The 113297-nt window shown below is 47.0% G+C and overlaps 5 protein-coding genes across 12 annotated transcripts; 1 reads left to right on the forward strand and 4 right to left on the reverse strand.

Moving 5' to 3' along the window:
* Positions 1-778: 778 nt before the first annotated feature.
* On the reverse strand, positions 779-10092 carry TAS1R3 (taste 1 receptor member 3). The gene is made up of 6 exons (XM_050931459.1): positions 9914-10092; positions 6887-7187; positions 4834-5613; positions 3104-3307; positions 2686-2806; positions 779-1689 (listed from the first exon to the last, which is right to left on the reverse strand). The coding sequence occupies exons 1-6, from the start codon at positions 10090-10092 to the stop codon at positions 779-781; spliced, it is 2496 nt and encodes an 831-aa protein (XP_050787416.1).
* Positions 10093-17693: 7601 nt separating this feature from the next.
* CPTP (ceramide-1-phosphate transfer protein) lies at positions 17694-22262 on the reverse strand. Of its 3 annotated transcripts, none has more exons than XM_050931497.1 (2): positions 22133-22262; positions 17694-20463 (listed from the first exon to the last, which is right to left on the reverse strand). In XM_050931497.1, exons 1-2 carry the CDS (start codon positions 22252-22254, stop codon positions 19941-19943), a joined length of 645 nt encoding a protein of 214 aa, XP_050787454.1. In that variant the 5' UTR covers positions 22255-22262; the 3' UTR covers positions 17694-19940. The 3 variants fall into 3 exon arrangements, 2 of the variants coding, with proteins under 2 accessions (XP_050787454.1, XP_050787453.1); XM_050931496.1 differs by lacking the exon at positions 22133-22262 and adding an exon at positions 21710-22001; XR_007770767.1 differs by lacking the exon at positions 22133-22262 and adding an exon at positions 21047-21803 and having other exon boundaries at positions 20372-20463.
* Positions 22263-22542: 280 nt separating this feature from the next.
* On the forward strand, positions 22543-40800 carry INTS11 (integrator complex subunit 11). 2 transcript variants are annotated; one of them, XM_050931471.1, is made up of 18 exons: positions 22543-22609; positions 23996-24188; positions 25257-25354; positions 26619-26692; positions 26972-27200; positions 28098-28196; positions 28299-28333; positions 29717-29855; positions 31724-31788; positions 32525-32714; positions 33661-33744; positions 35103-35192; positions 35890-36052; positions 37107-37214; positions 37913-37974; positions 38812-38954; positions 39430-39559; positions 40616-40800. In XM_050931471.1, the coding sequence occupies exons 2-18, from the start codon at positions 24161-24163 to the stop codon at positions 40679-40681; spliced, it is 1803 nt and encodes a 600-aa protein (XP_050787428.1). In that variant the 5' UTR covers positions 22543-22609; positions 23996-24160; the 3' UTR covers positions 40682-40800. The 2 variants fall into 2 exon arrangements, with proteins under 2 accessions (XP_050787428.1, XP_050787429.1); XM_050931472.1 differs by lacking the exon at positions 22543-22609 and adding an exon at positions 22618-22675.
* A 1046-nt stretch (positions 40801-41846) lies between these two features.
* LOC127038694 (lysophosphatidic acid receptor 6-like) lies at positions 41847-48880 on the reverse strand. 3 transcript variants are annotated; one of them, XM_050931485.1, is made up of 3 exons: positions 48795-48880; positions 46045-46146; positions 41847-43192 (listed from the first exon to the last, which is right to left on the reverse strand). In XM_050931485.1, exon 3 carries the CDS (start codon positions 43020-43022, stop codon positions 41955-41957), a length of 1068 nt encoding a protein of 355 aa, XP_050787442.1. In that variant the 5' UTR covers positions 43023-43192; positions 46045-46146; positions 48795-48880; the 3' UTR covers positions 41847-41954. The 3 variants fall into 3 exon arrangements, with proteins under 3 accessions (XP_050787442.1, XP_050787441.1, XP_050787444.1); XM_050931484.1 differs by lacking the exon at positions 48795-48880 and adding an exon at positions 47059-48768; XM_050931487.1 differs by lacking the exon at positions 46045-46146 and having other exon boundaries at positions 48795-48858.
* Positions 48869-112310, reverse strand: PUSL1 (pseudouridine synthase like 1). 3 transcript variants are annotated; one of them, XM_050931492.1, is made up of 8 exons: positions 111784-112310; positions 107956-108013; positions 93921-94108; positions 79743-79892; positions 76927-77100; positions 58149-58203; positions 50756-50918; positions 48869-49030 (listed from the first exon to the last, which is right to left on the reverse strand). In XM_050931492.1, the coding sequence occupies exons 1-8, from the start codon at positions 111801-111803 to the stop codon at positions 48999-49001; spliced, it is 840 nt and encodes a 279-aa protein (XP_050787449.1). In that variant the 5' UTR covers positions 111804-112310; the 3' UTR covers positions 48869-48998. The 3 variants fall into 3 exon arrangements, with proteins under 3 accessions (XP_050787449.1, XP_050787448.1, XP_050787450.1); XM_050931491.1 differs by having other exon boundaries at positions 111745-112310; XM_050931493.1 differs by lacking the exon at positions 111784-112310 and adding an exon at positions 110484-110677.
* Positions 112311-113297: the final 987 nt, after the last annotated feature.

Here is a 113297-nt window from a genome sequence, read left to right on the forward strand (position 1 = left end):
AAATAGCATGGGAGAAGCAGGTTGGCTTTTATTTCTGCCTGACTAGAAGCAGGAAAACCTGGAAATCTTTTGAGGGAGCTGGGTCTGGTGAGGTTCCCACAGCTCAGCTGTGTAGATCCGACAGGAACAGATGCTGCAGAGAAGCATCCGAACTCGTCCAGACTAGAGGAGGAAAATCGATCTTAGATACGCAACTTCAGCTACGTGAATAACGTAGCTGAAGTCGAATATCTAAGATTGAATTACTCACCCGTCCAGGCGGCGCGGGATCAATGTCCGCGGCTCTCCGTGTCGATTCCGGAACTCCGTTGGGGTTGATGGAGTTCAGGAATCGATATAAGCACGCTCGGGGATCGATATATCGCGTCTAGACGCGATTTATTGATCCCCGAGCAATCGATTTTAACCCGCTGATACGGCGGGGTAGTCTGGACGTAAAATCTGTAATGTTGCTGACTTTTGGGGGAGACAGATTGAACAGTGACTCCCTCTGCTTACTGGCCCAAGAGGATATGGGACCTACTACTATTGTCGCCTGGGGCATAATCCTTTAGTTCAAGCATCAGAACCCTGGATTGGATACATTTTTTTATTATTATTGTTTTGAGCTGGAAAGGTTCTACCCTTCAGTCTACCAGGTAGGGCTGTGTGTATATTTTATACACCAATTGTCTTGTGACTGCAGCTCATGGATTCATTACAAACCAAACCATCCTCGCAGATATTTAAAGCCTTTCACAGCAGCCTAGAACAGGTCTGGTTAGTGGGAGTCTTTTTCTCATGAGGCCCCTCCTTGGTGTAACTGGAAGTAAGCCACCGTGTTACACTCGGGCTTAAACAAGAGGATGTAGCATTTCGGGATGTAGAAGGAGGTCAGGACCCCCAGTGCGCACAGCAGCCCACTGCAGATCTGTGCAGCAGGCTGCTGCATGGCCTGCATCGTGCTGTAGATGGCGATGAAAATGATCCAAGCAGCGAAGTAGACTAGCATGCTAAACGTTATCCCCCGGGCCATGTTGTACTTCTTGGCAGGGGTCTGCACCATGAAAGTGCAGAGGAAGCAGATGAATGCCAGGTTGCCAGTGTAGCCATGGATCATAATGAAGGCGAACCAGGACTGAATCTCACAACGGATCAGAACCTGGGAGTGCAGCAGTTTGTAATCCCTCACCGGGAAGGCTGGAACCGAGTAGATGCACCAAAAACAGAGCACGCTCTCAACCAGGCAGGTGACAGCGACAACGAGCCAGGCCCTCTTCTGGGTCACCCAGAGCAGGAAGCCTTTGGGACAGCTTGTGAACTCCGTCAGCAAGACGATCTCCAGCGATTTGACTAAGAAGGTGGAGAAGCAAGCGCAGAGGCACAGGGTGTAGAGGGGCTGCTGGAGCATACAGCTGGCAGTGCTGGGCTTCCCTATGTGGAGGCACAAGCTGAGGCACATCAGCAAGAGGCAGAGCAGGGCAAAGATGCTCCTGGCACCCCCGGACGCCTGCACCAGGGGCGTGTTGAAGTTCTTAAGGAAGAGCACTGTTGACAGGCAGGTCAGCACCATGGCGAAGAGCATCAGGACCAGCAAGCAGATGATGAGCGGCTCGTCCCAGAAGAGGTACCTCTCGCTGCGGTCGTAACACTTGGCGCTTCGAATAGGTGACCACTGATGTTCTGGACAGTTAGTGCAAAACAAGTCTTCTGAAAACCAGCAATGAGGAGGGGACGTGAGGCTGGGCCCGGCTTTGCAGGCCGTTGCTCTGGGCTGCAATGACCCTGCCACAGGCAGCTCTTGATGATGGGTCACCGGCACAGGTGAACAGAGCAGCCAATGCGGTTTCTACAATCCGCGGTTTCAAAGTGCCATCCCCAGAATACGCAAGCATCTTCAGGGTGCCCAGAGCCTGTGATTAGCCAGTCTCCTCCCCTGTCTGCCCCAAATGAGCCCTGTATTTTCTGCTCTGCTCCCTCCCCCAGGCAGGAGCCCCTGCTTCCAAAAGACCCTTCAGTTGTGTCACAATGATCATTTTCACCTTCTCACAAACCTAAAAAAAATCCCGTCCTGTCACATGGGCTCACTCCCACTGCTTTGGCCCTGCATTGGCTGTCACCTGAGCTCGTCAGAAGGATGCTGCACAAAGCACTGGAGAATATATCACAGGGAACAATCCTGCACTGGCCAGTAGCAGGGGCAGACCAATAGGCAAGTGAAAGATGCTCCCTCACTTCCCCATGTCACTCGAGCTGTGTACAGGGGCTGCAAAGGTGTCACAAGGCACTGGGGGGAAATTCCCTCACCATGAGGCTGGCATAACCAACCCTGGCCTATTCACAACTGTAGGGGGTACACTAGGAGCAGGCCAAGGGCAGGAACACATGTCTGCAGCACATGCCACTGTAGAAACCTGGAGCTGTGACTCGGCCCTTTGGAGGCTGCTGTAAATTGGAGCAACCCTGGGGCTGCTCTAACTTATGGTGGGAGCAGCACTGGCCCAGGATCAGGCCAGGCAAAGATGGTTTCAAGTCACCTTTGTCCCTCCTCCCCATGGTCTGCATCTTGTGCACCAGGCCTCTCAGAGGAACAGCACAGAATTGGACACCAATTTTCCTTAGAGGCTCTAGGAAGTTGTGTGGCCCTAAAGTCAGTGGCCAGCTGGAATAGGGGTTATTCAGACAGTTGCTTTTCCCAAGCCTCACCTTTGGTGCCCTCGTAGGTGTTTTCTTCACAGTCGATACAGTCATAACAGCAGAGGTGGAATCCCTTCACTCTCTTAATCTGCCCGGGTTCACACCGCTGAAAACACGTGGATACAGGCTTCTGGAAGATGAACAAAGCCACAGACATGCAGCAGCAGCTATTTGACGATACTGTCACACACAGGCTGAGTATGGGCACCACTGCCCCTTATTGAATAGGACCAGAGCTCTGTCTGAGTCCCTGTACTGCTAAGGAGGACTCTTCTTTAGCTCACACAGCTGGGGTCTATTTGTGAGCAGGAAGAACTGCTGTAGCCATAAAGTCTTGAATGGCCACAGCAAGCAAGCTGGGTGAATAGGTAGATGCAACTTTGTTACCATGTTGTGATTTAGCAGCACCTCTACCCTCAATCTTTACCTTGCTATCCATGGTGTGAAACCGAATCTGGGACGTGTTGATGCGTAAGGACTCCTGGTAGTCTCCGACAGGTATATACTGGAGGTTGCCCTTCTGCCAGCTCCAGAACATGATGTCGAAGCCCTGGGTCATGCTATGGAACTGGTCCATCTGGAATGATTGGTTATCAAGGGTGAACTGAAGCTCTTTCATGATGTCCAGCAGCTGCAGAGAAAAGGGGAGAATGCGCGATCGGCAGTGGGTGGTGGGAGGCGGAGAGACTTTTTTCCAAACGCTCTCCAATATCGGGTACTTCTGGACTGCAATCGCTGGGTGTGATTGCGGCCTGACCTGACGTAGCTTTAATCTTGCTAGCTCAGTAAAGCTGCGGCCGCTAGAGCTTCAGCCCAGGCTACCCCCACAAGTAATTGCCCAGGGTTTGGGGTGGGTTTGTACCACCCAGGCTGAAGCTTGCTGCTGTGGGGCTCAAATTCAGTCAGTTAAAGCTAACTTGGATATGTCTGCTCAAGCTGCAACCACACCCCACGACTGCCGCGTACAGGGTATGTCTACATTGCAGGGTGAGCCCAGGGTTCAAACTCAGGCTCAAGGCTAACCTGCACCCGCCCCACCCGCTTCCGTCTACACACACATCACGCTAACCCAGGACTCAGATCCAAGGTCCCAGGGCTCCACGAGGATGGAGCTAGGCCCCAGGGTTCAAGCCCTATTGCTTTGCAGTATAAACACAGCCCCATTTGACTCATGCCCTGGAAGGCTGCCAACAGTATCCCACAATCCCATGGGCCGACTTTCTTTGTCCTCTGGACGGTCAAGTTCGGTGAACAGTCATTTTCCCATGCTGCCCCACGAACAAAGGGCTAGAACGGGCCACGTTTTGGGAGGGCACTAGGAAGTCTAGGATATGGCAGGTTGGCCTCAGGCCTGCATAATGCAGTGTAGATGCTGGAGCCCAGGTTCAATGAGTCCTACCTGGGGTTAGGAATGAGTGTAGACACTCAAGCCCTAGGTTAACAAACCCAGGGTCTGCTGGCTCAAGTTCTACTAATCCTGGGTTTGCATTGCAGGGGAGACAGACTCACTCTGAGTGTGGCAGTGGGCTGGGTATGAATGTCTCATTTTCTGATTGAAATCACTTGTCACCCGTGCAGGATAAGATAGCAGCCATCAGCTCTCAGGCTTCTGGGCATCAGCTGGTAACTGCCAGGCTCAGGAAGGAATCTCCCCTTTTTTTAAAGCATTGGCCTAGCATTATCCATGGTGTGGAATGGGCGTTATTGCAGTATGGGGTTGTGTTAATAAATACGTGGTTCGTAGTACACAGAGCTGTTCATTTGTAAATCTCAAGTATCGCTATCCCGGTTTTACAGCTGTGGAAATGAGGGCACACAGAGGGCAAGTAACTTGCCTGGAAGTCACCCAGAAGGTCCATGGCAGAGTCAGGAATAGAATCCACATTTCCTGACTCCCAGACCATTGGACCACATTCTGGCTATCGCCAGAGGCAGGAAACTGGACCTGATGAGCCACTGGCATGATGATCTGTTATGGCGGATCTTATGCCTGAGTAAAGGAGTTGGTCAGTGTGGCTCAGGTGATGGGCTCATGTTGGGAGACAGCAAGGGGGATTAATCTTAGCATTTGGAAAAGGACCGATGGGAGACAGCTGGGCAGCGGGACAGATGGGTCGGAGTGGAAAAGCTGTTGGTGAGACTCCGGCCCTCACTCACCTGCCAGGACTTGACAGTCGCTTTCGGGCACCCTTCCTCCATGCACCCCAGCGCCTGGTGCAGCATATGGGCCACGCTGTACACCGCAACGTACACCGCGTAGGTCTGCTGGTTCCCTAGCAAGTGAGAGATGTCATGCAGGGAGACATTGTCGCATTGCCTGCACTGCGGGCCGAACACAGCGGAGTCGGTGTTGCGGCTGTACTCCCAGGAAGCCTGGCAGAAACTCTCCTGCTGGATGGATGCGAAGAGATCAGCAACATAGTCTTGAAAGCCAGGTACAATGCCTCCCTTGATGGTAAAGCCGATGACAGTCCCAATGGTCTGGATGTTAGGGATGGAGGTGACTATGTCAGACATCACCCAGGCTTCAGTGGCAATCCAGACCTTCTGGCTGAAGCCATGACTGATCCACTGTTCCAGCAGGGCCTTCACAGACTTGTCCACCGAGAAGAGGACAATCACATTCACCTGGGTCTCATTGATGTACTTGATTATTGTCTCCAGTTTCTTGTGATCTTGTGGGACTGATGGGTCAGCAGGAATCAATGCTTCATAGGCTATGCAGATGTCCTGGGCTGTGGCCAAGCTGGAGAAGGTGGCTAGGCCTTCACGGCCATATTCATTTTCGCTCCCGATGGCCGCTATCCAGTTCCATCCAAACTTGTCGAGTAGCTGCACCAGGGCTTTCGACTGGCTCTTATCACTGGGAACGGTCCGGAAAAAGGATGGGTAATACTCCTCTTGGCTGAGTTTCTCACTGCTGGCTCCATAGCTGACCTGGAAATGGGAAAGAGACCAGTGTGTCCGGATACGTCTGCACTGGACTGGAGATATGCAGTGTGGTTGTAGCCATGTCTGTCCCAAGATATTAGAGAGAGAAGGTGAGGGAGGTAATATCTTTTATTGGACCAACTTCTGTTGGTGAGAGAGAAACTTCCAAGCCACAGAGAGCTCAGCTTGTCTCTTTCACCAACAGAAGTTGGTCCAATCAAAGATATTACCTCAGCCACCTTGTCTGGACTGGAGACATAATTTCCATCTTGGGCAGACAGACCCGTGCTAGCTCTGATTGATCTAGCATGCTAAAAACAGCAGTGTAGACATGGTGGTGCAGGCTGTGGGCTGGGCTGTCCACCCTGAATACATACCTAGGATGTCGGCTGGGATTGTACTCGGGGAGGCCAGCCATCCTGCCGCCTGCACTGCTGTTTATAGTTCTCTAGCTTGTACAGAGCATACGTCCACCCACGCTGGAAATTACATCTCCAGCTCCAGTGTAGATGTACCCTGTGAGAGCAAAGCTGGTCCAGGAGAGCACGTAGAGCCAGAACCACCAACGCCAACTCCAGCCTGTCTCCCAGGCCCATTACAGCTGATAGCGCTGGGTGCCTAAAAGACAGGTTTGGGGTAAAGGCATAAGAAGGAAGGAAGTTGAGTTACTGCGGGGACTGCAGGTATAAGGATGAAAATCAGTGATTTTCCCCGGTATATAAACAGCCACTGCTGGTCATTTCCTCGCTCTGCATTTTCACCCGTCTGCCTGTTTTAAAGGGGATCTGTTATCAAGGAACTGAGCTGCCCTCTGTAGGCAAAGGGCCTGGGGCGAGCCCCCTTGATTCCACTGATAGGAATCTAGGGTGCTCAGCACCTCCCAGGCTGAGGCCCAAACGCTACCCAGAGAGCAGCGTTTAGCCCTATTAGATCAACAGCAGCAACTTGTGCAGCGAGGCAGCTTCAGTCTCCAGAGCTCTCTGCTGGCACCAGCCAGGGAGCTCACGGGTGATCAGGAAACACACAACCCCTCTGTCTGTCTTTGAGAGCCCTCCGTCAGCACAGCGTCTGAGCCCCATAGTCGTCAGTGCATTTATCCCCACACCCGTGAGAGGTAGGCCCCATTTTACAGATATGGGCCGGAGAGACTAAGTAACTCACCGATGTCTGTGGTCTCCCAAGGCCCAGGCTAACGCTCTAACCACTAAACAATTCTTCCTGTCACCCTCATTGGTCCAAACCGCTATAATGCAAAAGCCATGATTCTCCAAAGACTTACCTGCGGGATTAGAAAGAAGCTGAAGAGCCTGGCTGTAATCAGAGCAAGGTCTGACACGTAAGGCCCAATCACCGCTGTTACTCGGGTCTGGTAGTCGGTGTAGCTGCACAGGACTCTGATCCCAGTGCTGCCTTCCCTGGTCAGGAATAACAAGCTGGGCTGTATGACCACCACTGGCTCTAAGCAGGTGTCGTAGATTTCATAGCCCAGTTTTATTCCCGGCAGGAGGGAAGTGGAGTTGTTGATTTTATCGATGGCAAACTTCATCCCTAGAGCCCAGATCAGGCCAGAAGCATATAACCTGCAGGTAGGGGAAACAGCAAAGCAGAGACCTAGAACTACATGAAGCCAGACTGATCGGTGCTGTTGCATTAGGGATGAATTTATTCTATGCTCTTTGAGCTGTCGGCAGCCGTGCGTTAGCACGGATGTGCAGAATGGTATAGCTGAGCCTGCCTCTAGCAAATCCGGGTTCTACTTAACTATCAGCAGAGATTGACTGTAACCAGGACCATTGTAAGATCTCCAAGCACTAATGAATTCAGCTTTGCAGTCCCATTGGGTGGTAGGTAAATTATATTATCTGCATTTCACAGGTGAGGAAACTGAAGTACAGAGCGAGTAATTGATTCATCCTGTGTCACACAGGAAGTCTGTGGCAGAGATGGGATTCGAACCCAGTGCCCTTGACTTCCTACAAGTTAACCACCAGACCATTGTGTGTGGAGTGTGTTGTTGACTTCAGTTCTGTCCTTTGCAGCAGTCAGACAGTGGATGGGACACAAGGGTCTGTTTTCCACTGCAAATGGAAGTGTGTACACACATTGCCATTGTGGTCTGGGGTGGTCGGCAGCCTATATCGTCCCTGTAAATGTGACTCTTTGGTGACTCTGACAAAGAAATATCAGTCACAAGTCTACAAGTAAGAGCTAGTGTGCAAGAGAAATGAATTCTCTAGCTTGTGCAGAGACCTGCCTACAGCATTCAGCTACAGAGTAATGACTATGGTATGACTGTACGCTGTGAAATGGGGCTGATTGCTCTCTGGAGTTGGTGTATGGCGTTCCCTACCATGTTTGATCCATGTAAGGTTGGCTTCCTCTGAGGCTGGCTTTTTCTGGGAGTTGACTCAAAGTAATAAGTAATCCAGAATGGCCAGATTTCACTCCAAAGCCTGAAGCAATGAACTGCGCCCAGGTTGGCTTGTATCTCTGCATGTGGGCTTGTTGAATCTTCTCCAAATTCAAGTGTCACCAGAGTTTGTGGTCCCTTATTCAAATTTCACCCATTTCACAAAAGTCTGGATTGTTTCTGTGTTCTGTATCAGAGGGGTAGCCGTGTTAGTCTGGATCTGTAAAAGCAGCAAAGAATCCTGTAGGAGAGCACTTCAACCTCCCTGGCCACACTATAGCAGACTTTAAGGTGGCATCCTGCAGCAAAAAAAACTTCAGGACCAGACTTCAAAGAGAAACTGCTGAGCTTCAGTTCATCTGCAAATTTGACACCATCAGCTCAGGATTGAACAAAGACTGTGAATGGCTTGCCAACTACAGAACCAGTTTCTCCTCTCTTGGTTTTCACACCTCAAACTGCTAGAACAGGGCCTCCTCCTCCCTGATTGAACTGACCTCGATATCTCTAGCTTGCTTGCTAGCATATATATACCTGCCCCTGGAAATTTCCACTACATGCATCTGACGAAGTGGGTATTCACCCACGAAAGCTCATGCTCCAAAACGTCTGTTAGTCTATAAGGTGCCACAGGATACTTTGCTGCTTTCTGTGTTCTGAGGCTTTAACACAGCAGGTACTGGCCGAAGAAGAATTTCCTCACTTTCCAGCTATACCTTTCTTCATGTAGGCTCTAACTCAGCAAAGCATGTAAGCACATTCTTAACTCCCGTTGATTTGAATGCCTGCTTGGTGGGTCTTTCCCACATGCTCAGGGTCTGAGTGCCATATTTGGGGTCGGGAAGGAATTTTCCCCCAAGTCAGATTGGCAGAAACCCTGGTGGTTTTTCGCCCTCCTCTGCAGCGTGGGGCCCGGGTCACTTGCAGGTTTAAAGTAGCATAAATGGTGAATTCTTTGTAACTTGACATCTTCAGACCCTGATTTGAGGACATAACTCACTCAGCTAGAGGTTAGGGTTCTATTACAGGAGTGGGTGAGTGAGGTTTTTATCACCTGCAATGTGCAGAGGTAGACGAAATGATCACGATGGTCCCTTCTGGCCTTAAAGTCTAGGTGCTTAAATGCTTTGCTGAGCAGGGATGGGAACGTGTCAGTGCACAGGGCCTGATCATGCAAGGTGCTGACCATCCTCAGCTCTGGCTGAGTGTGGTGAGAGTGGAGGGTGCTCATTGCCCATCTGGGATCTTATTATCCTTGTTTGTAAGCATCTGCCCCCAGTAGGCACGGTGAGCTTCCCAGCGGGTTACAGGTACAATAAGAACCCGTCATGATCTGTCAGAGACCAGTGCACACTTACAGCTCTGTCTAAACCCACAACATATTGACAAAGGGGGACCAGACAGCTAATGTGAAAAATCAGGATGGGGGTGGGGGGTAATAGGAGCCTAGATAAGAAAAAGACCCAAAAATCAGGACTGTCCCTATAAAATCGGGACATCTGCTCACCTTGTATTGAAACCATCATCACAGACATGGTAGAATCCTTTCAGTGTTAACAGCCAAACAGGCCAGCACCATTAAAATCTCTGAGCAAAATGTGTGTGGAGGGAGGCAGTGGCATCTGATGCTGGAGTGAATAACATCAGCAGGAGAGTGCTGAAGATTTCCCATTCCAGCACCTGCCATCGCCATGGCAATGCTCTCAGCATCCCATCACGCCCAGTACCATAGCACTCTTTCTTCCTAACTCGCCTTGAACATCATCCTATGTGACTAAGACATCGGATTATTTGCTACATAAAAGTCCATCTCCTCCCCCATCCCCTGCCTGCCTGGGGGTGACCAAAGTCACTCTATGCCAATTAGGATGATATCCTTGACAGATCCCTTCTTACCTTTCACACACGATGACGCTGGGCTCCAGTCGCTTGCTCAGGTCCATAGAACTCATTCCAAACGGGAATAAGCCTCCCAGGATATAATCACCCGGCTTTTTAAACTGAGCTGACATGCATGTGCGTCCATGGGCCACCGAGCAGCCCAAGCTCAGGTACAGCAGCAGGATTCTAGCCATGGCTTTGCTGTTTCAGAGCTAGCGCTTCCCAGGAAATTTAAAAAGGCCACAGGGAACTGGAGGGGAATGAGAGAATCTTGCAGTGGCAGGTCCCAAACAAGTCTTGTCAAATAGAATTAAAAGAGGTGAGAATGACGCGGATGAATTTGTTTAGCAAAATTCATTAAATAACTCACTCTGTGTTTGGTCCCTCAGTAGTCAAATATACAGCAATGACCTATGTGTGGGCTCCTCTGCAACCCGGGGGTTTGATCATGGCTCCCTTCACTCAGGGAGTGGCATGTATTCAGGCATGGAGTCTCATTGACTTCAGTAGGAAGAGTCTGTGTTTGCTTGAGACAGGTGTGCAGGATCATGTCCCAGGCCCTGGAGACGATCCAATTTGACTAAAGTTGCTTTACATGACCTCTTTCACGGAGTGAAATTTGCAAAAACTGTCTCCTGTTTGCAAATTTCCCTGACACCTGGATTTGTGTGTCACCATTTATCAACAACAGCTCTTGATTACTGCAGATCTCCTTACCCAGAGTGCCTCTGTGCGGATGTCATGTTTTATACCCTGGCCTGCTTGAAGCTTGGTGGTGAGAGTGCTCTGCACTTTGCAGGATATGGCCTTTTAGTAGAATAAATGTTTGCTTTCCCCAAACAGAGCCTGCTGCACTTTGTTTTCTGTTTGGGTAACATAGCCAGATACCACAGTGATGGTCTTACACTAGAAGGCCAAGATTTTTCAAAGTGACAATTAATGCTGAGTGCTCAGCTTGAGAGAGGACTTGATGATTTGGATCACTTGATGATTACCTGTTCTGTTCATTTCCTCTGAAGCACCTGGCATTGGCCACTGTCATAAGACAGGATGCTGGGCTAGATGGACCTTTGGTCTGACCCCGTATGGCCGTTCTTATATGAGAGATCTCAGAGGGTCTTACATTTCAGAAAGTGATGAATGCACACCCACTGAGAATTAGACTCCTTTCAGGGTGGATTGATGTAAATCACTTATTTTAATCATGATTTAAATTGGCAGCAGCAAACCTTGGTTCAAATAATCGATTTTAGTCTTGTTTTGTGTTTGTTGTTTTTAGTTATTTTCCTAAAGAGAGGTTGATTCTTGTTGGTTGATAACCATTAAAACATGTCAATTAGAGTGTTGAAATCCATAGGAGTTGGCACCTAAATACCTTTGAGGATCTGTACCTCAAGCATTTTTGAACTTGGATTCTGTGTAGCTTTCCCATTGTTACAGAGTTAGTGACAGAGCTAGGAACAGTGTCCCATTCTTAGGAGTCCTAGTCCAATAATGTAACCTCAGGACCATCCTTATTCCACACATGGGTTAATACTGCTCCACTGTAGTTACTGGGTATCAACACTTTCTTTATTATGCCCATCTAACCCTAGAGGTTTATAACTCAGCTAAAAATTCTGCTGGAAACAAAAAAAAGATTCTGGTCCAATCAGCAGCCGGTTCTGTCCTTTCTTCCCCTCCTCCCACATAAATAGCTCATTCAGTCTGGCAGAAAAAGTAACAAATTGATTGCAGATGAGACAGTAAATATCCTGTATCTGCTTGCAATAATAAGCCTGAGTGGGGAGCATAAATCATAGCAATCACCGACTGCTCTGCTTTCAGAGGGATCCAATCTATTATTTCCTGCCAGGGCTTGATAAGTCAGCTTGTGCTAGAGCTAAACAAATTGCAGCTGTGTGGTCCTATGGCACCAGGATACACAATGTACTGTACTCATCACTGCACTGTGCACGATGGATCTGTTTTGTGTTTACCGGGCAAACACAATTAGCCACACATGGTTCGCTGAACAGCTCATTTATGGGATTCCCCCACTCCAAGTTTATTTACAGTAGATGGTGTCACTTCTGATTCTGTCAATGCTTGAGTGGGGAGATTACAAGAACTGGACACTTTCCAAATACCTGTAAATTTGGGGAAATGGCTCTTATTTATTGGAGGATGGAATAGGGCTTGCAGCTAGTGGTGGTACTAGGAGTCAGGACTTCTGGCGTTGCCACTGACTTAACATATGCTCTGGGAAAAGTCACTTTCTCCCTCTCTGAACTTCAGTTTACTTATTTATAAAACCATTCTAGTCCAACAGAGAGGGCTGTTTCCAAAACCGCTCTCATGCAATTTGCAGTGCTTGGTGGATTACCCGAAGGAGAGCACTTTGCAGTTCCAAAGAGGGCTGAGCGGGGAAGCCCTTATCAATGTACTTTGTATTGACTGCGATAGATTGGACTATGTTTAGGCCCATCCAATTGGTATAGCCAGGGACTAAAAAAAAACCAACATTGCTAATTTCTGGTGAGTGGCAAATTGTCTCCCTGGTGTGTGGGTGAGTTTAGCCATCAATTCCTGCAGGGCATAATCTTTTGAAAAGGCCTTCCTAGCAGCCAACAGGCTAGTGAAGGAGGAGAGTAGGAGAGACCACACATGCAAGAGTCAGCAGGCTCTTAGCAGTGTGAGAATCCAGCCAAGGGAGGTGGTGGGGAGGGAGGGGGACGGGAGAGGAAGGACAGAGTTCCTCCTTCCTTGAAGAAGCCCAAAGGAGGTTGAGGCTTCAGAATTATCAGACTGCAACCAGCCAGAGGAGCCCTGAAGTGGTGCCCAGGAATTGCATGCTGGTTATGCACCCAGCAGCTGGGGAGTGGGGGTAGGGGGGGGTATCTGAATTTGCAGGTGGCTCTTCCCCCTCCATCATTCTTACAGGGAGCTCTGCCAAGGTGAATTTTTCAAGCCCAGGACATGGCTCCATCCACTCCAGTAACCTGATCTTGTTCAAATCCATTCTGAATGAATAATTGCGCGAGCATCCCCTGCAGCTGGGAGCGAGCTCAGGGTCCACATCCATGTTGAATCTGGAGCAGAGGGTTTTGTGCACACTGGGCTATTTTTCTGCACTGCATTTTTATTTCTGCTCCTTTAAACACCTTGGCCATCAGGCTGCAAGAATGTCTTGTTTTTCATTTGCTGTCATGGCTCCATTTCGGTGTGAACAGGGGATTCCTGAGGGGTTCATGCTGTATGGGCACTGTCTGTTTCAAAGCACCTGATGTTTCTATCTGAAGATGCTCCTGCACTGGGGGGAGGGGAGGAGCAATTGAATAAGAGCAGTTACTGCTGGCAAGGACTATTAGATCATCAAGGGCAAGGCAGATTCCTGAGCTAGGACCCATCAGCTGCCTGATGCTTGATCTTAGCCTCAAAGCATGGACAGCAAGGGCCATTGTTTTGCTTGCAAAAGAAAGAAAAAGCAGTTGGTACGTAGGTATATCTGATGGTGTATGTACAGAATCACTTTGGCATTTAAAGTTTGTGCAGAGAGATGATGTGGTATCTGAAGATCTCATGTAGACTGCCCCTGCCCCCTTCCCTGCACATGCTGTTTCAGTAGCTGCATGATGTACTAGTGTTACCAAGGGCTTGTTCTGATGCAGGGCAGGTATTGTGCCTATGGGCCCTAGGTGAAAAGGGACATGTGGAGAACCTGATCCTACATGAATAAGAGTGTTGCTGGATGGACCGCATGTTACTCCTGCACGAGTGAAGTGTACAGGGGAGCGTACCAGGGTGAGAATCAGGCTTAAGCTCACATCTCCTTGCATGTGCCTTGGACTTTTCAAACTTAGATCATAGAATTGGAAGGCGGTATCTAGTCCGACCCCCTGCTCAAAGCAGGACCAATCCTCAGACACATTTTTACCCTAGTTCCCTAAGTGGCCTCCTCCAGGATTGAACTCACAATCCTGGGTTTAGCAGGCCAATGCTCAAACCACTGAGCTATCCCTTTTGAGTGCATAAGGAGTGGTAGAAACCTACCCCAGCTCTACCCTCAGGAAGGGGCTAATCACAGCTGGGGTGAGAGTGTGCGTATCAAAGCTGCTTTAAGGTTGGTTTTTTTTTTTCCCAGTTGGTATTTTTACCTGAAGCCCTTGGATAATAAATTAAATTGCCCTGCTATTGTGATAAATACTGTCTCCTCCTCAAGTCAGTCTGGGAGGAAAAGCTAACCTTTGCAGGAAACATCATTTGTTTGTAGTTAAAAAATACAAAATGGTTCAGTCCTGGCACTTCCCTCTGCTAGCTGGCAAGGAACATGGAACCAGAAACTTGTTTTTTCTTCTAAATGGTCACTAATAACTATGTAAAGACTCTGCAGTTAAATAGTAAATGCTGACAGTCTGGTTCCATGATGAATGCCATGGACCAGCACCATGCGGCTATCACAGGTTGCAGGCCCAGAGGTGGTGCTGTGAGATTGATGCGTAATAAACAGGCTCCCAATGTATAATGACCTTAACTCCAAATAAACCCTGTACTCTACCTGCCAAATAATTGTTATAGTTGATGTTCCTTACCAAGTAGTTAGAGGAATTATACATCAGTTTCACTGCGGGAGAGAAGGGGGGAATAAAAAAGGGAGTAGCCAATAAGTCCCTTTTCCCTCGTTTTTACACCGAAGTTGTATTGTTCTTTGAAGTAATAATTTCGATTCCCAGTGAATGATAAACTCTTGCTATAAATCTTAGGTGTTTGGGGATGCAATAACGCCTCCTCAAGCACTTAATTTCTTTCTGCTAGCTCACATTTCACTGCAGAATGAATGGTGTCTCTGGCTTATTCATCTGCTTGAGATAACAGAAGCAGGCGGCTTTCTAACAGAGGTGGTTTTTCCTGCTAAGAGAACTTTCTTTCCAACACCATGGGGACAGTGCTGATTTTGGTGTAGGATGTATCCCTGCAAAGTCACTGGGGATGAAGGGCCCATAGCAAGCTGCAGAATCAGTCTCCTTAGATAACTGAACGGTCTCTTTGGATACCCTAAGCTCTTTGTGCACCTTGGGGCGAAGGGGAGAAAAGGGATGGCGATAAAGAACGTTGCCATAGGTGTTGCAATCTAGATGATGTAAAGCTCTGTTTCAGAGGTTCTGGAGAAATGACTTGCCCATGTTCAGACAGTAAGTCAGTGGCAGAACTAGGAATAAAACCCTAGGTCTCCTGGCTTCCTGTCCCCTGCTCAAACCCCTAAGCCATTCTAGTCTACTGACGGCCAAACCTCAAAAGGTTCATTGTAGACAGACATCCAGAAGTTCAGAGGCTCAGCTCACCTTCTTGGGTCCACAGAAATGTGACTCCTCTTTTCAAACAGCCCGAAGCACAGGGACAGTTTTGGCTGGGTATTTACTCTCAAAGCAGTTTTAGAGAAGATCACTGACTTGATAAAAAATACACCCAGTCACCCTCTTCAGTCTACATTATGTTTGGTCCCAGGAAACCATCTAAAGCAGTGAGTCTTCCCCTTGTCCATCCCACAACCCGGTGCGACACCATAAGAATGTTGAGGGTCCCTGTCATCACTTCTAGACATAAAGAGGAGGAACAAGCAATATGATGAGAACACACCAAAAACATGAGCAGACATTCTTAGGCACTCTGAATAAATCAGCTAGCATTCCCCTTGCCAGTACAGCCTGGCTTCGAGGTGGGGGTGGTGAAATACTGGCAGGGGAATACACAATAGTTATTGCTAGAATGTGGAGTAAAACATTAAATGCTGCCATTAAACTCGGTGATCTTCTCTGGTGACACAGTGTGTGTTTCTCTCCCATTACAGATGCACTTTCCCAGCCTCAGCTCTTCATTCTCTTTGGGACCTATTATTCCTCCATAAACTTTCAAGTTCGTCTCCAGGTACTAAATTTATTCTCCAAACTCCTGATTCTTATTTGAGCCTTTTCATCCAAAGGCACAGTGACTCATTTGCTAGCTAAAGCTCCACATGTTGCATCTCCTGCTGGTTTTCAAATTGTACTGGGAAAGAAACGCTCTAACTACTTAAAGGTGACCTGCAATGAAAGGATGGCGTGGAACTTATTTTTAAACGAGCTATGGAATTATGTGCTCAGCGGCCCAGATAGGAAAGTTAGGAGCAGCAGTCAGACAGCAGGGATCCTAAACTTTTTAACTTTAGGTCATCCAATGGCACAGATTTGAGTCTCCTTCAGAATCATCATTGGAACTTGTCCAGAGCAGAGAGCTAGTCTATACTCCAGGACAGGTAAGTTGTGCTGCTATTTTTTAATAGTCATTCGGCAAAATTGTGATTTCTCGCATATGGGGTTGCCTTGTTAATCTTAGTGCAACTCTTCAGGGATCTCTATTCCAGTCATTTAGGCACTGAGGCTTATCCTGAGGACAGAAGATCTAAACTGGAGAATTTCTGGTTTTAGCACTTAAACTCACTGGTGCACTTCTTACTGGCTCTGCAAGCATAGATATTCTATCATGCACCTAGTCTCAAAGCACCAGTGGAAAAAAGCACTGGTTTCTGCTCCTAGAGATTTAGAATACGTATTTCAATAAGTCCATACTTGTGCATTTAAATTTAGTGTTTAGCTTGCTGTCCTATGAGAGTAGACACAGTTGTGAGTTTCCTGAGTTCAGTGGGCTGTGTTGTACTGTTTAGCTGACATGACTGCAAATCTTCTGGCAAGATTTCTATGTATCATTCCCTAATCCTCAGTAAAGGGTCAGAATGCAAGTGTAGGAATATATCTAAGGACATAAACAGATGAAACAGGCCAACAGAAGATGATCTGAAATCCTTGTGTGACTGCAAAGTCAAGTCATTGCTCCAGAAATATGTTTTCTTCTTTTAATGTTATGGGCTTACTTAGATTATAAATTCTTCAGGGCAGGGACCATCTTTTTGTTCCGTCTCTATAGAGTCAAGCACAATAGAATTCCTAGTTATGACCAGCCCCCCACGTGGTCTGGAAATACAATTAATGAGCAGAGAGGAAAGTGATTCACTTTTAAAGTATGTCGTTTCAGAAGACTAAACTAAGTACACATTCACTCTAAGATAAAAGGAAATTTAGAGCCAAACGCTGCAAGATTAACACATGTACAGAGGCAAAGAGATTGTACCTGTTCAATTCGTCACTCGAACGAGTTCCCTCTGGTGCACAGATAGGTTCATTGCGACCCTTCCTCAAAACCTACATCCAGTCCCTGCAGCTGTAGGCCCACACGTCCAATACTTTCTGCTTAAAACTGAACCTCTAACCCCAAATGTAACTTGGGCCCCAATCCTGCAAGCTGTTCTGCACAGCTGGGCCTTATACCACACAGAGGCCTTCTGCGCAAAGCAGCTTGCAAATCCCCCCCTTCCCCTGAGCCTTTTGTAGGACCCTGGCCTTAATGAGCAGTAAGAGACAGAGGCAAGGATTTTAGGAACCTGGCCAGAGCAGGGAGAGACAAGGAACCTCAGAATTTGAAGAAGCATCACTAAACAATGCATATGCATAAGAATTTGCTAAAGATGCCACAGAGTGCTGCTAGAAAGGTGTCGACTGAGTTTATTAAGTGTGTGTACCGCCCTGTGGAATCTAGTCATTATATATAACCCCCATTTGCGGCCAGGGGCAAGGGGGAAGAGGACAAACAGATTAGCAGAAACAAAGCAAACTCAGGTTTTCCATTGGTAAGTGACTTGTTATAGAAAAACCACTTGTTGGAAATTGCAGAATCAAGTATTACAGCTTTGCTCATATAAGAATAGGATAAAACAGTTTTCACGTGATGTTTCTCCCTTTTATATTAAACCCTTGGAACAAAGGCATTATGCAAATGTTACTTACGATACATACAGCTTTTTTACATCATATGTAGTGCAAGGTACTTCAATTTCATACAATATTTTAATCGTACACAAAATATGCAACACCACATTTTAGATGAAATATCAACATCTGACCAGAAAGCAAACTCATTTAGCTAAAACAAAACAAAAAATAGCAAGTATTTATTACATCGGAACACTGAGCTACCTGAATTGTCTTCGTACGTGGGGGATCTACCCCATGGCATTGAGTGTAAACAGCATTTTGAAAGTTACAGTAAGTTTAAAAGAGGCTTTTCTAAATTAATATCTTAACATGGAAGGAAAATGGCACATTTCACAGAGCTATACTAGAGGCATAAATATCTTTTAATCACTGTGGGCAAACGTCCATCCTTGGATCAGATGAGGGGGGGAACCCTCCTTTCCTGATCCTCAAGCTAAGAAATACTCTATGAACAGATTCTGATCTGCAGGATCTACAGAGATGCATGCTGCAGATGTGTTTAGAATCTGTTGTTTAAATTTATTGGGTCTCATTTCTGATCACTAGCCAAATGGCTAATTAAGCAACCATCCTGAATGTACGAGACCCAAGATCCTATGCCTTCAAAGACCTGAGAAAGGCAGGCGTTTCTGTACACCACCACTCTTTGAAGGCAAGTTGTTAGCATAATTTAAGGGAGAATAGTGTGGCTAGCTAGGTCAAACCCTTGAGGTAATACTCAGTTCCAGCATTGTGGCCTTACTGGCCATTTAAATGTCTTTGATTATCTAGATCACTTTATTAGTGTTAATAAAATGTACAGGGGCACAGTGTGAGAGGCATGAACATTGTCTTGAAATAGTTTCACAGCCATGGTATTAGTGTTCTTTCTGAAATATCCATGCAGTGTTGTGAAAGATAAATTTTGAAAATATCTGCTAAAGTACAATTCATTATTTTATAACCAGCTTGCATACCTCTTCCTATGTATACACCTATTATATAGACAACATATATAGGAATTCTTGCTAAAACAATTTTACACTTACCACATGCATGAAGATTTACTCTCCTTTTAAAGCTTACGACTGATTTGGACTGGAAGGCATTAAGCTTCAGCAAACACTGATTTGTCCTACACATAAAATCATAATTACCCAACCCAGCCAGCAGGACTTCATTTCTCTAGGCTTTTAGCATTCCCTTTATTTCCTAGAGTCTACTCCAGGGATAATTTCTGTAACTGTAGTCTCAACATCCATAAAGCTCTGAATTAGTCTGCGATTCAGTACTGTGCAGTCTGCACTAAAGATTATTCCCCACCCCAAAAGGCATGGTGCCAAGCAATAAAACGGGGAGGGGGGGAGGGAGAGAGGGAGAAAATAAGGAAGGGCCTTCCCATTTCAACAGCCTCACACAAAAATGGGGGGACGGGGTGTGTGGAGGGAATGTATCCTTATACCACACCTCCACACCATTTAGGTTTTGTGAGGATGAGTGGGAGAAGAAAGGGCAGGAAGTATTATCCATTGCAAGTGATGACCAGCTGCCGTGAAGGTGGTCTGCAATCAATTGCTCACTCTGTTGAGAGAAAGCATCATAATTTCCAAGGGCCCTGCTTTGCAGTGCATCAAAATACCAAGGCCCTGTAACATACATTGCCTTACTAACCCAAACAGAGAACAAGTGGCTGAATGGCAATGAGTGGCATCTGTACACAGGCCTTACAATATCACAGCAAGAGGTTCCAACCCTGAGCTGTATTTTAGCATCATCACGAGTAGGACAAAGGGAGAGTCCTCATTACTTTTGTTTAAAGGCATTGGAGCTACAAAGATTAAGTTATTACTCGTGGCTGGGTGCTTTGTTTGGCTTTTACAAAGAATAAAGACCTGATAAAGTTTTGAAAAAGAAATTCAGTACAGAGAAAAGTGATAAATCCTTTAAGTTTAAACAAGCTAATATGGGCTTTGGAATGTTTACTCCAAATTTCTTCTAATAAAAGGGGAGCCAAGAATTAAATCAGCTCTCTTTTAAAAGGCCAAGAGTACCAATCAGGTTATTTATGGGCTCTACTAGAGACATGGGGGAGAGGGAGAGAATCCAGTCTCTAGTGCAAATAACCACTTATTGACATGAGTGCCGCCCCCACCCCCACAATACAGTGAACTCCTCCAGCAATCACAATATTGAGATATTCTAATCAAACATCCCCTACACTAGGGGAGGTCAAGCAGTTTATGTTGGGCATAGAGCTCCTCTGTGATTTTATAGACTTCACAGATATAGGGCAAAGCTTCCCCCAGCATAGCCACAGCCTCTTCAGCTGTGCCCACATTCATGGTTTCAAGGAATGTATTTCGAGTGGGTAAGGCACAAAAAGCCACCCCAGCAGCCTTGCGAATAATCCAGGGATGATAGTTAGCCAAGGAAGCATTGTATGTCTCTGAACAGATCACGGAGGTTTTGGAGTTGTCCTCGCCAGTCCTCAGTCCTTCCAAGAACATCTGCAGCCAGTGAAGGGCTCGGTGGAGGCGCAAGAAGGTTCTGCAGCCTGAGTCAGGGTGCTCGGATCGCTTTTGGAGATCAACCAGGCCATTAGCCAGCTCATACTCCACCATGGATTGAACAGTCAAGTACTTTTCTCGCTGGTCACTATTACGGTAATTCTCTATGATCTCTATTTTGGTCACTGCATCTTTAGAAATGAAGGAGAAAATTGTGCCCAGGCAGTTCAGAAACCTACATTCAAAACAAAAATCAGTTGTGTTCTGTGACAGAGTAAGGGAGCTTGAGAAATGATGCTGAAATGGTGACCTTACTGAAGTGGTTAAGCAACAGATTCCTCTGGCACCTTATAGACTAACAGACATATTGGAGCATAAACTTTTGTGGATGAATACCCACTTCATCAGATGCGTCTGATGAAGTGGGTATTCACCCACAAAAGCTCATGCTCCAATACGTCTGTAAGTCTATAAGGTGCCACAGGACTCTGTGGCTTTTTACAGATCCAGACTTACACGGCTATCCCTCTGATACTTAAGTAGTTAAGATTTAGATCAATCTTAATTTTATATCAGAAATTATTGGACAGACCACAACTGGTGAACATAGATTGAACTTAAAACTAAGATGGAATATATGTAAGAATAAGGTGGTACGCATTTTTATTTGTATTACAGGTAATGTAGTAAATAACGGGAACAGGCTTACAAGCAAGATAATAGTGGAGTCAAGTGTCAGGTAATATAAAGTAAAAGTAGTTAACTATCTAGAATGTAATATAACAACAGCCACTTTGTGCCTAGTACTAGTCACCTACCTTTTTCAGGGATGATCACGAGGCAGTGTTTCAGTGTTAGGCTTGGAAGGATTAGATTTTTATCAGTAGACATTAATAAACATTGATTTCACACAAACTGATGAAAAAATATTTTCATCAACAGTCAAAGTTTACGTATAGGCAAAGTAAAAAATGCTGCTTGAGAACTGAGTTTGATGTAAGACGATTTACTTAAATTGCCAATATCATAGGTCAAAACTAACAGCTATTGTCACTGAACTGTCTAACCCCCCCCCACTCCCATAATTTTGTGCAACTGCAACAATTTAAATTGATAAAATTTATTAGTCTGAAACATATTTATTATAATTCAAAAATCAAAATTGAATTCTGTCATGCCTCAGTATGCTTCACCTATAGCTTAGAGCAGAGGCTGAGGCAGGTGGTTTGCATTAAACTCATGTAAAGTGTGTAGTAGGGTGACATTAGAGACACAAGGTACGTTAATAGCTTTGATCAGACCAACATCTGTTGGTGAGCGAGACAAGCTTCTGAGCCTCACTGAACTCTTCCAGTTGGAAGGAGCGTGAGGGCAGAGTTATCCTCACAATGTTCCAAAGAAGGGGACGATGCTCCCTAGGGCAGTTACCTGACACGGGTTTTACGGTGCACTATAACATTTTCTTAACTATATCACCCCACCTTTGTCCTATGCCTGCAATGGTGTTAATTTCCCCCTTCTTTTTCAGTGGTCTCCTGCAGCCTGTTAGAGCCTTATGCTTAACGATCTGCTGTAGCTGGTCCCTAGCTGTGACACTGGGTGCCTCCTCCACTCCTGAAGCGCTCGAAAGCTTTGCTCTGCCTCCACCCGCACAACAGGCCCGCTGACTAGGAGGATAGACAGGCCAGGGAGGCTGCTCACATGTCTCCTCCAGTACTTCCGGGAAGGGCGTGGCCTTCTGCCACGTGACCATAGACGGTTGCTATGGGCGGGGCAGCGAATTCAGAGAGGGCGGACACCGGCCAAGCCGGTATCTCCCCCGCTGTCCTTAGAAACCGGGGTGGGAACCCGCTGACGCCCGGCCCGGGCGAGGCCAGTCACAGCCCAGGAGCCCCCCCGCTTACCGGACCAGGCCTTTCCAGCCCGCCAGGTACGGGTCCACGCGGACTTCCCGCTGCTCGCTGACGCAGGCTGCGAACGCCACCAGCACTTCCCTCAGGGAGAACGTCTCCGCCCCCGCCGCCATGTTGAGACTCCCCGGCTCCCCTCAGCCAGTTACTTCCGCTTTCCTGACTGCTGCCCCGGTTTCTCCGTCCTTAGCCAATCGGCGCCCGAGGCTCCTGCTCCAGCCACTCATCGTCTTTCTCTGCGGGTACCACGTTTTCCCTGGCCAATCGCAAGGAGCGATATGGGTGGTGGGTGGGGAGGGTGATAGCCGCTGCCCATTGGCTGGCGCTCGCTGGGGACGTGGTGAGAGGCTATGCCCGGGTCATGTGATAGAGGAGTGACCGCCCCCCCAAACCAGCGGACGGGGCTTAGTTATTGCTGCCGCGCATGCGCAGATGCCCCTGGGGAGCGGGCTTGCCAGAAGCGGTAGCAACGTGAGTCTGTTTGGGAGCCGCGGGCGGGGAGTGAGCGGGCCCCGTGCTGGGCGGGGCCGTTCCAGTGTTGAGTAGGGGGCGCCGGGGGGGGGGGGTGGAAGAGAGTTGTGGGGGCCGGAGGCGCCGTGCGGGGGGGGGAAGAGAGCTGGGGAGGGGCCGGGGGCGCCGTGCGGGGGGGGGGGAAGAGAGTTGGGGGGGGCCGGAGGCGCCGTGCGGGGGGGCGGGGAGAGTTGGGGAGGGGCCGGAGGCGCCGTGCGGGGAGGGGGGGAAGAGAGTTGGGGAGGGGCCGGAGGCGCCGTGCGGGGGGGGGGGGGGGAAGAGAGTTGGGGAGGGCCGGGGGCGTCGTGCTGCGGGTTAACTGGGACATTTTGTTTTGATCCCTTTTTCAGATCCCAGCCTTTTGAAACTTAAAATGGTTTTTATATAAATAAAATTTTGTTCCTAAAAGTTCTTTTGAAACAAAAACAATCAAAACTTTATATTCTGGAGAAAAAGGGATGTTTTTATGTTGTTTCTGGATATTTTGACTTTATTAAAACACTTTGTTTTTTTAAAATGTCAAAAATGACAACTTTTTGTAAATATTTTGATTTTGACTTAAATAACACTTTTTTGTTTTGATGAAAATTTTCCCATCGGCGGGGTGATAATGCAACCTTACAACTTCCCGTAATGATTTATAAAATATGGACTGCTCTGGAATCTGAGAAGCAGAGCTAAAGAATGTGCTAATTGCATTCAGATAATTTAAGGTGTTTTGTTATTTCCAAGCTTAGAAGTTAATTGAACTAAATTCATTCTCATCTTTGATCTAATAGCAATTTGCATTGGGAAAGGGATGCAGAGGATGACAGTCCTAATTTTTTAAAACCAACTCTCACTGCAAAATCAAGGCTGTAATAGGGAGTTTGTCTGGGTACGTCTACACTACCTGTCAGATCGGCGGGTAGCGATCGATCTATCAGGGATCAAGTTATCGCATGTAGTGTAGATGCGATAAATCGATCCCCGATTGCTCTCCCCTCGACTGCTGAACTCCAGCTCGGTGAGAGGCGGAAGCAATGTCGACGGTGGAGTGGCGGCCGTTGATCCTGCGCTGCGAGGACGCCTCTGTACGGCAGGATCAGCAGCAGTAAGGCTTCCCACATACAGCCATGCCAATGTGCATCCCCTCTCACCTGGGTAGAATCCCGAGTCCATGGCCCAGTCAGGCCTGGACTGAGTGACTATAAAGTACTATAATAATGTTAGGGTCAAGGAAGCCAGTTTGTTTTTGCAGAACCTAAGCTGTGACAATATTGAGAACAGGCATGCATTTTTAGATGACACTAATAATGTGCTGAGTTATCTGACCTTTTCCTTGTCTGTATTCTTGTCTCCCTCTAGGAAGCCATGGGGCCCCAGCTGAACTCTTCTCTGTGATATTAGTAAATAAACAGATCAGTGGTTTGAAGAAAGGCTGGATCTTCTCTTGTTTTCAGTACCCAGTTATGGTATCTCTGAAATAGCCTGCTATACGGCTAAGGTTCAGAAAGTTCTTCTCGGCTTAAAATGCCTGAAATAAAAGTCACTCCTTTGGGTAAGTTCAAACCACAAGATGGAACTGAAATAGGTAGAAAAGGTTTGGATGCTGTGACATAGCCCTGAAAGAACTAAAATTAGTTAGAAATAACTACAATACACATAGCAAAAGGTTCATGCCTCTTTCCATGTTTTAGCATAGAATAGCTTGTTATGGTCTTGCACTTACACGTTATTATATTACATTTATGTAACTAGCATGCAGCATTCAGATTTGACTCCTCTCTATACGTGATCTTATTCTTGCTTTGCAAACGTGAAGACGGAAAGAGATGTTGCTAACCTTGCTTTCGGATGTTGAAAGGATTAATTAATTAATTAATATTTATAAGCTGCCACATAGATAAGTGCATAATATTATTATTTCCTCTTGTCCTTTTGAATTCGGCAAATGCTGCTTTCTGCCCACCCCAAAAATGTTTTTACTGAAGCTGGATTATGCTGTGAGCCTCTTGTTTCTTGCGTGTTTTTGTTTCAGTGTATGTATTAGCACAACGTGTGCAGAATGTTAGCTTATTTAACACTGCTATAGGACTAGTGGGGGACATTGTTCTGTGGAGTACACAAATTCAAAAATAGCTGCTGTTACTTTGTATAGCTATGTTTCTGTGTGTAGTCTGCATACAGAGGATGTTCCTGAAAGATGATAGCAGTTTTAGTGAAAAACTGTTTGATGGTATCTCCTTAAATATATCAGCAGAAATGCTTTTTGCTAAGGTATGTCTTTTGGTCTGAAACTGACAAGCCAGGTGCTAAATGGAGAGCTGCATTTTTACCAAAAGATGAGACACTGTGACATAGAGGAGTGACTATAGGAGAGGGTTTAGATTTCTAATCCAGCGCTGCCAATGATTTCCTGTGTGCCATTGGGCAAGTCATTTCCCTTGTCTGAGCCCGAGTTTCTTCCTTTCTAAAATGAGGATGATACTTGCCTACTTAATAGGGGTATTGAAGTTTATCTAGCCAGTTTTTTCCCAGAGCTTCAAATGTTTATATCCTTATAAAGTTTTAAGAGGTTATTATATAGATGTGTGATGCAGCTACCTTTGTTTCTCTCTTGCTCCAGGGGCTGGCCAGGATGTGGGCCGGAGCTGCATCCTTGTGTCTATTGCAGGGAAAAATGTCATGCTAGACTGTGGGATGCACATGGGCTATAACGATGATGTAAGTATGGCAGAAAGACCGAATGCTGTGTGCAGATTCTTTAAGATTTATCTGCCCGGCCTTTTCCAGTATTGCTTCTGGTTCTATGGGTGCCTTAGCTACATAAGCTACTTGGCCAGCTGTACCAAGCTTCATTTAGAAATTGTTTGAAGAATCCAGAACGATGTTTTGGTGCACTCTTAGGTGAGGGCTCACTTTCCTCTCAAACCTTAGGTATTAACCGCTGCTGGAGTTATAGTACCACGTTTGATGGACCAATATCCCCTCTAGCAAATTCTGAGTTCCTGTGTAGGGACTCCCCTCTTCCCCATATATGTGTGCGTTCTGTAGTTCCACCTACCAGCCCCAAGGTGTTATGTGGGCTGCACTCAGCAGGGCAATGAATGCTGCATTTCAGCGTCATTGCACTTTATCAGGGGTTCTCAAACTTTTGTGCTGGTGACTTCTTTTACATACCAAGCCTCTGAGTGCAACTCCCCCCACATTAAAAACACTTCTTGATATATTTAACACCATTATAAATGCTGGAGGCAAAGCGGGGTTTGCGGTGGAGGCTGACAACTTGCGACTCCCCCGTGTAATAACCTCGCAGCCCCCTGAGGGATCCCGACCCTCCATTTGAGAACCCCTGCTTTATGTGGCAGGAGGCTTCCTGTGTGCTTAAAATGTAAAACCCATCATTAGTTTGGTACTGAGATGAGCTTTGTTACCAGCCAGTTGATCGATGATGGGACCCAAACCAACACCTGCAGCATGTACGCTTTGCTGGATAGAGTGTGATGCAATGTGGTGGATTTCCCCCTGACTCTGTTGTTTTGGCTCACAATACCTGAACGTTGATGGCTTCTAATAGAGAGAGGAGTAAGCTTAATTCTTGTGTGCAGATAACAAAACTCATAAAACACAGTACAGAGCAAACTACCAGCTTTAGCAGAACTCTGTGAAGAGTTAAAATGGATCTTTCTTCTTTGACGATAACTTAATTACTTATTTGCAATGTCAAAATAAACTCTCCCATTGGCAGTTTTCTGCTCCTTCTTCTTGGCACTCTCTGCATTCATCTCTTTTATGGGGTTTAGCCTGTAGCGATCCACCTTATTAGTGACACCAGCATTCCCTGTTGTCCTGCTGGAGTTCTGCCCTGTAATAAGATCACAGTGCATTCCTAATGCTACATGGGCGGCTGACATTTGTTTAATGTAATGTTTTGAATTCAGTAACGAGCTTTGTTTAATATTTGATAACCTGATTTTGTGTCTTTTAGAGACGCTTTCCTGATTTTTCATACATTACCCAGAATGGAAGATTGACTGACTTTCTAGACTGTGTAATTATCAGGTAAGAAAACTTCCTGCTGTCTTACAATTCAGATACAGAAGAGGAAAGCACTGGAAAATAATTCTTCCACTTTCCCCTCCTACATTAATAAACTAGTCACCCTTAATGGCTTGCAGTTCTTTACTGCAAAGATTAGATTGCACTTCTGCTTCATGCAAGGATCTCTGTGTTTTACATGAACTAATATGCATTCACAAGATCTGTGTGTTAGGTGACAGCTATAAACATCTAGCTAAGTGCCTGTGGGTCGTATCTTTCATTCTGGATGTTCCTTCACAGCCACTTTCATTTGGACCACTGTGGAGCTTTACCATATTTCAGCGAAATGGTTGGCTATGATGGACCCATATACATGACGCACCCCACCAAGGCCATCTGCCCCATCCTGCTGGAGGATTACAGGAAAATTACTGTGGATAAGAAAGGGGAGACCAACTTCTTCACTTCCCAAATGATTAAAGATTGTATGAAAAAAGTGGTAGCTGTCCACCTTCACCAGACAGTTCAGGTAAAATGACTCGCCCCAGGGCAGGGAACTCAGAATAAATCAGTCAGACTGTTGAAGAGGAGGGAACAGGGTCCATTGCTGCACTTCTGTCGTGCCTGAGCTACAAAAAAGGTTAAGTGGTGTGCCCAAAATTAGACTGTGAGTCAGTGGCAGAACAGGGAAAGGAGCCCAGGAATCTTAATCCCTCTCCTCCTACTCCTGCCCCAGCTAAGAAGCACTTTCACTTTAAACTTGTAAGAAAATATTGTGCTTCTTGTCAGTTTCCCTTTGCAGCCAGCTATGTGCTCTAAGGAGCTTGATACAGAAGGAAAAGGACTAATCCTAGTCAATTTCCTCTGCAGCCCTTCCATGTATAAAGGAGGTAGAGGGTTCTTGTTCGTCACCTAGCAAAGACCAAAAATAGGTGGGGGAATAAACAAAGTGCATATAAAAAGAAAAACAAGCAAGAGACCAGGGTGGAGGGGCAGAAATGAGAACGCAGGGAGGTAGAGACACAATACAAAATAGGAAGAAGGTGAGACAGAGATTACCCAGAGTCCTTTTAGCCGCTGCTATGGAAGCATCTCAGGAGCTAGTGCATTTGTCTTGCAGTCTGTTTTCTGAGGCACTTTGGGGGTAATCAAATCCCTTCTTTGTTCAGGGTAGTACTGCACTGGAAGTTGGTTCTGCCTTGTGGTTTCCTCTAGCGGGAGTGTGACTTTTGGTATAGAGGATGCTGCCTCTCAAACACATGAGGTGGGAAGAGGACAATTGTATTTGGGAAGGGATCAGAAAATTAGCAGTGAAGAAACAGTAATAAAATCAGCTGCCAGCAGTGCTCATAATTCCCAATTCATGAATTCTCTTTAACCACTGAGAGCGATGTCTAAAATTGGCTATCTGGTTTTGTCTATGTAGGTAGATGATGAGCTGGAAATCAAGGCATACTATGCCGGCCATGTGCTGGGAGCAGCCATGTTCCAGATTAAAGTTGGTTCTGAGTCTGTGGTATATACTGTAAGTATACAGATAAATATTTATAGACCTATACATCTCCTTTGTATGGTATGTGTCCAGTTATCTTTCAGGTAGTAAATGGGTTTTCTTTTCTTCCATTAGGGTGATTATAACATGACACCAGACAGACACTTAGGGTAAGTAGGAAGCAGAGAGACTGTGAATTTTAATGTGTGCGATCCATACATGGGAGATCTTAACCTGCAACTCCTGTTAATGTACAGGAGTTTATTAGTGTTGATTCTTTGTTCTTGGATAAGAGACTCAGTCACTTAGTGCCTTCTCTGTTGGGAAAAGCTATACATTTGCAGTGAGGTATGTTGTGTTTTATTACCTGAAATAATAAATGTTGTATCGGTGCTAAAGGAGAAGGATTTTAATGTGTATGAAAGATTTTAAATTTTTGTGACCTTTATTAAAATATAGCCTCTTAAATTAGTCTTCAGCAAGTAAATGACAACTTGTGTCTCAAAAATCTGTAGTGTTAGTCTCCATATTGTGGACTGGATTCATTTAGCAAGAGACAGTTACAGTATGGTCCAATGAAGTTTGGATTCTTGGCTCTGCTACTGACTTCCTTTGTGACCTTGAACAAGTCACTGCACAGTGATCTGGAGAAATGGTCTGAAGTAAACAGGATGAAATTGAATAAGGACAAATGCGAAGTGCTCCATTTAGGAAGGAACCATCAGTTACACACATACAAAATGGGAAATGACTGGCTAGGAAGGAGTTCTGCAAAAAGGGATTTGGGGGTCATAGTGGACCACAAGCCAAATGAGTCAACAATGTAACACTGCTGCAAAAAAGGCAAACATCATTCTGGGATGTATTAGCAGGAGTGTTGTAAGCAAGACACGAGAAGTAATTCTTCCGCTCTACTCCACGCTGAGTAGGCCTCAACTGGAGTATTGTGTCCAGTTCTGGGTGCCACCTTTCAGGAAACGTGGACAAATTGGAGAGAGTCCAGAGAAGGGCAACAAAAATGTTTAAAGGTCTAGAAAGCATGACCTATGAGGGAAGATTGAGAAAATTGGGTTTGTTTAGTCTGGAAAGGAGAAAACTGAGAGGGCGCATAACAGTTTTCAAGTATGTAAAAGGTTGTTACAAGGAGGAGGAAGAAAAATGTTTTTTCTTAACCTCAGAGGATAGGACAAGAAGCAATGGATTTAAATTGCAGCAAGGGAGGTTTAGATTGAACATTAGGAAAAACTTCCTAACTGTCAGGGTAGTTAAGCACTGGAATAAATTGCTTAGTGAAGTTGTGGAATCTCCATCGTTGGAGATTTTTAAGAGCAGGTTAGACAAATACCTGTCAGGGATGGTCTAGATAATACTTAGTCCTGCCATGAGTGCAGGACTGAACTAGATGACCCCTCAAGGTCCCTTCCAGTCCTATGATTCTGTGATTTCTAGGCCTCAGTTTCCCCATCTATAAAAGATGAATAAGGAACCTCATTATCCCTATATAAAAATGCTATATATTATCTATTAGATGGTCTCTCTCTGTTTTGTTTTAGAGCTGCCTGGATTGATAAGTGTCGTCCGGATTTATTAATCAGCGAATCCACCTATGCCACAACTATCAGAGACTCCAAACGCTGCAGAGAGAGGGACTTCCTGAAGAAGGTCCATGAAAGTGTAGAGAGAGGAGGGAAGGTATGATATGGGGCATTTTCCAGTCTGTAGAAAGCAGGGGCATCTGGTGGGTCAGTAGGGCTGTATTATTGCTAATATTTGAGCTGACATCTTACACAGCCTGATGACCGCTCGGTTGCTCCACCAAGCAAAGTTGGTGGTTGGTTTTATTGCTAAACTGTGCTAGAAGGGGCATGGTATTAAGTGTGTGCTTCTGTTTTTCTGGTGGAAAGGAAATGCCAGGGTTACAATCTTAACTCTCTGCACTTCATAGTTACAGAAAAAGTAGTGCCTGAGACACAGGCATATGCATTTTGTGCTCTAAACTAGTCTTAGTCTCAGTTTCTAAATTTAGGTGACTTATCTGTCAAATCTTTACTCTTAACCATTAAGAAGAAATAATTTCTAGTGCTCTCATCTCAGTATTCCGTGCCCCACAATTAGACCCTTAGCAGATTTTTGCTGTAAAACCCCAAATATATGGAAAGTATTAACGTACAAAGAGGTACCTACATCCCCTTCTGAAACATTTTAAAAATGCTTGAATGTACTGCATGTAGCTTCCCCCTTTTATTTGTTCAGCTTTTTCTGATAGTTCAATTTGAAATAAACAATTGGTCTTATCTACATGACCACCAAAGCACGTGGCACATAGCGGGTGCTTATAATGTCAAGAACATCTTAATGGAACTTTTAACTGTCGCTGGCTTTCGTGATTTTATGGGTCTTCCTTAGGCACTTGTTTGTTTTTGCTCATTCAGAATTTTGGCCATTGCCTCGCTCTGTTAATAAGACAACTTTCTGTAGCCAGTGAGACAATTTTCCCAGTAAAACGTGCCTTAAAGCAGTCCTACTTAAAGGTGGATGTGAGAGCTGTATTAAAACAAATAATTTAGAGCCAGATCCCCACGGTTAAGTCACAGGATTCTCAAATAATGGAACTATGCTGATGTGCATGAGGATGTGGCCCTTAGTGCCTGAGGTTTGGATTAAATTAATTACTGATAACATGAGAGGTGCAGTCTGTGTGGCAATCGCATGTTTACAGTTTTAATGGTGTTGTCTTGGTTAAAAGGTACATTAGTTCATCCCTAGTGACTTTGGTCAGATACTTCATTGATTGTTCTGTTCCCAGTGAGGGAGAAATCTGGAACTGCTTATGGAAGGGAAGAGTGAGTCCTCTGAGAACAGAGGTGACATACAGATGGATCTCCCACCTAGACTCTCCTCTTAGAACTAGCTGATGATTTCTATGAAGATGTCACTGAATCTGGAAAACCGATCAGTGTAATGTACAGTCCTGCCAGTTGGCAGCAAGTGTCAGTGAACAGTTTGACAGAAGAAAATATTAGAGACGTGAAACGATGTGTGTGAAAACTCTCCAAGGGGGCAGCTATGTGTACGTTCTGTGTTTGACTCTCATGCTGCTTCTCCCCTGGAGGGCTAAAAAAGTAACTGGTAGGACATAACTGCTCCAGTGCGGCCTAGGCAGTCGAGATGAAAAGTGCTTGGCACAATATAATTTTCCATAGACAATGCCAGAAATTTGGCTTTGTTTTTATTTACAGTATTTTATTGGAAACTTCCTTGCAGTGCTAAACAGAATAATGTGATTCCCAAAGTCTCCATAAAGCATGTTCCCTGATATATAGCAAGAATCCAGGGAGCCTAGGCTGTTGTTTCAGTAAATGTGCAATGTCTCCTCTCCTTAAGAATAAATGATGAATAGGGAAATATCGGCCCTCCGTGCAGAGAGTTGGAAAGGAGGACACATGGAGTTCATCTGCAAAATGGCGCATCCATTGTGAGCACATGTGCATCCATTGGGGCACGTAGTCTTTGCATGGTGGTTGGCAGTAGTACAGTCTAACTCTGCATATTAATTGCAGGTTCTTATCCCGGTTTTTGCTCTGGGACGTGCCCAGGAACTCTGCATCTTACTGGAAACTTTCTGGTAAGAACAGCCTCAGTTTTTCCATTTAAAACACGTATTTAGTCCCCTCCCCCCTGCCCTTAGTGCTAATTTTTTCCAGGATTCTGTGCTGTCTGTTTGTCATGGACAGTCTTATATTCATCTCTCTGTCTCTAGCCTGTATCTGCCCATGCTGGCTAGTGTAGGATTGCTCCCTGTAGTATATTTTCTAGTGCTTTTGTTCCTCCACGACTTGGACAGTACTCTAAAATATCTTGCTCTTTTGAGTCATGCCTCACCCTGCCTCCAGACACTCAATCTAAATGTTCCATTTATTTCATACCATCCCTCTGGGCTTGCAAAACTCTCCATGCTCAGGATAAGTCACTTCTTTTGGATGGCTGAATAAAATATTGAGTCTTTTTCATGAACATTGTCGTGGTAAGGATCAGAAAGGAGAGGCTGTGTCTGGGTTGGAACATGTACATGATCATCTAAAGCTGCCTTACTCTTAATTCTACCCTGGAGCATCATGTTTAACATTCATAATTGATTAGATAAGTCTGGACCAGCTGACAATGAGAACTGGATTATCTAACCATTAATGGGACATAGCAGTGATATTGACTTCTTATTTCCCCAGGTGGGTGTAGGCATAGAAAGCTTAAGTCCCTAGGCTGATTCTGGAGCACACAAAGGGGAGCGCCTGAGAGGGTTTTTGCCAGGATCCCACTTAAGCAACCACAACTGGCTGACTGACTCTTCTCTCTCCCCAAAGGGAAAGAATGAACTTGAAGGCCCCAATTTATTTCTCCATGGGACTGACTGAGAAGGCCAATCACTACTACAAGCTCTTCATCACATGGACTAATCAGAAGATCCGGAAAACTTTTGTCCAGAGAAACATGTTCGAATTCAAACACATCAAGGCGTTTGACAGGGCCTTTGCCGATAACCCTGGGCCAATGGTAGGTGGAGGTTAAGAATGTGATAGGATTGATGAGCATGGATAGGAGCTGTTTTAGTGCTGTGTTTTGCCTGGGTTAAGGACAATTATTTTGCACAATTTACATAATATCTGAGCTCCTTGCAATTGTCCATGTACTTTTCACAACACCTCTCTGAGATAATGAATTACTGTTATCCTCATTTTACAGATGGGAAACTGAGGCCCAAAGAGATTTAAGTAATTTGCCTAACGTCACATAGGAAGCCTGTGGCAGACCTGGGACTCTAAGCCCAAATCCCTGTTGAATATACATTTTTGCACTAATAAATCCAATCATATGCAGCAATAATGAAGCTTTTGTCTTACACATAATAAAGGAATAAACATATTACAAGAACTACCTTCCAGTGCATTAAATTTAAAAGTATTAGAAAATTAATCTAAAAATGGCGAATGTTAAATGCATTCCTCTGCATTGATCCAATCTATAGTTCTTAGAACCAATTCCTTTAAATTAAACTCATGAAAATGACCCTTTTTAAAAAATAAAAATAATTTTTTTTTCTATTGATTTCAACAGATAAATATTATAGATACCTCCCAGTAGATCACTCAGAAACCATCATGGTACTGCAGGCTAATAAAAACTCTTGAAGGGTTTATAAAGAAATGTGAATTTTGAAGTATTCTGTTTTATGGAAAATTATGGAGATCTTATATGAAAATAAGGCACAGGTTGAAAAAATTACTTCTGCCTCCCCTTTCTTCCCCTGTCCCCCAACCCCACAGCTGTAAGGAGTGTAAACTGTATTGTATATTAATTGGTACTATATAGATTCATGGATGGAACTTTCCTGGTTCTGTTCTTATGTGCTCTCTCCATAATCTGGGATACCTGTTTTCTGATTATCAGGGAAAATGAATCTCTGTGCATCAGCTCCTAACACTCTTCTTTTGAAACCTAGGTTGTATTTGCAACCCCAGGTATGCTTCATGCTGGACAGTCCCTCCAGATCTTCAGGAAATGGGCAGGGAATGAAAAGAACATGGTAAGAAATTCTGTGAGCTTGAATGATGCCTCATATTAATGTGTGGGGCTGCAGTCCAGTCATTTTAGACATAAACTCTGCCTATATTGGCAGGAGAGTCTTTGGCATGTCTCTTTCCTTTATCAGCTGTAATGTAAATGAGTCATTAGTTAGCAAAAACCGCTGACTGACTGACTTTAATTTAAAGCATGATTAAAAAATGCTTTTTATGACTGGCACATTGCATTTGGTCCAATGCTGGGCTCTGAGATTAGTGGAAGTTTAGCCATTGGCTTCAGTGGGGCCAGGATTTCTCTCTGTTGGACAAGGATTCACCCTTTGTGTCTTTGGGGGACAGATGCAGCTTGATGACAAAATCAAGGTTTAATTATTGTGGATGAACATGACGCATTCAGTTCTGATGGCAGGTCTACATTCCAGACTTCAGTTGACCTGTGTTAGATACCACATTGTGCTTCAATTAGGGGGAAAAAGTTGAGTATTAACGCCTTACGTGCTGCCTGTGATCCATGAGTGGGGATGCACTGGTCCATTTATTTCAGTGGGGCCACTTTACCAAGTATCCATGCGGGTCAACTTTTACGAAGGGAACGCTGGGCTATGAAAATCGTTGCTGGTAAATAGCTGTGGGACTCTGAGCGTTTCTCACTGAGTCACGCTCTGAAAGCCCAGCCCACTCTGGTGGCCTTGACATCAATATCCCATTGAGAGATTTTGTGCACAAAGGCTGGCCATGACCTTTGAAACCCATACAGTGACATTCCTCAGGTTTGAGACTGTGGAACCATTTTTAAATGTTTTTTTACTGAATATTTTGAAGGTCTTTTTAAAGAAGCCTTAATTCTGAAGGAATCCCATGAAACTGAATGATAGCCAGGCCTTTGGAGTCAGGGGGTGAGGGATTCCCTGAGGAATTGACACAGGTACAGTTCTTCTAGCTCGAGTGTTTGTGACTATTAAAATGTTACATTGTAGGCAGTAGACTCAAAGGAAACATGGTGCAACATTTTATGTTATGGAAATGTACTTTCAGCTGTGCTTATCTGTCTGTTTACCCATGACTAGCAATAACCATTATTTAGTAGCATGTGGATTTTAACAGAAGCCGCCCTTTTAATTTAATCTTAATGCTTGTGCCAGACTCAGGTCTTTATCATGCAAGATGCTGAGGGGCACAATTGAACAGAATAGATTCAGTAGCTTCTAAACAAAGAGCTGTGGTATACATGTTGGGAACCGTGGAAACTTGCCATCAGGATTATATACGTGGATGTGCAGCTAGTTCTGTCCCAAGAGAACAATTTACTCTAGTTCCGTTCAGTGTGCAAATGCTACGTATTTGTCTGGATTCCTTCCAGGTCATTATGCCAGGTTACTGTGTGCAAGGAACTGTGGGCCATAAGATCCTGAGTGGGCAGCGGAAGCTAGAAATGGAAGGAAGACAAATAGTAAGTTAATTTTGAAAGGCACTGATGGCTTTCAGGGGGACTTGCACATTGCTCCGCCCTTTGTCGGTGAAAATCTCTCCCTGTGTTGATGTACCATTTTAGCCAAAGTGACTGAATTAGTTCCTTTGGTTGTGCTGACAGCGATTGCATTTTACTGCCATCCTTCCATGTGTGGTCCCACAACTACAGTTAGTGGGAGTTTGACTACATGGGCTGTGGCTGAACAATTGCCCCATAGGTCTCTTACCTCGCTGAAATCATTGTAGATGGGCCCAGAGACTTTAATGAGTGTTTACTTCTATATGGAAAAGTACATAAATTACCTGTACCCAGTGAGGTAACTGTCACATAGATTCCTGCTGAAAGGGACATTGCAGCTGGTAATTAAAATCCTTACAAGGTGATTTTCCTGGGGCAAAGCTGAGACAGGTAGTGTATCCAGAATTACAAAGTCTGATCCTGCAAGGTAATAACTGCTTTCCTTGTACGATGCTGACTTCTGTCAACTGCCCCTGAAGTTAAGGATCTGGTTGTCTCAATTGTCCCACTTTCTGATGTAGGTATCTTGCTCACTCTCTAGTTGGGCGTGGATGCTTAAACTCTGGTTTAGTTACTGTGTGGCTTGTAAGTTGTGAACAAGCAGAGCAAGTAGTGGTGGGGGATGATCTGTGTTTGCTTTTCCCCTTGCTCCCTGCAGCTGGAGGTGAAGATGCAGGTAGAATACATGTCCTTTAGTGCCCATGCTGATGCCAAGGGAATAATGCAGCTGATTCGCCAGGCTGAGCCACGCAATGTTCTTCTGGTTCACGGGGAAGCAAAGAAGATGGAGTTCCTGAAGCAGAAAATTGAACAGGAATTTTGTATGTAAGGTGTTGGGGTCTGGAGGGTGGTGGGGAGGATTAGTAGTGGAAGGGGGAAAGATTAATTATTTTTATAGTTCATGTACTTTGGCCAGGACATGAAATCTAGTTAAACAACGTGTTTTGATTGGCTCAAGTACTGAAAATCCCTGTGCTGGAAGGAAATGGGTAGGATGACTCTCCAGATGGCATGGTTTGCAGTGAGCGCCTGCTGCAGGTTTAATGATCTTTGGAGACCAATCAGATGCAGTGCAGTCGAAGAAATGGAGAGTTATTGCATGTGTGCATGTATAACAGGGATTTATTTCTGTAAGCTGTGCCTCTTGGGCTCCTAAAATCAGCAGAGACTGGTGGGGAAAAGTTCTTTCATGTTTATAATTCTATGCTACAGACTTAAGTTACAGTGAACAAGAGTAGAGGAAAATTAAAACCCTTTTTTGAAAGCAGCTGACTTTAAGGCTAGGTGGAGAATGATCAGCAAAGAGACCATTGTGTATCATGCTCTAGATGCTTATTCATTGGGTGCATTTTCCCAGTAGTTTCAGGTGACTTTTGCATTAACGTGTTCTTACCATGGATGTAAGTTCTGCCGCAGCCTGTGATCCTTTCAGCTATCATATTCTCCCAGCCTCAGGTTGGGTGGGAGTTCTCCAAAGGAAGAGACACATGCAGCTGCAGGAAGTGTTGCTGGTGATTCAATAAGTAGTGATGTTCTCTTTGTGGGAATCTGCGCTGTCTTCCGTGGCTGGGGGGAAGCTGTGGCTCCTTGTGACTAACAGTCCCATGGAATTTACCACGATTAGGGGTGTTAACTCTGGTCTCCTGGCAAGATTCCCTTTAGAACAACTATACTGGCTGTTTGAATTACCCCTTCAAGTTTCAATTGACTATAATGTTCTTAGTTCCTGTCCCAAATTGTTGTAAAGAGTTGCTGTTAAACACCTGCCATGTTCCACTCTAGCCATGAGTGCAATGATAGTTCCTGTATAAAAAGTCCTTTGGGACTAGAAGCTCTATATGGATGTTTCTCCAGTATTGTTTGCTTTTAATACAGATGTGAACTGTTACATGCCGGCAAATGGAGAAACCACTACATTGTTCACCAGCCCCAATATACCAGTGGACATTTCCCTTGGATTGTTGAAGAGAGAGAGTGCCATAGGTAATATAACCAGTTAACAATGACTCTCCCCTTTCAGACGCTGCAATTCTAGTACATCTTCTGTTTTTACTGCTGCATGTAAGATTGTGCATGGATGTGTGAGACGGGGAGGTTGTGGGCACATTTGTGATCTCCCATATAATGACTTGGATTTCACCTGCCAGTTTATCCCCATTCAGAGTGTATTCACTGTTTTTTAAAAGCCCCATGCAGGAAAGTCCAAGAGATACAGAATGGGGCTGCTGTGCTGTTCATCACTAATGCACCCTGCAGAGAATTAATGGATAAAAATGCATACTTCAGTGGGCCAGTTCTGCCCCCATTGGAATTACAAGATAACCTGATTTTAACACCCCCTCCCAAAAACAAAGCAAAACAACCTTCTGTCTAAAGCAAGGAAGTGACATGTGCTGCAAGATCGAGAAGAGAATGTCAGTGTTGCTGAGTGTGATTTGCCCCATCCCTGTGGCGTTGCTAACGGGTTTAAGTACACTGTTTGTAAAGGGTCTCTGCCCAGGTTATAACACCATAGACTAGACCTACTGCATTTCAGTTGAGGGGCTAGCAGTTCAGACCCTCTTCTCACCATAGCCGTGCAGTCTGTTAGATCCCAAAGTGTGTGACTCTGTTGGTATGAAAGGTGTTAGATAAGCACCATTAATGACTTTGCCCTTCTCTTCTGTTTGGTCCCACTCTAGGGCTTGTACCAGATTCCAAGAAGCCGAAGCTTATGCATGGCACATTAATCATGAAGGATAACGTAAGTGAAAAGATGACTCTCTAGTACAGGAATTCTCAAATGGGGTTGGGACCCTTCATGGGGTCACGAGGTAATTACATGGGGGGGGGGGAGGATCTGTGAGCTGCCAGCCTCCACCCCAAACTCTGCTTCATCTCCAGCATTTATATTGGTGTTAAAAACACTTTTTTGTAAATTTAATTTATAAGGGGGGTTACACTCAGAGACTTGCACGTCACCAGTACAAGTCTTGTGCCCTCTGTGTTAGTGTCAGCTAACAGTAAAGGTGTTGTGCACAGTCCTAGCTTCTTGGAAGCAGTGACCACTCTAACGTGTTGTGGGGCTGTGAGGGAAATCTAGGTGTATGAGAATTCCCAGCCTCTAAGGTGCGAACGTTGGTAGAGATCAGACCAACCCAGAGGCGTGGTACTGGAACAGGACACTGGAGACATAGTTAACCGAGCCACTGCTTTTTGTCATGCCCTTGACTCCTGCTGCCGCACTGGATGTGTTTACCTTCTGGGCCAGGTCAAGAGATCTTATGCATAGCCTTGTGGTTATAGTTTAACTCACTCTTGTCATACAGGTGGGTAGTGCCAACTTTTATCCATAGAGCAGCTGTGCTTGAAGGCAGGTTTGGGGACTGTATAACAGATTGTTTATATAAATAAATCTGTGTACACATACATCTAACACCTAACTAATTGCTAGGCCATTTAAAAAGGCAGGATCCATGCCCCAAGGAAATCTATGTGTTTGTCCTTTAGCTCTGTCGAGAGCTACCAATAATGAAAAAAGGACTCTGGAGCAGTGTGAACAGCAGCCTGCGATTAATGGATTTCTCCCTTCCCTTGGCAGAGCTTCCGCTTGGTCTCTCCGGAGCAGGCACTGAAGGAACTGGGTCTTGGGGAGCATCAGCTGCGTTTTACGTGCCGTGTCCACATTCAGGATCCTCGCAAGGAGCACGAGATGGTGCTTCGAGTCTATAATCACCTTAAGGGGTAAGCGTGCCACAGGCTGTTTACACAGCTGGGCCACCCTGAGAGCAGCTGTTAATGTTAATAGGTGACAAGGAAACTATTTGTAGCAATTCTAGTGACTAAAATGGGGTAGATAATTCCACTTGCCCAGCCTCTGAGGATTGGTTTACACAGACAAATAGGAACCAGAATTTTACTTCAGGATCTGGCCTGTCCTTTTCAGACAGGCCAGAAATCAAGCCCTGTGGGACTGTGACTTTCCAATGATTAATGTGAAAAGACATAAGCAGACTTTGAATAAGTCCTGTTCTGCCCTCCTTGGCTGGTGGGTATTGGCTTACACTCTGGCCTAGGAGTAGTAATATCATTTTTGAGGAGTCCGTGAGGTGCAGGCATACTCTGTACTGATGCACTGTTTGTAGGAGCTAGGTCTGTGTAGTCAGACGCTCACTTCAGTACAGAGCAGGACTGCATAATGTACCTTCCATCTTCCTAGAGTCCTGAAAGATTATTCTGTTCAGCATCTACCTGATGGATCGATCATGGTGGAGTCCATTCTGATCCAAGCCACAGCACAGTCAGAGGACCAAGGAACCAAAGTTTTGCTAGTGTCCTGGACATACCAGGTAAGAATAAATGTCACCTTGAAGACACGCAAAGTGACTCTGGTTAGCTCTATTCTAATGTGGGTCTGTGGTGGGGGTTGCAGTTGTAAGAATCCGTTTCCAGAGGAAGTGGGTTATTGCAGTGAGGGTATGGAAAAGAGCTACTCCAGCTTTGAGTTTGTTTGAAGAGTCTGGTCTGAGCAGCACATGGGAGGTGTAACCATGCCCAAGCTGCCACCTATGCTGCAACAGCTATTTTTAGTGCACTAGCTCATGCTAGCTTAGCATGATCATCTGTCTGGGCTGGGACTCTCACCTCGCAGCTGCAGTGTAGATGCATCCTTAGAGCATGTGGAAACAATGTTTTAGTACAGGGCCCCTCTACAGTGCCTGTTAGCGCTATAGATTTACACCCCAGCTTGCCATGCACTAACTCTCTGGAGTCACCTCCTTAAGCTTTTCCCCCTAATAAAACTACCTTTCCAGTAGCACCAGGCTCCTGAGTCTGCTCCTGCTGTGGGCACTGGAGACAAAATCAACCACCCTAAAATCAATGGCCAGGATACTAGAAATAGCCAAAAATAAGGAAGGCCCTCAGCAAGATGATGCAATGGGTGGAGTACTGGTAGCAGAGGGGGGTTGAGCCTGTTTATATGTATGCTAGTCACAGCTCAACCTTGCTGACTAGCAAAAACCTCGCCCCAGTGGAGTCACTTGTGTTTAAAGCTCATGGATAGAGTTCTCTAGTGCCTAGATTTTGTAGGTTTCAAAAGGATTTTCTTTAGAAGGGAAACATTTTCCTGAGAGCAAAGCAAAAATCAATAGTCTGTTCTTTGCTCTTAAGAAAAGAGAGAGCTGTTGTCTGAGTTGCCTCTGCCCCCCTTTGTTTCTGACAAATGGGAGTTTATTCTTCCAAACTATCAGAAATGGGTTCAGGCCAAACAATTCTGAAACCGTACTAATTTTAGGGTTTTTTGGGTCTGGCTTATTTAGGGCAGCACATTAGAGGCTGCTCTTTTGATGAGAGAGTGGAGGGGGGCCTTGCCACCTTAACCTATTTCTGATGTCTCTGTATAGGATGAAGAACTGGGCAGCTATCTTACATCCCTGTTGAAAAAGGGACTGCCACAAACTACAGCTTGAGTGACGCAGCCATGGGGGCAAAGGAACTTCAGAAGCCTTCCACGTTTACCTGTTTTACATTGAGCCGGAGCATGTAAATACTTGTTTTTTTAAATAAAGAAAATGTCTATTGTAAAATATCCTGCAGTAGAGAGCATTCAACTAGTCAGACAAAATTTTGCTTTAGCAGCACTGCTAACCCCCACTGGCAAAGCCAGTCACAAATATCAATTACTGGGCAAGCTGTTTGCATCTAGTTACCTGGAGCAGCTTCAGCTGGTGTTCCTTGTAGAGCAAGGTAAGAGATTTTCAGTCTTTCCGTTCACATTTATTTTTGTAATATTACAAACATTCTGGTGCCAGCACTTTGCTTTCTCAACATACATACGAACAGCACACGAAGATACTCCTCTTAACAGCATTTTAATTCAGTCTGCTACCTTTGAAGCTTGTGAACAAAATGATTCAATTATCTTGTTACTTTTGCACTGAACATAGGCTCAGCTGGAATAGTACAGAACACGGACAAGGGGTTACAACTTGAAAGTAGCCCTGAGGGATTCAAACTAAGCATAATATTTATGCATATGCAGTAATGGATAAGTAACTACTTACATGGCTGTGAACACAAGCTGAGGTTCTGTACTCCACAAGGGACCCTCTTACCAAGAGGAAGAACATCCCTCTGATAGAAAGCAAAGCTAACTTTCGGTGTTCCGCTAATCCCATGGGCAGAGATTAGAACCTAGCCCTCTGAGTCCCAGTCCTTTGTGCTAGACACTTGACCAGTCTGTCTCAATAGCAGTCAAAGGATACAGATGATGCAATGACTGTCAAGCGATCAGTATACCAAACTGTACTGATGCAGGTCCATTAGTTTGGATAGTTCATGTATAATTTGTCAACTATTAATAATCTAATATTTCATGCTATACACAGACTGGAATTGTTCTTATTCTACAAGGATAAAATAGCCAGCTGATCTGTTTACTTTGACAGTGGAGGCTAATTTCCACTTTCCAAACAAAGGATTTTGTTTTTGTACTGCTTAATAAGTAACATTGAAGTGGAAATACTGCCATACATTCTTGACCCACTTTAGTTGGGATCAACCGCTCCTGAAGTCTTATTTATACACAAAACACATTAGCAGAAGTGCCTGTGTTATCTTCATGTTGTCTGCAATTAACAGACTCTAGTCTCCTAGGAAGTGGACTGACACCACCTGATCTCCCCTGAATACTCCTCCTCAAAGTTCAGTTGGATTTGAACCCGTAACCTGTGGGTGAATAACTTACTGACCTTGTTTTAAAAAAGGCATTTCATTCAATTGCTGTGTTGGTGGTCTTGCTGCTGGCTTGCTTTTATAAGGATAGTCATTGAATTTTCTGTCACAGATGGTATAAACCTTGGTTTTGGATCTGAACTTGAGGCTGAGACGCCATGGCTTGCTGGAAGCCGTGAAGTAGTATAGGATGGGGTTCAGGCAGCAGTTGAAACTGACCAGGGCCAAAGTGACCCGGCGCATTTTGTAAATTAAGTTGGTAAACGGGCAACTTTGGATGAGCTGGACCCTCATCAAGAAGTGGAGTAGGTGAGTGAGATGATAAGGAAGGAAGCACAGGATGCAGATGAGCAGGATCAGGTAGATGGTCCTCAAGGCCTTCTTCTTGTGAATGCTGCGTCTGGTGTGGGCAATCCGCTTGGCAATGAGAGGATAGCTGATGAGGATGACAGCAAACGGGATGACAAAGCCGAACAGCAAGGCACAGACATTGTAGGGCATCATGCGATGGGTCCAGCTGGACAGCGAGAAGTTCTCAAAGCATGCAGTCTTGTTCCCTGTGCCCCTGTTGTGAAGGGGCCCCCCAACGATAAGCGGGATTGTGATGCTTGCAGCAATGAGCCAAAAGACTGTGACCACTATCATGTAGTGGGTGACTTTGATCCGGATGTAGGCGAAGGGGTGCAGCACAGCCACGTAACGATCCATGCAAATACAGGTGAAGAAGGCAATGCTGATGTAGATGTTGATGTAGTATAAGGTCCCAGTGATCCTACAAGCCATGTCTCCAAAGATCCAATCGTTCTGGTTCAGGTGGTAATGAATTTTAAAGGGCAATATGCAAACAAACAAGGTATCTGCCACAGCCAGGTTGATGAGGTAGATGTAGGAGTGTGAGGTGTGCTTGACCTTGCAAGTCAAAAGGTGGAGAGCCAAGACATTTTCTAGCAGTCCCAGTACAAAGACAATGCTGTAGATGATAGTGAAGAGATGATACTGGAAGTCTGCTTCCACGTAACAATCAACTATTGTTGCATTAGAGTGTCCCCTTGCCATGGCATAGGAAGTATTTGCCATGCTTTCTGCTGCAGGAGAACAAGTTCTGTGGGGATAGCCTAGATTATCCTCTTCTTTCCAAAAGATGAGCAGCTCCAGGAGCTCTCTGTCCTGGGGTGAGAACTCGAGTTGTGGTGTTACATCAGCCAGCTCTGGTTAAAATGCAGCTAAAGTGTCTATGCTTGGTAAACCTAATTAGATAAAAATAAGCATTAGTGGGGTGGAGAAAGACTTTCCATCACGTTACAGTCAAAAATATCCCCTAAAACCGGAGAGTGGTTGAGATTAAGCAGCCCCCAGCTCATCTACGTTTAACAGACAGCTGGAGGAGACCAGTTACAGGAGCAAGTATAGAACATGCAAAGGGGACACACATTTCACTTACGATGGGCTGAAGGGTTAAATACTGGGACTGTCCTTCAACAGAGCTGTGCTGTTTATGTAGCATGAGAGGGTTCCTTGCGGTGAGCAGAGTGACCCCTATGTGAGTAGGGCTTTAGTTGTTGCAGGGTTGGGTACTATTTACTGCCCTTGGCTTGTTTCACTAGAGGTACTGACTGTGTGTTACTCCCTTTGCAATGGTTCTAAATGGCAGGCAGGGGAAAGTCTTCAAGTTAAAACGGCTGAGGCTTGATTTAAAGCTCAGAGCCAAATCTAAGAACTCAGGGCTAGTGCTAGGCTATTTCCCATGAATGTGCTGCATGACTTTAGCGCAACGTTATCAGAAGCGTCCCCAGTCTGCATGCCCAGCTTGGGACAGCTTGCTGAGAGGTGCTCAGCACTGGTGGAAGCCAAGCCCCAGTTCTCTGAGATTAGGCATCCAAATCTGAGCATGGGACTGGGTGTAGCAGCCCTGGCTTCTGTTCCAGGCAAGTCATTTCACCTCTGTGCCTATTGCCCCTCCTACCCTTTGTCTCAGACTGCAAGCTTGTCAGGGCAGGGGCTGTTTCTCATGACAGATCTGTACAGAGCTGAGCACAAGTGGGCTTAAGGTGCAGCGAGAGGCCCCAGCTGACATTTAATACAAATAACCTCTTGAAACAATTGGGACACCACTTCCCCATGGAGTGAGGTTTCATGCAGTGTTTGTAAAGTGCTGTGAGATCCTCTGCTGGAGGCCCTAGGAAAGTAGATGCGACTATTATACATTAAATGGGCACAGTCAGTCTCCTCACACTTCCCCTCACTGTACTGTTGTCACAAGTACCACCAAAGACTGTCTAACAGATGGGGGGGAATAGTTTCATTTTGGCACTACAGGGCGAAGAGCAAGTCTGACTACACAATCTGTTGGTGGCCGTCTTTCAGATAACAGAGAGGGAAATAACTGCAAAACTGAATCAAGCAGGAGAATTTCACCAGAGCAGGATCCAGACACGCAGCGACAACTCTATGATTTGACCCTGTCCCTGACAAGAAAAAAAGGCGACTGAGAAATTGCAGCAGGCCTAAACCAAACATACTGATTGCAGTGGTCTTTGATCTATCTTAAATTTAATTCTCCATCTGACGAGCAGCCGGGTGATCTGAATAAATAAGTGATGTGTGAGTGGAGAGGATACTAGCAAATGAAGTGAGTGGTGGGGTTTTGAACAGGCTGTAGAATTTGTCTAAAGGAAATAAAGGAAAGACACAGTAATTTTACTGACCACTAACTGAATGATGTGGAACAGAGCAGACTGAGTCAGTCAGCAGAGGTAGCACCATGCAGGAAAACAGTTTTTTTTCCATAAGTGACATTTTTACTGACCACACCAACCCACTCAAATTAAAGGAAAATCTTACTCTCACTTCTCAAGCAGTCTTGGTGTGAGAATTGACTAGCCAAGGCACAAAATCTACTTGCCCAACATCACCATGATAAAAACAGAGACTAATATTCTAGTTGTCTGCCGTGAGTACAATCTTGCACAGCTGAGCTAAAGCCACCATCTAAGTAGGCATCAGAAACCAGGTCTGCCCCACTGAAGGAATGGCAGCCTTCTCCAGCCTCACAAAAAGGAAGTGAAATGTACGGCTGGAAGGGATCTCGAGAGGTCATCAAGTTCAGCCCGCTGTGCTGACTTGGTAAAATGAATAATTTGGTTTAGATGTTCCACTCCCTTAAAGTGAACCTGCTTTGGATTAATTATGGCAAAATGAGGATAAGAGAGGGAAGAAAACTAAGGACATTCCATCATCTGCTCTTCACAAACAATTTAATATCACAATACACATCGGAAGTAAATAAACTTAAGTATCTTCATTATACACAAGAGGGTAGAGGTAGCAGCAAAATGACTCTTCCCCATCTCACAAAGCTAGGAGAAGCACCCAGTTCCCCAGGTTCAGTCAACTTCTCCCTACTGTAAATAAACTAAATTGTTTACTCATGGTCCTCTTATTATCCTCAGGCCCCCATTCTGCTAGTAAATCAGCTTGCAGGACCAGCGCCTACATTTCTTTAAAAACCCAATTCTTTCTGCCGTATTTATCAGCGCCCATTTTACTTCTTGCATTTTAGCTCGGATAATGAAAATGAGATTCACTTGCTAAGCTCTCCATGGTGCAAAATTTCTGGTTTGCAAATGCAAGAGTGAAGAGGAAAAGGTCTGTTGGATTGGAAAAGAAGTTTCCATGGTTATTAATGGAAACATTTCTGTTAGTCACAGGATAAATGTGTGTTTTTTTTACAAAATTTGAATTTTGGGTCAAATGATTTGACAGCATCACTTATAAAGCACCAGAAATACAAGCATTCCCAGTGTCAGGGTGCAGTGTCCTAGGCAGATTACATCCACATGGAAGGAATTAGCAGCATAACAAGATATTTAAAGCCAAAAAAAAATAATAGTTACCATATAAGCTGGTAGGTTATTTTCAAACATTTACCAGGGGTGTTGCAAACCTAACTCAGCCTGATCATTTGGAGAGGGGCTTTCCAGCTTGTATTAACGTTAGGATTCCTTCAAAAAAACCCAGACACTTGCTGCCAGCTGCCCTCGTCCTGTGCCACGCGGCATCTCATGACAAATGAAGGGGAAGTAAAAAACAAAAAACTCACCCGCCAGCCCCAGGCCACTTTATCTCACGCGAAAATTCCAACGAACACTGGATCCTCTGAAGACTCTTCACAAAGCAGAGGCTTGATGCTGAGCTCTCCTGTCTGAAGTATAGCACCAGAATGAAGTCACCTTGCAAAGCATACGGCAACACCCGCCCACTGTGCTTTGCAGAGAGAAACCACAGGAAGTGCAGAGGTAGGCCAAGAGTTCCAGTTCATACTCGGAATCGGCCAGTAGGTGAACAGAACATTTCACATCACACCCAGCATGTGTTATGTTAAACTACAATGAGATGAGTTTCAGTTTTGCCAGCGAGCGAAAGGCAGTCTTCCCGTGCACCAGCGAGCGAAAGGCACAGTCCCATGTTCATTCACAACTGCGACAGGCACCTGAGCTACTACACAGCCCTAGGCCTCCCCCTTAACAGAGAATGCTAATGCTTCCAAATCATGGGCCAGTACTTGACTTTAGCCTGAGCCTAAATCCGATTCATTTCACTTGTGATTTTATCTGTATTTTAACCAATGCTCTTCCTGGTAAGGAGAAATGGCAATGATGCGGCAAGGTTTAGGCCACTGGTCAACTCCTTTCCAGGGAAACAGTTGCCTAAATTTGATCAATAGCATCAGATTTCCTGTGTGTCTGTATCTGGGTGGAGTTGAGATACCTAGGTGAGTCCAAAACAACATGACAGCTGGTCCCTTAACCGTTCTGCAATACATCTCTAGGGTAACGACAGGGTGAGTCCAATGCTCCACAAGCAGATGCACGAAGCATTGTATAACATCAGTCAGCACCGCCCCTACTGCGATACCGACGTTAACCTTCCTGACTGCGTGGAAGGGATTGTGGGGCATTTTCCGGGGCTCCCTGGAACTGCCCATGGCACTGTTAGTCAGGAGCTGCATTCTTAGCACTCACCCATGTGCAACTGGGATTAGAAACCAAAGAAAGAAAGAGTAGGAACCAACCCGCTGTGTATGAAAGGAGAGAATAAAGTGGAAAATTCTTACCTCTCCTGCAGTGGGTGGAAGAAGTGAGTCCACTGGATAAACCTGCTACCGGCAACAGTAAAGGGCTGAAATAGTTCACGTCACCAACGCATAACCCTGCCTGTCAAGGAGTTAATGCACACTGCACAATCTTGCAACTAAGTACTTTTCATTTGTCTGAACAGGTTACTAGGTATCTAGTCCAACGCCCCAGTAACAAAAAGCACCCTCTGACCCTGAGGAGCAGACTGGAGGGCTCTGAACACCAGCTCTGCAGTCGAGGAGACTTGTCACAGGGTCTTAGAGTTTAGTCTCATTTCCTGTATATCACAAGCCACCACCACCCAGCAACCAAAAGGAAACCAAATATTACAGCCCTCTAGAACCTCGACTTTGTGCCACAGGCAGAGAATAGGAAGGACCAAGATGCACTGATGCCCCAAGATGCCGCAAATGGCAGGGAAATGAGTAAGTGAGATAGAGCCTGATAATCTTGGCAGGTCACCTGCATCCACACACTGCAGCAGAAGGTAGGGGGAAAAACAATCACCCACAGTCACTGACAATCTCACCCTCTCAATAACTGCAAGCCAGGCATATGGGGAGGAGGAGCTAATTAATAAAGTTGACATTAGGCACCTTCAATGTGCACCAGATATGATTTTTGCAGCAGGACCTGGCCAAGCACTAGTGTTTAACTGCACGATATGTTCACTTTCTTTTGGGAAAACCACAAAACCCTGAAGTTTGCACCAACCAAGCCATAAGACACCACAAAGCTTTAAAAGAGGTAAAGCAAAAGGCAGAGCGAGACCATGTTATATAAGAATAACTCCTGCTTCAGTCTCCCTGCCTAAAACTTTTGCCACAAAGATGAACTGTGGCATAACATGCACAGCAAAACAGGCCAGCCTCCAGCACACTTAGGTACTCAACTGCCTGCGGTATCGGCCTTTGCAAACAGAGTCCTCCTCAAGGAAGGCTGGTGTTTTGGAGCCATTCACAAGCCAGGCAAATTAATACACAATATGATGTGGACTGTATCAGACCTAGTCATAAAATAGGCAAAACTTGAGGTTTAAGTGTCACAAAAAATGATCCTGTTTATTATTATTACTATTATTAAAGTATCTGTGTGTTCACCACCACGTTATGCTCCTGTATTGATTCACATGTGCTCTGTGCACTGATAAGCCTGCTGACAGCCCTGCACATTAATAACTGTAATACAGTTGCAGCAAAATGTCCGATCATCAAAAAAGTTAGCTAGCATAATTTGTTAGTCTCTAAGGTGCCACAAGTACTCCTCGTTCTTTTTGATAATACTTGAGTGTTTCTATTGTTCTAGCAAATGTTTCTTAAACAAACAGATCTCCTCTGGCTTTTGAAAATGACCCCAATTAATAAAGGGCCATTATTACTTCTCTGCAATTTTCCATGTCTTGTGCACAACTCAGCTGCAATTATTTGACAATCCCACAATTCAAGTTGGGCTTTCATGATACACACATCAACGACTGTGTCTCCAGCTGGTCTGCAAGATGACAGGGATTACAAAGAAGAGAGGTAGAGAGGAGACAATGGTCTGCCTACTGTGGTCTGACCCCATTCTGCGTCTGTGCCCTGTGGAAGTGACACCCCTCCGCACACACAGGTCCCTTCCCTATATGTTGGTGGAGGCAGGAGGCGAGGGAAAGACAGTATGTGAGCGTGTAGCTAGTGGTATGACCCAAGTAACTAATAATCTACAAACAAACCAGCTGTCGGTCGCCCAGAGTTACCAATCCTTCCAAGCCTCCGGGCACATGGACAAATGACGTGGAGATGCCTCTAGCCACAATCAGTGGGGTTTATTGAGACCTGGCTGTGTATCAGCATACAAAGCAAGTTCTGGAAATCTCTGCGACATGGCCCCCACCAACCGAGTTCTTTCAGGCACAGCTGCACATCTCACAGGGCCGCTATTCTGCTGCATTACCTTCTGTGTCCACGTCTACAAGGAGAAAAAGGGAAAACACATTGATGTGGAAAGAAAGAAAAACCCAGCCCCACCTGAAAGCACTTAAGTTTGTGTTTCTTCATTTCCTGCCTGGGCTCCGTCCCCGCAGATGGCGGGTGGCTCGGCAGCCAGCCCTTCTTGGGAGAAGTGCCATTAGAACGGGCCAAAACCGACAAGCTGCCGAGTTTTCAAGGCTCGCCCAAGAGTTCTGCTTTGTCTCCAGGCTGGTTGTGTGGCTCTTTGTTTCCCTGCTGCTTGCTCCCTGAGTCCTGCTCTGGCACCTCCAAGAAAAATCAAAGGAGGCCTCGTCTGCTGCTGCGAGGGATGAAACCTAACCCCAGTTTAACAGAGCCTCGGGGAGCCTTGACAGCTTTAGCAAGCCCTGGCTGCCACGGAGCGGTCCCAGGGAGGGCCGGTGGGGCTAGCTGAGATGGACGTTCTGTGTTTGTTAAGGCCCCTTCATACCAGCTCACCCTAGCCCTGCTGAATCGCTGGCTAACGAGGGGAGGAAGATTCTACAAGGAGCTGCAAAGAGAAGAAGTGGCTCCCAGGGAGGGCACCCCAGAGAGAGCCTATAGAAGGTGAACCATTGAGGCCCATTTGTCCCCACCCCGCCTGTAGAAGGGAATTGAGTTTAGTTTATTCACTTCAGCTGCCATGTGCCTGGAGACAGCTCAGGGGTCTGAAGGCCTCTCTCTATGCAGCATAGGATCACTAGTTACACAAGCTTCTCCATATTGCAACCCTTCATCATTTGTGTCCTCAACACTGACCTGGCCAGGTAGGGCACAGTGCTATGCAGCTGTCAGGACACCTGGGTTCTACTCCAGGTTTCTGCCTCGGAGCCCACGTGCCTATGGGCAAGTCAGTTTTGCCTCTCAGTGCCTCAGCTTCCCCATCATTGGCAGTAATACATGTCTTTCTAAAAGGCTGCGAGAGCTATGGATGAAGTAGCTCCGTTAGGTACTGGATTATTGTATCATTTCACAATGGTGGCTCGCATCTGTTACTACGGCAACGCTCACTGGGAAGTAATTCGATGCCCTCCTCCTTCTCCCTTGGAGCGGATCGCTAATCTCAACAGAAGCAAGTACGCGTGTTTACGGCAAAGATTTCATCGATTCCCTTTAATGGGACACTAACACAGAGGCTGTATTCGATTTAGAAATAAGATCGTCCTTGCCCCATCAAGACATCATCTTATCACATTCTGCCTGCAATAAAATCACATTTATTGTTCAAACTAGTTAATATCCTCCCTCCCTACAGGGGATATGAATTTTGGAGTGTATGAATTCAATCTTTTAGCGACCTCAGGCAAGTTGTTGCACCTCCTTTGCCTCAGTTTCCTCATCAAAACGGCCATAATGCTCACGTGGGTATAACGAGGCTTCATTAGTTCGTCTGTACTGACACGGCCCCGTTCATCCGAGAATCTCAAAGCCCTTTGCAAACTGTATGATGAATGTTTTACCAATGGAGGAAACTGACCAGGAAACGCACCCATCACAATGTCCCATTACAACAAGTGCCCATTACAACTCCGGCACTCCGTAAAGCGTGGCTATAAATAGCCTGTGAGATGAATAATGGCAAAGATGGTTTTGATAGCAAGGCTGGGGTGGGTTACTGCTGCCTTCAGAGGCAGATCCGACTCCACGGAAGGAGTCTTGCGATGCTCGGCGTTCCCTATGACCCGCACTCCATGGATTCACGTACCAGCGTCGTCATACTCCACAGATTTCAGGAAGAGTCCAGCTGCCGGAGCCATAGTGTTTAGTGGATAAGCTAGTGGGTCTCTCATCTCTAATAGTTCCTTTATGTGATAAGGAGCCAGCCTGCCTTGGCCAACTGCTACCAGAGCCCCTACCATCCTTCGTACCTGAAACGACAGAATTCGGCTTAGAAATACTGCCTCATTGTTGCACTTGTAAAAAGCAGACGTGAAAACCCTCTGCCCGGCATCTGATGCCATCAGTGTAACCCAGCAGGGCCCAGGGGCATGTAACATTCCATAACGATCAGTGCCAGGGAATTAGCCTATGGAGTGATGCTTACGCCCTGCAGTTCAGAGCGGCATGCCTGGTCCCCGCCATCCCGGGAGGAGTCCTGCCAACAAACACTGGTTGAGAAGAAGTGGCGCAAGAAGGCCAAGCAAATTCCAGCACTGGTGCCCCTTGCTCAAAGGAAGGTCAGATATCCCAGACTTCCTAGTGCCCTCCCACAACGTGGCCACTCTTGCCTTTTGTTCATGGGGGCGTGCAGGAAAACTGGGCTGTCCACCAAACTTGACCGTTCAGAGGACAAAAAGTCAGCCCATGGAATTGTGGGATACTCCCCGAGCATGAGTCGGGGGGGGGGGGGTGCTGTGTCTACACTGCAAAGCAATAGGGCTTGAACCCAGGCTTAGAGCCTCCACCCCCATGGGGTCCTGGGACAGAGCTGTGTGTGTGTACACCGAAGAGGAGTTAGAGGTGCAAACCCTGGGCTTGCACTGCAGTGTAGACATGCCCTGAGACCCCACCTTTGTGACACCCCCTCACACACAGCCCTTGTTCCCCCAATCCGCTGGTGAGATCCAGCAGCTGCCCCACATCTCCAGCCTGCAGAGGGCAGGACACTGCACGGCAGTGGTAGGCGGTAGCTCTGCTGTGATTTGCCTGCTCCATGCGTCTGCCCTGCTCAGTGGTGCCCTGGGACTGCAGGCAGCAGTGACAGTGGCCAACACCCCCACAAATCAGCACAGTGACCTCTAGTGGGCAAAGGAGGTGGTGTGAACTGCAGACAATATTCCTGGGCCCTCTGCATTATATCATGAGAGCCCTCCTTGCAGTAGGGGGACCAGACAGCAAATGTCAAAAATCGGGATGGGGTGGGGGGTAATAGGAGCCTATAGAAGAAAAAGACCCCAAAATCGGGACTCTCTCTATAAAATCAGGACATCTGGTCACCCTACCTTGCAGTGATACTGGAGTGCCAGGGACACTGAAACTTTCTGCTACATAGCAACGCTGCCTCTCACTGGAGCGCACGTGTGGGCAGAGAGAGAGCTAAGCAGAGGCGAGAAGCAGCAGCGCCCACACATCCCTCTGTGGTAGGAAACTAATGAGCACGCGACAGAGCTGGGCTTTCAAACTCAAGTTATGCAACCAACCTTGTTTCCAGGCGGGGGAGACTCGGGGGCTCGTGTCTCTCTCAAAAAGCCAAAAACAAGTGAGTCAGATGAGGAAGAAATGCCCCCGCAGCCGGCAATTTGATATTTCAAACACCTCCTCTGATCTGCATCTAACACCTCCCCACTGCCACAGCTACATGGAGAAGCTTGGCCTCATGTCCATCACCTGAGCATCTAAGCTAACAGTTGTCCTTTCCCTCTCTGTCCCTGGAACCGAATGTGTTGCATGGATGCCACTGGCACTTGCATCCATCGGTGCCTTCTGTCCCAAGATGCCCAAAAGTCAGCAGCCTCCTACGCCAGAGGCACTGAACATCTCTGCAGAGAGGCCGTGCACGGACTGCTGCCTGCCAGCGCCCACTAGTAGCAGCTGCATCAACACGAGCAGCCACAGCCTGACAGCTCCTCCTCAGAAAGGGCACATCTACCAACATGCAGGAGGAGCGAAGCTAAAAACTAGAGCACCAAGGATGTGTGTAGGAATGAGGTCTGCCTACAGGAGGCGCTGTCACTCGTTGAGAGGAGCTGATAGATCGGAAGGTCTTTGGGGCAGGACCGTCTTGAACACGCTGGGGTCCTGGTCCATGAATGCGGCTCATGGGCACTATGGTAATAAAAATAATTACTCATCATAATCATCGGCCCAACACCTCAGTCTCCTTAAGCCGGCTGTGATAGGGTTTGGGATGGGCCTTGGTTTCCATACGGCTGCTAGGAAGTGAAACCTATTGTTGTGTTTTTCACAGCAGCTAGTTAGTTAGAGACGGGAGCTGGACAGGAGTCACTGCTAGCAGCCAAGCAGCAAAACTATCAGCAACAGCTAGGCCCATATCCTCTCCAGGCAAAGCTCTGGTGGGGCAGAGAGTGGGCACTGGCAGTGATCCTGTTCAAAGCACACAGTGCAGCTGGAGAAAGGAGATGACGGGATTTCACAGCTCCCACAAGAGTTAATGCACAAAATGGAAACTGTCCACCCACTGGCACTAGTAGCCTATCAGCCGGTGTCCCTTTAAGATGGGGCAGGGAGCTGACTCTGCCAGAGGGATGCTCAATGCTTTCTGAGTATCAGGCCCTTTGAAGGCATCTCAAAGTGGGCACCCCGGAAAGCCCCAGCGTGACCTTTCCAAAGCTCTCTGCTCTGCTCCCATGGGCGAGCCCTGCGGCTCCCCTCAGGCTGTAGGACATGGCAGTCCCTGCCCCAAAGGGCTCAGGGTCTAAACAACAAGCCGTAAGAGATGGACGAAATTAACAAGCGAGTGGTGCAAGTAGCCAGCCAGCAGCCGAGCTCTCAACATGCTCGGTGCCCAGGAGTTATCCCAGTGTTTTGTTACGACAACGTGAGCCTGAGTGAATAACCATGGGCCATAATCCCCATAGTACAGTCAGCGGGTGCTGCGAGGGCTTCAGACCTCTCAGGGCTAAGACCCTTTACCCCTTCTGGCTGCCTTTCCAAGGGCAAAGCTAGCCCAGGAGGGACTGGGAGGGATGCAAGGCACTGTAGAAATGCTAGACAGTATTTAGCCTTTGCTCAGGGTCTCTGCCCTGCAGGTTGCAGGGGGGCAGGGAGCGCTGTTCGGCCTCTCACAGGAGGAGATGCTTCCATTTTGATTTTATGCAAAAAGCACATTAAAAAGTTACTTGCTCCCTTTTATACTATTGGCAGCCTGTCCTCAGCCATGTCACTGTCTCCTCCCCAGCTACCAATCAGTTCCCCCACAGCCTTCCCCCGCATGACTCAAGGGGAAAATGATTCCAGCATCCATGCCATGAAAAGCTGCCTCGCCCTGCCTTCTGTGCTTGCTGCTGTCTCTGCTGTCTCTCCATTACAGCCCAAGGCGTTGGCTTAGCCGTCTCAGCAGAAGATTTTAAATACCTTGTCTCCCTTCACCTCCAAGAATCAGAGCAGGACTAACAGATTTCACACACGAAACGCTAATGCAGGTAGCTAGACGTGTACAGGACTTTTGTATAAACCCTTAAAAACCAGGGTCCCGTCTGGCTATGAAAGACCCTAGGTCATCTTTCATAAGAGCAGGGTTTGCCCTGGTGTCTGCCCACTCGCTGTCATGCACGGTGTTCCCTAGCTCCCTGCCAACCCAGAGGTAGCTGCATTGCAGATCACAGGGCTGCTGGCTGTGTGTAAATAGTTAGGGGAGCATTTTGGGATGAAAACTGCTAGAGAAATTGGAATTCTATCACAGTTAATAACTTTGCAACAGGAATTTCCAGCCATTAGGATCCTCCTTTTTTTGGTGACCTTTAAAGGTGGAAATAAAATTATGCGGGCACCCTATTTATTTAGCTTCTTTATGGTGCCACCCGATAACGAAACACAGAAATATCAGGAATATCAAGTCTGATGTTGCTGGAGGAGCCGAAAACCTTGAGTTGGGATTTCCTCAGCCCTTAACTGAAGGGGCAGGGGATGATTAAACTTTAACAAAAATGTCTTTCCTCCCAGATGTTCGGCAGACGTTTGAGTTAAAGGGAGTTTATGATTATTTAGTATTTGAATTGTGGTAGTGCCTAGGAGCTTCTGTCACATCTCATCTAAAAGGATCCCTCTTCTCCATTGCTCTGAGAGTGGAGATCCCATAATCCTTTAAGCTCCTCAGTCAATCACAGAATCTTCCAGGAAAAGCAGAGTAGACACAACCTGAACTGCTAATGTAATAAAATAAGGAGAAACAAAAACTAAAAGCCCAGGCTCCTTCCTGCCCTTTACGCAGTTCATCATGCTGCAGAAGCAAAGGACACAATCACGTCTTGAAAGCCACCTTTTGGGGCTGCCTACTGCCTGACGCTCCTGCCATCTAAGCCAAGAAAAAAAAAAACCACCATAAGATAGACTTTAGGGTCAGAAGGGACCAATATGATCATCTAGTCTGACCTCCTGCACAAAGCAGGCCACAGAACCCTACCCATCCACTTCGGTAACTCGGACATAGGTTAGGGGTTTGTTATAGAAGTCTTCAAATTGTGGTTTGAAGACCTCAAGCTGCGGAGAATCCACCAGCAAGTGACCCATGCCCCATGCTGCAGAGGAAGGCGAAAAACCTCCAAGGCCTCTGCCAATCTGCCCCGGAGGAAAATGCCTTCCCGACCCCAAATATGGCGATCAGCTAAACCCTAAGCATGTGGGCAAGACTCACCAGCCAGCATCTCCCTTCTGAGCAGGGCTGAGGAAAGCTCCTTTCTGCTGACAGCACTTCCAGAAACAGTCTGGCTTGCTCTGAGCTGGTACCTTTGCAGTGTAGCTGCTCTCCCAGGAGCACTGACTGTGCTCATCAGAGGGAGACAGGGCTGAGTTTGCTAGCTAGGCTGCACGAGCAACTCCCAGACTGTCTAGTGGTTAGAGCTGGGGAAGACCTAGGGTCAGCTCACTGCATGACTGGGGGCAAGTCAATTTGCCCTCAAGAAGTTTAATGTGCAAAGGGCTTGGAGATCCCCAGGAAAATAAAAGGAGAAAGAGAGCAGCAGGTTCCAAAACCAGGCAGCCAGCTCTTAACAGGGCCAACCAGCAGGAGAGAAGGTTCAGTGGGGGTCACCGATGTGATTGGGACTTCGTCCATTGTGCCCACTGCCCGTGGGAACAGCCGCTCAAGCATTCCTAGAAGCCCCAACACGTAATTCCACCTGGCTCAGTGGCGACCGGCCTTTCAAGCTGGGCGTTGTGTTTGGTGAGGTCCTGCAAGACCCCTCCTCAACACGGCTGAAGCTTTGCAATTGTCTGTCTAGTATCCTGGGCACTGAAAGGAAAGCGACCATGCAGGCTCAGGGGAGACACCAGGTCTAGTGTTCTAAATGCTCACAACAGCCTTTGTGTCACACATCGCAGGGATGGGGAGGTCCCACTGACATTTGGAGTTGGGCCACAGAACATGCTACTGATGCAGCACTTGCTTGTGGTTGTACCTTGTATCCCTCACCCACTGCTATCTCACTACCTCCCGTGGGTCTCTCCAGATTTTCCACTAGCTGATTTTACCAGCAACTCATGAGAGCAGACCAACTCTGTACGAGGGAATCAGAACACACACGGGGGCCCAGCTGACACGCTTACTTGTGCAAACACAATCCCCCTCCATACGTGCAATCGGTTGTGCCCGCACAGAAGGGAAGGCTGGGGCTAACATCTGAGGTCCATTTAGCTTTGTTTTATTAGGCTGTTTGTGCCCTTACAAGAAAAACGTAAAGCAAATCCTGCAGGGACCCAAGCGCAACACTATAACAGAGGAGGAAACAATTATCCAGGAGGTTGCGTTTACAGTAAAGTAAACTCAGCTAATTGGGTTTGTCCTTGTTAAACCCACGCACAGGTCAAATGAGCGAGGAGTTATTTATAAGAAGACAAAGCACCATCACTTTCCCACTAATGCCTTAATCCAATCAAAGCAGCCGGCTGCCAGGGCAGTTAGCAGCTAGGGGTTTGGGTTAGGTCTCTAATATTCAGATTGATGGGCCAACCCAGCACGGGTCTGTTTCATGGGTCTTCCCTGCTCAAGCCAGCTAGGTCTTTTCCATCTCTACCTGCTAAGATCCTACATTTCAGCATGGATAAAACAAACCGGATCTGACTGTGAAGAAACGACCCTTCTGGACACGCACTATTTTACATTTTCCCCACTAGAGGTCACTGCCTGCTGCGAATCTAACTCCCATGCCGGCTACCCCAGGGATCCGGGATAGCCACACGCCCCGCAGCCTCACGGGGCAAACGCATTACACTCCTCGTGACAGTTCTCCTGGGGTGCCCCACCCTGCTTCCCTTGTCAAATGCATCCTGACTGCACCAGCGGGTAGGTCAGTGCACACAGTTCGAAGCTGAGCTGGGTTTCTGCAGGGATGGCGGAGGTGGTCATAGCTGTCTGCAGCAGATAGTTGGGCAGAGATGGAGCATGGGGGGCCAAGAACATCACTGCCTGAGGCTGGGACCTCCTAATGCCTAAAACACTCACTCGGAGGAAGACACTCTCTCTCTTAATTGTCTTTCCCGGGAATGGGGAATGGGCTAGTCCTTCCCATGCCCTGAAGGTCTCCCCCATTTCGAGCCCACTGCTGCTCCGCCTTGGCCGCTCAGTCGCTAGGTGCCTGCAGCCAGGGAGTTTAAGAGGCTGCTCGGCCGGTGATGAAAACAAAGCTGGTCCGCCTAATGGAATCCCAAAGAGCTGCGTATTGCTCCCTGAAACAAGACCAAGCAGCCCCCTCTCTGCAGCTCGCTGCCGCCAGCATGTGACCATGGCCGAGACCCACCGACCAAGAACTGCAAACTCTTTCCTAAGAAGGACCTCCATTAAACTGCGGAGCAGCCTCTCCCGGGAGGGAGGGGTGGAAATGTGATTAAAACCCCACTCCTGAGTCATTAAAGCAGACAGGACAAAGCTAGAGAACAGGGAAGAGAAGGGAACAATCCTGCAGTAGGGAATAATCTCCCTGGGACAGGAACTACACGGCGTAATGGAGCTTTTCCATCTCTCCTTTCTATAGTTCTACGTAGTATTTCATGACCCTTAAACACAAGTGAAAACTGCAGACTGTCCTCAGTAGGCTCAGCATCGTAACACAGAGCGAGACTGCCTGGCGATTGGCTGCAGCTACTCAAACCATAGGGATATGGCAACGTAGTTTGGAGAAAAATTACAACTCCCACCCACATGGCCTGGAACCTCCAGTCATTTTAGAAGCAAACTTAGAGGTTCTGGTTCTACTGGCCCAAACACTGAAATAAGAACATCTGTGTTCTATTCCCGGCTCTGCTATGGATTCACTGCATGGCCAGAGCAGTCACGGTGCCTCTTTGCCTCAGTTTCCCCATCTGTAAAATAGGAAATACACCTCCCAAGGATGTAGCGAAGTTTGCTTAGTGTTTTGAGATCCTTGGGTGAAAGGGGCTGACGGCGGGTAGAGCTGTATCACCATTGCGGCACTACACCGTACCTGCCTGTAGAGGAACGATCTGCTCTTGAATTCTAGCTCCCAGAACTGCAGTCCCCTAGAAAAAGAAACAAAAGATCACTTTTTAAAATTGTCTCTCTCAAGCCAGCCACCCGCAGTCCCAAGAGAGACTGTAAATCACTGGTCAATTACAGGCAGGCAGGCGAATCAATGTGAAGCCGTGAGTTTCCACTTCTGATGTAAAGAGCCCTCCTTGATCCCCAACACTGAACAGTGACAGCTTCCTCCAGAGCCCAGATTCTCCAGCGGGAACGACGCTGAACTTGCAAACAGTCAGTTATGCAGTGAGCAAAGCTGAACACAGCACTCCCTAGCCCTCCACTCGTGTACAGCTAAACGGGCCAAGTTCACAGTCCTGGAGTAAGAGAAACAGCACAAGCTGAAATAAAGGAGACACAAACCTTTGTCAGGGAAACGGCAGAGCAGATTTATGGGGGACGCTGAAATGCTGCTTCTAAGACAGATGATGCCAGAGCAGAGAGGGCAGCTCCAGGGTTGCACCATACCCAAGGCAATTTTCTCTCTCACCATCCCAGTTCACTTCTTGTGTGGAGTTTACAGGAAGTTTACACAGCAGCAGATGCGAGGAGGGTCTGTTCTCTATCCAACCCACACACAGCTCTGTCACTCACATTCTGGCTGGCCCTATGCAGGTGGGGATGGGAAGAGGCCAGGAGGGTCCTTCCCTTTGTGCCCTCGGTATCTGCCCAAATCGCTGAACCACCACGTGCATCGTGCGGCCCACCTGGCAGGGTCTCTGTGCCCAGAAACAGATTGACAAGGGGGGCAGCTGCAGGGCTGGGGATAGCAGGGGGTGCAGCGGGTCTGGGCAGAGCGGCATCAGCAGGGCTGTGGAATGGTAAAGGCACCGTGGGTCAGGACTGAGGGGAAACAGGACAGCTGTTGGGGGAGGTAGGGTGGGCACGGCAGGAGTCAGGATTCCAAGGCATCAGCAGAGCTGGGCTGGGGAAGTTTTGGTGCCCCGCTGCTCTGCCATTCACCTGTTCGCTCTCAATGGCACCAAAACTCAAGCACGTTAAGACAAGTTATCTTTGTGCCACCACCACCACGCAGCGCTGAGCCTCAGCCTCTCCCTAAATCTCACCGGGACCTCAAAAATAATCAGTTTAAACTAACGGAAACGGGAAAAGACTAAAACAGGCTCCAGGAGAGGAGATTAAGGAGGAACAATTCCACACTCAATCTTCTTAAGCCTTTGGAAAGAGAAGAGAGAATCAAACACACGGGCCCAGTTTCCGTGCTCCCTGGATGGCACTCACCCGACCTGCCCACCAGGTTTCTGGTTACAGAGCAGAATGTGTCCATAGCCCTCGGTCGCCTGGGGTCGGGAGCAGGGGGTAGAAGAGGGGCTCAGATCACAGTTTTAGTGCAAGCAATAACCTCTCCCGTCAGGGAAGTTTGGCGGCTCTCATTCTGCCCTTCTGCTCCAAGATCCCCGAATCCAACCATGTAACTAGCACAGATACGGACATTGTTGCAGTCTGGGGGGGAGGGGGAAAAAAATCACATTTACCTGCACCCCCAATGAGCCAAAGGTTGCAGATATTCCCTGAACAGGGCAGCTACAGGGGATCCTACTATCCATTATTATTACTAAATAGCGAGCTCATAAGGGCTGCTGCCAGCATGGAGGAGGTTTCTGGGGCCTTGCCTCCACTGGGGATTTCAGCCATTGGTGATCAGCCACAGGGACAGCTGTCCCGGCATAGCCAGCCAATGCTAACTCTGCAGCAGAGAAGCGATCACTGCTTAAGTGCAGGGTAAGTGACGCGGGTGCAAATTGAATCTCCCCGTTAACAGTAGGGGCTGCAGCCCCGGTCAGTGAAACGGGGCTGGAATCCCCGATCTGACTCTGTCCTAGGGGAGCAGCCTCCTTGTGTCAGGGCTAAGACTCTCCTCCCTTCTATTCCCAGCCTGTGAGCGCCAGAGGGGTTGCTGATTTTATGTAGCTTTTGAGGAAGCAGATGCTGTCCTGGGGGGGGGTCTTTTGGGGAATTCTTTTCCTGCCATTTCAGAAATTCACCCCTCACTGAGTAGCACAACCCTAAAATGCCCAAGGACAAAGTAGATCTGAGCCAGAGGGGAAGAGATGGCTGGACACTCTCAGCAGGACTAAGAATTTACAGCATAGTCCCGTTGCTGGGGAGACACGGTCAATTTCATGAGCACAGGTTTAAAACAAACAAAAGGAAGTATTTCTTCACATACCACACAGTTAACTTGTGGAACTCCTTGCCAGAGGATGTTGTGAAGGCCAAGGCTATAACAGGGTTCGAAAAAGAACCAGATAAGTTCATGGAGGATAGGTCCATCAATGGCTGTTAGCCAGGATGGGCAGGGATGGTGTCCCTAGCCTCTGTTTGCCAGAGGCTGGGAATGGGCGACAGGGAATGGATCACTTGATAGTTACCTGTTCTGTACATGGTCTCTGGGGCACCTTGCATTGGCCACTGTCGGCAGACAGGATACTGGGCTGGAAGGACCTCTGGTCTGACCCAGTATGGCCATTCTTATGTTCATTCATGTGATTGTCACGCCTGGGCTGGACAGCGCCACGGTGACTCTACATGGATGCAATGCCTTGGCCAAGTGCGCTGGGTGGCTCTGGGCTGCTCTGTGGGGATGACGTGCCTCGGCTTGGCTCGGAGGTGCTCTGCACAGGTGCTGCCCACAGGCTAGGAGCTCCATACCAAGCGGGAAATCAAACACTTTTTATTTGCGCCTGCTGGGTGGTGCCCGCTGATCCATTTAAAAGGCCAACCACCTCAAGTTATTTCCAATTAAATTCTCAACAGCTGCATAGCCCAGTTTGCCAGCTCCCCCTCGTTAAACCTCACCAGCCTTGCACGCGGCTCAACTGAGCTTTAACCAATCAAAAGCCAGGCAGGATGCACGTACCAAGGCAGGACACTGCCCCGATGAGCTGAGGTCTAGATGGGGACAAGCCAAATGCAGACAGGACGCTGGGAACAGCAGGGGAGGCTGCAGGTAGCGCACAGAACTGGATCAGCAGTGACTGCTAAAGGCTGAGAACAAAGTGCACTGGCAGAGCTGGGCAGAGACCTCCCGGCTAGAATGGCAAGGGAAGGATTTTTAGGTCAGGGTTCTGGACCCAGGCACATCTAGGTGGAAGAAACTTGCCCAACATCTGAGCTACCCAGGGCTGCCGACCCCTCCCCACACCGAGCCATGCTGCTTTCAGAAGCACTAAATTCACACACCACCAGCCTCTTCTCCCACCGACATGAAGATTGCTTTTGGCATTTGCTGCAATTATGCAGCTTCTGTTCAGGAGGTGGGGGGAGGGGAGTCATGAAGATCATTTGGCTGATGTAACCCGAGCAGACATCTCCCAAGAGGATGCACAAAACACGCTCTTCTCCGGAAGATGCAAAATGGGCCTTAATTGAAGCACTATTATTTAAACAGCAGGCACTGCAGCCCTTACGCACAATTTTACTCCAAGCATCTGTAAGTAATGGGGATTGGGGGAGGGGGGTATTAGAGTTAATGGTTAATAATGACACAACTAAAGTCACCTCAGCCGCGGGAAGCTGATTTTTCCCTGGCAGCCCAGTGCGGCTTCCTTGTTCTGGGTTCCGTCACTTGACCTTGGCCAAAAGTTCACCTGGGAAATGAGCATGGCGGCTGCACGGTCAGCGGCTCGCTCTGCAGCTAGCAATAAAGTAGTGCTGCAATGAGTTAGGTGCGTTAAGAGGGGACATGACAGAAGCATGCAACGTAATGAATGGGGCCGGGAGCATTGATCAGAAACCAGCATGACCCACGTGTTACGATACATGGAAAAGGGGACAGTCAATGAACTTGAAAAGCGGCCCATTCAAACTTGATCAAAAGAAAAGATTTTTTTTCCCCACGTGATGCATAATTAGCCAATGGAACTCACTGCCACAAGATGTCACCGATGCCAAGAAGTTTAGCAGGATTAAATGAGTAGGAGGCATTGATAGGAGTAACAACTGGCCAGAGTTAGACTAATACATACTAAAAAACACACCAGACAAGAGGTTTGGAAGGATAATTATTAGTAGTAATATTGCAGCACCTTGGAGCCCTAGTCATGGAGCCCGTTTTGCTAGGCACTGTACGAACACAGAACAAAAAAACAGCCCGTGTCCCACAGAGCTTATCTACATGGAAAACAACGGACAAAGGTAGATACTGACTGACTGGGGAGTACAAGAAAACCGTGAGACAGTGTTGGTCAGCATGACAGGCTGAGCTCTCTGCACACCAGCAGCCTAACCACTGTCAATTTTTGTGCAAGCATTGTGGAAAAGGAGGGTCCTTAAGGAGGGTTTTGAAGGAAGCTAATTCATTAGTTATGTGGATGTTTATGGGGAGCTCCACCACAGCAAGAGGGGCAGCCCGGGAGACAGCATGAAGGTGTTACGTTTTCAAACAAGCAAGTGGTAGTGGAGGCTGGGATCCTAGACCAACCGGCTGCGGGACAGCGAATGAGACACGGGGAAAGGCCACGCAGGATCTCGAAAGCGAAGACACGCAGCTTGTATTTTTGGTACGCTAGAGAAGCGGGAGCCAATGGAGGGTTGTAAAGAGAGGAGGTGACATAGTCAAAGTGACAGGCCATGCAAACAATCTTTGCAGCAGCATTCTGAAGGGATCTGAGCGCGACAGGACTGCATTGGTCAAGGCCAGAGAAAAGGACGTTGCAGTAACTGAGGTGCAAGATGATGAAAGCCTGGAAAAAGCCTCTTGCTGTGTGGCAGAAGCTCTCACGTGTGTGGTTTGGGAGCAGACTTTCCTTAGGAGCAGCTTAGCCCATAACTGCCAATTGCAAGGTCCGGATCTTTGATGTAACTGGTACCGACCTCGGCCAGAGACAGGATATTGGACTGGATGGAGCACCTGTCCGGCCCGAAGTTCCTAAAAGTTGTCTTTGAGGAAGCTCTCATCCCCCTCCATAATAAACTGAACGCACTGTGAGTGCTCCAGGCAGCGCTGCTGCATGTGTTGAGATAGATGGAGCCAGCCCTTCCTGCTTTTCTGCAGCTCCCTTTAGGACTGCTCAGTTGCACAAGCCTAGGTGCAAAAATTAACATTCTTCCGTATCGGGGTCAGCTGCTGAACCATGAAAGGCATCCACAGCCGAAAGTCAAGAAAGAATTTCTACTTGTCAAGAGAGCAGTGGACGCAGCCTCCCAGCAGACAGCTGACCAGGAGTCATCCGGAGATGGTCAGCACTTTGGCTGGCCTGGGAGATGTTTGTTTCAAACAAGCTTATCAAAATGTTTATTTCAAAAATATGCAAATCCCAACAAAGAAAGAAAAATTCAGAAGTTTTAGCATCACCAACTTTCCATCCCATCAGCAGCTCTAACAAAGTACTAGAGATGTACACATGGATTAGTTCAGTGACTGGATCCATCCGATTAACTTGGGGTTTGCATCTTTAATGAGACAGCGTTTCCCCCAACTGTTTAGCAGGTGTCTGAGTTAATTAGTTGTTGCTGAAACAGAGTTTTGAACACCAAAATCCCCTACTCTTTCCATTTAACTGGTTTTCAACTGCTTGGTGCCTGTGACTAGTTCCTCAATCATCGAAAGAGCCTTTCAGGGAAACAGAGTGGAAAAGAACTGAATTCATAATGTAACAAACACACCAGGTTGTTGGTTTTTTTCCCTTCCACAAACCTTTCAGATCTTCTCATTCACCAGGAAGCATCAAGAATAAAGGCGGCACATGCCCATTTCTCCTACTCTTTGCAGGTCACCTTTAGGAAATGGTGCAACTTTCTGGAACACTGGCGGTTCACCAAATGTGGCCTTCCCTTCCACGTGCAACACCGCTTTGTTGTTATTCACCTTCCCTGGGGTATAAACCCCACCAGCTTCCTGACAACCACTCCTTAGCTGGGGTCAAGTGGGTGGGGGCTTCCTTCACCTTCTGCTGAAATAGCTGGCTCTGTGAGCCAGGATACAGGATGAGATGGACCGGCTGATGCGGCCTGGCCATTCCTACTGCCCTGTGCAATTCCACAGAGCCTTGTGGGGCTGGGAAGTATGCATCAGATGCTGGAGACAGGAAGCGAGCCTCAGAGCCGGAGGGGAAATGGGGCATTTCTGTCCCTCCCCTCCCCATCGGCATTCACATTTTTGATGAAAAACATGGCCAACCTTTCAACCGACTGCAGCAAGTGGAAGGATTCCAGGGAGGGGCAGGGATAGAGCCAAGGGAGAGTGGAGAAGAGGCTGGCACCTTTTGAACAGGCTGGGGAGAGGGAAGGGCCGGGCCAGGATGTAACAGGAAATGGCAGTGCCATGGGATTCGAGTCACGTTAATTTCAGCCTTTGCTCTACGAAATCCCATCTGTCCCGGCGGGAAACACTGCCTCTGACACAGCCTCCCTTCTGCTCGGGGCATCCAGCCCTAGGTCTGGGCTGGTCACTAACGTGGCTCTGCTTACTGGCAGAAAAAGGATGAGGAAAGCAACTCTGATCCCTAGGTAATGCTCCTTCCCAAACAAGAACTGGCTTTAACCACCACCAGGGAGGCAGCTATTGCTGATATACTGCAGGTTACATTTATATTTCATTTATGCGTCTCAATACCCAGTGCGAAGGGCTGCTCAAAAACAAGTGCTCCTGGAAATTGCAAATGAAGAATCTCATTACCTAATGAATTGGAGCCATTTAGTTAATAACATTTGCCAGCGTAAACCTGGAAGCTGAGCCAGGCTGCTCACTGCAGTTCCTTCAGCCACAGTTCAAACGCAATTAGCTGGGCATCATATCGCCAAGATAATGAATTTAAGGAGCCCCCAGCAGGTCAGATTTAACTCTACATCTTCTAGGGTGACCAGATGTCCCGATTTTATAGGGATAGTCCTGATTTTGGGGTCTTTTTCTTATATAGGCTCCTATTACTCCCCACCCTTGTCCTGATTTTTCACACTTGCTGTCTGGTCATCCTAACGTCTTCCCCTTCTCTCCAAAGAGACAGCTGGAGACTTGAACCCTGGTCCTTATGTTCCAGATCCATGTGCTTCTTCCACTTGGGCTAAAGGAGAACTCCCTCAGCTTGTCCTAACGGGTCTGTAATACTTTCCCCAGTGTGCACGGGGGCCGGGGGGCGACAGGACTTGAGGCCAACATCACTCCTTCATATGCTCAAAGCCAGCATATGAGTTCCAGCACATCAGCAGCAGACAGGATGAACCCAGGAGTCTGATGCCTTCTGCTGGTGGGTGGCTCCGTCCTGTTGTCCCAGCAGGAGAAACTGGGCTCCATGCACATGTCATACTCAGCTGGCACTGAGGCTAGCAAGGCAGAGAGGGAATACGCCAGGGACCGCCATCCCCCAGGGCCGGGCAGGGCCTTACACCAGCGCCGCAGGCAGTGTACGCTCAGCCGACGAGCACTGACTGATGCATGTTCTGATGTTGTTACGGATCAGGTCTCAACGACAGAGGCTAAAAATAGAAAGCACAGAGCAGGCGGAAAAGGGAGCCCAGGCTAAAGCACCGAGGAACTGCCAAGATGTATTCAGTGCAAGCCACCGCTGGGCTGGCGAGACAGCTAACATGCAGCGAGCGCAGCCTGCCCCAGGGGTGGGGGAAACCAGTCCCAACAAAGGAAAGGCCGGTGGCTAATGCACAGGAGCAGGACTCAAGTTTTTCACTGATTCACAGATTCTAAGGGCCCATCGGGAGCCTCCAGCCTGATCCATTGCAGAGCACAGGTCAGACACCTGGCCCTAGAGCAGAGCTTTTAGAAACACATCCCATCTTGATTTAAAAACGGCCACTGATGGAGAATCCACCACAGCCCTTGGTAAGTCCTTCCAATGGTTAATCCCTCTCATGGTTACGAATGTACGCCCTGTTTTGTCTAGCTTCAACTTCCAGCCACTGGATTGGGTTCTACTTTCTCTGCTAGATGGAAGAGCCCGTTGTTATGTATTTGTTCAACACTTAGGTACCTGTAGACTGTAATGAAGTCACCCCGAAACCTTCTCTTTGTTAAACTTAATAAACCAGGTTTCTTATTCCTTTAATCATTCATCTCCAGACCACTTGGGCAGGTTGGGATTGGTCTCCCAGCCACCTGGGCGCCTGCCTTTTAAGAGGGAGGAAACTTAGACGAGCTAATTAAGCACTAGACACCTTAACTTACCAATGGGCTACTCGCCAATTAGGCACTCCTCAAGGTGAGCTGAGGTGGCAGAATCTGAACATAGTCATTATTGTGTGCCGGTTGGGGGCTTGCAGTTATTAACCAGATCAAGTGCTGGCTAGGGCAGTGGTTCTCAACCAGGGGTCCGGGGCCCCCTGAAGGGCTGCAAGCAGCTTTCAGGGGGTCCTCCAATCATGGTCAGCATTAGACTTGCTAGGGCCCAGGGCAGAAAGCCAAAGCCCCATTGCCTGGGGCTGAAGCCCAGGGCCCCAAGCCCCGTCACCAGGGGCTGAAACCGAATCCTGAGCAATTGCCTGTGGTGTGGGGCCCAGCCAAATGCCCTGCTTGCTACCCCGTAACGCCAGCCCTGGCTTTTATATACAAAAAGCCAGTTGTTGTGGCACAGGTGAGCCATGGAGTTTTTATAGCATGCTGGGGGGGCCTCAGAAAGAAAAAGGCCTGTAGGGATTCACTCTGTGGATCCCTCTGCTCACGCTGCGAGCCTCTTTTAAGGGAGACACAATTATCAAGGTGCCGGAAACAGGCAGCATCCTGGTCACCTCCCCGCCCCGCAGCACTGCTTACTAATAACCCCAGACACAGGGAGTGCTGGAAGCAGGGGAAAGTTCCCTGCCTCTGGTTTTAATTTCACGTCCTGGGAAAAGACAGAGGAGCCGGGTTTCGGTGGGGATATTACATTACGGGGTCCACGGCGAGGAGGGTTTTGTGCTTGGCTGGGAGGAGGGAATTTGAAACCAGCCAGATTGGATTGCCGGGGGGCGGGGATGGGAGCAGGGCAGGCAGCACTGCTAGCAGACAAAACAAATCTCTTCCCCCTTAACCAACCCTCCGCAATGCTGGCTACAGGCGTCCCTGGGGCATTTGCAGATAACGCTCCCTTGCTTTCCTCTAAGCTGCAGCTCACTATAAATCTGCCTCCTCCTCCCATGCCCCCTGTCTTCTGTCTCCATCCCCGCCCAGCGTTCAGCATCATTAAAAGGATTTTTTTATGGGTGTGATTTCTAATTGAATTTGCTAGACATTACCCGACCAGGCTTTGCGATGAATTACTAACTGGAACCTCATGGCATTAGGTTGTTGCATGCTCTGTCTCACCCCTTTCAGTTTCCTCTCCCACCCCAGAGAAAGCAGGGCTTTGCCAAGCTCTCAGGACCAGTATTTCTCACCCTCTCTCTCTCTCTGAGCCTCTGGCAGAGCTACAGCACTCAGTGGTTTGTAGCGGCACTATAGATCTTGGAGTGTAGCTACAAGGGGGTGGAAATCAGCGCGATTCTCAGGAACAAAAGCAACCAGTGTATGAGACAGAGGGGAATAAGTGATTCTGCAAGTGAGTTGGGCAAAGTGTGCCCGCCTTCCCTGAACCCAAGAGGGACTGCAGCCAGGACAGGAGTATACAGAGCTGGGCCCCTGGGTTCTAACAGGATTTGGTCTTGCTGCTTGGCCCGGCCCACTGTGCATTGTAACTATGTGCCGCATCATGATGGGGTTTGCACAGGACAGTGTGTTTGGCCCATGACCATTACAACATGGGGCTGCTGGCCTGGCAACATCTGGAGCATAGATGGGAGGCCCATGGTGTCATAACAACTGGGTCTGGAATTGCAAGTGGTGGCCACCAGCTCTGGTGCAGAGCACCCCAAGCCCTGCAATGCCCACTCCAGAAGAGCATCCGCTTTACAGCGTGGGCAGGCAATTCTGGGGCTAGGCGCCACTCCTTCTCCAGGTTCCATTTCCAATTTCAGTGGAACCTTTTCTCCTGCCTCGGCCTTGCTGACCGTCTGCCACCTCCTCTACCTGGCAATCCTGGTAGCCCTTTCCTACACGCCACTAGGATCTTGCCCAGGGCTGGCGGCATCTGGCCCCAAGCAACAGCCGTCACAGCTATATTCCAAGTGCTTTGTGTCCTCGCTGCTTTCTCTAACCACTGCCCCACTCTACACCCATTAATGCAACATCGGAAACATCTGAATCCCTCATGTGAACACAGAGGCAACGTGAACCTCCCCCCGCAATTTTGGGAAAAGTTGGATGGGAACTTTGTGGCTTGAGTTCAGCACTGATATCCACAAAGCCCAAATTCAGACAGACGCAGATTAAGGAAACCGGCTGCCCTGCAAAGAATCTGGAATGTAAACCTCTTGAGTGCCTGTTTCGGTCAGCAGTTAAAGGGGGGTTTTGCAGGCAGGCAGGCAGGCAGTTGAATGTAATGCAAAAGGAAACACCGATCTTCCCATGTGTTAGGGTAGGCCCTACATATTTTGCAGAGCAATGCACTGCACACCTGCAGCAGAGGAGCTACTGCAGCAAGCAGAGTTGCTAATATGTCCTTCATACACACGGCTGATCATTTGCATTGGCACCACTGACTGGACGCAGTTAGTAACAGACACAAGGAGCTCTGTCGAGAATCCAAGGATCATCAGTGATATCCCTCCAGCAACCAACAAGAATAAAAGGGCTTTACACAGCTACCCGATTCATCACTTATCCTTCATGGAGGAGACAAGCGCCAGTCCCAGTGTGGAGATGGGAATTCATAACTTCTGGTACCCATCTCACAACGCTACTAGCTCTTCTCTGCAAACCCAGTTAGCCTGCAGGGCTGAATGATGCCACTTTGCATTAGAGTAGCTGCTGTCAAAAGTCTATCCAAATCCAGTGGCCGGCAGCCAACTGCAAATTAAACCAGCCCAGCTCACTGTGGTGGCAGTCCTTGGTGTGGGTTTGGGAGTAGGTGGCTTTTCCCCCCTAGAGATTCAGCAATGAACCAGTGTCCCAAACGGAGGCTGCTGGATGGCAGGAGAAGCAATCTTTCAGAGAAGATGTGAAACCAAAGTTGGGAGTGGTTGGGGGGTTTTTTGGTAATAGCTTTTAACCTCGGTGACCCAGTCAAAACATATCACAGTTCCTACATTCCTCCTATTTAACCTCTTCTGTCATTTCAGCTAGAGAGAGAGTGTTCAGCACCACTTCCACTCCTAAATTAAAGTGGAAAATTGCTGTGAGCTGTTAAACAGCTGCCATGTTCCACCTCAGAGATGGCTGCCTCTGAGCAACTCCTGCCTAGTTTGTATGAGTGATTCCTAAGCTTGTAAAGAGCTTTAGGATCCTTTGGATGCGTTAGGCATAGGTTCTTATACACGTATGCACAACGGCTCAAACAGCGCAATGAATACAACCTGAGATACACGGTATAAAACAAGGTGCAATTCAACTGCCTGCAGATAAAGTGCTGACTCTGGGAACAGGAAAACAACCCTCTCCTAATACCCACAGCAAACCCACAATGCAATTTCATCGGAGCTGACTGGGGAAAGTCATGTGTCACCAGCGACTTTGCAGAATGCTTTTTATCATTCAGCAATCCACACCGCAACGTCCACATGCTGCTGGAAAGGCCAGAGCAAGCAAATCAGCAAACTGACGTGCACAGGGAATCCATCTGTAGCAGTCAGGAAGGCATGTAGCAGCAGACAGAGAGGCGTTCCCACAGAGGGGCGAGAGTCAGGGGAAACGGCCAGATGGAGATTCTGGTTTCAGACATTATTTAAGCAGGCATTCCTCTCCCTGGTCAAATTGTACTGCTTGGCTAGAAACAGCCGCTGCTATTAGCAACCTGGAGATCACCCGGATTCTTAAACCTATGGGGATGATCACCAATGTTCCTTAAAGAGGATCCTACCAATCAACGTGTCACGTAGGCTTGCAAACCCCATTAAATTCTTTATTGGTTGTCTTTGAATACTTTGTACCTTTGCACCAGCTCTTCACCCCAAAAGGCAGAAGACCCCATGTTCCCACCCAACCCTGAACCAACAAATCAATATCTACAGCCCAACTCTCAGGAGCAGCCCTACCAACAACAAACCAGCAGGAACCTTCCTCTCCTACAGCCCCAAAACCAAAACCCAGCATGCACGGCACAGCACTCAAGAGCAACCCTGTAACAACCAAAATGTCCACCCCTGCCCTGAAGCACAATCCTACCACAACGAGCTAGTGCCCATGTGATGAAGGCAAAAATATTAGCTTACAGAATGGATACTAGTCTTAGAAACCCAAAAACTTTTGGAACTCCAAGACTCATTGAAAATAGGATTTTAAAACCTCCGAAGGACACCTCGACACCATCCTACCAACGTGGGGAGATTTGTGTTTTATGGCGGATCCAATCTGGTTCATTTCTGAAAAAAGCAGTTTTGTGGCAGACTCTACAAAGGGCCAGGGCCAGAGACAAAGCACTCTCCAGTCCATTAGGTGTATAGAGAAGGTACAAACGCAGCAGCACATTTATAGACTCCCAGTGTGATCTCATAATTAATTACCCACTGGTATTTATCCATACTACCAAGTGCTGCTGGAATTCACGTGATAGCAAATGGAAACTATCCAATGCACTGGGAGTTCCCAAATGCTCCTGCTCCCCCACGTACCAACCCTCCCTCAATTCCTTCCTACTGCCACTAGGGATAACACTTACCTTTGCTAATCCCGACAGCTGACCTTTGCACGCAAGTGACTGTCAGTGCTCTGTGGTGTGTTCCCACGCCCCTGCAAGATTATTAGTAATGGCAGACTGGGCAGCTATGACGATTTGGACCATCTGTGCTTAGGCAGAAGGGGGTCTGTGCGTGTGGAAAGCGTGGCTGTGACTCGCGAGAAATGCATCTGTGTTGTTCAGGTTGGTTCCCCATTGGTTTGGGCCTGTCCACAACCTGCAGGCCTGTGGGGAAGGGCTCAGCTCTCTGGGAAGGTGAAAAGCTACCATGCGATCAAAGACAGAAGGGGAGAGTGGGGTCGAAGTCACTTGCCAGCCTGCACCGGAGGACTGCCCACTCAAGGGTGCAGAACGGGGCGTTAGCACACGCCGCGTCGGGAGGATGCTTTTCAAGACAAATCACTGATAACATCCTGCTGCACTATGTGCTTCTCCTTCCCTTCGTTCCAGTTCCCACCCCCAGACTCTGCTCCCGTCAGAAAACGTTAATATCCTACTGCTTCCCCATGTCATTACTGCCCGTCTATGTATATGTTTTACATGCACACGCACTCTGCCCATACGCACATGGCACACTATTTTAAGTAGATTAAGTGCTTTGCTGGATCAGGACCTTATGCATATATTCTGAATCGAGGCGAATATATTTATTGCAGTCTCCCTTAATTTTATGCAGCACCACAGGCATGATTTCTTAGTCTCCTAGTTCTCCAAGTCCCCTGATCAATAAGCTTGGACCCCAATTTAATGAGAAGGAAAACTGAGGGCCTGGCCACCCATTATGTGACACTAAGTATCTGGACACTTGCATTCAGTTCTTGGCATTGGCATTGTTTTGCTGCATAGAATCATAGAATATTAGGGTTGGAAGAGACCTCAGGAGGTCATCTAGTCCAAATCGCCTGCTCAAAGCAGGACCAACACCAACTAAATCATCCTAGCCAGGGCTTTGTCATGACCCTGAGCAAGTTACTTCTCCATCTCTGCCTCAGTTTTCCCATCTGTAAAACAGGACTCAAAGGTGCTCAGGCCCAGGACCTATCTGATCTCTGAATTTTAGTTTTTTTTTCTAAAAGAAGAATGTAAAAAGTGAATTTTTGATCAGGACTAGGCTGAAATCTTGCTGCATACTGTTAGGGTCAAGGGTTGGAATTGCCTGTGAAATCTGACTTCCCTAATTGGCATCTCTGATGGCAAAGTCAAATAGGACTTCAGGATGAAACCAATAGCAATCTATAGAAGTTGCTCTAAAAACCTATGGAGCTGAATGGAAAATGAGATTCTTTCTGAAAATGTTCTGAGCTTCTTATAGAATTTTATTGCAGGGATATAACTTAATAGAGAATTCTATCAGATGACTCAATAAACTTAGAGAAAGATCTGGTTCTGTTAAATTCTATCAGACTTTTCCATAAGGGGGAAACTTTCTTCTTCTTGTTAATACCACACACAATTCTGCTTCCAAGCAAAACTCTGGGCTGGCTTTTCACTTGGCAGAACCCAGCACCTCACAATGAATAATACATGTTCAGTGAGAAACAGGTGATGGAAAATTACTCCCAAGGAAGCAGCAATGGGGCTAAGTTCCTGAACATGGCTGTAACATTCAAGAGTGCTTTGTGCTGACGGGACATTAACCTAACTTCCACGGTTGCCAGGCAACACGGAGTTTGATGGAGGGAACCGTTTTAACAGCTGCCCTTTTACACAGACAACTGGTCAATTCAGAAGCTTGGTTTTTGTGTGGAGGGGAAGAAAGAAGCAGGAAGAAAAGCTGCATTATTTGACTAAAAGATCGTGGTTTATCATTCTCTGTATCCCACCCTCTCGAGTAAAAAAAAACAAAACCAAACCTCTTAGATTAGTCTTAAAACCTATTAATATGCTGTTAGCGCAATCTCAAGCCTCTCTTTGCAAGCTGATTTCCTGCTGCTACTTCAGTAAAGAAATGCACGCGTCGCAGCTACACTGGCTGTCAGTCACAGGTTTGGGAAAAGTGCACACCCAGTTTCGTAAGTGATAACTGGCTCACCATGGGAACATCTGATGGATTAATTATAACCAGGAGACTAAGACAAAGGATAAACAAAGCCAGAATTGTATTTATTCCCTACATCAGAAAAATAATGGTTTGGTTTAACAAGATTTTAATAAATTAAGGCTGAGATTTTAAAAGACATCTATGGGAATTAATCATCCAAATCCCATTGAAGTCACGCACCTTTGAAAGCCCCAAGTCTGCATGCTCGGTAAATAATTAAAATAAACCATTGCATCGCTGTAAAAATGACACTATAGAACAGCCGCCTTTGTGCATCACCAGAACACAGCAGAAATGCTCCTCCAACAACCAGTGTGATGCCATATTTGGGGTCGAGAAGGAATTTTCCTCCAGGGTAGAATGGCAGAGGCCCAAGAGGTTTTTCGCCTTCCCCTGCAGCATGGGGCACGGGTCACTTGCTGGAGTATTCTCTGCAGCTTGAGGTCTTCAAACCACAAGCTGAGAACTTCAATAACTCAGACATAGGTTAGGGGTTTGTTATAGAAGTGGACGGGTGGGATTCTGTGGCCTGCATTGTGCAGGTCAGACTAGATGATCATAATGGTCCCTTCTGAACTTAAAGTCTATGAGTCTATGCCGTTGATTCAGCTTCAAGGCTCTCTCAAGTTGCTTGGCACAAATTTATGAAGCAAGATAAACTAGAAAATGCACATTTCCTTTCCAAACAATTTAAATCAACAGCGTTCTATTAAAATCGAACACACAAAACCAAGCTGGACCACGTTAAAAATTCACAAACTGACAGATGAGTGATGAGAGAAAGATCTGCCAAATCCACTGCTTTCCCCAGTAGTACTCTCCTTATCAGGCTCTTTTCCTGAAGCTAGGCTCAGCGCAGGGAGATTTCATTCTGAATCAAAGAGCAACTGATGAGTTTCAAGAAACAGTGCTGGTATTAAAATGGGCCTGTCTACATTTACGATAATGGCACTGGAGTAGCTACACTGCTGCAGTCACTTCGTTGCAAACCCTACTCTAGACATGCTGCACTGATGAAAAGCAGGACGTACACCACCATGGCCATTTACTGGAGTTGGCTGTACTAATACAGAAGGGTCTAAATCACACTTCTCTTTCCCTGATGCGTCTGATCACTTAGGTTACCCAATTCCAGGCTCCACACATCCCGTAAACACCTCCACATGCTAAGGACTAGTTATACTATAACTTCACAATGGACAGGCAGGTGGCTTTGCATGGATTGGGCCAGTAAAGATTTGCAATGTTGGCCCGCTCCTTTGGTTGCTGGACTCTGAGCAATTTATTATTGAACAGTTAGACTGGAGAAGGAGCTCCCCTTCTTACCCCATCACCACCTCTCCTTGGCTCCTTTTACCTGCCTTCTACTCTTTCCCCCAGCTTCTCCCTCCACCCTGGGGCAGACTGCAGGCCCGTTGGTTGAGGCGAGCCTGCAAACGTCCCAGCAGAGACGGGCAGAGAAGCCAGGCTGCACAAGCAGGATAAATGTGAGGCAACACTATCTAGTGAATAGAGAAGAAACTCCAAGTCAGCCGTTCCCAAGTTCCAGCCCCAGCTCTGCCTAACTCGCCCTGGGTTTACCCCAGGCCAAAACACTGGACATTCTCACCTCCCAGCTGGGGCGCTGAGGGGATTGATTACTACTGCGACAAAGTTCTCCTTCAAGGCTAAGCATTACTAGGGACACAGAGCCGTGGGGTTCTTTAAGGAAGAGAGCTCCGGTATCGTCAGGAGGACATGCCTTTAACGGGAAGGTGACCTGACTTTCCACAGTGTCAACCACTCTGCCAATGACACCTCCTTGCCACTTCCCCCTCGGCAGAACGCAGCAGGGTAGGGGACACAGGTGGCGGGGAGGCAGATATAAAGAGGTGTTTTAACTTCAGCTCCATCCAGCCCTGATGGAGGAAGGCTCTGTCTCCAGCAACGGCAGCCAATGAGTGACACAAGGAGTCTGCCGCACACAAGAGGCCAGCTATCCCAGCAGTCTCCCCTACACCCTTGCCATCAACCTCCAGGAACTACCTGGAAAGGCAGTATTGAGCTGCCCAGTGAGTGTGTTGGCCAAGGTTAAGATCCGGTAGGTGCAGTTTTACTATCAAGATCCTGCCTAGCTCGGATAATGTACGTGTGTATTCTCTCCGCAGCGGCTGAGCTCTATAAACACTGATTTCTTGGGGGGTGGGGTTTTTCCAACATGACCCACCATTTCTCTTCACTTAAAGGGCCATCATGATGACTGCTTTGTTCTGGACACGCACCCCAGAACAATTGACTTTTCACTTATCCTAACAAGCCAGGCGATGCCTACCCAGTGACCTGCTGTTCAGATCAATGCGTGTTTAAAAATTAAAAAAAAAAAACAAAAAAAAAAACCAACCACCACCTCTTGCACTTCTCTGGCATATTAACTCCCGATGAATCCTGTACCCCTTTGCAAATTAAATAGAGGGGAAATCCCTTCTTCCTCACGACGAAATGCAGCTGCCTCTAGAGTGGAATGCATTAGCTAACAGTGCATCACAGGCTTGGAGAGGACAGGAGGCACGCTTTACCCGACTGAGCCGCTCCCGGAGCTGGGGGTTGATGGAGGTAGAATTTAAAGGTTTAAACTGAAACAGATCAGGACAACAAGGACTAGAATTCCTACTTTGGGGAAAACATGCCAGGGAATGTTTAATGAACACAAGCGGTCACAGACGCCGTCTTACACTCAACCCAGGAGTCTGGCAGTTCAGCCCCATGGTAGCAAGAGAGATGCAAACACCAACCCAGAAACACCCTGTTTCTCCTCCCTGAGTCTCTCATGTATGGGTCACACCCAACTCCACCTGGCTTAGAGCGTCTGACCCAGGTGGGACAGCTACAGTCATTGCTCTTTTGCTATCCTATGAACATGGGTGCAAACAAATCTCCTTTTTCATCTCTTTTCAAGGCATCTACTTTTTAAAACATGGTTTATGGAACAAACACCAAATCTCTAGGCGCTCTAAAGCCAGAATATCAGCACCTGGCTGACCCTTCCCAGTGGCCTAAAACAGATCACCCTGCCAGCGAGCCTGCTATACTCCTACTGTGCCACCATGCCTACACGGATCACCACAAAGCTGTGAGATGGCACGGGCCTCCCCCTTTAACTACCTCACTTGCAAGCTGCAAGGTTGGACAGCTGGCAGTGGAGGAGGGCTTGCACGCTGCAGCAATGTCTGCAGCTTACACTACACAGGATCAAGTCCCTTCTTTTGCGCCACAGAACCTTGGCCAAAGTCGGAGATGACGAAATCTGCATGTAACACTTGGAGAATCTCACAGACAGGTTTGTTTCAAGTGCCCCATTCTAAACCTACGAGTGAGATGGAGTTGGCGGGGGGAGGGCTAGACACACATGCAATATGGCTAATTCACTAAATACTTAATGCAAGCAAAACTAATGCAGAAGTAATAACAATCCAGCAGAGCTTTCGGAGGCCACAAGGAATGTGCAGAGTGCTCCAGTTTCAATTCCTGCCCTTAATGAGTGGTACATCACTGACCAGAAAGGAGAGGTTTTTAAGATGGCTTTGAGCCTTAAAAACTGAAGCCAATCCCCTGTAAGCAGGGGTTCTCCACCTTCTCAGCTGTACGGCAAGGAGAAGTTAGGGAAATGTTCCATCCGGTGAGAACAACGCACATCCTTCCACTAGCAGAGCACAGGATGCAAAGAGCCAGGGTCACGTTAACTTTGACGGCTCCCGGAAATGTGGCATTTGATACTGATCAGGGAGGACAGGAATGACATAACATGCCACTGAATCTGCCTGATCCACACTCCATGGTGGGACAGGCAGCCAGTGGCTCTATTCGGCTTGCTCAGCCGTGGGCTGCTGCTTTCAGTCCCCTTAGAGTTAGGCTGCTGGCAAGGGGAGAGAACAGTGGGCTATTGGCAAGCTGCAGTTCGTGGTCATCTCAGCAGAAGCAGTGGCCAGCCAAGGCGTATGATCAACGAAGCGCCTGACAGGGCTGAGGACCATGTGGGTTCTTACCTGTATTCATAGTGATGCGACATGAAGCCAGAAGAGGGTCGGATGTCTGCCTGGGCCAGGGTTTTAATGGGAGATTTGAAAGGTTTTTCAGAGCTGACTGAGCGGAAGGTGCTGAAGTCATGGGTCCCTAGGAGGGAATCTGCTGCTTCCTGCATGGCAGGCACGTTCAAATGGCTGGAACAAAATGGAGAGAAAACCATCAGCGCAAGGAGGAAGGTTGTAGGATGAGTCTGGAAGCACGAGAAGGTTCTGCACAACAATGTCTTTGCAGGGGTTAAAGAGAATAAATTTCCAAGAAGGGCCCAAGGCCAAGACCCCGATTCAGACACTCTAGAAAAAAACAGGGAGTGGCAAGTAAAGGATGGGGAGGGAATTCCCATATTGCAAATGGGCCCCTCCCTTATAATGGCCTGAACCAAAAAACATGGTGCCAAACACCCCTGAAGTTTAGGGGTGTTCCAAACCCCAACCCAGAAGTGAATTCTGTTCACCTCTAAGGGCCTATTACTGCAAAGGTTTACACAAGGCAGTAGCTATCAAAGAACTTCTAGATCTCTCGTGACTGCAGGATCTGAACACCTCCATTAAAGTTACTGCCCTGAAAAAAACACAAACCAAAAATCCTCTCTGGAGGATGAGGTTCTTATAAATTAAAATGGAAATTGCAGAGAAATTCACAACACAAGGACAATTATCTAAACCACGCATTTGGAATAGCGTGCTACAACCAAGCCAACCAGAAGGTGCAACTGACTGGAGATGGAAGAGGAACTGATGGGTAACAGCACAAGCTTAAGGCATTGCAAACTCTCAGTGAGAAGAGAGTGTAAAGGGCAAAAAGTAAAGTTAACATTTCTAATTGCCACTCAGATTTAATAATCCAAAATGTTTAAAGAGTGTAGGGTTTTTTTTAAGGTTTTTTTGTGGCAAAAATGGTGGGTTTGTTTTGGAGAGTTTGGAAATGGAAATCACCAAAGGAAATGTCCATTTTTGCTTAGATTTTTTTTTTGGGGGCGAGGGAAGAGGTTGTCAGATAAACCACAAAAATGCTGTGGTTTTTGGCTGAACATTTTCAGGTTTTCAACAAAAGCCCCAAAACTTTTGAAGAAAAAAACTTCAAAACTTTTTTCCATTTTTGTGGAAATTTTTCACAGGAAGAAAACAAAACGAAACAAAAAGCATTTCCCAACTAGGTCTAAAGGTGATACTGGGAATACAGAAAGGAATCTGGTTAGGAAATTTTAAACTGACAGTGTCCCTTTAATAGATATTTATGCATTTAGGGCTGATGCTGCTTTCCACTGAAATCAGTGGGAATTTTCTCTCTGGATTTTGTTAGAGTAAGGATCAATCCAATTAGTAAATTGCCTCCCACTCAGAGTCTGTCTTTACCCATGTGTGGTATTGTCCTTTGAGGAAATTAACTGCAACATCTGGGCTAAATTAAATGTTTCACAGAGCTTGAGATTAGGGTTTATTGTGTGTGTGCAACATATAATTTTGCAGTTTTAAGCTGATTTTTCCCCTCCCCAGCCCACAAAAAAGAATCCACATATTTAACATTAGGACAATATAATTTCGATTTCTCTGCTGGGACCATCTGGGATTGTTATGCTGGTTTTATAAGAATACATGTAATGAAAAATGTCAAGTTATTCCATTAGTAGTGATAAAACTATTGTAACTGACTTTGAAGTTATAAAACTGTTTTATAATGTGATTGAAAACAGTTCCAAAAAAACCCAATATTCTTGAATGTGTATTTATTAGAGTATATGCCAGTAAAAAAATGAGGATAGCTTGACATTGTTTTATTCTTTAACTCACAATTTATAATATCTTAAAGCTTGAAACCAACATCTTGTTTCTTTACTAAAATGTTTGTATCCTCCATTGCAGGTATGCTGCTATACTACTAAATGGTTGTTTCATAGGTACCCATCTGCAATAGCTGGTTTGCTATTCCAAGATTGTTTATGAGCACTGGGTTACGCAGAGTGGTTTGTTTTTGTAGGGTTGCATATGAATGATTGGCACCTGCGTTCATTCATTATTTGAATACACAGTATTGTAGAATGTGATCAGGGAGAAGAATTATATGGATTTGCAAACAGAGGCAAGAAAAAAAAATATTGAGCTGTCAATCTTGACTGGACTGTAAAGCGCAGACTATCCTTAACTTTAAAATCTGCAAGCTAATGGGTTTCTGCACATTTGTTTCTTGCTGGATAATTGCACCCTAGACTGTCAGAATTAACTTGCTATACAGAAAAGAGTCTCCATTTTAGATGTTTCTCGCTCTCTACAGAGGATGCAAAAAGTTTGCTCCAATGCGAGTTTCTGGCTTGGCGGCGCAGAGAACGTCAATCACAGATGCAGTCCTTTGTGACTCAGTCACTGCAGATATGCTATTAGCGATAAGCAAGCGAAGCCACTGCAGTTACCCCAGATCTCACTGAGGAACGAACTGACAGCAAGATTCACAGCGGCGGTAAGTCAGTGTGGCTCCAGTGACTTCATTTGACAAAACTGACTTACACCAGCTGGGGATCTGGTCTCACACCTGGAAATAAGGGTTTGTCTACACAGGAACACTCAGGAAAGTGAATCCGAATTAATTAAAGGTGTGAATTTAAAGTGTATTAGTTAAACCACATTAAACCCATTACCGTATGAAATTATTCAGAATTAAAGTGGACTTAGTTTAACTCACTTTGAAACTTAAACAAAAACGAACAAATAGAAAAATATCTGCATAATCCAATAACGGGGATTTTCCTGAACAGTTCTGTTAATCAAATAAACTTAAAACTTACTCTCCCTTGGGAGCCCAGCACAGATCCCTTTCAAACACTGGTATTTGGGAATGGTGAGAGCAGCCTGTCACCAGCCGATAAATGTAGGTTCTGGACAGTGCAGAGAAGCGTGCGTGGAAGTTATCGGACACCCGATAGGCACTCAGAATGCTGTTAGGAAAGAAGAGAGTTGAGATCTTCATTAATCCACTGGTTTAAACCTGGTCACCACCTGGATTGGAGACCTCCAGAATTAAACACACAGACTTCTCTAGGAAGCTTCTCTGATGATTCCCTAGTTACCACCCTTCCCTTTGAGCTGATAAACGAACTCTCCAGCATGGAGCTTGTGGTCACGGTAGATTTGTGTTGACTAGGATAAAAAGGGAGACCGTATGCTTCAACTCAACTGGCTGGCACTTGGTAAAGCCTACACATCCTGACTACCCACCCTGGAGCTTCAGACTGTGTTAGCTATCATTTCTAGCATACCTTTAAGTCTCAGACAAGGGTAAGCCTGGGTCACGGCAGGTGGGATCTTTAGAATGAGACACAAAACTGAGGTTCTGACCCCTTGCAGTTATTAACAACCTCAGAGCTTTTTTTGCAAGAATAGGGAGATAACCTTGGTGTCCTGACCTAGGTTCCAATCTGCCACCCTTAATTCTCTTTCCATTTCAACTGAAGGTTGTATCTTAAACTAATGTGTTTCTGAGCACTGCTAAACAGCTGCTCCATTCTGCCTACGCAGTAGATGTGGAATGCACATTTTTGGACATCTAAATATGCATAGGATAAGTACTCACTCTCTCATGTGTGTGCACACACATCTCTTAAGGGGAAAGTTTTGCATGAGTAAGACGAGCAGGAGTTTGCTCACAGTTTGCAGAAATGCTGTGGGATAACATGCACTACACAAATATAAGATATTATATTATGCTACATTATGGCCAGCAGCAACCACAACGGGGCCACTACCTCTTCAGCGGCTGGTGCAAATGTCAAGGGAAGCATAGTGGTGTTTTTTGGTGGTTTTTTTTTTTTTTTTTTAATGCAAGAAGTCACTGTATACTTACCAGTTTCTTTGGTATCCCTAGCATGTTACACAAACATAGAACATCATGGTTAACTCTGTTGCTACTGATTTAAAAATTAAATCTTTCTGCACCTTCCTGCATTGCAACTCCCACCATGATGGCTAGATCACATGAATGATGGCAAGAGAGCCATGCTCTCTGCCACCAGGTCCCTTCACAGCAGAGCTCTGCAACGAATGAATGAATCTTAGAGTCGATGGATTTCACCCCAGATTGATCACATCAGCACTAACTTTCATGCTAAGATTATAGCAACGAGGTGAATCTTAAGTAACAATAGCTGTGGGGAAGCTGGCCAGACTGCTACCAATCAGTTGGGAATCGGGAAATCCACTGCGGGGGTGGCTGTGATGCAAGTGTGCAGAGCCATTAAATCGCCTCCTGCTATGAAGGACTGTGACTGGGCAATGTGCAGGACATAATGGATAGTTTTGCAGCAATGGGGTTGCCTAACTGCAGTGGGGCGATAGATGACACACATATCCCTATTTTGGGCCCAAACCACCTGGTGATGGAGTACACCAACAGAAAGAGCTACTTATGGTATTGCAAGCCCTGGGTAGGGAGGGAGGGAAGTCACTGGGGTCATTCCACTGACATCAACACAGGCTGGTCAAGGAAAGTACAGTTACAATCACAACTTTCTCACTTTCCCTTCTGAGTCAGAGTGCAGGATGGCAGCCCGGGGAGGGGCGGTGGTTGGGTGGCACTGGGGTATCAGTACAAGCACATAGGGCTGTTATTCTGAATACTGGTAGTGTTTTCCAAAGGCAGTGGTGGGATTGTAGCGGATCTCACTCCTGTGGGTAACCGAAGCTGCAAGGGAGCAGCTCCTGAATGCATTTGGCTGCAGAGTGGGTCTATATGTTGCTAGCCTGAATGCTGCAATGGTGCCTGCTGAAGTAACCGCTGAGCGTCGTGGCACAGTGTCCTACCACAGGAAAAGAAACAAGGCAGCCCTCCCTAGAAACCTTCGGCAGAGGACTGCAGACTACCTCCAGGAAAATTTGCTAAAGATCTCTATGGAGGATTCACATGACATCCCAGTGTGCATAAACCGACTGTTCCACAGGGTCCCCTCTGCCTAGCTGTACAGGGGAATGAGAAGCAGATAGCAACTGGCCCTGCGTTGGTTATTTCATTACCTCTTCTAGCCTGATTAAAAAAGCAGTACATGAGCAGATGTGCCTCTGTGATATTGAAGCAAATGGAGATTCCCTCCCCTGCATCAGGCTCACCAGAGCTAGACTGCTGGGACTGGCTAGACTGCTCAGGAGTCAAAGAGAGATCCTGGCTCCTCACGCCACCGGATCTCCTGGTCACCTGTCCCCCATCCACCTCCACTTCTTCGTCCAGCAAGTTGTCCTTAGAGTTCATTCTGGTGGGCCAGTGACTCTAGCCCCCTCCCAAAAAAAAAAAGTATCCATGGGGCTTGACTGTGCAGGTGAGGTTGCTGCCGAGGATGGCGTGCAGCTCCTTGTAGAAGTGGCATTTGTGCGACTCCACACTCAAGCAACTATCTGCCTCCCTGGCGTTCTGGTACGCCTGCCTCAGCTCCTTGATTTTTATGCAGCATTGCTGTGCGTCCCTGTTGTAGCCCTCCTCCTCCTCCTCCTCCTCCAACTTCCTACAACTAGAGTGCGGCTGTGACTGCACAGCTTCCCCTCCACGCAGACCCAGGAGATCCACCTTCTCTGGTGCACTCCAGGCAGGAGTGTGTTTGAGCCAGCGTGGTCAGCTGGGCAGTTGTTATGTTAGCCCTCCAAACCGAGCAAACAGGAGGAGCCATTTCAAAAGTTCCCAGGGCGTTAAAAGAGGAGGGGTGTACACCTGTGTACCTGGCTGCAGGGCAGCGGAGTTCAAAACGGTTACCAGAGCAGTCACAATGGGACACCTCCCGGAGGCCACTTAGGGTGACATTAGCAATGCAGTGTCTACACCGACACGGTCACCTTAAAGACACCGCCCTAAGCGCTATGCCTCTCACTGAGGTGATTTCGTTAGGTCAGCATAGTGAGCGAGTTAAAGCGCCGGGAGGAGTATTGTAGCAGAGACACCTCCACAGTTAGGTCAACGTAAGCTGCCTTACATCAACCTAACTCTGCAGTGTAGAGACTGGGGCTCAATGGCTTAGGGAGACCCAGAGCATGATGTTGCATCTCTGACCATCTTGGCTAACAGTCATTGATGGACCTAACCTCCATGAGCTTATCTAGTTCTTTTACAAATCCAGTTTTACTTTTGGCCTTCACAGTATCCCCTGGCAAGGAGTTCCACAGGTTGCCTGCACTGTGAAGAAATACTACCTTTTGTTTGTTTTAAACCTGCCGCCTACTAATTTCATTGGGTGACCGCTGGTTCATGTGTTATGTGAAGGGGTAAACAGCACTTCCCTGGGGGCTGTAACGAGTTCATTCCCATGCTTACAGTCAGCCAAGAGCTCGAGCGCCTTCCTGAATCGGGGCCCTGAGGAGGAAGGTCCTTCCAGTCATGGCCCACCTGGATATGCAAGGAGCACACTCCTGACTAGCTCTTTCCAAAGGCTGTTACTCAGTTCATTGCAGCAGATGGAGACAGCAGGAAACTAGGTCACTCCCCCGCCCCCCCAACGACAGACACGACATTGCCGCAGTCGGGTGGAAATGCAGGGAGCACGTTGCTGCCTCTTAGACTGATTGTGCAGCCAGGAAAACGAGCACGTGGACTGCATTTAAGAGACCGCCAGGAAATCACAAGCTCTTGTGTATTGAAAGGAAGGGTGCTAGGACAAAAGTTGTCCCCGGTGCATCTCCATGGACTTCAGAGCCGTTACATCGGGGAGGAACTTGCCAGTTTCCTACACTTCCCTGTTTTCTATTTTAATCCAGGTAGAGGAGCAACTGCCTGCCTCTGTGAGAAGCTACCATGGCTACCATCAGAGGGGGCCACAGATTATAGCGAGGGGAAGCAGGGATACAGCTCCTCCTCCTCTCTCTGGCTTTGGGAGCAGTTCCCACACCCCCGTTAGCTCCCCCACTTCTTTCAATCTATTTAAGCCACTGGAGGCAAGAGGTGATGTCAGAGCGTTTCCCGCAAAGGATCCTTCGCCTTGGAACACAATTCCCCGTCTTGCTCCAGCAGAGCACAGATTTGTTTTCCTGCAGGGCCAGGCTGAAGGATATTGGCCCGCTGGCTTTTGGAAGAGGCTGAAGTCATTATCTTCTGGCAGGTGTGACTCTCTAAGGTGGGCCGCCCCTCTGCGGCATGCAGGGGGCCTCGCTGTGCCAGGCGCCCTTTGCATTACGTATGGGGTGCTCTGAACCTGGCATCTGAGGAGCAATGAGATCAACGGCCGCTAAAAAACCCGGTGCCCATCAAGAGCAAAATGTTTGAGCAACAAACTTATTTACAAATATTTTTCTTGTGCCCTAGCGACTTTTGCCAGCTGGAGGCCTGCAGAGCCTCTCCCCGATCTCCATGGAGCGGATGAGAAAGGGGGAAGGATAGTAGAGCTGCAGGACTCAATGCAGTTTTCTGGTAACAAGCCTCATCTGACTCTAGTACCATAATTAAATGTTCCATTTATTTCCCCACCCCCCCAAACACACACACAAACACACACACACACACACACACACTGCAAGTATGTGGTTCCCCTGGAGCTTTCCTTGTCAATGCTCATATGCTTATTAGGAAATAATCACCCTTGTATGCACTCCTGTAGAGCAGCTCTTTCAGAGAAGAAATATATTTATGCTCACATAATTCTTCTGTGTACACATTATTTCCCGCCTCGCACACTCAGCGTAATGAGTGCTACAATCCTTTCCACAAGGTGGTCCTCTAGGTCTCCCTGCTTGCTTCATTTCAGTCACTCCTAAGAGCCCATTTCGGCAGCACGGCCTGCAGAAATCATGCTAGGCACTGACAAAGTCGGGATTTCCAAAGGAATTTGGGTCCCTTGGTTACCGAGGCTGGGACTTCTTCAGCGATAGAAAAGATGGGAACCGTCAAAACACATGTACATCTTGTAAGCACAAAAATCATAGGCCTGTAACCCGTCTCCTCTCCTCCCCTCCCATCCTTCCAGCAGCGTTGTCTCCTCTCTACCGACTAAGTCGTTCAGATTGGGACTAGAGCTGGTTTGAGGTGGGGGGGAGATGAATTCGTTTTTTCCCAAAAATATTCCAAAATTTCCAAACGTTTCAAGTGAGCCCGTCTCAGAAACCTGCTTTGTATGTGCCGTCTACGATGCATTGAGCAAACTTGTGATTGACATGCAACACCCCACCGTTATTGCTTATGCCTCTGACCCTGCAAAGGGAACTATACACCCGCTCGGGAGCCCCGCTGAAGGAACTCTATGCAGGAGGTTGTCAGCTCAGGATGAGCTCTGGGCCCAGTGTCTGGAGATGTTTGCCGGATTCAGCGCTTAGTCATGATCGTTTCAGGCTAAAACCGCATGGTAAGAGAATGCCACCTATGGACAGGAACTGAACGATGACTATTTATCTGGATTACCGTAGCACCACAGACCACCACCCCATTGTGCAAGGTGCTGTACAAACACAGAACAAAAGAACAGAGAGGGGAGCACAAGGAAACAATGAGGCATTACTGGGCTATGGTTTCCACACTCCAGTAGCCTAACCATTGTCAAGTTGTTTAGAGGCACCCAGGCAGAGAAGAGTTCTGAAAGTGATAATGGGGTGGGGGGGAAGAGGAGCATTGGCAGATGTTTATGGGATGCTACTCCCACACGGGAGGGGAGGGCAAATCCACTGGCTAAGTTTTGCAAGAGTAATTGGTGATCGGTAGCATCTCAGTTCGTGGGGGGCCCACTTGAGATGCCACTCTGATTTTCAGAGGGCAAGTGCTCAGCGTTGTCTGAAAACCAGGCCCCTTTAACCCATCTCAAGTGGATGGTACAAAAATCACTCGTTACTGTGAAACCCTTGGCTGTGTTCTCCTGCGCTCTGATTCAGAGAGGTACTGCCTTCCACTAGGGATACGGAGAAAGCGGAAGCTATTCTTAAAGATCCCAACAGAATCTGTCTGGAAGCAATATTTTATTAGCAGGTCCTGCGACCACCCCAGGGGAACCAAATACTTGGCTTCCTTTGCTTTTCTCTGACACTAATGTTTGTTTTGCTATATCTGTCATTAATCTGGAAGCAAATAATAAGCAAACACGGAACCGAAACCAGAAACAAAAGGAATACAAGTCAATTTTCCTGCCATCATTCCATCACTCTGACAAAACGCCAGCAAATATACGGCGGGGAGCCATCCTACAGTGGCTGGGGAGACGAGTTGTCTTTAACAGATCTCCATCTATGCGATACATACTGGATCTGCGTGGGCAAGAGCCTTTAAAATGTGCTTTGCAGCCCTAAAGTAACGCAAGACTGAGTCAAGATGCGGCAGTTGCTAAGGGACTGCAACCAGACTAGTTTTTGGGGAATAACAGGATCATTAGGCATGTAAAATCCCTTTAAAGCAGATAATGCGCAAGGTACCGCTGCCATAGGGATAGGAGCCACAGAATACAAATATGATAATGCCCTTAGATCCTTCGAGGTTTTGCACAAGAGGCGCACAAGACTGGTGCACTCCAGGGCAAGAGTGAGCCAAGACTTTGGGCAGGAGAGATGGGGGGCAGGGGAAAATGTGGGCAGAAAATTGGCCTATGCTAGTTCATCTTTGGAATGAGTACTTAGCTACACACTCTCTACTTAGGCCTGACTGCGGCTGCCAGGCTGGAACAGCTTGGGGGTCCTTGTACCAAGATAGGATGGGGTCTCCCACACCTCTCCCTGCAGCACCTGTGCCAGCTGGGCTCAGCCCCAGCGTGGTTCATTTGCTTCAGAACTTTGGGTCGACTGTTTAGCAACAAAACACCAGACTGGACGTTCTGGGGAAGAAACCGATGTTAAGACCAGTCTGACCTGAACAGCACAGGCCAGAGACCATCATCAAGTGATACCTGCATCCAACCCAATAACGAGACCCCAGATTGGTTCCCTGCTCTCCCCAGAACTCCCACCACACAATGCGAGGGCACACACTGTTGAGTCCCGCGATTTGCAGGCGGAGTAACCGCTGACTCATTCTCTAGCATGCAGCAATGTGTTTGGATAGAGGTTGGGTTTCAAACTCTTCTGCGATAGGTTAGGAATTCCTCAAGCATGTCTCCAGCTCTAGAGCGTGGGTTTTGGTGGAGCATCATCTGCTGCAGCCAGTTTTGCAGAGAGGGAAAGATCAGATGAGAGATTAGACCCACCACACGGCATATGGGAGAGCTATACAGGAGGATATTACTGCTGATAATGCAGCCAGTCAGCCAGGAATCTCGTTTCCCTTCCAAACGCTATCAACAATAATATGCTCTCACAAAGACCGTCCCCCCCCCACCACCCCCTTCCCCGATCTCAACCACATGAAAGTGCTCAGTCTTCTGTTCAGCATTAGGAGGGAATTTTTTTCAGCAGAGTAATATTTACAGAGGGAGAGTGGCGGTTGCTGAGTTCGCTCCGGCTCATGCCTGTCACCAATTCCTTAATATAAAGCAGATGGACAGTTTTGAAAAGTACAGCCAGGGGAAGGAGGAGGAAGCAGCAGCAACCCAAGTTCCTCTAAACCCGAACCCTCTAACCGATCAGAGTGATACGATCTCTGGTTAAAGACCAAATAAAGTTCGATTCCCTATCCCACAGGTCAGTCATTACAACTGTACCAGACCAACAGGCTATGCAGAAAGAGAAAAGCTTATCCCTTTCTTGGGATACGACTGCCAGCTTTTCACTGGATGCTCTCTAGCGGGGATCTTCTGTCTAATGCCAATCTCAGCACACAAGACCACGAGCTTCTTTCTGGGTTGGAAGGAATAAAACTCTGAGCTTTCATCACGCTCACCAAAACCAGCCTCTCCTCTCCATCCAAAGCCCAGCACAGAAATCTAGAGACATGCTGTAGATCAAATCTCTAGTTCATCACGTTTACTACCAGAGCATCCACAAACCCATCGGGAGGAAAATAAATCAACAGTTTGAGATGTATTGAGTATGAAGTAGAGTTTGCCTCATAAAAAGGTTTGACAGGGAGATTGCTATCTGGCTTTCCAAGGCCTCGTAGTAGAAATGGAAGATCTATCCCTTAGGCCTGCAACAGTGTTTGAACCTTAAACGTCCAATGCTAGAAGTGTTGCCCCCTACTGCTTGAGCTAAAGGAACAACTCCACTAGCTTGCAACTGCAGTAGGCTGTTAACCCGTTCAGCAGACCAGCCACTAGAGGAAGGCAAAGGCCCACACTTTCTTAATGTGTGTTAGACATTGGATAAATGGTTGTTCTGAATGGTGTCATTCTTCCCTCAGTGCTGAACCAATACCCAAGCATGGCCATAGGGGTCACTGTGTCAGATCATTCAGAGGAAATTGAAAGCCTGACGATTCATGGTCATTAAAAATGTCACAGTCCTGGGGGGGGGGGGGGGGGGGAAATGGTATTCTGGCCAAATTCCATCTCAAGGAATTACATTCTGCTTCCCTAAATCCTAGCTACAGTTTCACAGAGGCACTGTGTTCTTTACTTCCTACCCCATAATGTTGTGCTGTTAAACACAATGTTCCACCCCAGAGGTGGATGCATTTCCACTATGGTGAAGTAATATCTATACATCCCCTCCCCTCTGCCTCCGAGATGTTGCGGAAAGGGTGTTCAGATCTCAAGGTTTTACAGAAGTGTGAAGTACCACGGTAAAATTCTGTGAGCGCTTCTGGGTTTCCTTTAGTTAATAGTGGTGGTTATGGTAGCATAACTTCTGGCAGTCTGCTGGACTGAAAATCAATTCTTTCACCCTGCTGCCTTCACGCAACAGCTAGAGATGTTCTCAGAAACTCCATGCCTCCCAATTCAATTAACATATCGGCATCCTACATCTCATCACTCCCAGAGCTCTTATTTAGAGCATGTGAGGCCAAATGTCACCCTCTGATGCATGCAAGGAATTGTCATTGATATCCAACACAGCCACATATATACACCAGAAGCATTTTTTGGTCCCCAACTCCACTTCTTGATGCTTATCTCATTCGTCACTAAAGCAAAATGCTCTTCTTACGTGTCCTTTCCCCCCAGTAACGATTAGCCATCAAACCAGACTAAATTGACAGTGTCCTTGTGATTATACATACCATGATTTAAAAACCTTTACCTCCACCCCCCCTCCCAATTCGCTAGTTAGAGTCACGGGGGGGAGGGGGGGGGACATCACTACAGGCTATTTCCTTATTGAATTCAGTCCTTCACCCACCCACCATGATGCATGCACTTACTGAGTTAAAACTGGACAACTGCCAACACCAAATTTGTTTTGCTAGAAAGAAAAATTGCCTGGAATTTTGCAAACAAATTCACAAAAGAACACTTTGCAATGCTGGAGCACCAAGCAAACATTAAGGAAGCCTAAAACCACCCTCAATGAAGCCAACAGGAATAATTTGACATGGGGAAATGGAGGCACGGGGAAGTTACGTGACTTGCCCAAGTCACAAGGAGTCTGTGGCAGAGCCAGGAATAGGATGCACAAATTACTGGGTTCAACACAGGACGAAGTAGATGAAATTCTGTGATCCGTGATAGACAAGAAGTCAGACTAAATGGTCTAATGGTCCTGTCTGGCCTTCGTAGCTGCGAGTTCTGACTTCCAAACCACTGCTCCAACCACTAGACACACAGGCAAGAAATCAAATATGGGGCCTCCACGTTTATACCCTGTTCATTCCTACTGTCAGGGTGATCAGAAGTTCTTTGCCTTCCAAACTGTGTTAAGTTCTGCAACTAAAAATATAACACCAAATTCTATTTTATGGCCTTGTTTAACCAAAAAGAGTCATCTGAAAACAAACCCTCTCCGAGCTCTCAATACAGATGCATAGGCCATTTTCTATGTGTGTTGTACAAGGTGAAAGCTATCGAGGGACAGTTCCCCACAGATGTTAAACACGTAACTTCAGCTGGCTTGTGAAATACCGGCTTCAGGCGCTGGCCACATGGTAACCACGGCCGTTACCAATCCATCTGGCTGAGGGCTTTAGCAAGTGAAATTACAATGATGCATTTGCTGTTTGCAGCGCAGCGGAGACCTATACAGGGGCCAGGTGGGTGGAGTCAAATTTGATCTTATTGCTCCTTTTTACTTTGCACCGTAACCGTCAATGAATTCAAGTTCATTTTTGCTTTGCTGTGTGTCAGATACCAAAAAACCCCTAACCTCAAAACCACCACCACCAGGATTCTTTCCTGTATGTTAAAGACGGGTATCTGGACGTGCTGGCTTACATTTGTCAACGCTGGTTTATTATTGTAGGGTTGCCTCTCAGTGCTGGGCTGCACAACCTGGTTGGTTATTGTCGGGTTGCCTCTGAATGGTGAGATGGTGGCACTGATTTTTATTTTTTTAAATCATCATCACAGAAGCATTTGCTTTAAGGGAACTTAATGGACTTTGCAAACTAATAAGAAACTAAGTTTTCTGCACTTCAAGAGACATCATCAACTTGAAACAAAAATCACAATCCCCTCTGAAAAACTTGTTTAGTGTAATCCAAAGTGTAAATATTTAGGTACAAATGAGATCAGAACAACTCTTTTGGCCAGTTTGTTTACTCTGCATTTGCCAGCATTTTGCAGCCAGCTTCATCCCTTCCCGGGGGTCAGTTGGGCTCCCTGTCCCAAGCCCCAGCACCAACACATTATTCACGTGCACCTTGGTGGGTGAACTCCCTTTCCCAGGCACCATGCGAGGCCATCTCCAAGGAACAGCAGCAGCAAAGCGAACACTGAAGAGAGAAAAGGAAGATGCGTGGCCGAGGGGGTGGGGTGGGGGCAGGAGTATGTCCAGTGAGGTTTCTCCTCAGCCTGCCCTAAAGACCCTTCTAAACATCCGTAAGAGAGCAATAATCCCTCAGGAAATTAGTCAATTAAAAAATAATAATTGAAGTTGATTGTGCCTTTAATAATAACACCACCATCTCTCTCTGCATCTGCTCTGTCCATGGAACCCAAATTCCGAGGACTGTACTTAATCATTCCCATATAGATACCATGGCACTTGTTCAGACATAAGAGAGCACAGCTGGCTCCGAGACAGCTGCTGCAGATGCTGCTCCATTTATTCACTCAGTCGAGAGCCTTCAGACAAAAGGCCCCACTGTATTTAAATGCAAAGGAGCCTGGTCACCCGGCTCCGGAAACGGTGCAATAAGCTAGAGCAGGGATTGATCCTGAGAGGTGCTGAGCACCTGAATTCCAAAACGGTTGCCCTCAGAGCTCCAGACACTCTGGTCCAGACCCTGGGAAAGCTTTCACTGTGTGTAGGTAGGACCCTGGCCACCATGGCAGCAAGCGTGGATTCACACGTGATGACCATGGCTGAATTTAGGAGAGCGGAGGACAGCTCCCAACCAGGAGGCACAGCAGGGAGGTCTCCCACGCTGACCCTTGTCATCCAGGGCTGTCACCACACCTGTCCTGTGCGCCTGCTCGCTGTCAAACGGTGCCATGGATAGCGCTCTAGAGATTGTGCCGAAGAGAACAAGAGCAGAGAGAACTCTGGGGTCCCGGCCACACAGCGAACCCTCCACCTTGTTCCGCCTGGCCATACAGCGAGGGGTCTCACGGAACATGCCTGGGGACCAGCAGCTCAGCCTAACTCTGGCTGATTCCCGACTCAGTGCATGGACCCAAGCACATCACAAAGAGCCTAAGCATATTCGGCGTTTAATTCCCACTGAAACCAATGGACGTTCAGCACTGAACTGGCTTTGGTGCTTCTCAAAACCCCACCAGATGTCTATCCACATCTTTAGGCACCTAAACACCTCTGACAATGGGCATAATTTTCAGAGTTGCTGAGCACCCACCACACCAGTTAAAGTCTGAGAGAGCTTTTGGGGGTCGGGGGGAAATCAGGACCTTTAAACCAAGCTTCCTAATCGTCTCACCATTCACCTCCGCTGTGATAAAAATGGCTGCCTCTTTGGGGTGCTACAGAAATGGGCTAGGCTGGGGGTGTTCTGTGCTTTAGGGGTGACTGTATTGCCACTAAGGCTGGCTCAGCACCCTCACAAAGGCCATGACCCTGTGTGGTATTTCATACCCTGATTTTGGGATTCTCCCAAAGAGGACAGGGCACACGGAGAGGAGAAATCAAAGTCGCATTAAAAGGAAAAAAAAAAAAAAAAACCCCAACAAACGACCACCCACGCAAAAATCTCCCAGAGCCGGCACAATTTACAGCCAGGGTTGGCGCTGTCCCCCAGTGCTGGACAACTGGATTCTCTATCCTGCAATGCCGAGATCAGAGGCAACAGTGATGTCAGCCCCCAAATCCCAGGCCTTGCTGTGTCGGCATTTGGGTCGGGCCCTGCTATACAAAGAGGAGATTAGGATTTAAAGCAAACAGGGGCGCTGGGGGGAGAGGTGCTTTACAATAATGTTGCTATGCTTAACAACAATCCTTTCACAGGGTGCGTTTCAGATTTGTTTTTTGTCCTAAGCCCGTTGGCTCTGGTAGGAGAGTATTTGCCTCCGTAAGCGTCCCTTTGTTTAAATTCACGCCACCAGACAACAGGCGGGTTGTGGCAACATGTGATGGAGCAGGCCACCTTCCTCGTAAGCATCATGAATGGGCATCTTACATCAAGGATCTATCATTTAGGTCTCAGGCACTGACCCAACTACCTGCTTTCCTTAATGCCAATTTAGATTGTAAAGCACTTATGTAGATTATTATTTATGGTAGTGCCTACGGACCAGGCGAGATGGGGTGACAGGTGCTGTACTAACAAAGAGATCATCCCAGCCCCCAAAGAGTTGACAGTCGAAATAGACAAGACAGATAGTGGGTATGGCATAGAGCTAGAGCATACAAGCAAAGTGATGGTTTGCAAACAGCATGTTGGTGCCACAATTTGGGAGGGGTTTTTGGGTTGTTTTTCACAAAGCATTCAAAACAATAAAAAAAGATAGATGTAAACATCACTCTTAGAGTTCACTCAATAATCACTGAAATGCATTCACCTCTGAGGAGGAACAGATCACTATTAACAGCTCACAGTAACAGCACACAACGGTTTAGGAAGGAAACAGAGGAACATTAAATTCACCCAACCGTTTAGAAACACAGAAAATATACATACAATATAGCTTATTAATTGCTTATACAACAAATGCAACTTCCCAACAAAAGCTTTTGGTTTAATTATCGTATTTTTCCCAGCAGCAAGGTCTGTGGGAGCAGGTGTTTCGACCTGGGTTTTGTCCAAACTAAGCTGATTTTGTGATTTTATGAGAACTCGTAATAAATTGCAGGGGGGCCAGGGGAATGAGAGAAAACGTCAGATATTCTAGTCTAGTCTGTGTAGATCCTTATATCGTGCTCATCGCTGCAGTTACATGCTCCTTTGTCTCCTTATTACCAATTTGGTATTAGCTCAGAAGGATTGTGTAGCTGCATCAGTGAGCACAGCAACCTAGTTTATTACCAAAATAATAAACTGGGGATTTTTGACTTAACTTCTCTTAACCAGGTAAAGTGGCAGACTAGATCAGGTTGAGAAGGGACAAGGCTGACCTCATTGGAGTGGAGAGGGTCTGGTTGGTGCTAGCTCCCTCTGAGCAACTGCAAATCCTGTTTATTTGCTCTGCGGTCTTTGCGTCGTTGGAAGCAATCTTACTGAAAGCCGGTTAGGTGGAAAAAGAAATGCTTTTATGAAGAGCTAAATTCAACTACATGGGCATCGTCGCATCACCATTGGTTGACCTTGCCCTGAATGCAGCAACTACAGCAGCCGGATCCCCTCAGGGTCTCCCTCATTTCAAGCCTTAGAGGGTTCTCCACAAAGCACCATTATTGTGATATGGTGAGACTGCCCTACTGACAAACGGCACTGGTGGGACAGGGGAGACTGTGTGTGTGTGTGTCTGTCTGTCTGTGTGTGTGGGGACCGGGTGGGGAGCTTGCAGAGATGTTTAAGACAGTTCTGTGGATAAACACAAGGGAGTTCATCGCAGTTTTGCCAACAGTTGCAGAGAAAGATTGCGCCCCTCCACCAAACTCACCGGATTGGTTCGGGTTTCAAGTGGTAATTGAGGGCGGCAACAACAACACTTGCAGGGAAAGGTGGCTTTCCGACACCTCTCTGGACATCCAGGTGAGCGGAGTTGCAGAGGGCATGGACGCCGGTGTCCGTTCGACTGGAGACGTAGAACTTGATGGGAGTGACAGGTCTGAGATTCTGTGCCGCCCGCTGCAATCCAACAGAAGGGACGGTGAGCAAGGGATTTGCAAGGAAGCATTAGGACACAACACTGTTCTTCGGCTCTCCCACGTGCCTTCTCCTGCACCACGGCAATCAATGGGAGCAGAAGTGAGGCATATTTATAGGCCTGGTCCCACTGAAGTGATCAGACCTTTGCTCTGGTAGAGCATCAATCGTACACATTTAACGCGAGCACGTGCAGCAAACGTAACTTCCTGCATCTGTTCAGCGGCTTCTTCCTCTGAAACTTCTTTTCTACAGTTATACACCAGGGGAAAGAGCACTCCCCACTCCAAGCCGTCTGCACATTCACCATGACTCAATGCTAAGTACTGGCCTCTGACTGTCTGAGCAGGAACAAGACCAGCCAGCTCTGTCACTGGCAAATATTTATTACTGTTTTCCCAGTTCTCATTAAGGGATTCATTCTGCAAGGGGCTGTGGTCCATCAGCTTCCAAGGACATCAACAGGAGTCCAATTCAGAGGCCTCAGCCCCTTGCAGAAAGCAGACTAGTGGGTGCTTTTGTCTCTTTGAGGCCAACAAAAAAACAATACCCAATTTTCAAACACGACAGAGTGATTTTGGGGGCTCAGTTTGAGACACTGATTTTCAGACAGTACGGCACGTTTGCCCTCTGAGAATCAGGCCCCTTTAAAAGGTACCTTAGGCTGGACACCCAAAGATGGAGGCACTCAAAATCCCTAGTCACCGCTGTAGATGCAGGCCATTGCTTTTCATATAATTGTCATCAGGGAAGAAGGAATCACATACAACAGATGTTAGTAACAATGCTTAATGCACGACTGGAAGGTGCCCAGACACTGTGGTGATGAGGATGGTATAAAAACCTAGACATAACAGAAGATAGAAGAGGAGGTTGGCTGGTTGTTTTGTAAAGGTTGGTCCTGCTTTGAGCAGGGGGTTGGACTAGATGACCTCTTGAGGTCTCTTCCAACCCTGATATTCTACGATGATTTCCCCTTTAGGGTGAGCCAGATTCTAAATCCAGTTTCCCACCAAGATATGGCTGTCTTAGATTTTCCCTAGCCCTGGTCACTCTTCCCACTCTGCCGTACGGAGTATGATTGGCTGAGCAGAGATGGCATTTAGCAGAGTGGCAGGTCAGGTGGGCAAATCCATCCCCCTTCTCACTGGACTGTTACAAACTGAGGTAAGACAACCATTTGCATTTTAAGTCATAGCTCAGACATGACATTTAGTCAACGCGCCCAGCGTTTAAGTGCAACCCAGCAGCTTATCCTGTGATTGGCAAGTAACTGGATTTACAGCCTGTTCTCATTTGCAGACCCCTAAAACATTTCGAATGGAGGTGCAGACCCCTTCGGAAATCTTACACATAGTCTGTGGACCATCAGGGGTCTGCAGATCAGAGGGTGAAAACCACTGGTCGCCCTAGGCTTCCTTACAATGCTATTGATCTTAGCCTGACTATGCACATACCCCTAAAAGAGTATGGAAACCACTCACTCAAGAGACACATCAGCAGCACCGAGGGAGCGATCCAGCACCCCTGCAGTTTTGCCACCAGACTTTAGCATAGTGGTTCTTAAACTTTTGTACTGGTGACTCCTTTCACATAGCAAGCCTCTGAGTGTGACCCTCCTAATAAATTAAAAATGCTTTTTTTATACATTTAATACCATTATAAATGCTGGACGCAAAGCGGGATTTGGGGTGGAGGCTGACAGCTCACGACCTCCCATGTAATAACCTCATGACCCCCTGAGGGGTTCCGACCCCCAGTTTGAGAATCCCTGCTTTAGCAGCTGCAGGGTTCACCCTTTCATTTTCAGTGCAGACCCCAGCTGAATAAAATCTCTCAAGCCAAAGATTCCTCCCACCCATAAAGGGAGCAATAGGCTTCCATCAATTCTTAAGATCAGAGGAGAAGCCGGCAGATCAGACCAACAGTAACACAGGACCTAGCTCCTGCATTTCCTTAGTCTCACGAATAAATGCTAACGCCCAAGGGTCAAGGCACTTCCCCATTAATACACACATGTAGTGTTGGAGCTGATGCAAGGACACACACGCAGGGATACGAGTGATGGGATAAACCATACGGAGTCAAGTCACACCCTTCTAGTCATTGGTCACGTTTGTTACCATAACACAGAATCAGGCTGCTCCTGTTTAAAAATACTGCCTCTCTTTCCTAGTGAGAGTCAGCTTAGCACTGATGCGATGTCCTGTTAACGCGACTGGCACGTTAGTCACAGTAAGAGTAAAATGAAGATGACTATGGGCAACATATTATTTATAGAGAGAAGAGACTGTATTTTACTAGTGCCCCCATACCACCCTTGAATAGCACTGCAGCTGTAAAGTGAGATTTGGGGGACGGGGAGGGGCAGTGCACAGGACGGGACAGTTAAAAATTATACCCAATAATACTAAAAATCACCATTTTTAAACCAAGGGTAGCAGAAGTACTTTAATAGCTGCAAGGTTCTGCACCACAGCACAGCTTCCACAGTGAATTAAACACCTTTTGAAAGGGATTTCTGTTCTCATTCCCCAACACTCCCCCAGCCCCCAGCAACAGCTGTTTCTCCTCTCCCCCTTCCTCCTTTGTTTTTTCCAACCTTTTGTTATGGGGCAAACAGGTGCGATATCACAGCCCCCCTACTGGGAAAGTAAAGAAAAACCCCGATAAATGAGTCATTAATGTGGTGTCCTCTAATTAAGAGACTCTAATGCAGCTAATTAGGCGTGTCTGCGAGCCCGCGCTAGGATGAAATACGTTTTCTTAAAAACCCTAGTGAAGACAGGGCAGGTTTTATTTTTTTTAACAGGAGTGGGTACGAGTTTAGGGTTCACCAGGACCGACTTTACACATTTTAAAAACACAACTTGTCCCATCTACACTCAAGTTTTCAAAGCATGTTCGCTACCTCATTGTGGAAACACACCTTTCAGCCTCACGTTCACAGGCCCCTAGGGAGAGACTAAGGCAGTTAGCCAGAGTGGGCAGGACAGAGGGGGAGGGACAGAGATCAGAGATGGGCTGAAAAAGAAATAAAGGAGAAACCCAGATTAATGACTAGCATTGGCTCCCCCCCAGAGGAGACCAAGCAGTGATCTTTATTAGATTTCAATTTGGTACCGAGAGTCAATAAAGTTTTAACCGCTCACTCGGCAATGCCTTCCAAGCTCCTGCTATTTTAGCAGAGAGGATTCTGGACTCTTAGAAACATACCATTATAAAGGATGTGGAGGAGCACAAAAATGTAACTGAACTGCAGGGGGAAGGCCTGAGAACCAGAACACATCCCACCAGAGCCTTTTCCTCTTCCTAGGCCTTTCCTCTGGAGCGCACATGTGGTTACAATTAACAAAGAAAATCTTTATTTATTACCCTTTAGCAGAGAGGAGCAGACAGAAATTAAACAGTTTTCTTTAGCAGACCTTGACATGTGGCTCAGCGACTTATGGTAATGTTGAGGTTGCATTTAGAGAGCAAACTTGCAGGGAGACGGGTTTGGGTTTAGCAGATTTCGTCAGGCACAGGAGAAGTGCAGCAGATCCACACTTGGGGAACGGGGCTAGAGCCTGGGAAACACCCTGCTCGGCTTGGTATGCATTTGTGTCTTCTTGGGCTGAGGACTCAGCGGGATCCCCACACCCACCCCATCCCTTCTCCAGCCCCTTTCAAGCCTGTGTCTGAACAGCACTGGAAGGTACTGCAGCGAGAGCCATGCGCTGAGGTTTGGATCTCACCCCCTGCCTGGGAGAAAGTCTCTCTTTTTGGAGAATAGACTGGAAAAGAAGAGTGGACTGTAGGATCCAAGCAGGACTGATTAACTGACTGGCACATGGGTAACAATGAATTTACAGAGACACACACACACACACACACACACACGCGCACACTGGGGACAAAGAAAAGCTATTTTCACAGCTGCCTCCATCCAGCAGGCGTCCTTCCCATGCAGAACTCTCTGGAGAGGAAACTGAAGGATCTATGTGCTGAACATTCAAGGAATAACCAACAACAAAACCGGAGCTATTAAAAGCTATTTTCCCTCCAGCCCAGCAGCCACGTGGTCTTTAATAGGTATTACAAGCGACTCCTGCACCAGATTCCTTTTTAAGAGCTCAGTGAAAGCACATCCTAATTAATCTCTCCAATGCAGTGCATTGCTGAACTGCTGACCCCAGTTGCAAGCAACTCACAAATGACCCCTTCACTTCTGAGAGTGTCCCATAATTGGACCATCCAAATGTCCTCTGAGCCTCTATGCAGCTGGTGGTTTGTTTCCCCTGATTCCCACAATGCTAATCTGCTAATATCACCCATACTGAATTATGAAAAGATGCATTATTTACTCTTCAGTAATTTCAGGGAAAAGCCTGACGACAAAATAAAAACACTTTAGACCTGCATCCGAGGAACTCACCCTGGCATTACTGATATTGATTAAGCCTCCCAAATACTTCCCCTGGGTATTACCTCAGAGATTCAAATGAGGAAACTGAGGCAGAAGGGTTACGCGACTTGCCCAAGGTCACTGAGCTGGGGAAGCAGCTAGAAAAACTCCTTGGTAAGCTTGTTACATGAGGTCTCTCAGCTCTATCCCTGACATCAGAAGTCACCCAGCCACGATACCTGCCTAACTGCGATGCTTTACGTACTGAACCCACAGAGACAGCAGAAACTCTGGCTGCAGGGTCAAATTCTATTGGCGACAATGGTGCAACTCGCCTGATTCCAGTGACGTTTCCCCTCAGTTACACTGGGGTAAGCCCTGCAAAAACACTTCAGACCTCTCCAAGGCCCCTTCAGCGCTTTGCAAACTACAGACGAGTCTCACCTTACGTACATTTAACATGCGCAAATTCATCTTTGCGTGGTCAGCAAAAAAACAAGAGAAAAACAACAATTTAAATTCTGTACCTGTAGCGCGGGCGATTCCACCCGCCATTACACTCAATGTAATTTTCACTATATGCAATTTTTGCTTTACGCGCTGACAGCAGAACGTAACCCCAGAGTAAGATGAGACTCGCCTGTAATGACATCCATGTGAGAACAGAGAATAGCATTCACCCCCTGGGGAACATGCTGACGGTGAAGTGACCTGCCCAGAGCCAGACAGAGAATGAATGGCAGCACCCTGAGAAAATCTGAGCTCCCTGAACCTTGCTGTGCGCTCTAACCACTGGACAATGCTTCCTCTCTGACTGTGACATATTAGAGAGAAGGGAAATGTATGCTTTCAAATGGGTTTTAAAGGTCAAAACAGAAGCACTAGGGCAAACTGCATGTGGAAGAGAATTCCATCAATAAGGCACCAGATGTGCAGAGACCCCATGTGCTGCACTGGCTCACAGCCGCCTACTGAGGCATGAGGGTACATTTTAAAATTAGTGGGCCTGATCCTCTTCTGGTATATATCTGCACAGCCTCATCAACTTAGTGCTACACCAATTCACACCAGCTGAGGATCTGGCCCGGTACTTAGGGTGATGAATGCAAGTTCTTGTGGCAGCAAGGAGAGTACAGTAGACACATTCACTAGGCCTGGAAGAAAGGGTCTAAAAGTCAGTCGCCCACATCGCTGGAGGAGCAATCCAACTCAAACAGGGACAACAGATGACTCATTCCTGTGTCTACCTTCCTTTCTTTGGAGTTTGTTCTGAAACAGCCTCACGCAGTCCTGGGCAGCTCTGTTCCCCACTCCCCCTTGCATGGGAAACAGTATCTGGATAGAGCACAAAGCTGCTGGCCAATGCAGAGCTCTGCGCAGGAAGATATGTTCTGGGCAGCGTTCGTCAGCGCGATGGGAAACAGCACACTTGGGAGACGATTCAAACCAAACAGCAAGCACCACACTGCACATAAATTCAGGGAGAAAAATACAAAGAAGCAGCAACGTACAACAGCTCAGGGTTTGGGGGGTTATAAATTGGATGTGTTTATTGCATTTTAGAGATCAAACTGGGTGCAGTTTACTAGCTGTAGCACTAAACAGGCTGATACTGCAAATCCTAACAGTGCTTCCTTATGCAAGTAAGCCCACTGAAGTCTAGGTGCTCACTTGCATGAGTAACAGCTACTCGTTTGAGTAAGGGGGTTAAAAACCTCAATGCTGAAGGTTTGTCCCTCTAAATTGCATTTGCTGTGGAGTTATCCATGCGTAAGGGCTGCAGGATCTGGTCCTATATATCTTGTCAATATTAATAAAGAAATAACAAGAGACGTGGCCAAGCCACAGTGTTCAGATCTAGATCCAAACTCTAGAGAAGTCAGGGGTGGGCGGATGCATAGATCTGGGTCCTAGGTTTGCTCCCGTCCCTGGAAACGATACGAGTTTTTAAGGGTTGCAGGCTAAATAAATATTCACCAAGAAAGAAAGTTTTAATCTCCTGGGGGAAAAAAGCCAAACATATTAAATCATCATCTATCTCTGTATGCTTAGTTTGCAAAACTGATACATCTCTCTGTTTCATGCAGGTGGTCTCTGAACACGAACAAATCTGCGGCTACTATGGTGCATGCCATGATCACTTGTGAACTTCATGGTGACAGTGGGGATAGAATCAAAACCTCCTGCTCCAAAGGACCAGTCCCCAGCTACATGAGCTAAAGGAGAATCTTGGTTAGCAGTATAGGATCTATGGCACACAGTTAAGCAGTTCTGATTCCATCCAGGAGAGGGCAGTGTAAACATGTTTACACTAATATGTCTACGTGATGCTCTCTAGGAGAGCACTTCACCACCATCCAGCCCTGAAGGAATCTAAGGCACAGTTTGGCAACCTAGACCACATACGTGCACACTGTAGGCTCTAAGATAGCTCTCCCAATAAATGGGGCAATTCTAGCTGGAGCCACAGATGTTAGAATGTCCATCAGCTTGAGAGATTTTCCCCAGACTTCCTCCAGGTGGCTATCAAGAGCTATAGTCATCCACCACAACAGCTCCAGAGTAGTCTTAGAATGACCCCAAGGTGAAGAAACAGGCTCTGCCACAACTGCCTCATCTGGAGATGAGGAAGAGGATGCTAACGGAACCAGGGGCTGGTCCGGTTCCTTCTCCTCTTGCAGCTGCTCATGAAAGGGAACCCAACTCTGCTTGGTACCAACACTAGGGTGCTTGTCGTGATAATTCTCCTGATGCCCAGCAGATGGAGCCGGCTGAGATGGCTGCAGAGATGCTCTTGACTTTTTTGGTGGGGGGGGGGGGTGGCGGGGGGAGACCCCAAGGTTCCAAAAGGGCCAGAGGTACAACCCTGGACCCAGCTATGCCTAGCCCAAAGGTCCCTCCTGTAAGCTTCCTGCTGGCGCTGGGGTGAAATGCAGGGCGGGCAGGTGGAATATCCCTCCTGATGGGACTGGTTAGGTTGGAGTATATAGGAACCCACTTCAGAGACCAATAAGTATGAAGCGCCGTACCCATCAGTGCCACAGAAGGAGGCTCAAACTCTGAAGAAAGAGCAGTCAAGGAAAGGATGTGTGGCTTTCCCCTAGACCAGGGATCAGCAACCTCTGGCATGCGGCCCATCAGAGAAAGCCGCTGGTGGGCCGGGATGGTTTGTTTACCTGCAGCGTCCGCAGGTTCGGCCGATCGCAGCTCCCATTGGCCTAGAACGGCGAACTACAGCCAGCAGGAGCTGCAATCGGCTGAACCTGCAGATGCTGCAGGTAAACAAACCGTTCTGGCCCGCCAGCGGCTTTCCCTGATGGGCCGTGTGTCAAAGGTTGCCGATCCCTGCCCTAGACAGTACCGGCCTCACTGGTACCCGAACAGCCGCATCCGGTGGAGCTGCTCAGAGCAGAGATGAAGGTGCTGGAGGAGGTATCTTGAGCAATGGTGCCAGGCAAGTCTCTTGAAGTGCTGGTGACGGTGGCTCCGGGAGGTTCAACAACTCTCTCTCAGCCTCCAATGACTCAGGACGAGACAGTGCCGGGTAGACGCTCTGCAGTGCGAGGAGATGCTGATGAAGGTGCTTCAGGAGCCAGTCTCAACAGGCCCGCACTGGGTTCTGGAGTTGTCAAACTCCCTTGCTTAGAGGTGTGCTCTGGGGACTGCCTCCTCTCTGAACACCCTCCCGAGTCTCTGGAAGAGCTCATCCTCCTCGAGTCTTTTGATGACGCCTCTTTATTGGTACCAGTGATGCTGATCTGCCTCTTCCTCCCAGCAGCGCCAAAGGTGCACTGCTGACTGACGCCAAGGTGCTCAGTACCCAGAGCGAGGCAGACGGCTCGGATGGAGGCCAAAGTGCTGATTCGATCAGCAAATATTTTAACCTGGTTGCTCTGCCTTTCAAGCACTTCAGGCAGCTAGGGTGAGGGTCACTACCAGGCTAAGCCTTGCCACAAGAATGGAGAGCATGGCACATCTCCGGTACCAGTCCCCAAGTCGGGTGCCAGAGCCACACAAAACAAGTTTTTTCCATAACAAACTAGCTAGCTACTAAAGGACACTAACAATACCCGGGTACTAGATACAGGTATTGAGAAAAGACTTGCAGAAGCAAGGACAGAGAGCTCCAACAACCATCACGTGCAGAAGGAACTGAAGGAGACCTGAGGTGGCTCAGCCCTTTATGCCTGCACCATGTGCACAAGATAGAAAAGGGCACTTGGGCCGCCCTGATCAGTGCTGCTAAGGGGTAAAAACTCGTCAATAACCATGCACTGGAACACACCAACACCTACAGTGGAACAGACATGTGCAATCGCTTGAAGAACATCATGTCCTTCAGAGTTCAAGGTTGCAAGAAGGTGGAGCAAAGGGGACAAATTCTTACAGACTCCAAAAGTTTTCCAATAATGTTCCTTTAAGACATCCCATGTGGTTCTCATAAATGCAACCCGACTCAGCAGCGCCCGACATCAATCCAACCACATGAAAGGAACGAGCCTATCCATGAATTGGCCAGCGTGCAGCTGAGGAGATCAAAATGCCAATGCCATGAAATGACAAATACGTTGATCTAACCTCCCCCTCTTTTTTTTTTAATTGCCCATTCTACCCATTTGCTTGTTAAAACAAAAAGTTGCTCACTCAGATGTTGCAAAACAACTGCTGAGCTCATCCAAAGCCCCAAGCATGGGACAGGGAGGGAAAGCAGTGCTATGCTATGCAGAGGACAGGATAAATGGGATACACGGCCTTTTGGACTCTCTGTCTTTCCAGCTCTGTGTAACATTTACGCAGCATTCCAGATACAGTCTCTGGAGACAGGTGGGTGCTTTATAAATCAATGAGCAATACAAATAAATGTTGCAGAGATCTTCAATTAGAGTTACGATTCTTAGCCCCCTAGGCAGCACTTTTTCGCCATAGATCTCTGAGCTCTCGGCCAAAGGATGCGAGAATTATCATCCTCAGTTTGCAAATGGGTAACCCAAGGCACTAAAATTAGATGACTTGCTTAAAGTCATGCAGCAGGTGGGTGGCAAAGGCGAGCATAAAACCCAAGTCTTCCAATTCCCAAACCAATGCCCCAGCTGTCGGACAGCGCTAACTCCCACCACCAGAATTACAGACAGCCCTCAGCTACCACAGCAGCGAGTGCCAACAGAGACCATCAGAAACAAGCATGGCAAATACACAGACGCATAGTCTTCTAAGGACCATTGCACCAGTCAGTCAGAGTGACCACCAGTGATGGAATCCCACCAGGCATCACGCAGTCAAGTTCCCAGATCTGGCTCAATCCTACAAATCCATGACTCTCCTGGGAAAACCAGCCAGAAGGCCTGGGTGTGGGGAGGTCCAGATGCTGGCGATCCAGGTGCAGCTAGTTGGGGCTTGGTGGGGTGGCGATCCAGATAAAGCTGGTTGGGGCTCAGTTGGGTGGGGATCCGGGTGGCTCACTGGGATAGTCCAAGTACAGAGGGAGTGGGGCTCCTCAGGGTGGTTCAGGGTGTGGCAGGTGTGAGGCTCAGCAGTAGGGTCTGGGTATGAGGGGGTCTGGATGCACAGTGGTGGGGGAGAAGCCCCCTGTACAGAGATCCCTCCCCGTGCAGCTGAGGAGTGATGGGTGCATGAAGCTGGGAACTAGGGGAGTTTGCAGAGCTTCCTTCAACTGCGGGAGAAATGTGGGGGTGGGTCTGACCCAGCCCTGTATGCCATTCAAGGGAAGAGAAAGTCCCGTCCTCCCCAGCCAGCTGGGACTAGCAGCTGAGCCTGGTGCAGGGTAGGAGCCACCAGCCAGGTCTTCCCCAGTCCTGCCCCTTGCCCTCCAGTGATTTACCTCTCTGCCAGCTGCCGTGGGCACCCAAAGCATACTGCTGGGGAGGGTTGCATGACCGCTCTTGTGGCTTCCCTATCAGAAAGGGATTTTTCTTTGGGGATGCAAAGAAATCTGTGGGGAACATAAATTCTGCACGTACGTAATGGCGCATAATTCCCCCAGGAGTAATCTGACCCATCACTGACATGCAGGTACCTCTGACAGCTCTGAAAAATGGCAGTTGTTTAAGAGCACATAGAAAGACAATGCAACAGTTTGGCCAGAAAGCAAAGAATAGTGCTTGTTAGCTGAAGCTGCGACGGTAATTATTTTTTAGGTAGACATTTCTTAACCTAGCTCAAATTTAACCAGGACATCAAGGTCTACAATTCTACCCATGCAAAATGTGAAGAGCGATCTTTAATGGCCACAAGTCATTCTTTTCAGGGACCATACACGTTTACCATCTCATCTTAAAAGGACAGTACCTCCAAAAGTGTATCGCCACCTGACACCCATGTTGGGGCACTGATTCTGTGCTATAGGTTCACACCATCTATTGAACTGCACACAGCTCCATCCTGCACACCCCTCCCACACATACATACTCCTCCAAAGAGGAAAAGCAGAGCAAGAGCAAAGACTATCCCAGAGACGTGCACACTGTCCTTAAAACCCATAGGTGATAAGAAAACATGCTGCTCTAAGAATACTATGCTCAGATACTACAGTGAGGGAAGCCATCATACAGAACCTAGATTGTCTAAAATACAACATATGGTTTACTATCTGCTTCTGGCAAGCCTAAACCCAGCTCAGAAACATGCCAGAGAATCATCTTTCCAGAAGTGAAGTTTATGAGAACCATACATCATTTCTGTTGCTTCTGAAGTGACTAGAAACAGTCGCGCGAGAGTCTCATTCTGGATAGCAAGCGCAGTCAGCTGCAACACAAGATGCCTGGATTGTAGCCTCTCTGACAGCTCAGATCTCATCTCTTACACAAACAGGCATGTGTTTCACTTTAGTTTATAACTTACTCTGACTGCAAGAAGTAAATTAAGACAGCAGAGTCTCCTTTTAATTACAGCCACTCGTGGGGACTGGGGAATCACAGGCAGTGTTCAGGGATGCGCCGCTCAATCCAGAATTGTAATTAACTTAGCGTTACTTTACAAAAATGCCTAGATGTGCAGAGCATTCATTCTGCAACCTGCACTAGTGTCCCACTTTCTACTAGCTGACATAGGAACAAGTCTTTTTTCACTGATACTGCACAGTTAGAGCCCAATCCTGTTAACAATTGATACAGAGAGAAGTCCTGACCACCATGGGAGGTTTCCTGGAAGTTAATGGAACAACTTAGGTGCTACTCACAGTGTCTGTAGGAACAAACCCATATTCAGTGTATTAAAAGGGATATTTTCAGGTTAGAAATCATTTTAAAACCCCACAAGGTTTCTTTATACATGTTAATAGTTGTATCTGAGAGCATTAAAACTGGAGAGAACTTCTAATGGCACAATTTCCTTCTTCAATTTTTGCATTTCTTGTCAACTTGACAATGAAAATGAACTAGCCAGTTTCACTCTTGTTTACATGCAGCATTGCTGTAGCTGTGTTGATCCCAGGATATTAGAGAGACCAGGTGCGTGAGGTAAATCTTTTATTGGACTAACATCTGTCGATGTGAGAGAAGCTTTTGCATTTAGAGAGCAAAGAACTGTATGTAAGCTTCTCTCTTTCACCCATAGAAGTTGGACCAGAAAGAGATATTGCCTCTCCCTCCTTGTCTCACTTTTGTTTACAGTTACTAGTCAGTTTCATCTTTGGGTGTCACACACTAACACAATGCTGTAATGTTCGGATTGCAGTTCTGCAGGGGAACGTTAAGCTTAAAAATCAAAAACTGTTTCCACTGGAATTTTCAGAACCACTTCTACTGGTCTTAGGTTTCATGGAAAGTTCTTCTTACAAGTCCAGCTTTTGGTTTAAGTTTGACCAGGCAGAGAAGAAGGTGGTCTTGTGGTTAAGGCCCTGTATTGAGACTCAGGGATGCTAAATTCAGTCCTATGCTCTGCAACAGACTCCCTCCGTGACATTGGGCAGGTCTTATAAACTCAGATTATCAGGTGTTTAGGAAACTAACTCTCATTGAAATCCACGAAGGTTAGGTACTTCAATACCTTTGAGGATTTGTTCCTTAATTTCTCTTGGCCTGAGCTTCCCATCTGTAAAATGAGGAAAACACCACTTTGGCACAGGTGTTTTGTGGGGCTAAATTAGTTAACATTTGCAAGGTACAGTGAGGGGAGCTATGTAAGTACACAGGAAGACACACAGGATCGCTTTTAATTGCTCTACCAGGAAGATTCCAACTCAGTATCAAGTCTCTATAATTTGAATCTATTTGGTTTTGCTTGTGTAGAAACTGAGAGATTATCACTACCTGTCAATTAAGTGAGAGGACGGAGGGTAAGAATCCAGCATTAAATTAAACATTTCTGATGGCTTTGCTTAGCTAGGACAGTCATATGATCCTGTGGAGGGGAATGCACTTAAACAATATAAGCATGATTAGCAAAATTCCTCTACATCAGACAAAATTCCTGCACATTAGTCAAGTCATTTAGGAACCAGATGTTCCCTCGGTACAGTTCCCAACAGAGATTACAGAAAAGTAATGGCTGAGTGAAAGTGCTGCCCCCTTTGAGACAATAATGACCATGAGGAACAGACATTAAAATTAAACCAGTCATTCATGATTGCATCTCTGGGACAACAGGCTAAGTACACCATTCTATGAGTGTTTACATTAAAATTAAGCACAAATCATTAATTTTAATATACCATAGGAATAACTGAGTTTTGGTTAATTGCCAACAGCTATTAAATACATGGCTTTGGAATGTGGCACCAGTTTAACAAATGCATTTGCAGGCTTTGGAAATAATGCTTCGCATCCATACAAGGATCCAAGGAGGTTTTACAAACATCGTTCCAGTAAAACTCTCATGCCCCTGGGAGGAAAGTATTTTAATACCTCTTTCATAGGTGGGGAAAACCGGGCACAGAAAAAGCTGGATGACTGCCACAAGGTCCTATAGTAAGACAGGTTTTGTCTACACATAAACTTTCACCCATTTAGTTAAACTGGTTTAGCTAATACAGCGCTACATGGACACCAGTTTAATCAAACCGGTTTAAAATCAAATCTCAAGATAAACCAGCACAACTCTGCATTTAGACAAGTGCCTAGCCACACAGAGCAGCTTGAAGGACTGGCCCCCACATCCCATCAAAAAACAAAGAAAAGGCATGAAAAACATGTCCTGGATCAAATCCTTAACAACAATGCCACTGAACTGCTGGGTAACCTGGTGCAAGTCACTTCAGCCCCCATGCTTCAGTTTTCCCATCTTTAAAATGGGGATAATAATATTGCACTCTTTTGTAAAGAGCTTTGAGATCTACAGACAAAAAGTGCTGTACGAGGAGCTAGGTATGATTATTATTATAATAAAGTGGTCAGCACAAGGACAGGTGTTTCCCCTTATAATATCTGTGGTTCCACAATGCAGTCTTAGCTTTTCAGTTTGTGTCAGTGCCACCCCAAGTACCTACCTCCAAGTAATTCTGGACACCGAGCACAGGCTGATCAGTCAACGTTTCCATGACACCACTGCAGAGCAAAAGACAGACAACAGTTTTTAGCAATTGTCCGTGAACTCCAACCTTCAGCCAATGGCTGCACATAAGCTGTAATGTAACACTTAGGCTGGGTACCTGGACTACAGCAAAATAAGGATTGTCAGCTTTTTTGTCAAGTGACTGATTGTGATTGAGATCCAAGGAATTCTTTATATACAACTGAACGAAGGATTAAATGCTACCTTCCACTTCTGTGCATGCAAGCAGAAAGCAGTACGAGCCAGCTGGTAAGCTGCAGGGGGGGAAAGCCAGGAATAAAGGGTGCTCTTCCCCTGCAAAGAATGGGGTTTGCTTGTTCAGATCAGGGAGGATGAGGCTCTCCTTGTTATTAACCATTTTAAGATTCGGGGGAATTTGAGGAGCTGATAGCGTCACTGGCATGGCTCACCCCTTCGCTGCATGGGCCTGACCCAAAACCCATTACAAGAGGAAGGATGGTTCAATGGTTAAAGCACTGGTCTGGGACTCAGGATCAAGTCCGTCCTCTGCCACAGACTTCCTGTGTGCCCTTGGGAGTCGTTAAGGGTATGCCTACCCAGCCTATGGCACCGAGCCAGGGTCGACAGACTTGGGCTTGCACTATCCGTGCTACAAACTGCTCTGTAGACATTGCAGCTGGAACCCAGGCTCTGAAGCTTAACAGACGGGATGCAGGGGTGGCTTCATAACCTGAGCTCCAGCCAGAGCCACAGCACTGCCTCCCCTGGCCATTTTTAGTGTATAGCGTAAGCCTGTTGACCCAGGCTTGGGGGCTGGCTGCCGCGGTCTGCACAGACATACCCCGAGGGAGAGATTTTTGAACGTATTTAGATGCCTAAAGACACTTTTGAAAATCCTGTTAGGTACCTACCTGCATCTTTAGGCACCTAAATTCCCTTAAAAATTTTTGACCCTTGGTCTCTCTGTGCCTCAGTTTTCCCTCTGTAAACTGGGTGTAAAAATATTTCCCTACCTCACAGAGATGTTGAGAGGACAAATGCCTTCAACACTGTCAAGTGTTCCATGACACTTATACTACAGTTATGGGGCCCCGACAAGCAATGTAGATAGATTGCCATGGACTTTAATGGGCTTTGGATCAGGCACCAATACTATACACTGAAGTAAAATTATATATATGTTTTCCCACCACTGTATGCTGCTAATTTAGTCAGGCTCTCATTTAGCAAAGCAATTAAGCACATGCTTATGTCCCTTTGACTTCAAGAGCTGTTAAGTGTTGTACGGTATTGAGGCCACAAAAACAGGAATCAAAGTTTTCCAAAGACTTCTTAACAAATCACATAGCATGGAGTTTGCGGCTTCCAGCTATAGTAATTGTCCCATTAATAATAATGGCCTAATCTGATTATAGGCAAAGAACAATATTTAAGCAGCAGATGCAGACACGAATCTATGACTATGGTTTCAATAGATGACATTTGCGTATCTTATTTCAGTTATTCCTTCTCTACTCTGATTTCATTGTCTGCCTAACAGAATGTCTTGCCGAGAGTTAAAGATACTCACTCAAGGGGGAAAAAAAAGAAAAGCAAAATAATGCAATCTCAGCTGTCAAAAAGGATTACGTGGCATATCCAACGTTGAATCTCTCCCAGCAAAAATTAAATGGCCCCTTTACTGCATCTAAAGACGTGTTTATCTGCCTTGTTTCTCTCTGCATCATTCAAGTATGAAGGAAAACGGTCACATACAGCACTTCACATTTTTAAAAGATTTAATTAATTTAATTTTACTTTGCATAAGGTTTGTGACTGCAGAAATCACAATCCACTCTTTTCTCCTCGTTCCCTGGCCAGGCCTCCAGCCTCCTTCATCTCACCTACATAGGAACTGCCACGCCAAGGATCTCCTCTTAGCTACTGAGATTTCCTCCTCTTTGGTCTTCCTGCTTTACCCCCTCACTCCCTCATCCCATCCACGCAAAATACTGCCAAAAGTCACCTTCCTTCCTCCCACAATGTTTTGATCACATCACTCCTGTCTCCGAATTTCACCCCCGATTTTCCCTCCAGCCCTTCCATATTAAGTTCAAGCTACCTGTCCTCACCTTTAAACCTCTCCATAACTCCATTCTCAGCTACTTTTCCCTCCTACTGCTCCTGTTTCTCCTAAATTGCCCTCAAAAGTTCCTTGAGATCCTTCTCCTGCTCCAAAAAGAACGAGGCGTCCTTGTGGCTCCTTAGAGATTAACAAATTTATTTGGGCATAAGCTTTTGTGGGTTCATTAGTCTCTAAGGTAGCACAAGGACTCTTCATTCTTTTTGCTGATAAAGACTAACACGGCTACCACTGAAACCGTTCTCCTGCTCTTGACCTTCATGAGTCAGTCACAGGGCACAGGCCACCCTTTCTAAGTGTCTGGAAGGCCCTCCCCCCCCCCCACCCCAGCATATAGCTGGAATGATTGCTCAGCAGTCTAAATTAACAATAACAACAACCTCACTGAAGTCCTGGGGACGATTCGCAGAAGGTAAAGGCTTTCAGGATAAAGTCCCAAACCCCGCTGATGCTACTGCGAGTGAGCAGTGCAACTGAATGTAACATCATACGCGCAAAAGTGCATTTGCAGGACTAGAGCTTGAGATCAGAAGCTTCTTGAGCCAGGGACCTTGTGCCGCACTGCGAAAAATAACTAGTAAACAGGGGACAAAACCTGGGGGTTATTCTAACAGTCGCCGACCTGCACGTGAGTGATTTTGATTCTCACATTAGAGACAAAGTAGAAGTGACAGGCTGAAAGTTATAGACATTGAGGCCTTGTCTACACTAGAAAGGATTTGCCTGTAGCTAATACTGGCAACAGAGTTTGTTTATAGCACATACCAGTTCCCCAAACAAAAATTAGCTATAACTGCACCTACATTGGAGCTTTTGGCGACACAGCTCTTCTTTTCACACTCCTACCCAACAAAGCTACATCCACAAAAACTCTCAAGCCAAGTTACTCTGCTATAAGTCCCAATCTACAAACTTCAGAGGAGGGGGCCGTGTTAGCCTGTACCCACAAAAACAATGAGGAGTCCATTGGCACCTTAAAGGCTAACAGATTTATTTGGGCATAAGCTTCGTGGGTAAAACCTCCCACTTCTTCAGAGGTAATCTACAAACTGTTCTTTGGGGTGCAGGGATCAGCCCCCATGGGACCATTCGCTGGATCAGGGCTCAGCCTGAAATACTTCCAGCGATTCAAATGGAATTACTTTGCATTTACACCAATTTGAGATCAGAATCTGGCTCTTTTTTCTATCCTCCAAGGGAAATGTGTCATCCTCCCATCCCCCATTCACTACAGGTAGGGCTTTGAGGGAGGAGAGAACCAGGACAAAATCTCCCCCACCTCAAATGATTTGTCCTAGTTCCAATTTCTAATCCACAGCAGATGTATTCCTGCTCTCCTCCCCTTCCCTAGGCATTCAATAATGGGATTAATATTTATCAAAAATACAATGAATTATTTACCTTCAAAACTGGTGTGCAGTTTCTGTGCCTCCCACCCCTTTATGGTGACCAGATAGGAAGTGTGAAAAATTGGGACACTTCCCCCCTCCCAAGGGCAGGGGTTATAGTTGCGTATATAAAACAAATCCCCTAACATTAGGGCATGTGGTCACCCTACACCCCACCCTGTGAATGTATAGGCCTCTGGCTTGTTTTACCAACACCACAGTATGGGAGGATCACCACCACTACAGCACCTACCTATATTTAGTCCCAAAGTACTGAAAGAAAACCAAGTACCGAGTTTTGGGAAAATTCATCTCTGTTTGCAAAGGCTCTGAGTTAAAAGCTCGCGTAGCAGCCACCAACGCTGCTGTTACATCTTCCCCCTCTGGATTTTAGCAACACGGACCTACTCCCCATGGCCTCTGCTTGAAAACAAAACCCTGCCCCGCTTTGCAAGCTCAGAGCAAACCCCCTCTCCACCCGGGACCCGCGCCCGACCCAGCGTGGAGCTGCCGGGGGGATCAGATTTCAGTTTCGGCAACCAGCCTTTCACCAGGCCCCTTGCAGGGCAGCACGCCCAGCTGCCTCCTCTGCCCGGGGACGCCCAGCAATGAACGGTCTCCGCTCTCCTGGGGCTCCCGGCTCGTTCCCTCTCTCGGGACGCGGTGCAGCTCGCCCCTGGCTGCCTCTCCAAACCACGCGCCCCTTCCAGGCTGGATTTTCATTCATGCATTTTGCAGGCAGAGCCGCGGGGAGCCAAGTCGGTGCACACGTTCAGGAGATAGGCAGCTTGCAGGGGCCTCCAGAGGTTGGCGTCGCTGCTGCTTGCAACTTTTGGCAAGCCCTCGCCACCCACAAAGCAAGAGGAGGAGCTGATACTTAGTTGCAATCAGCTTTAGGGAGTGAGGTAAAGTTTTGCCTTTGGTATGAAACGTGTAATGGCTTTGCGATTCCCCCCTCCCCCCAAATCAATTTTTTTTTAAAGGTCTGGCGAGATTTATATAACCTTTAAAGGGTCTCGTCTGCTCCATCCTGTAGCTTTTGTGCATTTAAAAATGCTCCCTTTCATTGCTGAAATTCCTTATTTTACCTGGTTGGGGAAACAGTTGTGGGTTTTGTTTTTAACCAAAATGTTTCCCCGCAGATTTGCACCCCAGGCGGATGCAGGGGGAACTTGAAAATGAAATTGACTAGACGCTGATGTAGCTCAAGAGGAAACTGACTAGTCTGTATCAACATGGCCCCACCACCTCAGAATAACGTGAAAAACACAATAAACAAACAGCATAAACAGTGAAAAGGAAATTCTGGGCAGACTGTTCAAAAGTAGGTTTAATCTCAGGATTAAACAAAGACTGTGAATGGCTAGCCAACTACAAAAGCAGTTTCTCCTCCCTTGGTGTTCACACCTCAACTGCTAGAAGAGGGCCTCATCCTCCCTGATTGAACTAACCTCATTATCTCCAGCCTGATTCTTGCTTGCATATATATACCTGCCCCTGGAAATTTCCACTACATGCATCGGATGAAGTGGGTATTCACCCACGAAAGCTCACGCTCCAATATGTCTGTTAGTCTATAAGGTGCCACAGGACTCTGCTGCTTTTAAAAGTAGGCAAGTCACTTAGACCCTCAGTCCCGCTTTCACAAGGAATTTAAGTCACAGATCCTCAAAAGTATTGAGGTGAGCTGGGCACCTTCTTGCCTTCGAGAATCCAGCCTGGAGCTGTGATGCCTAAGGCACTGATAAAAATTACAAATCCCCTAATATTAGGGCATCTGGTCACCCTACACCCCAGCCTAAGAAG

Source organism: Gopherus flavomarginatus, chromosome 21 (genome assembly GCF_025201925.1).
Source record: "Gopherus flavomarginatus isolate rGopFla2 chromosome 21, rGopFla2.mat.asm, whole genome shotgun sequence".
Taxonomy (NCBI): Eukaryota; Metazoa; Chordata; order Testudines; family Testudinidae; genus Gopherus; species Gopherus flavomarginatus.

Excerpts from the sequence above, each read along its gene's own strand:
- LOC127038694 (XM_050931485.1), bottom strand. The coding sequence starts at position 43,022 with ATGGCAAATACTTCCTATGCCATGGCAAGGGGACACTCTAATGCAACA.
- CPTP (XM_050931496.1), bottom strand. The coding sequence starts at position 21,981 with ATGGTCACGTGGCAGAAGGCCACGCCCTTCCCGGAAGTACTGGAGGAG. Across the intron at positions 20,464-21,709 it reads ATTGCAGGCATAGGACAAAG|GTTTCTGAACTGCCTGGGCA; the intron begins GTGGGGTGATAT and ends TTTTGAATGTAG.
- PUSL1 (XM_050931491.1), bottom strand. The coding sequence starts at position 111,803 with ATGAATTTTCCCAAAACTCGGTACTTGGTTTTCTTTCAGTACTTTGGG. Across the intron at positions 94,109-107,955 it reads GTGTCCAGAATTACTTGGAG|CGGGCGGCACAGAATCTCAG; the intron begins GTAGGTACTTGG and ends GTTGGATTGCAG. Across the intron at positions 58,204-76,926 it reads TCGCATCACTATGAATACAG|GGGACTGCAGTTCTGGGAGC; the intron begins GTAAGAACCCAC and ends TTCTTTTTCTAG.
- TAS1R3 (XM_050931459.1), bottom strand. The coding sequence starts at position 10,092 with ATGGCTAGAATCCTGCTGCTGTACCTGAGCTTGGGCTGCTCGGTGGCC. Across the intron at positions 3,308-4,833 it reads CGACTGTCAAGTCCTGGCAG|CTGCTGGACATCATGAAAGA; the intron begins GTGAGTGAGGGC and ends TTTTCTCTGCAG. Across the intron at positions 2,807-3,103 it reads TTCACACCATGGATAGCAAG|AAGCCTGTATCCACGTGTTT; the intron begins GTAAAGATTGAG and ends TTCATCTTCCAG.
- INTS11 (XM_050931471.1), top strand. The coding sequence starts at position 24,161 with ATGCCTGAAATAAAAGTCACTCCTTTGG. Across the intron at positions 36,053-37,106 it reads GAAAATTGAACAGGAATTTT|ATGTGAACTGTTACATGCCG; the intron begins GTATGTAAGGTG and ends CTTTTAATACAG. Across the intron at positions 38,955-39,429 it reads GTCTATAATCACCTTAAGGG|AGTCCTGAAAGATTATTCTG; the intron begins GTAAGCGTGCCA and ends CCATCTTCCTAG.